Here is a 122,213-nt window from a genome sequence, read left to right on the forward strand (position 1 = left end):
GGGAAAATCTGAAACCGTGAATTTAGGGTTAGATCACACAAAAAAAAATTGTGGTCATGAACTAATAATTAGTATTTTCAACTTTTGAAGTGAGATAACTATATCAAGTGGAGTATTATATGAAAGGTCTTCACCTGTACATTCTAAAACAGATTTTTATTTATTTTTATGCATCATAGTTTTTGAATTATCGTGCAAAATGTCGAAAAAATACGACTGTAGTACGAAACCCTCATTGCGCGAGCCTGACTCGCACTTGGCCCGTTTTTTTTTTATTCAGATACAAGTTAGCCCTTTACTGTAATCTCACCTGGTGGTAAGTGATGATGCAGTTTAAGATGGATGGCTAACCTGCGGGCCGATTCGCTAACTCAGTACATAACTGCTTCACTAAATATTACAACAATTTTCTTAAAAATCTTCAATGGATTAAAACTAATATGTCAAATGAGCTTGGTGGCTATCATTCAGTGTTAGACATTGAGTTAGCGAATCACCCCGCTGGAAGGGGGGGTATGGCAGTTTTTATTAAACGTTTTTACGAAATATGGAACAGATAATTTGTGTTGCATCCCGGGAACGGACGGGAAGTCTATATAGGCTACTTTTTGTTCTGGAAAATCTGTTCCCACTGGATTTTTTAAAACCTAAATTCATGCGGGCGAAGCCGCGGGCATCGTCACTAGCCATATTATAAATGCGAAAGTGTGTTGGTTTGTCCTTCAATCACGTCGCTACAGAGCAACGGATCGACGTGATTTTTTGCATAGGTATAGTTTTAGACCTGAACTGACATAGGCTACTTTTATCCCGGAAAATCAGAGTTCCCACGGGATTCTCAAAAAACCTAAATCCACGCGAACGAAGTTGCGGGAATCAGCTATTCTAGTATAAAATAAAACAATATTTACTAAACAGTACTTTAATGCTATCCACCACTTGATCCTTACATGAAATTCAAAATACACGGCCACAGAATCGAACGAGTGTACAGACCATTTGCAAAGATGGTGAAGCCAGTTGTGTGTTTGCGTGCGTGTTTACAAATACTCAGAAACACTCGTTCAGGAATGTCAGTTGTATTTACATCACTATTGAAAAAAATCTGCAGTATGTAATATACTTAATTGTGATCGAAAACTATTGGGTCCATTGCCAACAATACATTAGGTATTTTAAACCATTACTTATACAATATTTTATACTTAGAAATAAGCTTTCGATTTCAATTTTTTTTTTGTTATAACAAAAACGATACGTTAATTCTCCCCGGTCAGCTTTGTTATGGTAAATTTGACAGATGACATAAAATATTCCCGCCAAATGAATACCATAGACATTTTTTTTTTTTTTTTTTTATTCCAAAGCCGCGGCACCGGAGATGATTTCGATGAGCTCGCGAGTGATGACGGCTTGGCGAGTGCGGTTGAAGGTGAGTGTGAGCTTGTCGATCATCTCTCCCGCGTTCTTGGAGGCGTTGTCCATGGCCGTCATACGCGATGATTGCTCGGAGCAGGCGCCCTCCTTGAGCGCGTAGAACAGCATCGAGGCGAGGGAGAATTCCATGTAGGACTGCAGGACGTCCGAGTCCAGAGAGTCGTAGATTGCCAGTTTTGGAGCGCTCTGTAAATAGATTAACAGCTATTAATGTTGCGTGTTGCCAGTGATGACATGCATCCGAGACATGGTCGCTAGCTATGGGCCTCATAAGAAAGCTCAGAGTCACTCAGCGGGCGATGGAGAGAGCTATGTGCGGAGTTTCTCTACGTGATCAAATTAGAAATAAGGAGATCCGTAGGAGAACTAGAGTATCCGACATAGCTCAATGGGTTACGAAGCTGAAGTGGCAATGGGCAGGGCACATGGTTCTTAAAACCGATAGACGTTGGCGTCTCAAGATGCTGGAATGGCGACCTCGCACCAGAAAACGCAGCGTTGGAGACCCCCCACTAGGTGGACGGGCGACATCAGACGAGTCGCAGGGAGCCGCTGGATTCAGGCGACGCAAGACCGTGGCGTGTGGAATTCCCTACAAGAGACCAATGTCCAGCACTGGACGTCTATCAGTTGCTGATGATGAATGTTACAAAGGTGCAAAGTAGAAAATTATAGTTGAGGCACAAATATCTTATATTATATATTAAGGTCGATTCTGGTTCTCCTGTGTCTACGGCCGAGTGGTGCTGGTCGGGTGCCGGGTGGCTCTAATGAGCTATGACCTTAATTGGATATTTTACTACTTTTGAATTTGATTAATATTATTAATTTATTATAAACTAGGATAAAAATAATGACATACGCTGAAAAAAATATTAAAATCCCACAAAGATTTACAAAGTTACAGGCATTTCAATTTTGGAGTGGGAGGGTCTTCTATCCCTTTCTCGCAAAACAAAAATTTGTATGAAACCGCACGAAGCTACTATGGCATTTGTCAAAATGACGTCTTAATTCTTTATTTATCTATCTCTGTCTAATCAGAAATATTTAAATGCTTATAACTTTTTTATTATTTGATCGATTTAATTAGTTTTTTCAGTTTACGTCATTATTTTTATACTAGTTTATAATAAAGTAATAAAAAAATTGGAGTCAAACAGCCAATTGTGTGACTTTATGGTAGGAAAAATAAAAAAAAAGGTTCAGCACACCTCAACAGCGTTCCTGCTGAAGAGCGGCAGATTGGCCTGCGAGTACGACACGACGGACTTGAACTTGTTGTAGATGATCTTGCCGGAGCCGAAGTCGTAGCCCGACGTCAGCACCGCGCTCGCGATGCGCGCCGCGTCCAGGAACGTGGGCGGCAGCCGGCCGATCTGCAACATGTGACACTCAAGTGAAACTTCTTGCTGTTGAAGTGAAACTTCTTACTATTGCAATGAAACTTTGTGATGTTGAAGTGAAACTTATTGCTATTTAAGTGAAACTGCTTGGTACTGGAGTGAAACTGCTTGGTATTGAAGTGAAACTGCTTGGTACTGAAGTGAAACTTCTTGCTACTGAAGTGAAACTTCTTGCCATTGAAATGAAACTTCTTGTTATTATCGAAATATAATCGAAAATATGTACTTTGAAACCTGCTTGCCTGAGAGTTCTCCATAATTATCTCAAAGGTGTATGAAGTCAATCCGCATTTGAACTATTGGCGAAACCCTACTCATTCAGACACGCGTGCTCAGTTGAAGCTGGCGATCGGTTGATGATGATGATAAGTGTGATAAGCTCACCTCGTTACAAACGCTGATGATGTGCTTGCTGTAGAGTCTCTGCAGGATGGCGCGCGACTTGTCGCCCACACAGATCACTTTGATGTTCTCCGCGCCAGGCTCGGCCAGCCGGTTGCGGATCACCTTCGACACCCCCGTGTGCACCGCGCCGCACAGACCTGGACCAAAACAATAGGGATGATGCCTTATAGTCAAATCAGCAACTTTTTATCAAAACAATATGCTCGCTCAGTAAGGGAGCTTGTATTACAGACATATGGTACACGACAGGCCCCCGCGCTAACCCGGCACGGGTGACGTGCGGTGCGACGTGCGGACCTGCCCTTAAGACATGTCTCTTCTGCCTCCGCGTCCGATTCCGATAATAACCACTGCCATAGCATCCCTGCTGTGAACCTCTAAGAGATTTGTTTTCTATTTGAAGTGAAACTTCTTTAAGAAATTAATACTGACTGAAGGAGGACTCTTACCTCTGTCAGAAGTCATAGCAATCATTAGTTGCTTGGGTTCATCTTCGGGGGGAGCTACCTGCAAAAACAAAACTATACGTTTAAAAAAATCGGTCAAGCGCGAGTCGAACTCGCACACGAAGGGTTCCGTACCATTAAATTTACTTGGCGGCCATTTTCAAAATTTTACTATTTGTTGTTATAGTGGCAGCAGAAATACACATTCCATGTAAATTTCGACTCTCTACCTATTACGGTTTACGAGATACAGCCCACTGATAGACAGAGGATATTAATAGTAATATGGTCCCGTTGGCACCCTTCGGGCAAAGAGCCCCAAATCAAATCAACGGTTTTGATGACGCGAATTGTTTGTATGAAAATAAAATTAATAAGAGTTTTGTTTCATTATGAAGTATGGAGCCCTAAAAATAATAAATCACCTCAGCCTTTTCGTAAAACTGCACGGAACCTTCGCCGTACGGACGAGCAGCCCTCAAGTCGCGCTCAGCCCGTGTATATCTGTAAACATTTTTACGTAAGTAACAACTTCTATAGACTGATACAGTACTAACACTGTAAGTCGCATCGGCAATATTCATTTGCACAGAAAAATGCAACTTAACACTGACTAAATTCAAATGTACAACAATGAAATACAGACCTTATCCCTTGACGTTAAGACTGTATCTTATGCGTGTTACTGTTAATGCATATGATGCAAGACATTATGCTGAGCTGTACACCGATTTGGGGTGCTGTCCAGTGGCGTGCACAGTGTTTGAAGCCAGGGTAAGCATTAGTTAGGTAGGAATGTGTTTACTGACAGGTCATAATGAAAAATATGCATTGAGCTATTACAACTAGGGTAAGCAGTGCATTTATGCCTCTATGACCTGTACGCCACTGGTGCTGTCACAATGAAAATGTTACATTTGTACTTTGTTTTTATCTGTGACACCAACAACAAATAAATGCATTTTATTTCTTTTCTGTCTTTCTCTAAATTCACAGGTGTAAATCTAGTGCTATCCTTTTCCGCAAGCAACATTATGACAGGGATATCAATATAATTAGATGTGTCATTTTAGTTTAGTTTAGAGATTGTGTACAAGAGAATCTGCCCCATTGTAAACCAAACAAACCTTAGTAATTTCTATGTTTTAAGAAGTGTTTCGTTAAATAGAAGTTCGAAATAAGGGTTTAGGTTTAGGTACACTGTATTTAAAAATATCTGCATTGAGGTAAGTAATAAGTTTTAACCAACTTCCAAGCTCTTAGGCTCCATTAGGCTCTCAATTGGACACTATTTTTTTGCACGGTGCCTCTGACCTTCATAAATTTGAAAACATGTATGTACTTGGGTAATTCTAACTTTCTTAATACACTGAAAACCTTCTCTTACTTGGCAGCTGACACCATCTTCATGGACTGGGTAATCTTTTGGATGTTCTTAACCGACTTCAAGCGCATGGAAATGGCTTTCAAGGTGGCCATATTACGGGTTTGCTGCTGGTTGACCCCCATGGTCACCTGGGTGCATACCCCCGGAGCGAAACGACCCAACATTTTCACGGCTCTGAAATTATTAACACAACTAATAAATAAAAATGCAGGTTATGTCTCCCAAGTTATGTAAGACTTCAACTGTCTTTGACCGTAAATAAATGCTTGATTTAAGATCGAATGCGTTTTCCGCATATAAATTACGTAATAATCACTGGGTAATAGGTACTTATTAGTGGAAATAGCACAAATACTAACTTTTATTGGATTTTTTTATCGAATTACTACACTAGCCGACAAAAAAGTCGCTAGTCGGAAGGACGACGACGTTCGTTCTTGCAGTGTTGCCAGTAGAAAACTCAAAACATAATTGAAACACGTCTAATTGCTCTTATCATTACGTTCTTAATCTTTTCATATCATAATACTAGACTCAGAAACATACGAAGCAAAATAAAGCATTGATATAGTACTATTTACAAAGTTACTCTTTGATTAAGATATTAATATTATGCTTTGGTGACTGAGGAGTGAGGTGACAAATTATTAATATAGCAACATTATCAGCTGATTGATTCCATAGAGTAAATATTGATTCCTCACATCACGTTCCTCACATTTCCCCAAAGTTTATAGTGGTCTGTGATTAAAATGTACAAGTTTCTTGCTTATTCTGTGCTTCTTGCATTTCCCATTTCCCAGCTTGTTTTAAGTAGGTAGGTACCTACTCAGGAGGAAAGATACCATGTTGAAGTGTTGCCCGCATACATTTTCTGTCATGTTCCTCCAACTGTCATGCCAGTGTCATTATGATGGAAATTAATCCAACCAAAAAAATAGCATACTGAATTTGTATATTATATACACAATATATTGATCTTTAATTCAGTCGCTTGATATTTACATATTTCCTAATATTTCAATTCAGTGTTTTCGTTTTATTATTTTTACTTCATTTGTTTCAATTAAATTCACTGCTGTGAATTACTAATTTAACCAACAATGCCAGCACCACAAGAGACCGTGAATAATCCAGAACAAATTCAGGAACAACCAGCCAGAGAAATAACTCTCACTGATCATCTAAATAAGAAGTTATTGACTTCCCTATTTAACAGGATGACCGAAGGCGGCGACTCTACATTGAACAAAATGTTGGAAGATGATAACAGAACAGAGGAAAATGACGAGTGGAAGGATTGAACGTTCTAGTGATAAGTGACACGTTAGATTCATAATAATTTAAAATAAAGTGTTTCTTTCTAATGTGCTGTGTTCTGGTTTTGTTTTTTACAATTACTTAGGTACCTACCTACTTACTATTCTTACATGAATGTTGCTTGGCGCCCAAGTAATAGAACATGGGTCTGTTTACGAACTCCGTTAATAATTATGAACCGATTTTGATAATTCTTTTTTTGTTCTGTAGGACATACTTCAGAGGTGGTCCCATTTTAATTTGGTAAAGATCTGATGAATATCTTCGGAGATGGAGAACGGAACTCCTCAATTAATAAGAGTAAATCGCTCGCGATCAGTGTAATAGCTTTGTAAACAGTAGTTTTAACCAGGCATAGCATATTTTTAACAGACTTGAAAAAAGGAGGTTCCTTCTCAATTCGAATATATGTCTTTTTGTATGTTTGTAACGCGATTTCTTCGCCAAATATGAACCGATTTTAATGATTCTTTTTTTTGTTTGGTAGGTCGTTCTTGAGAGGTGGTCCTATTTTACTTTGGTGAGGATCTGATGAATATCTTCGGAGATGGAGAACAGAACTCCTCAATAGATAACAGTAAATTGCTTGTGATCAGTGTAACAGCTTAGTAAACAGTAGGTTTTTAACCAGGCATATATAATAATTAGGTAATATTGTGTGTGCGGTGGTGAGTCAGTGTTTTTTATGCTTAATAGTTTTTGATTTATCATGCAAAATGTCGAAATAACGTTGTTCCAGTCTGACTCGCACTTGACCGTTTTTTTTAAATTTTATGACTGAAAATGTGAAAGTAATATCAACACAAGAATAAAACAACAAGAAACAGTAACTTGAATAATATTTTATTATGTACTACACAAGTTATAATGAGGAATGTTCTTATTTACATAGCTCTTGCATAAACTCCAATATAATTTATTTATTGAACAATTTATTTCATTTAATTATTTCATTTATACAGTGTCGCGAAATATCTATTCTAATAACCGACGCAACTTTAATACTGAAAAATAAAATTGTTGCGTTTAAAAAAATATTTCATCTACCGGAATTTTAAATTCGCGGAATTTCTGCCAAAGCTCGAATTATTCTAGATGGCATCTTAATAAATATACTTTCATTCATTATTTCATTATAATTATTATAAATATAGTACAGTGTCAACAACCTGGCTTGATAAAACACGCAAAACTTCAAAAAATATATGTACATACAAAAAAAATTGTAGAAATAAAAGGTATTAGCATAATTCGCACCCCTAGATCAAAACTGTTGCAACTCAAAAATGTTACCTTTTGATATAACCTCAGTTTCTGATCCTTAACTACTTACCATGCTATATGTAATATTCAAAAGCACAATAATTAATTCCTTTTAAATCATTTTATAAAATTTCAATATTTTCTGTAGATTATAAAAAGATTAGTTTTTTCTTAGCTTCTGAAAAACTTTTTGAGTTGAAATAGTTTTCATCTAGGAGTGCTATATAGTCTTGGATTTGGAAAGGGCTAAAAGGTTGTCAAATGTTAAAACTTTTATCTATTGTTCGCTAGCACTTATTTGGACACACATACAGCAGCTTCGCCTGGTAACATTACCTGAAAAAGAAATAACAATCCATTATAATGGCGACCTCGCACTGGAAAGCGCAGCATTGGAAGACTCCTACTAGGTGGACAGACAACATCAAACGAGTCACAGGGAGCCGCTGGATGGCAGCGGTGAAATACCGTGGCGTGTGGAAGTCCGGGTTGATGACGAGTTCGAAACTATACTCTATCCCCGGAAAGAAGTTAGTATAGCGCTACCCATACAAATGATAAAGGCAAGTCTCAGTGACAGTTAACCATATTGAGGCACCACTCGCCAAACAATCATAAACATATTTTCAAGAGCATTCGAAATTCAATTCGAAAATGTTTAAAAAAATATGTAGGTCCTTATTCGAAATTCTACATTTGAAATTCAATTCGAAAATGTTTTCAAATAAAAACCGGCCAAGTGCGAGTCAGGCTCGCGCGCCGAGGGTTCCGTACTACAGTTGTATTTTTTAGACATTTTGCACGATAATTCAATAACTATGATGCATAATAAAAATAAATAAAAATCTGTCTTCTTTTATATGATACCCCACTTGATATAGTTATCTTACTTCGAAAATTGAAAATACTAATTATTAGTTCATGACCACAATTTTCCGGGATAAAAATTAGCCTATATCCTTCCCCGGGATGTAAGCTAACGCTGTTCCAAATTTCATCAAAATCGGTTAAACTGCTGGACCGTGAAGACAGACACACTTTCGCATCTATAATATTATAGTATGGAATTAGTGTGGATAGAAATCACTCAGAATAGTCAAAATGCTAAAAGAAATTAGTTTTACCTATAAATAATATTGTAATGTGATGTGGTGTGGGTCTATATCTTGTCCACCATCTCGATGTTGATCTTGTAGAACACGTAGGGGAAGTACTCCGACTGCCCGAACCCGAGACCCGCCAGCTCCGCCGTCTGCAAACAATTGCAACACATTACACCTCTACATACTCCGTATAAAATAATGTCAAAAAGGGCTGGTCTATAATAAAAAGGGGCTATACAAAAATAGCTGGTCTACAACTAAAAGGCCTGGTCTACTACTAAAAGAGATGGTGTCCCAAAAAAGGTCTGATCAGCAACAAGAATTGCTGCTCTCCAGCAAAAAGAGCTGGTCTTCATCGAGAAAGGCTGGTCTATAATAAAAAGGGGCTATACAAAAATAGCTGGTCTACAACTAAAAGGGGTGGTCTACAACAAGGTCTGGTTTACTACTAAAAAGATATCTAAATAATTTTAAATACATATCAAAAATTTCGGAACCGGCAGGATTCGAACCTACATCTCCACTGGGTACTATCCTGGGTCTCTGGATAAATCATTTGACTTTGAACCCTGCCGGTGTAGGGGGACTGCTTACGCTAGCATCTAGCCACTCGGGCATATATTGTAAGAAATAGCGTCAGCAGTTCAGTTGCTCCCGGCCCGCCGTAGTATTAAGTCCTTCCTTATCAGTTGTCACAGTATTTACTCTATTTTATGTAATTGTAATAAATCTCTAACGAATTGGTGAACCTGGTGTTATTTGAACCTGATAGACTGAACAAGAACACGGCGCTATTCATTGGTAAGGTGAAGCCACATAATAGGCAAACCCCGAATAGGTAAACTGGTGACTCCAAAGCCGGTTCCGAAATTTTTGATATGTATTTAAAATTATTTAGCCTTGAAGTGTAGTCAAAAAAATATATATAAAAAAAAAAAACCGACTTCGATACACAAACACTAAAAATTGAAAAATAATTTAATTTATTTCCGAATATCTTATGTATACAAGAGTTAATATAGTTCCATAATAATATTTTTTGGTGCCGGTGCCAATTAGCTTCAGCTGCGCGAATTGTCTAGACTTCATATTTTTATGAGACTCCACAATGGCACCTCATTGGCACCGACCCCAAAAAATATTATTATGGAACTATATTAACTCTTGTATACATAAGATATTCGGAAATAAATTAAATTATTTTTCAATTTTTAGTGTTTGTGTAACGAAGTCGGTTTTTATTTTTTTTGTAAAAAATTTTTATTTCACAATTTTTAGTGGCCCCATGGAATTATGCTATGACTGGTTAAAAATCTACTGTTTACTAAGCTATTACACTGATCGCGAGCAATTTACTTTTATCCGTTGAGGAGTTCCAGTATCTATCTTCAAAGATGTTCATCAGATCTTCACCAAATTGAAATGGGACCAACTTTGAAGTATACCCTTTCAAACAAAAAAAGAATTTTCAAAATCGGTCCAGGCGTTTTCGAGTAATCGGGGAACATACATAAAAAATAAAAAAAAGATTTCGACGAATTGAGAACCTCCTCCTTTTTTTGAAGTCGGTTAAAAATAAGCTCAGCACTCACGTCGGCCGCGTTCTGGCCGTGCTGCTGCGCGGAGTGGTCGAGATGCGCGTACAGCTGCTGCAGCACGTCGCGAAGCTTCTTCATGCTCTTGCGCGCCGGCACCATCACCACCGCTTGGAAGTTCACGGGCAACCCGTACCTTAAACAGTTACATACATTGAGCTGGAACTCAGCGGCCACGGGGTGTTCAACACCTACCTCTTCGCAATAGGGAAAGCGCCTACTGAAAATTGCTACTTTTGCGGAGAGGAAGACACCCCGAGACACGCGATTTTTGAGTGTCCCGCGTGCGCGGATCTTAGAGAAGCAGCACAGGGAGCAAGCGACAGTGTCAACGCCCAAAATCTGGTAGCCCGTATGGTGTCAATCGAAAATGAGTGGCACAGATACGGTCAGATGCTGAGAGCCATAATGTTGAGAAGGGAGGATAGAGAAAAACAAGAAAAAAAAGGAGAGAGAGCAACCAGAGGGTCAGCACGAAGTAATGTTACACGGTTCCGTGCTGATCTCGCAGAGGGGGAGGTCTTTTTAGTCCGTGCGAGTCGGACACACCCTGTCGATAGACAGAAGTCCATTAGGGATTTTTCCTCCTCCTAGAGGAAAAAAAAAAAAAAAAAAAAAAAAATTGAGCTGGAAATCCGCATCCGCTTTTTAAAATGTTTTGCATTACTGTACCTGATGTGTACCTACCTAAGCACGGACTCGACGAATACTCTTAAGGCTTTGACGTGTATCCAGGCGCAGAAGCACTCGGAGAAGTTCACCTTCAACCATCGCACCAGCGGACCCTGGAACCCACCATTTGATCAGTTCATTTCTTTTTAGGGTTCCGTACCTCAAAAGGAAAAAAGGGAACCCTCATAGGAGCACTTTGTTGTCTGTCTGTCTGTCGTGTCTGTCAAGAAAACGTATAGGGTACTTCCCGTTGACATAGAATCATGAAATTTGGCAGGTAGGCAGGTCTTATAGCAGAAGTAAAGGAATAAATCCGAAAACCATAAAGTGATCACACAAAAAAATGATGAAAATGTGTTCATGAACAAATAATTATTATTTTCAATTCTCAATAACTATGATAACTATACCAAGTGGGGTAAGTATCATATGAAAGGGACCTGTACATTCTAAAACAGATTTTTATTTATTTTTAGGCATAATAGTTTTTGATTTATCGTGCAAAATGACGCGAAAAATTTCCGAGTAGGAACCCTCGGTGCGCGAGTCTGACTTGCACGTTGGACTTGCGCTCGCGAGCGTGTAGCTTGTGTGCATGTGTGTGTGTGTGTGTGTGTGTGTGTGTGTGTGTGTGTGTGTGTGTGTGTGTGTCAACTCACGAACTGTTTCTTCTTGTCAGTGACAAGTTTGGTGATCTCGTTCTTGCCGGCGGCGAGGTCGGCTTCGTTGTAAGAGAACTCGCGCACGATGAACTTGTGCTCGCGAGTGTGTAGGTTGTGTGCATGTGTGTGTGTGTGTGTGTCAACTCACGAACTGTTTCTTCTTGTCAGTGACAAGTTTGGTGATCTCGTTCTTGCCGGCGGCGAGGTCGGCTTCGTTGTAAGAGAACTCGCGCACGATGAACTTGTGCTCGCGAGTGTGTAGGTTGTGTGCATGTGTGTGTGTGTGTGTGTGTCAACTCACGAACTGTTTCTTCTTGTCAGTGACAAGTTTGGTGATCTCGTTCTTGCCGGCGGCGAGCGAGTGTGTAGGTTGTGTGCATGTGTGTGTGTGTGTGTGTGTGTCAACTCACGAACTGTTTCTTCTTGTCAGTGACAAGTTTGGTGATCTCGTTCTTGCCGGCGGGCGAGGTCGGGTTCGTTGTAAGAGAACTCGCGCACGATGAACTTGTGCTCGCGAGTGTGTAGGTTGTGTGCATGTGTGTGTGTGTGTGTCAACTCACGAACTGTTTCTTCTTGTCAGTGACAAGTTTGGTGATCTCGTTCTTGCCGGCGGCGAGGTCGGCTTCGTTGTAAGAGAACTCGCGCACGATGAACTTGCGCTCTCGAGCGTGTAGCTTGAACTCGTCCACCACCTGCGAATAATTGACAGTGTGTCATAAAAGCGGACGAAATTTGACAGTACAGCAGTACGACATTTAATAAATATTTTTTTCTCACTTGCTCGGAATTGGCTACTTTACTGAACAAAGGTTTTCGTTACAGAGGACCGTTATTCTGTCTTACTGGCCGCACGCCAGCAATTTCCAAGAGGACTGTAATGGAAATTGCTGGACAGTTTAATACTGGATGACACACGATTTTATTAATATTCTGTCTTATAACTATTTTTTATTTTTTATTTTTAATAGTTTTTATTTATTTAAGTATTTCATTAGGTATCATATCTTTTTTTATTTATTTTTTTGTAGTCATTATTGTTTATTTTTCAATTTTTTATTGTTATTTGTTATGTTTTTAATACATACTTTTTTATCATAAACTTATTATTTTTCAATTGTTTTAATGTCTTTATAATAATATTTTTTTATAGTTTTTAAAATGTTTTTTTTCTCTTATTTTTTGTGTTGTTTTTATTTATTTTTTATTCATATTTTTTTTATAATTTTACTAGTACAATTTTTTTACTAGTTTTACTTAATTTTTTGTAGTCATTGTTTCTTTTAAAATTTTCATTGTTATTTGTTATCTTTTTAATACATACTTTTTTATCATAAATTTTTTAATGTCTTTTTCATAATATATTTTTTATATTTTTTTTAATGTTTTTTTTTCTTTTATTTTTTGTGTTGTTTTTTTTCATATTTTTTTTATAATTTTACTAGTAGATACAATATACATTTTCATATGAATTGAAACTTTGTTTCTTCAATTTTTTTTATTATTACCTTCTTGAAGAGCGTGACGGTGAACAGTCCATAGTCATTGTCCTGGTGGATGAGCTGCGTGGAGCGCGGCACGATCATGTTGGTAATCTTTTCGTAGTTTGCATTCCAGTCGTTGAACATGGACCTGCGTGCACAGTTCACGACAGTTAGGGAACTTCTAACACAACGTCGAGGCTCCGACGTCACTGGCAGGCGTCAAATGTTAGTACATTTGACGCAGGTAGCTTTATTTTCTAAGAGCTAAACTAAATTAACAGGTCTAAATCAAGTGTTATCCTTTTCCGCAAGCAACATCATAATGTTGCTTGCGGAATGAAAGGGATAGCAATAGATTTAGCAGTTTCCACAGATGATTACTACCTCTATCGTCGGATCGCTTAAGCGCCACCTGTCGGGATAAATTGGTAGTAAGGATCCCCATTTTAATTGACCCGAATATCTTTGCACCTGCTGGATGAACCATTTCACAGATCGCATGTGAATAAATCACGTGAAAAGCGCTTTCATATGTAACACTTGCTAGTGCCATACATATAGTAAATAAGTAGCCTGTGAAATATCACAAAGTTGGAAAATTAATTACTTACTTCAAAAAGGAAAATTAAAAAAAATCCTATTGGAAAATAATTATTCCATCTTTATTTTTTAATGTCGCGTGTCCATTTGTCATCGTCCCGAGCTAAGGCGCTAAAGAGTGTGCGAGCGAGAACAGAACTGTTCTCTCTGATTATTAAAAAGATAAAAAGTCTAGATAATCAGCAAGCCGATCGGAGGTGGATTCCTCGCGTCATACTGTAGCAACCGGCCTGTGAAGGGCCTGCGGGGTGCCTGGGGACGGACTCACTTGGGCACGATGACGAGCAGCGTGGTGAGGTACTCGCTGTCGAGGATGAAGTGCTCCTTCTTCACCAGGTCCGCCAGGTTGCGCGTCAGCAGGCTGCCACTGCAACCGATTTATTTATTTTTATTTTTCATGTACCAAAATAGTAGTTACAAAGTAATAATAAATTAAGTTAAATTGGAAATGCTCCGATCATTGGATTTTACACAAATAATCATTTATTTGCAAGTTAATACAAAAAATATGGAAGTAAACAATAAATCAGAGTACATAACCATAACATTCGACTAAATTAATAGTGTGCAAATATGTTAAGAGAGGGATCTAAAATTTAAATGAAGTTATTAAATAAAATTATAGGCACTGGAGTCATACAACTTGCAATGAATAAAATGTCACAACATATAAAAAGAATATAACACAATTAAAATTAAGTTAAAATTAGATGTCAATAATTAAATTTATCTAGTTATAGAAAATAGAAAGTAATTATATTAAATATTCTTCAATTGTCCAGTCGTTTGAGCTGTGCGTTGATAGATCAGTCAGTCGGTACGTCAGCCAGCTTTTCCTTTTATTATACATAGACAATATTCAAGGTGAACTGTACTTTTTTCATGACAGTTGGCACATAGTTAAAATGGCGCGCGAGAACTCATTTTGTCCGGACAACACTTACGTTTGTTTCTTCTCTAAGTTCTGTAGGTTGCCCTTCAGGGAGTTGTAGGCGGCCGACTTGACTTTCAGATCGGCGTCGATCTGCCCCACCTGCGGAACCACATTACTGCTGTCAATTAACACCCGTTACATGTGCCGCACTACATTATACTTAGGCCATAATAATATATTCCTATTTGACAAATTATCTACGAAAATGCAAACTGTGGAACCAACTCCCTTCGACGGTGTTCCCGGGTCACAGCTGAAAATCAGCGTCTTGCATCTTATGTGTGTTAACGCATATGATGCAAGACATTATGCTGAGCTGTACACCCATTTGGGGTGGTGTCACAGATGAAAATGTTACATTTGTACTTAGTTTTTATCTGTGACACCAACAACAAATAAATTCATTTCTTTCTTCTTCTTTCTTTCTTTCACTAGATTACAACATGGAGTTATTCAAGGGGCAGAACAACAAATTCCTGAAAGACCGGCAACGCATTAGCGGTTCCTCTGGTGCTGCAAATGATCATAGGCGGCGGTAATGACTTAATATCAGGTGATCCGCCTGTTCGTTTGCTCGCTATTTTTATTTCAAAAACACCTAATTGACTGAAATTCTTTCTACATACAATACAGGTAATTTTACAAAGGTATAGAGTTTACATCCCGTAGACGAGCAAAGGCCACTTTTTTTCGCTGAAAATCAATGCGTTTCTATGGGATTTTTAAACACGTAAATCCACGCGGACGAAATGGTGGGCATCATCTAATTTACGACAGTTGGAACAAAATTTTATTAGATTAGCTCTTCCGTCTTCTTTCCTGTGGATTAGGTTCTTTCAAGACCCCGTTGGAAATATTTAAAATCCTTTATTAGTGGGAGTTCTAGAGTAACACCAAATACCTAAGTGTTATTTTTTACATTTGACAGGCGTGCAAATGTCAAAAAGAAAATAACATGATGGACGGACTTTTAATGAGAAAATAAAATACAGTTACGTACCTGTTTACTGATGATATCGGCGATGTTGCGAAGACTCTGCTTGATGGGATACTTTGCCATGTCCCATTGGAAACGGGTCAAGTATGTGGGCAGGTCGCCTGTGAAATCCCATCAAATTAATCGCATATATTCTAAATAAGTAAATCGTTAAATATTGCAACAAATATTCAGGTCAAAATACCATCTGGTCACACAAAATGTAGTGCAATTTTGACAGAATTTTTTTAGTTAGGAAAGTAATGTAAGGTCAAATATTCCTTTAGTTATTTTAGTTTATTTAATTTTATAAATGAAGTAAGTTTTTGACAGGTAGGTATATTTTTCCTCAAAATTATCATTTCAAAGCTCAATCTGAAATCGAGATATGTATTTCGAAACTGCGAGTCAAAACTCAAAACAAAAACGCGTTAACTAACGGATAAGCACAAATTATTATGGTTGGGAAGTGCAGAAATAGAAACTGCATGAGTGAAACATAATAAATTTAGCCAGATTGCTGAATTTTGTAGGTCGTTATTTATCGACCGCAATGACCGATTTGCAATAGGGGGAATTCGGATTATCGTGACCGATTTTCAATTGATTTGCTACGACTTTCTGTAAATTTCAGTATCATGAGTTATTTTTAATTAGATAAATAAAGTGACTGCAAAGTAAGACTAAGAACCAATGTAACAGGGAAGGTACTAGCTCCCATGACACAGTTTTTACTTCTTTGGGAGCTAGTGGTCAAAATTATGTAAACTTTCTTTTTGAAAATAAAGATTATTTAATTTGACACAATATGTCAATGTTAACCCCGTGGTTAACCCATTTCCTGCCCTTTTTGAAATCAATTCCAAAAGTGGTAACAAAAATGACATAATTTAATTTTCTTACTTAATTCTATTTTTAATATTATTTTAATTTAGATTTTGGACAGTAGTAGTAAACATAACCTTCTTTTTTTGAAGTCGGTTAAAACATTTATAAATATTTCTATGGACACCTTACAGATGAAGAGATTCTATAATATCATAAAAAATATTGTAGAACAGAATTAATGGCGTAATATATTTGATCATGCATACTACACATTACTATATTTCTAGTTGAAATCTGCAAAACATACTAAGTATCTCTATGAGATATAAAGTCTTCTTAAATATAACAATTAAATCAACAAAAATATTTTATTAATACAACAATAAAATATTTTCTTCAAAATTATCTTTTTAGCGAAATTTAGATTAATTTTTAAGTGCTTTTTCTAAAATTGAAAAAAGAAAATAAAACAAGCGAACTGAGATCTATATAAAATATTATAATAGGCGAAATAAAAGTTGACAACATTCAATCTTTAAAATGCACACATCATGCAATTTATACATCATACAAAAAACAACATAATATTTATAAGAAGAATCCAAAAAAATATTAATATTCATCACCTGCCAATTAACTTTTCCGTAAATTGGATCGACCTATCAGCACATTATATTGGAATAACTTTTAAGTATTTGTTTTAATAAATTTTGTTCTTTTCTGGGGTTTCCCATTTTATGACACTATTGAAGACAGTATGTTTTTCTTATAAAATTTTATTTTGTATTAAGAAGATAAGTTTAAAATATTGTCTATGATATGATTTCGAGAAAAATTTCATCACAAAAATTTTAATTTGTTGAAATAATTTATCGTCACAAAACAAAATAGTACATTTTTCTAGTAGCTTATATAAGACCATACCGATTAACCAAATAGGTAAATGTTTAGCTTTAGATTGAAACTTGATCCGAAAACTAGTTTTTATAGGATATAGAGTAAATTGACAGATGATATTAAGAAAATACAAGCATCCATTATGCACTAATAAATCATGCACAAATACATACATACATGTCAAATCTCATAAGTACCAAAATATGCTAACATCCAAGGTAATGCTAAGCTAGTATAAAAATACATCTATAACATTCATTAATTTTACCTTCGATTTAACGATCTAAAATTTTTCACCACGATATATTTTTAAATATTCATTCCTGTCTTTTATAAAAAAATATAATGATACTAACAAACATTTTCACTCATGTTTTTCATTTTCAGAATTGTATGAATTTAAATTATAAGATTCATGAATATAGTACTTACCTATTTATGTAATATCTTCATAATTATATTTACAGAGAAAAGTTATTTAAAACGTAATAATATTTAAATATGAAACTAGTTTCATTAAGCAATTACTTTAAAATAATTTATATTTCAAATTGTGTAAAATACTATGAAAAATTCTCTTAATTAGGGTGTTTCATAGTTGCATACTCATATTTCATCCATTGAAAATAGAAACGGAATCAACAAACACCGTCGAGGTCACACGTCAGGTTAATATTAGTTGTTAACTTTAAATATTGTATGGCACTGTTGAGACAACGAGACGAGATTTGCGTTGTGCTGTAATTATGTCGTAAGATATGCATTAGTCTTAAAAAATGTGAAACGGAGGACGCGCTTTTACTGGATTTTATTATAAAAAATATAATTAAGAATATTGGTGCTATTTGCAAGAACGCAATGCCTCTAACTGAACCATACTAATTTTCAGTTTGCTTTTGTAGTAAAAACTTCATTAGGCGCGTTGGGTGAATTTGGGATGGATAAAAACTTCAAGAGCGCGTTATCCCGCCGGTTCCGCAATTTTTAATATGTATTTAAAGTTATTTAGAAATTCCCTTGAAGTGTAGGTAAAAACACGCAACTAATTTTTTTAAACACGCATGGTAGAGTATTAAAAATAGTTACTATTACGACACCTATCAGAAAGTTAATCATTGGAAGGAGTAATTCAATGATATACGATTAAAGCACACGTTTCAGTGTACCTTCTTGTGTTGAAAAATAACGTTTGTTGTGGGATATGTTTTATACTATATATGTGGCTTTAAGTAAGACGTGTTGCACATAATATGTTATTTGCGTGTTCGATAATATAATATATACTTACCTATATCTATTTAAAAAAATACTGTTGACTTTAATTTTTTTCATTTATAAATTTTCAAGCAAATTGGTCTACATAATTGGTCAATACTTAAATACATAATATTATAATACGTATATAAATTGACATCATAGCAACATAAACGAAAAAAATTAAAACATTTGCCAAAAAAACAAAATGACCGAAATTGTAAATATATTTTTTAGACTGGGGATTTTTATGACAAACCTAATACAAAATAGTAACTTAACACGTCATAGAGGGAGAGGTAGTGCCTTTATACCTACTACAGTAATACACGTACAGGTTAATTTATAAATACACCATTTTGATTCACCAGCTCCTCGAAATATTTAATTAGCTATAGGGTGATTTGTGTATTTATAAACTCATTGTTCATATTTTGTAGCCGTCAAAAGCAACATTCACAAAGTGTAAAGAATTTACTTAATAGCGTCACCATAAACTTTCAAAAATCCTAAAAAAACGTAAGTATATTATAATAAATAGTTCTGAATTTATATAATGTGTCCAAAGTAACAATGGGAACGCCATATTTGCTCTGTCAACTGTCATTCGAAAAGTACGGTTAGCAAAGAAAATATTTTGCATATAAAACTTTTCTTATATTATTTAATATAATATTATTTCATATATTATTATTTAATAATTAAACATTATTTAATTTTGTATAAAACTCAAAGCACGTATAAATATACGTGCTTTGAGTTTTATGCGTGTCCCTGGTTATTTAACCTGGCTGAGACATAAATCTCGTAAAACGAATAGAAGAAATACTGGCATTTGGAGGTTATGGTGAGAACTTTAGTTTTATTATAAACACTGGCAATAAAATACCTACTTTTCTTTTAAACAACAGTCAGTGGTTGGTATATTTTAGATCCCCATCATGTTCTATTTTTATAGGGAGAATCAGCTGTAATGTGTATGAAGATGATGACTACTCTGAGAATGATGCAGACATCTGTGTAGTTGAAAAGCTACATTCGAATGAAGTATTTTCATTCGCGGTTAATTCTTTTATAAATAATATTATATTTTTTGCTAACCCTACCTAATCGGATCATATTGGCAGCCAAAACGTCATAATATGGCGGACACGATTTCCCTTAGTTTGTATGCGTTATACATGATTATACGACCAAAATAAAATTCAGGATGGCGCTTAGTATATCAATACTTAGACGACCAGCGCCACCTGTTGAGATGCAAAGCTGTTAAAATCGTAAAAAATAAATATATCGTCAATTTTAAAATTCGCAATCACTGCCCTCACATGTTGTGTGTAATAAATAAGCGCCCTTAAATACATCGAGGAATATATAACTATATACATATCGACAGGTAGCGCCAGCGCTATGTATCTGTGTTTTCACAATAGCCAGCTTACGACCTACCGGATTTCTAAAAGCAATTTGAACAGTATTTGAGACATGGCTTCAGTTGTGAGTCTATCAACTGTATCAACAACAAAATTTCGCTTGGCGCGTCGAAGCGAATTATTCTAAAATTCAATGTAATAATCAAAAGCTGAGGATTTCCTTATTAACTGAATGGAACAGCAAATTTACTCGGAGAGAAAATTAGGTTTGCAATTATTCAATGAAAATGAGAGTAAGTCAGATCTTTTTCGGATGGAATAGTTACTGTTTTAATTCGCGTTGCTTCTAACCGTATTTAAAATGGTCGCCAAACAGAACAGCTGTTTGTGACTGTCATCTTTTGACGAGGTGATTTAAAGCACGAAGTAGTATCATCGATTAAAAGCTCTATAGTACTTGATATGATAAAAAACTTTTGCAGACTTATTTTAAAAAATGAAATCTCGTGCGCGTTTAGTTTAAGGCACGACATCGACGACGGGTGGGGCAGGAAGGAGTGGGGATAACATAGTACGCATTCATTTATGTAATATGCTGCGTCCTGCCAGACAGCAGAGCGGACGACTCGACCGGGCCGCACTATATAAATGAATGTGTATTGCCCGCTCCAGCGCCGCCCATCGCTCTCGTCGATGCTGTAAGGTTATACGCACATTTTTTTGTTAAAAGTTGTCTAGTTGTTAAAGCGAAGCCTCAAATGTCGTTCAAGGGAAAGGGAGCGGAGCGAGGCGACAGCGGGCGGCCTGAACCTTGCGTCAGGATGTGGTGCCGCTCCTCTTCGTCATCCTCGTCCCAGCGCGGCGAGCTGCGGCCGCTGGACGGCTGCGATGCGTGCGAGGCCTCGCAGTCCGAGTGCTCGCGGTGCTCGCAAGGCCAGCAGCCGTGGTGGTCAGAGTAAGCCGAGTCCGCGACCGGCGAGGTCGGGGTGGGAGGCGGCTCGCCCCCGCCGGGGTCCGCGTAAGAGTCGATGCCTGGAGTCGGCAGAGGTGGTGATGGCAAACAGGCTGTCCGGGCAGCCTCCTTTATTTTTGACTTAGTCATACTAAAAATCTGGCCGACTTTGTACCGGTCGTGCCGTTTCAAACCTCGATTTTGCGAGTGCTCTACCGACTCTGCAAAACATTAGGGTAGCTTATGATATTACACGTCACTCGGTCCCGTTCTTATGGCGGCCGTAAAGATTATTTCAGTGCTTATCCTCGAGTGAGTATTAGGTATCGAGTCTAAAATCGTATTTCACGCGAAATGCTACGTCTTTATAAATTCCCCTAAAGTTAACGCCTCACGCTTTTGAGAACAAAGGATAAATCAAAATGAAGGACGTTAGTAAAGGGTAGGAGCGGAGAAACAAATAATAAAAACATAAATAAACTGAATAATAATAATAAAAAAAGATAACAAGCAAGAAGCATGGTCGAATTTTAAGCTCATGGCTAAGCTATGAATGTTTGTGAGGCAGTGATTGCAATGATCTATAATTGTAGGACACAAATTAACGTATATATTTGTAACTTGTGCATTTTACAATAATTACCCATTGAACGATTACAATATTATTATAAATTGTATGATACATAACAAAATTATATAAAATCGAGTCACATTTGCTCTGGTCAACAATGTACCGCTGCAGCTAGTTCAACATTATTTATGTTACATAGTTCGCATTTCTCGTGTGGTCATACCGGAGTAGTAAAAGGCAGTTTATTACGCTGGAGATCAAAGGATTTATTAATATCGACGTGTATTCATCCTGGTAACTAACGACGCAAGTCAATGTCAGATAAAAGATTAGTGGTGGGATGTTATCACTGGCTGAAAATAATCTTCCAACTTACTAATGTTCACAAGTTGATTTTAATATTGTGATATAAAAGAATATAACCAAAAGTTTATCTTTAAAAATTATATTGAGATATTTTATTGAATTCTTACCTTTTAAATTGCAAATAGAACTCTTACTTGTTGATAATTTGCTATGATAATTGTTTATTACACACGCGTAAAACATATTATATCATAGTATGACTCAATAAATAAACTAAAAAGCATTAGCCAGTGATGTTTATAATATATTTTTTTAAATATTTCAACGTGATGTCAACTAAAAGTAACAAAAATAGCATTTTTCATATAAAATTATGTATTATATACGTTTCATAGAACTTATAAAGCTCTAATACTGTAGAAGCTGTCACATAATTACACTCTAATACATACATTACAAATAATCACTTACTTCCGCACTTTTTTTTCCATTTTTCAGACACTGAAATGCAATTCCAAAACTAACATTCACAATCTAAGTGAAAGTCATATCATCTAAATACGTAATTTCATAAAAACAGCCCGTGTATGCACAAAAGAAGCTTCAAAACATACATAAGAATATATCATTGAATAACAGTGTATATATGTAATTTATGAATATGGTGACAAAATTAATATGTACAAAAGTTTTACTAAGGGTATAATATGACGCCGTGATTGAGTGACCGCATATAATAATTATAATTATTATGCTATTATTTTGATATAATGTAGTACTATGTGTTTGGTTGTACTGATAAATGTTTGGTTTATTTAATTTCGGAGTTGGCATACTGCCTATCGTTCTGATCACAGTCATTCTTCATTATTTTCATTTAATAATAACTAGTAAATAATAATTTTAATTGAAATAACTGATAATTAATCTTTTTTCAAAATGTGTGTTGTCTCTGAATGAAGTTTAGTTCAAATACTTAATTTGTTAAAATCATTTTAAAAAACTTAATAAAATTCGTGAGATTTAATTGAAGTATTTTAACCAAGTACTATTAAGTAAATATATTTTATATCCTTTCAATATTCAATTAAAACGTTATTCGTGGAAGAAACACCTGTTGAACTATCTAAATTAAAATGGTGACGCAAAATAATTCTTATGAGATAACATATAACATAAAATTAGCATTCCACCATCATTCCACACCACAAATCCAAAGAGGTTCCAATTACTCTCATGTAAGCTACCTCAGAATAAAAATAATAACACTGTCCACCCAACATTCTTAGCTTTAAAGTAAATTGTTATGATAAATCAACGAATCTTTTCACAGATAGAATATTGCTATGGGTAAAATAAATATTCTAATTATTTATGAAAATTGAGTAAATTTGATATATTCTAATAAAATTTATTATTTATTTTAAGAAAATGGAAAATGATTAGCTTGATTTTTTTTTGTTAAAATTACCATTGACACTGCAAATAAACTGATTCACTAGGTATAATAACGAGATGAGAAAAATCGATCTCGGTAACCCAAGAGCGTATTTAGTCCAAAGGGTATAGAGGCAGAAGTGCAGCGTCATGGAATCCATGTCCATTGGTGAGAATTTGGATGTTAAATATTTTATATGTATATCTCTATATATAAAAATGAATCTCAGAATGTGTTGCTGATCGCAAATCTCGAGAACAGCAGAACCGATTTCGCTAATTCTTTTTTCATAATATTCCTTGAAGTACGGAGATGGTTCTTAAGGAGAGAAAAATTTAAAAAAAATCCTGAAAAAGAATCGACTGTTAGGAGGTACGAAGTTCGCTGGGGCGGCTAGTTTTCTATAAATATGATTTTCATTTTTTTAGTAAATAATTTATCATATTACAATATTACTAAACTGTGATAATTAAACCATATTTAGTTACTGAAACAGAAACACAATATTTGACTTTATTTAATGTATTTTTTAGATTTAATCATAGAATAGATTCGTTGATCATAACATTTTAATATACATATTTTACAGTTTATATTAGTTAGTGCTGGATATTAATAAAATATTAGCAGATGCCACGGCTTTAGGCCGCAAGCTTACTGTTCTGCACAGTTTAAATTATATGATATTCTATTCATCTATGAAACTGAATTAAATTAGTATTGTTTAGTGATATTATTCATTCAATGTACAGAATAGACCCTCTCGTTATATTAAATTAAAAATATATACAATAATAATGATGTGTTAATGTGTGGTGATTTGATGTTAAACTAAAAAAAAAGTATATTATGTGATAGTAATATGTAAATTTAAGGCCAAAGCGATAAATTGAGTTTTTTAAATGTACAAGTATAATATTAATAATTTTTAACATTTAAATTAACTCATAAATTTCATTATTGTATAAAATTTTGATTGTTTCATAATGAAATTAATAAATAAATTATTATTGTCCTTCATTTTCGCATAAATTATATTACATATAAGTAACAAGTGAAAGTGTGGATAAAATCAAGGTGTGTAAGATCTAATTTTAAGATTTATCACATTGACCATATTATATGTATTAAGAATTAAAAACAAATATTTATGAAGGTATATAGTGCAATTGTGTCATTGCAACTCAACATATAAATATACAAAACACGGAACACTGACGTTAAGTATCAATTCATATTTTAGTCAGTGTCCGATTAAATAATAACAATAACATGCAAAATATATATAAAAATCCCACAAGTATAAAATAAAAAATAAACAAATAACGGAATTTAGAAATAAACAATGAAAGACCACCTAAATCCAGCGACATGCTAAATCTTTCGCACTACTTTGTGCTTTTAATTCTTTTCGTACTCTCTTTATTATTATCTATTTTTAATTAGTTCTCATGCTGGCAACACCCTTTTCGTAATTTAACATAACTTTTAATATTTCTAATAAAAATCCCCAAACATGCTTTAGAACTTTATCATCTCTATATATCGAGTTTATCTCATGCAATTTAAATATTTGTGGAAAATACACTTTCTAGTATGTATTTTATTTGCTAAGTTTAAAAAATTTGAGGTAGCAATAATGGCACTAAACAAAAATTATTTATATATTTTGAGATTATTTATTGTAAAAAACGAATCTAAACAATTGAACATAAAAATTACAGATCGAAAAAATCATCTAAACCACCACAACGAGGCAGGGTGACCAGAACGCTGGCAGCGTTACCTCGTGAATGGCCAGACTAATATGCTGACCGAGGTAACTGCCAGCCCTCCGGTCCCCCGTGGATTTCGCGAGACAGGATGAAAGGTCCTTAAAAACCCGAACCCATGGTCTCCACCCCAAAAGGCAAAAATAAAAAAAGAGTATTTTGAGATTTAGGTAAATGAAAAAATGTTTAGTGCCATAGAAAATAAATTAGTTTTAGAAATATTAAAAACTTAAACTTACTGTTATTTGCCATCAAATTTTCATGGAGTTTGTCACGTTGATCTTCTAGTACCTGGTCAAAATAATTTATATTATTGACTAGCTGATTCCTGCGACTTCGTCCGCGTGGATTTACGTTTTTTAAAATCCCGCGGGAACTCTTTGATTTTTCGGGATTGTTGTCGTTGCTTGGTACCTACAATATGAATTCACTATGAACACTTCCTGAATCTTGATAACCCAGGCGGGCAGTAACCCTGCAGTATCAGGATTAAGAAGCTGAATCCAGAATTTTTTATGTGACCACGACGTAAACTTTTTTTGTTGATTTAAAAAAAATTTGCAAATCGGTCCAGAAACCTCGAAAAAATCTATGTAGAAAAAAGAACCACCTCCTTTTTGACAGTCGGTTAAAAACCGATGACCTTGAAATATTTAAGGAACAATCTTTAAAATATCCCCTTTCTAACAAAAAAAGAATGAATAAAATCGGACTACGCGTTAATGAATTACAACTCAGTATACATTTTAACTTTCGTCCCCTTTCCTACGGGAACCATGGTGAATTTCGGGATAAAAAGTATCCTATATTCTTCCTCATAGTATGACCTCAAATCGTACCAAGTTTCATTGGAATCCATTCAGTAGTTTCAGCGTGATGCGCGGCCGTGATACAGACAGACAGACAGACAGACAGACAGACAGACAGACAAAAATGAAAAAAATTACAGTTTTGGGTTCAGTATCGATTATAGAGTGCCCTCGAAAAAAAATTTTCATAATATCTTCAATGTACAGAATTTGACCTGTTACAGTTTTATTATAAGTATTGATTGATATTGATATTGATGTAAACTTTTTTTTTTTAATAATTTATATTATTGATGTAAACTTTTTTTTTTAATTGAGAGTAAATAACTCTTTTTTTGCATGTAGCACGACGTTACTTCCTTCCGTATTTAAAAAAGCAGCCAAACAGAACAGCTGTTTTAAAGCATTATTATTAATCAGGATGTTTTAAAGTAATTTAGTGCCATAGATTAAAAAAAATCTCATTCAGTTACTTTTACTTCAATCGCGCGTAAAAGTTATACGCTAGAATATTGTATTTATTAAAAAAACATTTTAGTGTTTAAGATATATTGTGTATCGTGTTGGATCGACTGATATGCTGGTATTGAACTATAGATAAATACAATAAATCTTCGATTTGAAATCATGAATTAAGAAAATGAATTTTGATTAAGCACCTTAAATATCTATTTTTTTAATAAATATTCAATAGTATACAGGGTTACAGGAAAAGACGACACGATCCCGTTTAGGGGTTATAGTACAGGACATTAGCTATCAAACGACCCTTAAAGTGCTTATGCGAAAGTGTATTGTTTTCGAGTTATTCATTTTTTTATTTTTTTCTTAGTAAAAGGGTGTTTGCCACTTTAAAAATTAATAAAAAAAAGGAACAATGTATTTGAGCAATGTTGCAGTGTTGTTGTTGAGAGCAATGTTTCAATAAAACTTATAGCTAGCCCCTAATTACTCTTAAAACATGCCCGCGCGGAATGGTGCCAATAATACTGGCTTAGGTGTTTATTGAAACTTATGCCAATAAAAAAAAAGTTTTTGTAAAATGAATAACTTACCTCACCGAGGTACTGAGCAACTTTTCTGGTGACTGCCTCCACAAAGGTGTCAAGTTTCCCGAGGTCATCTGACAACCCTACCAACTGATCCAATGTACCAACCTGAAGATTGAAAAAAAGCAAGTTATAAGCCATCAGTCATTATTATTATCACTAATATCTCAATATATAAAAATGAATTGCTGAATGTGTTCTTCTTCTTCTTCTTCTTCACTCTGGGCTGGTTTCCGCACTTAAAAATACTGAATGTGTTGCTGATCGCAAATCTCGAGAACGGCAGAACCGATTCCGCTAATTCTTTTTCATAATAGTCCTTGAAGTAGGAGGATGGTTCTTATGGAGAGAAATTAAAAAAAATTAAAGAATCAACTGTTAGGCGGTACGAAGTTCGCCGGGTCAGCTAGTCTTATAATAATAATTGTTAGACCTAAGAGTGAAAATAGTAGTACACTTTGTTGAGTTAGTTATTGTATATTGTAAAAAATAAACACAAATTTTAAATACTTACTTACTTTTAATTGAAAAGCTTAAACAATGTTTTATTATAAAATTCTACATTCTACATTTATATTAAAATGAAATAGCTATATAAAGAAATAAGTATCTATGTAAAGAGCAAGTTTTCACTAATTCTTTAAATAAAATTTTTATTTGGTGAGCATTTTGTTATTTTAAAAGATTCACTAATTACATAATTCCTTTGGTTGACTTAAACAAAAATAATATAAGCGTAGCCCAATAAATAATGTTTTTAGCCCAAATTTATTTAAAATATTGGTAATAATTTAATTAAGGAAGGTCCCATTTGTTTTTAAAAAGTACCTATGCATCATTTTGGCATATGAATGATATTATAAAGAAATTAATCAAGAAGTATTTACCTTCAAGTCGGGTATTGGGAATTTGTAATTGACACTGAGGTTCCCCGATTTAGTCGCATTATTGAGGGTGTCCCAAGTCTGCTGGCAGGTCTTGTCGCCAGGGGCGCTGATTAGCCAGTATTCGCTCATCTTGAACACTAAAACAAATATATCAAAACTTAAATAAAATTAAACCACACAGTCCTATTTCTACATGACTACAACTAATCAAACGTTCAGTCTTGGCCGAAAAATCGATTTTGTAAGTCCTTCGCCCATGGATACAAGACACTGTGTGGTGTTTCAGCGCTGTTATCCCACCTTATGTACGATGCGGTGAATCAATATCGCATCCAGGCCGCGGCGCCCACTCGGCCGGCAGACATTCTGGCGCCTGGCTCGTCTCACCCCAGCAATAATTCACCCCTACACATCCAAATTTGTACACCCTACACCCTAAGCTTTGACATCTAATAATCGCGCGCAAAAGCGTATTATGCCCCCACGGAGCTCACAGCTAGCCTTAAAGGTGATTATTACTTACCCGGTAGTTAAAAATTAATGCTGTTTAACACTATTCAATCGAAACAGCAATTTTTGGTGAAATCACAAGACGATACGGGGCCAGCCCTACAACACCGCCATGAAAATTCACGTGATGCTGTGCTGCCATCTACAACAACAGAGACAGCTGATTTACGTCAATTATTGTCTATGGAAATTTCATTTTCGTTATTTTCTGAAATATTTTAGCATTATTTTTAATTATATCTGGTAGAATAATACGACTTTTAAAACAGACAAAATTCCTTTTCAATTGTAATACAGCAGATAATCTTACATTCAACTAAAACTAACTAATGTAGTTAACTAACTAACTAGTTAGTTAGTTAACTACATTTTAAAATAATTAATTAATGTTGAAAAAGACAACTTGATGCCAACGAACGATGACAACATCGAAATTGATCGAAATTAAACATAAAAAAGGAACTTTTTTAAATGTTCACATTCAAAAAGATGCTATTTTTCTATTTTTGAAATCAAAAGTTATTTTTTTTTTAATATTGTCTATAGCTCAATATCCTACAGATAATGAAACCAAAAACAAGCCACTGTCAATGTCATAAATTGTCAAATGTCAACTTTTTAGAAAACAAAGAGTATAAGATATAATCAACTACAAGTTTTATGTGGTTTTATTCCATGGTTTTATTAGAAAAGAAAAAACAATTTCATTGTTGTTAAAAATAAAATATGCGGCTATATAACTTTCTATGCAAGAAAGTGGGTGAACTAACAGTAAAATATTCCAACCTTCCAGAATCATACATCAAAAGAAGTTATGAACAGGTTTGTGTTGTGCTAACTTTAAATTTCCACATAATCTTAGCACTGGATTATAACCTAAAAACTAATAATTGTTTTCTTTTAGGTCTATTGGAGGAATCCTAAGGGCTATCCGCAATACCCGGCAGCACAGATAGCTCGCAAGAAGTATCGTTTCACAACGAATAGACCATGGACTATGCAGTTCGCGCGGCAAAATGAACGTACTACGCACAGGAAAAAGGTGTTCCTTGAACCAATCGGAGAATGGATGATTTTCAAGTACAGTATTATAAACATCTTACTGTACGTATGACGTATCAAAGGATAAACTGACTGACTGAAATAACAATATACAGAGCAATACTGCTGGGGTCTAGAGTCCAAACCCTTGATTTGTACAGTACGCGGCAGAAAGTAATGCACATCGACATTTAGAAGGAGATAGCAGGAGTGCTGCCCCTGTCATTGAGACTGACAAAACGTCATATAGGTATGAGTGACAGACACAACGCTCTACAAAGCCGAAATGTCATTCTAAAGGCTGATGTACATTACTTTCTGCCGCTTACTGTATGCAGGTTTTCTCTATAACATATCAACTCTCATTAAGAAAAGCTTTTCGGAAATCCCACAGAGCGAAGCAGTTGAGCTAATATGCATGCAGGTTTTCTGTATAACACAGACGGACGGCAGAGCCTTAGTAATAAGGTCCCATTTGCACCTTTCGAAACCCTAGAAAATAAGTAATTAGGTTTGTTGATGAAGGTGATCTTCTTCATGGTGTTTGGTGGCTATGCAGGGCTATCTAGACCCTGTATCACGTTGACCGTTGCCAATCTATTGGGATCACCCCCCTTTTAGAGTTCCTGACTTATACTGATTGCCGCCAGGACCTGCAGTAGCTTCTTGGCCGAGATGATTTTCGCTTCCTCCAGGTGCAATATGTGTTTCCTTAGATGAACACTACAGATTGACATGTGATCTCCAGAATGGAAATGTACGAAGGTGTTATGTGATCTCTAAAATCTCCAGTCTTGTGTGTTGCAGAGGTGACAGAGTGGAGATACTGGTGGGCAGGGATAAAGGCAAGCAAGGCATCGTGTCGCAAGTCATACAGGAGAGAAACTGGGTCATTGTGGAGGGGATGAACACACATTTACGCATTGTAAGTAATATACAGCAGAAACCAACAGAAAATTGTTTGGCCAAGTGCGAGTCAGACTCGCGCACCGAGGGTTCCATACTCGGGTATTTTTTCCGCCATTTTGTACGATAAATCAAAAACTACTAAGTATGCATAAAAATAAATAAAACTGTTTTAGAATGTACAGGCAAAGCCCTTTCATATGATATTCCACTTGGTATAGTTTACTTTGAAAATACTATTATAGTGAACTACATAATATGCACAAAACCCAATATTCTTCATACATTCGATTATCCGGATTTTCGATTATCCAGATCCCTAACGACAACAATTAGTCCGGTTAATCGAGTTTCCACTGTACATAGATATCAGAAGTAAGGAAGATTTGTGAAGGAGGCGTGGCGCGTGCGAACTTAAGGGGCGCTAAATACACTCCTTAACCGTTTCTGTCTTCAGTCGAATGTTGTCCAACAATCGCTTCACTGCTCTCGATTTTTAACAAAATGCTGTGTTGTTTGCAAAAAATCAAGCAAAAAGTAAATAACACTAAAGATGGCATCTTATTTCACACCTAAGAACAAGTGTATCGTTTTTATTTTCCATAAAAATCAATAAAACATTATTTAGTAGATTCAAAATGTGATATTATTATCTATAATAATAATAATAATTAATAAGGGTATAGTTAGTATTCTGTGATTCTAGTCTGTAAATGTTTTTATTTCATTCATTTCAAGGTGGGTAAGGACAAAGAGTTTCCTGGTGTCACAATTCAGTCAGAAGCACCGCTAGTGGTTACTACGGGAGTGAAGCTAGTGGACCCGGAGACGTTGAAGGCCACCGAGGCAGAGTGGAGGTACACGGAGGACGGGGAAAAGGTACTTTACTTTTATACCTATTAAGTTATTAATATGTATATTTGTTAAGGTCATAAATCACGACCATATGAGATTGTTTTGTTATACTTTATTAGTTTTATGTATAATAACCATTTTTATTGAACAACTAGCTGACCCGGCGAACTTCGTTAGGCGGTAGCCTAACAGTCGAACTTTTCAGGCAATTTTTTAATTTTTTCTCTATGTAAGAACCATCCTCATACCTTAAGGAATATTATAAAAAAGAATTAGCGAAATCGGTTCAGCTGTTCTCGAGAATTGCGATCAGCAACACATTCATCGATTCATTTTTGAATATAGAGATTATCTATTAAAGTAAAAAAAGGACGTCAAATGATTGTGACGTCACATACCGGTATTTCATAGAATCTCGCATACTAATCGCGCTTTTTGACGTTTGATAAAAAGTTACTGATTTGACTAGTTGTTGGATTCAGTTCCTCTCATGTATTTTGATTGTATTAAGAAGGATGCAGTATTGTTTACTCTTATGAAATAAGTAATTGATCTTCAGTGGCTGGCGGTGCTGGCTCCAAAACCACCCACCATCCTTAGTATTGATATTGATAAAATGTGATTGAGGCCTAATCTTATATATATAAAAGGAAAAGGTGACTGACTGACTGACTGACTGAATGACTGACTGACTGACTGACTGACTGATCTATCAACGCACAGCTCAAACTACTGGACGGATCGGGCTGAAATTTGGCATGCAGATAGCTATTATGACGTAGGCATCCGCTAAGAAAGGATTTTTGAAAATTCAACTCCTAAGGGGGTGCAATAGGGTTTTGAAATTTTGTAGTCCACGCGGACGAAGTCGCGAGCATAAGCTAGTTCTTTGTATAATTATATTGCAGGTGCGGGTGTCAACCAGCAGCAGTCGCATCATACCAATCCCCAAAGCAGCAGAGGAGACCATGGACTACAAGAGCAAAGAGCTGTACATAGAGAATGTTGATAAGGACACCACCGCTGCCATTGCTAACAAGGTATGTGCCAATAGTTACACATTAACGCCCGGTTTCTGAGTACTTTTAACGACGGTTTATCTATTAAATAGCGCTATTGGTCGGATAACTTGAGACAATGCGTTTCTGAACAACGCAATGCAAGATAAACTCCGTTTAAACTTAACTGGCCAATGTGCGCCGTTTATCGGTTTCATAAAGTTATTTGACGTTTCATCCGTCAGTAGGTAGTTCATGGTTTGCGTATTTTTAGATTAAAAAGTATTTTAATAGTAAATTGTTCGTTACTTTGCAAAAACAGTGTTTAGGCACTTATTTAGCATAGAAAAAAATACTATTATTAATAAAACTAGTGTTGATAGCGAAATAAAAGAATTATATACAATTCAAACTCGTTTCTTGTAACAGACCCATCTAGCGACAGAATAATGAACTGGTTATCAGTTTCATAGTTATTGTTGTATTCAGAAACGCATGGACTGTTAAACGACGTTTATCCTATACATAACTTTATTGAATCAATAGCTAATGAGAACATAACTGGCGAGTTCAGAAACCGGGAATAACTTGTATAGTGCGCGACATGTCGAGATGGCAATCTGGGTATGAGGCAAAGGTCCCTCTGCCTCATATGAAAAATCCTTTACTTCTGTTAATGTTTACGATAATATCTACACTAATATTATAAAGAGGAAAACTTTGTTTGTTTGTTTGTTTGTTTGTTAGTTTGTTTGTTTGTTTGATTGTACTGAATAGGCTCAAAAACTACTGGACCGATTTTAAAAATTCTTTCACCATTCGAAAGCTACATTTACCACGAGTAACATAGGCTATATTTTATTTTGGAAAAAAATAGGGTTCCGTAAGATATTTGGGTTTTTCGGACACAAGGTGTAAAAAATCAACCAGAAAAGATACTTATTTTGCGTACGCTGCCTAAACTATAAAAGATAGAACCATAAAATGTTCTAATTAATTGTAGATCTTATAAATATCTACAAAAAAGTCCGCGACACACTATACCCATCTATGTCGAGTGAGGCACAGCAACCATTTTTTTATTTAAAAATCTTGAATTTTTTTTGGACTACATTTAAACGCGTTTATTTTACTCATGCTATTAATCCTTATCAAAATAAATGATTTCATCACTAAGAACAGTTTATGGAGATAATATTTGGTCTTTGAATGATTAAAATTGGACGTTTGGTTTTGAAGTTATGGCGAAATTAAAATATTACGATTTCTGCTGCACGGCCCGTTGTATTATATAAAGAGGTAATGTCGTTAAGTTTGTTTGTAGGGGGTAATCTTTAGAACTACTGAACCGATTTTAAAAATTCTTTCACCAGTAGAAAGCTACATTATTCCTGAGTGACATAGGCTATACGGGATCTTTAAAAACCTAAATCTACGCGGGCGAAGCCGCGGGGATCAGCTAGTATTAAATAAATAATAAATAAAAATATTTTTTATTCAATTAAACTTTTACAAGTACTTTTGAATCGTCAAATGCATCTACCAATATTGCAAATAAAACATCTGTCTGACGGTAGAGGTCAACGAACGTTGCGTCTGTAGGCCACTCAGAGTCAATGCCGCGTCATAGGTGGGGCATAAACCCGAGTTTTGCACGATATATAAAACTACAGAATGAGGCAAATGGTTATTGGTATTGGATTGTGTTTAGGTACTATAACAATTAGGCCCGGTATCCATCTAAGCGGAGAGGAGACTAGATGTGTTCAATCGACCAATCAGATTTAAAATAGATGACGTGAAAAAAATTATCACGTCATTTTTTTAAATTGGATTGGTTTACTGTACACATCTCTCCGCTCCGCTTAGGTGGATACCGGGCCTTACGGTAAGTTTTTGCTAGCGTTCTGGTTACATCCTGTATAAGAATAAGAATAAGAATAAGAATAAGAATAAGAATAAGAATTTAGAATTTAGGCACAAGAAACAAGTTTCCTATACAAGATCAGTATACAAGATCTAATTAGTGTTTGTTATCTTGCAGATCACATTCGACCCTAAGATCCGTACATTTGAAATGGACATCATGGAGTCGATGGGAATCGAAGAAGACAGAGTTCCCGCCAAGTCCTACTGGTACTAACATAATATACTATTTGTTACATATAAGAATAGGTTTAAAATGTTATTAAATTATATTAGTGTACATTACATTGCTTTTCATTTTGGTTTTCGTAATGCCACGTCCACACCAATAGAAATACCTTTTCACGGCCCATTTGTTTTTTTTTGCATAATTACTGGTATTAATTAAGATGATTGCAGTTATCCATACTAATATTATAAATGCGAAAGTGTGCCTGTCTTTCTGTATGTCTGTATGCTAGCTTTTCACGGCCCAACCGTTCAACCTATTTTGATGAAGTTTGATTCAGAAATAGCTTGCATCCCGGGGAAGTACATAGGCTACTTTTTATGCCGAAAAATTAAAGAGTTCACAAGGGATTTAAAAAAAATCTAAATCCACGCGGACGAAGTCGCGGGCATCATCTAGTTCTGTATGAATATCTATCATAATATTGTAGATATTCAAGATAAATTTACACGACTGATTTTCGCGGTAATATAGTAATTAGGCAATGTACCTATTAATGAAGTATGATTCAAAATTATTGCGTTGTTTATAAGTTATTTTTTGTATAGTAGGGCTGTGCTGTGTGCAAAAGAAGATAAAAAATTTGTAAAGGTGGGTTCACACTTCACACCTGATCTTTTTGTCGATCGCAATCCGATTTCGTCCAATATCGTCGATTTGATAATAATAATGTTCTCGAGGCCGAATTTCGGCCACGGAGGCCAACCTCCATAGAGATTATTTCACCCCCTTATGGGTTGAATTTTCAAAAATCCTTAGTGGATGCCTACGTCATAATAGCTATCTGCATGCCAAATTTCAGCCCGATCCGTCCAGTAGTTTGAGCTGTGCGGTGATATCAGTTCACCTTTTCCTTTTATATATTGGAGGGTCGATATTGAAAGAGTTCTTACTGTCTGTAGACACCGTGAAAAGAAACGTATGAGCTTTACTCTACGGAAGGTAGCCATCTTTATTTTAGTTGTCAGAGTTGGACTTTGACACGCACGAATTTTGTTGTGGTTCACAATTTTCTCTCGCATTAAATTAATTAACTATCAGATTATAGCTTAGCTAATTATTATTCTTTGAGATAGGTAGGTAGTTTCTTAATCGTGATATTTAATTCGGTGATTGTGATATAGTTAGAACAGTAATTGTTCGATGCTAATATACATTGTGTTAAATCGTAACATCTAGTGCCATCCGGTGACTTTGTCTGCAAAGCACTATTAATAATGTTCGCGTAGTTGTTTGACGAATATGGAATACTAATTATTGGTGAATATTAGAGTAGTTCGTGAGTTAACGTTTGGCTCAGTGGATAGATTATTATAAGGACATCCGTTAAGGTTATTTCTGCAGACGCTAGTGATTTAGAGTGTAATTGGAGATATACCGGCAGTTGAGATAATGATTAGTTTGAAGTGATAGTTTAGTGCGATAGTAACTTGAAGTTAACTTTGATAGTAGGTACCCGCTTTAGAATCGTATAACCCGGTTGGTAAAGAATCATTGATGACTCTCGTGTAATGTTGAAATGGATTAGACAATGAGTTACCCATGAGATCGAATAGCTTACATTCTACCTGGTTTCTGTTGTGATCGCTTATTTGGGTGGATAGTAGTCGTGGCGCGTGTGGCGCACGATGCTATGGTGTTCTGTATGCAGATGTGCACAGAGTGGAGAAGGTAGAGCTATTGCGATATTCTGAATTAGTAATGAGAAATCAATTATAAGATCTGGTTTAGATCGTAAGAGAGTCGATGCAATGATCCTTTTAAGAGCGTTCATGAAGTTGTGATTGATTACCTTGAGATGATTAGATAACGGAGTAGGTCGTGACTTGATTGAGAGGTTGCAATAGCAATTGCGCCCTAATCACACGATGTAGTGTTTAGCTTAGGTTAGCTAGTTTAGAGTGAGGTGAGGGGTCGCTGTGAGGGGTGGTTGGAGGCGACCATAGGTAGGGTTAGGTTAGGGTGATCTGGTTGTGTTACGTTGATGGTTTCCATGTGCGATACGTTACTGAGAACTATTTGTAAAGAACATGGATTAAAGTACCTACTTATTAATTACTACCTTCTGATGTCGGCTAAAGATAAATAATAATTATCAGCCATCCTCCTGTTCTCCGACATATATATTACTAGCTTATGCCCGTGACTTCGTCCGCGTGGACTACACAAATTTCAAACCCCTCTTTCACCCCTTTAGGGGTTGAATTTTCAAAAATCCTTTCTTAGCGGATGCCTATACGTCATAATAGCTACCTGCATGCCAAATTTCAGTCCGATCCGTCCAGTAGTTTGAGCTGTGCGTTGATAGATCAGTCAGTCAGTCACTTTTCCCTTTATATATTTAGACTAGCTTATGCTCGCGACTTCGTTCGCGTGGACTACACAAATTTCAAACCCCTATTTCACCTCCTCAGGGGTTAAATTTTCAAAAATCCTTTCTTAGCGGATGCCTACGTCATAATAGCTATCTGCATGTCCAGCCCGATCCGTCCAGTAGTTTGAGCTGTGCGTTGATAGATCAGTCAGTCACTTTTTCCTTTTATAGATTTAGATTAGATTCATTTTCGGACGAATCGGCAGTTAACCTGAAAACTTGTGAGATGTGAAGATGTGGCCACAGCATTACTACAAATTCCTAGATCCTAGAGCCCATTCCAAGGCCCGGCTAGTTTATCGACCGATAATACGTAATTATCATATTATATTGCGAACATAATGTTATTTAATAACATGTTTTGAAGTAGTGCTTAACCGTAATAGATAAGATTGTTATTTCGCGATAACGCTGGGTCGCGGGGGGCGCTACGTAAATAAACTTAACTATAAATAGCTTATTATTCTGATAGCGTAGTGGTTAAAACGTCTGCCTCCAATTCGGAAGGTCCGGGGTGCAATATCGAGTACCTACTTACTTACCTACGAATCTCTAAACGGGGGTTCCGTACCTCAAAAGGAAAAAGGAACCCTTATAGGATCACTTTGTTGTCTGTCTGTCCGTCGTGTATGTCAAGAAAACCTATACTTATGACCTAGAATCATGAAATTTGGCAGGTAGGTAGGTCTTATAGCACAAGTAAAGAAATAAATCCCAAAATCCAGAATTTATGGTTACATCGCAAAAAAAATTAAAATGTGTTCATGAACAAATTTTTTTTAAATCATTATTTTCGAAGTAAGATAACTAGGTATTCGTAGTGGGATATCATATAAGAGGGCTTTACCTGTACATTCTAAAACAGATTTTTATTTATTTTTATGCATAATAATTTTTGAGTAATAGTGGAAAATGTGGAAAAAATATGGCTGTAGTACGGAACCCTCGTTGCGGGAGCCTGACTTGCACTTGACCGGTTTTTTATTTTTCGGAGTTAGAAGGAAACCATTACGATGTTTTCCTTCACCTGCATGCCTCTTAGAGTTATCCATAATGATCTCAAAGGTGTTTGAAGTCTGCCAATGCGCACTTGGCCAGCGTGGTGGAATATGGCCAAAACAGTTCTAATTCTGAGAGGAGACCCGTGCTCTGTAGTGAGCCGGTCATATTTTGATCATGACGATGATGAGTATTTACTATTTGGATATATTGCAAGCTTACACCGTATATAGTGCGCGACAGGTCGACATGGCAATCGGGGTATGAGGCGGGGGGACGCCTCGCACACTCGCTCGTCACCCGCGCTTTCCCGCACTGGGTTAGTGCGGGGGCTGTGCTGTGCGGGGCGTTCCCTCCCCGATTACTATTTCAACCAGTCGTATTTTACTATAGGTATAAGTCGTATCAAGTAACCTATCCTTTGTCTCCATGTAAGATAAGAATCATTCGAACAGTGCGTGGATTTGTTATCTATGCGCTTCCTATGCACTTGCATTACAGTGATAACATGCACTGCACACTGCAGAATTATGTTCTATATCATTACCAACCTTAAAGTTACTGTGTTAAAGTTTAAAATTGATTGACTTGTTATTATCTAGTACATAGGCAATACAAGTGACGAAACTGCGTAAGATTTACAAACAAACACCTGCGTTTTACAAACAGCTGTTGTTGTCTGTTGAGCCATTAGATTAGTGCGTGTACTATAGTTTCGCAGTTAGAAGATTCGACTATCTTTTTTTTTTTTCATTCAGTATGCCTGTATGCGCCCACTGCTGGACATAGGACTTTCCAAGCGCGCCTCACCAAACAGTTCTCCGCTTTCCTCATCTACCCGCTCCCATTTATTTCCATTGGGTCAATAAAAACGACTTATTTTATTACTTACCTGCTAATCATGTCGAATATCTAACCTGATAACGAAAGTCTAATTTGACCTTCGTCTTTACCCGAGGACGGTCAGGCTTAGTAACATAATTTTATTAATTCTCGCTGATAAACGGGTTATCTAACCTTCATGATTTCGAAGGACGCAAGCAAAACGTGACTAAAGACACTTCAGGTCAACATGGCAATCGGGGTGGGGACGGCCCGCAGCCCCGCACAGTCAGACATCCCAATTCCCAACGAGTGACACTGTAGCTGTGGTGTGACTCGATGGGGTTTTTTTTTTCGATGGATCCCCAACGAGTCACACTGTTTCACGATTGGGTCATGGGTGTGACTCGTTGGGAAGCCATCGCGTTAACCCGGTGTAGGATAGCGCGGGTGCTGTGCGGGTGTCCGGCGTCCCCACGCCTAATACCCCGATTGCCATCTCGACCTGCTGCGTACCATACTGTACAAACTACAATCCACGGAATAGTATAGAAATGGTAAATGAGCATGAACTCGCCGCGCATTATTGTAAAAGCGCAAAAAATCACGTCGATCCTTTGCTCCGTTGCGACGCGATTGAAGGACAAACCAGCAAACAAACACACTTTTGCATAATATGGTTAAGTATAGTGTTAATACCTAGAAGGTATGTCACCTTAATCCGACAATTTACTTTCACTAGTGATAAGGGTCGGGCTACTATCGATCACGTTGTATCACGCCGTCATCACGCTCGGAACGCGTGATAGGCCCCTATCACAGTTTGATAGAAAACTTGTAAAATGTATGCTAAATTAATACGTATATGGTTATAAAGCCATGATAGCCTAGTGGTTAAGACGTCCGCCTCCTAATCGGGAAGTCGGGGATTTGATACCGGGCAATCCGAATCCGCTGTCCGTCCGTCCGTCTGTCTGTCAGCGGGCTGTATCTCGTGAACCATAATAGGTTATACCTGAAATTTGCACAGAATGTGTATTTTTTATTTTTTTTTATTCAGATACAAGTTAGCCCTTGACTGCAATCTCACCTGGTGGTAAGTGATGATGCAGTCTAAGATGATAGCGGGCTAACCTGGAAGGGGTATGGCAGTTTTTTTTTTATTAAACCCATACCCCTTTGGTTTCTACACGGCATCGTACCGGAACGCTAAATCGCTTGGCGGCACGGCTTTGCCGGTAGGGTGGTAACTAGCCACGGCCGAAGCCTCCCACCAGACCAGACCAGAAATTTAGAAATTATAAAATTCCAAACCCCTGCCAGGAATCGAACCCGGGACCTCCCACTATTAAGACCACAGCGCTCACCACTGCGCCAGGGAGGTCGTCAGGGAGGTGTATTTCTATTGTCGCTATAACAACAAGAAATACCTACTTACTAAGGATTCATCGCTTACCATTGCGCGAGGGAAGTCGTCAACTAGTTAGAGATGTCATCATGACGTCATTCGCGCCCATCTGCATGTTCTACCTTACACCTGACTAAGTACGTGACATATCACATAACTCTATAGTACACGACAGATCGAGATGGCAATCGGGGTATGAGATGGGGGGGACGCACCGCACACCCGCACTATCCCGCACCGGTTATCGGTTCGCACCCCGATTGCCATTTCGACCTGTTTCGCACTATATAGGTAATTTTTTTTTTTTCAATCATCATTCGCATTCAATTTTTATCACTCGCAGACATCTAGGTATACAAATCACAAATCATGATACCCGTTCCCAAAAACGCGTGTTCTTAATCCTGAAATATTTATTAGTATCATTGAAGAAGCGGTGATAGAGGTGTATACTAAATCAGCCTTGTATTCTGAGGGACGAGGGTTCGATTCCGGGCACGCACCTCTAACTTTACGGAGGTGGGCCAGCGTGGCGGACTATGGCCTATACCCTTTTCATCCAGAGAGGAAACCTGTGCTCCGTAGTGGGCTGCCAAGTGACAACGGGTTGATCATGATGATAATGTGGTTTCCGATTCAGAATTTATTAAATTATCCCTGTCAGGAATCGAATCCGAGTCTTGCCACTTATAAGACCACGGCGCTCGACCAATGCGCAAGGAAAGTCGTCAACTAGGTTTCAGGTTTGTAGAGCGTTGTCTCTGTCACTCATACCCATATGACGTTTTGTCGGTCTCAACGACCGAGTTTTGCAAATCTGCTATCTCGTTCTAAAGATCGATGTTCATCACTTTTGCCCGTTTCCTGTAAGGATGTGATCATGACGTCACCAGCGCCCATCTGCGTGACCTACAAGCACCTGAGTACGTGACATAATGCCATACGCTATCATTATCAATCGCAGACATCGATACAATAATTAATACATATCACTAATATATCACTTATGCATCACGAAACACGTGCTCTAAAACGCGTGTACCTAATCCCAAAATATTGATTCGTATCACTGAAGAAACGGTGATACTGATAGCCTAATAGAACGCACTTTGACTATGCTCAGACTTAAGAGCGTTAGATAAACGGCATAAATCTGTCTCGTTTTAACATCGTCTTAAGTCTGAGCAAAGTCAAAGTGCGCTCTATAGATTTCAGCCTCAGATGAATTAATTATATTTCAGCCTAAGACTTCGGCAGTCTATAGCTCTAACTAGTGTTGTCGCACTTGTAGTTCCACCTTTTGAAATGAAATGCACGTGATCTGTCATCTGGTGAGGGGAAGCCATCTCGAGTCGATTGTATAAATGTTCAATCACAATCAAGTTGATGGGGTTTAAGCCAGTCTCGTTCCGACTCGAGACTCGACCGACTATTGAATGCTTTTTGTGTTCAGGTCGCCATTTTGATTGAGTGGTTGAAATAGCAATGATTGTGCCCTAATCAAGTTCATATTGCAGTTAGGTTATTATAAAAGGTAAAACTCTCGATAATGCCTCTGCGCGTCGTGTTAATATATACTAGTAGATATGTTTTAAGCAATTTAATATCACTTGCTTTAACGGTGAAAGAAAACATCGTGAGGAAACCTGCATGCCTGAGAGTTATCTATAATGTTGAATTAGCGGATTTTGCATGCGCAGATGAAATTTGGTTCAGCGGTTATGGCGTGAAAATGTATATTGGAGTCATATTATTAAGGTTCCGTACTTCAAAAGGAAACAAGGAACCCTTATAGAATCACTTTGTTGTCTGTCTGTCTGTCCGTCTGTCTGTCGTGTCTGTCAAGAAAACCTATAGGGTATTTCCCGTTGACCTAGAGTCAAGAAATTTGTTCTTATAGCACAAGTAAATAAAACCGCGAATTTGTGGTTATACAAAATAATAATTAGTATTTTCAACTTTCAAAGTAAGATTACAATACCAAGTGGGGTATCATAATGAAAGGGATTACCCGTAGATTCAAAAGCAGATTTTTATTATTTTTTGATTTATCTTGCAAAATGTCGAAAAAATACGACTGTAATACGAAACCCTCGATGCGCGAGTCTGACTTGCACTTGGCCGGTTTTTTAAGTAGTTCTATTAGTTACACTTATACATACTACACTGGAAAAATACAGAAGAAAACATTAACATTTCTACCCATTTATACTTATTAGGCCCTTCTTACATTACGATACTCTATTTACAGTCGACTAGTATCCTACGCGAGTCTCAAAGATGAGTCGCTGAGGAGTATCTCACATACATTTGTATGGTGATTTGCACACTTTGCTACCGGTATCGCGTCTGCTACTAGTCTCGCGATACCCTTGTCGTTGCCCGCGCGTCACGTGTCGGCAAAGTCGGCGGCGGATCTGTACGCTTAGTAAGATTTTACGTCTCACCAAACGTTGCGAGAATTCGAGAGTTGAAACACAGTACCGTCAAAGTAAAATAGACCTAAAGAGCCTTGAATTGAAGTTAGAAATTCGATGCCACTGATTTTAATTTCGCAACGTTTCCACTTGGAGCACTGGCTGTAGATGTGTAGACAAACTTGAGCTTTAAAACAAGGCAGTTAAGATCCAGTTTACTATAGCGCGGAAGTATTTTGACACTCGAATACTATCAACGTTGGTGAGACATAAAATCTCGTATTAAGCGTACAGCAGTTTGACATTAAAGTTCAAGAAGAATTCTTTGTTTTTAATTGTACGAAACTCGAGTAGTGAACATGTATTCTACTAGCATGCGACTGCGAGTCTGTTGCGAGTATCGTAATGTAAGAAGGGCCTTACAGTTTATCGCACCCTCGGGTTATCAGTCAGTTAGTTGCACATACAATAGGTGCGTGATCATGATCACCTTTGTATAAATTATGAATTTCATTATTGTTTACATTATAAATTTAATTATTACAAGATAATAAACTCTATTAATAGATACAGGTAGGTACCTACTTAGAGATTACTATGATTACTTAGTTACAATAAAATGCCTAGAAGTACCTACCTAGTATTGATTATAAATTATTGTGATCTTTAATAGAATTTTCCAAGTTTTTTCTTATTTATTAAATTTTTTTTTTTATTCAGATACAAGTTAGCCCTTGACTGCAATCTCACCTGATGGTAAGTGATGATGCAGTCTAAGATGATAGCGGGCTAACCTGGAAGGGGTATGGCAGTTTTTATTAAACCCATACCCCTTTGGTTTCTACACGGCATCGTACCGGAACGCTAAATCGCTTGGCGGTACGGCTTTGCCGGTAGGGTGGTAACTCTAGCCACGGCCGAAGCCTCCCACCAGACCAGACCAGAAATTTAGAAATTATAAAATTCCAAACTCCTGCCAGGAATCGAACCCGGGACCTCCCACGAATAAGACCACAGCGCTCACCACTGCGCCAGGGAGGTCGTCGATTAAAATGAAATAAAAGTAAATTAGGGGTCTAATTTACTTTTATTTATAAGACTAGCTGATGCCCGCGACTTCGTCCAAGTGAATTTAGGTTTTAAAAATCCCATGGGAACTCTTTGAATTTCCGGGATATAAGTAGCATTATATCACTCTCCAGTCTCCAGGTTCCTACTTGAAATTTTTATCAGAATTAAAAGGTAAAAGAGTTGCTTGAACATAGAATATTCTTACCGCAAACTAATAAGACCTATAATATGCAGCGCACTGATTCAAGAAGAAACGCTAGTTTAGCAGCTAGGTACGCTAAGAGGTTCCTATTTGAATCCGTTCTTTCTTAGCCGACTTAAAAGATAAACAAGTCAATTGAACTCGCAGGTAAGTCTAAGTAAAACTAACGGAAAAGCTGTGATAGCCTAGTGGTTAGGACGTCCGCCTTCTAATCGGAGGTCGGAGGTTCGATCCCGGACACGCACCTCTAACTTTTCGGAGTTATATGTGCGTTTTAAGTAATTAAATATCACTTGCTTTAACGGTTAAGGAAAATATCGTGAGGAAACCTGCTTGCCTGAGAGTTCTCCATAATGTTCTCAAAGGTGTGTGAAGTCTACCAATCCCCACATGGCCAGCGTGGTAGACTATGGCCAAAACTCTTCTCACTCTGAGAGGAGATCCGTGCTCTGTAGTGAGCCGGTGATGGGTAAATCATGATGATGACTAACGGACAACGGTAACTCACTATTGGCTAAAATGCACTGTTGCATCAAGAATACCATGAATTCAGTTTATCATAACGATTGGGATTGTAGCAATCTTGTATCAACAACTTTCGTGTCAATCCATGGGGCTTCTCATGGAATAAATTACCTCGCGTGGCATGTTAAAAGTATGCTTCCGCCGTTTTTCAAAAATGATGCTGCATTAAAAAATTGTTTTTATGTACGCATGCTAGAGTTTTCAGTTCAGTCACTCAATGCCTCCCAGACCCAGTGGTAGTCGGTGTCTTCGTGCGTAACCGCCCGGTTCAGGTCGCTAGTCGACGAACTTTTTTTTTTTAATTTATTTTTTACTTTTGTTAATTTTTGCGTTCGGAAAAATGGAATTATTAAAAATAGTGTTGTGCTCTTTATGTTTCGGTTTTGTTTGGTGTGCATCGGTAAGTGAAAAATAAAATAAATATAGGTTTTTATTTAATTTGTGATTTTTTATACCCTATATTAAATAATTACTTATTGATACTAAGATTAAGAAAGTAAATAACTACTTACTTATTTAGGGTTCAACATAGGTATGAGATTGTTAATTTCAATACTAATTACTTAAATTGTAGCTACCTACCTAGGTAAAGGTATCCTAGTATGCGGGTAGGTTTTTTTTTTTTAATTACCAACATAAAGAATGTTTATTAACTAATCCAATTTAGACACAGCAAAAAAACCATGAAGGTTTAAAAAGTGTGTCATTCCGTCTACTTCTTAATACATAATAATAATAATAATAGTGTTTCTATAAACAATTTACATTGTTTATAGAAACACTTATTACATTACATTTTATACAAAAATGGGGATCATTACAATTTGTTAATATAATAGGATTTTAGCTTATGTTTTAAATTAAATCTGGGTAGATCGAAAGTAGTTAAAGTAGTTTTCTTTTCAATCATGACAATAGTTTTAGCAGCTAAATAATGGGTATACTTAGTATACATAGAAGTCATTGAGAATTATTAATGGCGGTAAATCTATTTTATGTTTATTGACATGATTTCTAATAATTCTAGTTATCTACACGTAAAATACCTATATTACTACCTACTTAATCCCAACTTAATCTAATTTAATTGTCTCTGTCTATCTGTCTGTCCGTCTGTCTATCGTGTCTGTCACGAAAACCTATAGGGTACCTACCTACTTCCCGTTGACGTAGAATTATGAAAGGCAGGTACTTAGGTAGTTAGATTTTAAAGCACAAGTAAAGGAATAAATCTGAAAACCGTGGATTTGTGGTGACATCACACAAAAAAATGTGTTAATGAATTTGTATTTTCAATTTTCAAAGTCAGATAGATAACTATCTTGATTATCCGGGATAAACAGTAGCCTATGTCGTTCCCCGGGATGCAAGCTATCGCTGTACCAAATTTCGTCAAAATCGATGGAACGGATGGGCCGTGAAAGGCCAGCAAACAAACAGACAGACAGACGGACAGACAGACACACTCGCATTTATAATATTAGTACGTATGTGTACGTGCGTACGTGAGCTAAGCACGTTGGTCGGTAGTTTTTTTTTTTTTTTTTGTCTCCACACACTTTATTACTTAGGCTACATGCTGTCTACTGGTCGTCTATCGCGTAGGTCCAATTGTTCCTTGTTAGTCAGTAACTTAAGTACTAAGTAGTAAGTATTGGTATAATGTATCTTAATATAAACACACTTCCTATAAGGCAACGAACACAATGTGAAGATTGGTGTTTCACCTTTTAAGAATAAAAAACTCAATGGATATATCTCTTTTTGTTTGAAAAGCAGTTTCAATGATTCATAAAATACATGAAAAAGTAGGTAGTTTTTTTAAAAATTCATTATACCTAGGTATACGCTTGACCACAATCACACCTGATGGAAAGTGGTTATGTGGCCTAAGATGGGACGCGTTTACCTAGAAGATGCCTATTCACTCTTGTTTTAAAGATACCCGGGTTGTAATTGGTAGGAAACACATATCGCGTGTAGTTTTCTATTTCTAAGTGGGTAGGTCTACGTACGTGACTTGCCGAAGGGATATTGAATTAGGATGTAAGGGCTCCTCAACTTGTAAAGCGAGACAACATAAAAATATGCAGTCCGCATTGATAGACCTGAAAGAGACAAAGAATAAAAGGTTAGAAATAGATGGTGAGATTTTATTCCTTGTGGAAAAGAGAAAATAATATCACACACTGCATGCGTGATTGGGTTAACGCACTATGATCTTTTGAGATTTAATCATAGGTAATATAGAAATAAGTTCTGAATTAGGGCATCTTTTTGAGCGCAAGACGCATTTCATGGATGCCAATGAATCATTAAGATTTGGGACAGGGAGGTGTAGCTGCCAAAGGATTTTTTTTAAAAATAAAAATGGCGAGTAAACGAGCAAGCGGGTCACCTGAAGTGATTACCACCGCCCATGAACATTTGCAGTACCAGAGGAACTACCAATGTGTTGCCGGCCTTTCAGAAACTTGTTGGTCCGCCCCTTGAATAACGCCATGTTGTAATCTAATGGGAACACCGCATGGTGGAAAAAAGGATCTGGCACAATGGGTGGTCGAAGTGCTCCAGAAACCCAGGTGGTGAAGGTGGTGTTTGCGGTGACGTGCGGTGCGGTTATAGAAAATGGACGGTGGAATGAGATCAAACAACTCTTCGGAACACCGATAGAACCAATAGAACACGCAAAGAGAGCTTACGTCTCTGCGGTGTTCCAAGTTTTCCAACGAGCCGGAGTAGTTACCTAGGTAACTACTTGGTAACTACTGATATTACTAAAGGTTGCTTCACGCGCGTGGTAATGTCCGTCACTCGCACAGACCACCATCTACAGACTCCTAATAGCCGAACACCCCTGATCGCCAAGCTCAGGCAGTTACTTACCATACAAGTCGGCCCACGCCCATACGGTACCCTATTTTTTTTAAAGAATATTATAGCGATATTAAATGACTAATATTCCCCTTTCCTCTCCAACTAAGCGTCAGGCTTGTGCTACCCTATCTGGAACCACGGCAGGTACCCCGAACCCGAACATCAGCGTGAATGAGAGACTAGTTGAAGGATACAACCTCAGCCAGCCTATCTGGAAGTCGCTCAACCGCCTCAGAGCAGGGGTGGGGAGGTCTTTTTTTTCTTCCAACTAAGCGTCGGGCTTGTGCTCTAGGAGTAGGTACGACAATAGTGCAACGGGCGGGGTTTGAACCGTCGACCTTTCGGTTTTCAGTCCACTCCTTTACCGGTTGAGCTATTGAGGCTCTAAATTGTCTTGATTACGTGACTTTTGAGTCCAGAAATCACCACAAAGCTTTCTCCTCTGTCCCCCGCCAACTCGCGCACCACTGGCACAACAGGCGGAACAGCTCGGACCGTGATCGTGGACCAGTGGGTGTTGGAGGAAGGATCCGGATCTGCGTTCTCGTGTACATCTGCTCCAGAAAGGGGAGAAAGACTCCAAGGGACAAGGAAAGGAAGAAAGAATTTGTAGGGAGTCAAGAAGGCGTCCCGGGAAAGAGCCACCGAGCAAGTACCGAACGGGCGCCCTCCCGCGTTTCGGCCCATATAACCGCCAACATTTTACGATTTTGTTTTCATGCAAAACCTTTTATATACGTATTCTTGTGGTTGAACTCTGTGGTCACTCGCTACATAAATCTTCTCTTCTCTATGTTTATTAATACAATCTCCTCGGTTATTTCATCTTCCTTTCATTTTTACGCTGATGATTTACAAATTTACACTTCGGAAACCGTTGAGCGCATTCCAGCTGCAATTAACACACTAAATTCAGATTTGGCCAAGGTTTGCGAGTGGTGTAAGTGCTATGGACTTGCAGTAAATCCGATCAAATCGCAAGTAATCATTATTGGTAATCCCAGAATACTCTCTAAGCTACATAATCTACCTGCAGTCCGCTTCGATGGTATAGCATTGCCATACAGCAATAAAGTCAAGAACCTTGGTCTAATCTTGGACAATTCTCTCTCTTGGGGTCCACAAGTAGGGGAGGTGGGGCGGAGAATCTTCGCCACTATTGGATACTTAAGACGGTTGAAAAATCTTCTGCCAATAAAAACTAAGATTACGTTAGCTAACACACTTTTGTTGCCAATATTAGACTACGGTGACTCTTGTTATCCGGACCTGACACAAGAACTTTTAAACAAGCTGGAGAGACTACAAAACATGTGTATTCGCTTTATCTTCGGCCTACGAAAATACGATCATGTATCAGAGTTCCGTGCTAAACTAAAGTGGCTGCCAGTATCTCGGCGGAGGGAGATGCACGCTTTGTCGCTCCTATATCGTATTCTGTACTACCCTCAAACACCATCATACTTAAAAGAACGGTTTTCCTATCTTGGTGAGAACAATCAGTTCTCCCTCCGCTCCAGCACCGACAATAAGCTTATGACTCCACACAGCTGCACGGTATACTATGGTAACTCTTTCACCAGTAACAGTGTCAAACTCTGGAATTCACTCCCAGCTGAAATACGTCAGGCGAAATCCTTAAACTCCTTCAAAAATCGTTTGAAGAACTATTATTTATCTATGTAAACAGAATTATGTAGTATATTATAGAGATATGTATATAGGTATATATATATTTATATATATTTGTGTATTATTAGAATGTACTGTGTATGTAGTCTAATTTATAATAATATAATATACCTAGGGCCATTTTCGGCTGCCGCACCAACCCGTGCTTTCGTGATTCCTTTCGTCAAAGGTTGCCTGGAAGAGATCGCTTTAGCGATAAGGCCGCCTTTGCATGCTACAGCTATTAGATTAAGATCCTGTATTGTGTTTTTTCAATGTTTACTTTGTGTTGTGTGCAATAAAGTGTAAAATAAATAAATAAAAAAATAATTAAATCATCTTGAGTACTTATATTATGTATTTTTTCCCCAGGAGAGCTACACAGCGGCCGTGGTGGACATCGCGAAGGGCGATCTAATCAGCAGCAATAAATATGCCGCGCTGATACGCGAAGCAGCTCAGTCAGTAAGTTGTTATCATTTAATCAAAAAGTGTGATAACTGATAGCCTAGTGGTTAGGACGTCCGCCTTCTAATCGGAGGTCGGAGGTTCGATCCCGGGCACCTCTAACTTTTCGGAGTTATGTGTGTCACTTGCTTTAACGGTGAAGGAAAACATCGTGAGGAAACTGCATGCCTGAGAGTTCTCCATAATGTTCTCAAAGGTGTGTGAAGTCTGCCAATCCGCACATGGCCAGCGTGGTAGACTATGGCAAAAAACCCTTCTCTCTGAGAGGAGACCCGTGCTCTGTAGTGAGCCAGCGATCAGTTGATCATGATGATGAATCAAAAAGTTCTCACGTAATTTTTAAACACCTAAATATATGTGAATATTATAATAACGTCGTAGGCATCACCTAGTACCTACTCTACATGCGAAAGTATGGGTCTGTCTGTCTGTCCGTCCGTCCGTCCGTCGGTCTGTCCGTCCGTCTGTCTGTCTGCTACCTTTTCACGGTCCAAGTGTTTAACCGATTTTAAGGTACAGAGCTTACATATCGGGGAAGGACATATTATAGGCTAATTTTTATCCCGGAAATTCAAAGAATTCCCACGGGATTTTTAACCTTTTACTTTTATTATTAAAGTTTACATTACTTACCTACTTACTTTTTCCGCGGCTAAAGACAGGAGGTAGAGGGAACGGCTGAGGTCTTACCACAGTCACAGAATATATTATGTAATAATTGGGCCATTACGAATGTGTGAACTGAGTCCTGAATCATTTTGGGACTAAATCATGATGCTCTGGTGTTGTGTGTAACAGTAAAAAAAGGATTAGTCGATAGTCAATAACAGGGTATAAAGAGCGAGGAGAAACAATACAAAAGCTACCTGCGGCCGAACGGCATTTCTTTATCGATAACGACTTATGTGGCATTCTCACAAGTCATAGCCCTATAATCTTAATGATTTATGACTCAGTTCGCACATTCATAATGGCCCAAGTAGACTAATAGTACTACAACAATAGACTACATTTTGAATAAAATTCATTGTAGGTACTTAGTTATTTTCTCTTTTTTCAGAAAGTCGACCTGTTGGTGCTCCCTACCCCAAAGGATGTGTCTTCCAACGGTACGCTCGAATCCTGTGTGAATGGATTAGAAAATTATGATGAGGTACCTACCTATAAGGTGTTGAATTTTCAAAAATCCTTTTTAGCGGATCCCTACGTCACAATAGCTATCTGCATGCCCATTTTCAGCCCGATACGTCCAGTATTTTGAGCTGTGCGTTGATAGATCAGTCAGTCAATCAGTTAGTCAGTTAGTCAGTCACCTGTTCCTTTTATATATTTAGATTATGAGTGATTGATATGCTGGATTATAGTAATTTCTATATTCTCCTTATCTCGTTCGGTATTTCGTAGACAATGAAGATTGACGTAGAATTAAATCTCATTGAAGAATTAAAGCCAGAACATTCAAATAATTGAATGTAATGCAAGAATTATTACAATATCCGTTACCTCTAAGAGGAAGCCGCATGACGCGTTATGGACTAAGGCTGAAATCTACAGAGCGCACTTTGACTTTGCTCAGACATAAGTTTGAGTTAAAACGAGACAGATTTTTGTGAGAGATGTAGCTTTGTCTCGTTTTAACTCTGTCTTAAGTCTAAGCTAAGTCAAAGTGCGCTCTATAGATCTCACCCTAAGAGCCAGCGCGTGCCAGACATTCGTTATTTTATAAAAGCTGAAAGTTTCTCTGCGTATTGTCCCCAACGCAGGGAGGAACGATCAGTGACTATGATGTTTGTATCATAGTGGACAATAATGGACCGGCAAAGGGTCGATCATGATGATGATGATATTTGCTTATATTTTTTAGACCTAATGTTTGGTGGTTTCATTTATAAAATTAAACAACACTATTTAAATCTTTTTTGTTAGAAAGAGAAATGAGGTAGAATTTTGGTAGAAATGAGGAGATCTTTAGGAGAACTAGAGTAACCGACATAGCTCAACGGGTTACGAAGCTGAAGTGGCAATGGGCAGGGCACATAGTTCGTACAACCGATAGACGTTGGGTCTCAAGGTGCTGGAATGGCGACCTCGCACCGGAAGACGCAGCGTTGGAAGACCCCCATTAGGTGGACGGACGACATCAGACGATTCGCAGGGAGGCGCTCCAGATTCAGGCGGCGCAAGACTGTGGCGAGTGGAACTCCCTACAAGAGATCTATGTCCAGCTGTGGACGTCTATCGGTTGATGATGATGAAATTAATGCTAACATCACCAGAAAGTAGTCTCAAGTTTGATTTCTGACTATAAAGTTATTAGGAACCTATTTTGTCGTCCAGGTCGTGAAGTCGATCTCAGCAGCGGCGAAGCATGCTCAAATGTACGTGGTGGCGCCACTGTATGAGAAAATAAGCTGCCAGAACAAGGAGGAACTAGTTACCAGCACTCTGGTCTTTGATAGAAACGGAGCTGTTATTTCAGTGTAAGTCGACCTACCTGGCCTTTGACGACGGTACGGGTTAAATGAAATATACCACTTCCAAGTTTGCCGGCTTCCATATTAGCCTTCATCATCTCATACCAGTTACCACCACGTGAGATCGCAGTCCAGGATTAACTTGTAAGTTGTATCCAGGGCCGTCTTTAACTGCGACTCGTCTGATGTCGTCCGTCCACCTAGTGGGAGGTCTTCCAACGCTGCGTCTTCCGGTGCGAGGTCGCTATTACAGTACCTTGGGACCCCAACCTGATTGATTTGATTACCTACCTATACCTACCTTGATTACCTATACCATTCATTTGTTCGAAATACAATAGAGTAATTTATTAATTTTTGGTTTTCAGGCACAGGAAACCCGTAAACGGCCTCACGAAATGCAACACGACAACATCAAGGCTGGGTCGCTTCGTCACCGACTTCGGGCTTACGTTCGGAGTCATCGTGGAGGAGGACCTCGTTCTGACCAAAGCTCAGGAGATCGACGGCATCAAGAACTTCGTTGTCACTGACAACGTTTTGTCCAGGAGACCTTTCTTATTTGGTGAGCTGAATTTTTGGCAGGGTTTTCTGTACTGTCCGAGCGCCGGCGAGAAAACGACTAACTATCGGCGATTTTCTCTCTCAAGAAACGCACAATAAATGTTTTTTTTTAATAGAGATAGCGAGCAAACGAGCAGGCGGGTCACCTGATGTTAAGTGATTACCGCCGCCCATGAACATTTGCAGCACCAGAGGAACCGCCGAAATGTATGTATTCCGTGTAAACGAAAGAGATGCATATATCCAAAGTTGCTCTCTGGACTCTGACTGTTCACACTGCCGGCGACGACTCGCTTTACTAGTTTTGTCGCTGAGCGACGAGCTTTCAAAAATAAACCCGCTCTGCGATATTCCTTCAACGATGCTCGCTCGATTGAACGCGTGTAACTCGCGCGCAGGTTTGCACAGCAGGACTGGGCGACCGCGGGCGAATGGCGCGAGTAATCGCTCGTCGCACTTGACACTCGCTTATAACCCGGCGACAAAACTATCGAAACTACACACTCGCTTCCCGCTGTTCGCCAACTTGTTTATAGTTTCTAGTTCTACTCATTTCTCGTTCATCGTCAGCGGTCGGACCACTGCCTAAAACGCCGAGTAGTTTATAGTTGAGCCATTACGAACGTTCGAACGAGGTGATAAATTATTTACGATCGATTACATTACGATCAAGGGTTGTGAGAATGCCTCAGAAGCCGTTATCGATAAAAGGATGCCGTTCGGACGCGGCGTAGGCAGACGCAGGTAAAAAGTATGGGCTTTTGTTGCTTAACACACAACACCAGAGAATCGGGTTCCAGTTCCATAAGGCCTGTAAGCGCGAGTGAGAGGTCCGATAAAAATAATTTTATGACCTAGTTCGCACGTTCGTAATGGCCCTAGTATAGTATAGCCATTATCTGTCCCAAAGAAAACCTGCAAGACCGACAGCAGCCAGAGAGGAGTGCAGACCTGATAATTGTTCCTTTTCTTCTCCATTAGTTATTTACATGGTTTTTTTTCAGCTAAGCAGTTCCCGTCTTCCTGGGCGTTCGCTAACAACGTCAACGTGGTGTCTGCGAGCGGCGTCATCAGCAGTCGAGATGTCCCTGACAGAACTTCCACTCTCATTGTTGCTACACTCGGGAGAAATGGAATTGGTAAGTTATTATAATTCGTCTAAGATTATTCGAGTCACGCTGTTCAAGGCATACTGTACATCCTTATACTCGGCAAGCTTGTGGTTTCAGTACACGCAAAGGGCTTACAATGCGCTGCGAGTCCAATATAATAATGCGTTCAGGATTTTGTTGCGGCAACCTCGGTTCTGTAGTGCATCAGGTATGTTTGCTGAGGCGCGGACAGATGGCTTCGATGCCATCTGGCGCAAGAAAACAGCATCACTGTTGTCCAGAGTCCGAGGAAGCAGCAACGGGATCCTGCGCATGATAGCGGACAAAATGGATAGTCCTCTGATGGGGAAACTCGTGCAGAGGACTAAATCCCTTTTAGTTATTAAGTACTAACATAGTGATTAAGTATTTTGTTACTAACTCCTTAGTGTTTAAGTATTAACATAGTTATTAAGTATTTATTGTTACTAACACATAATGGATCAATTGTTGTCCGATTTAATAAATAAATTGAATTAAATTATTAGCGGATACCCGCATGTCCATTGTTTTAGAGGTTCAATATCATCTTCGCATTATTGCCTTCCTAATTAAACTAGTTTGGGGCACATCGTTGACTTCCTATTCCTAATGAAACTGGTTTGGGGCACATCGGTTGGATGGTTTCAAAATCTACAATGGACATAGGTAGAAATATATTTTGTGTTTTGCATTTGACGATTCAAAAGTAGGTAGGTAGGTACTTGTAAAGTTTAATTGAATCACTTCCCCTATTATAAATGCGAAAGTGTGTTTGTTCGTGTCAGCTCGAAACTTCAGTCTAGTGCTGACGTCACTAAAATGGCGGCCACGCGCATTAGCAATTTGCGTGACCTATACAGTTTTGTGCTACTTTGCAATAAAAGAAGGATTTTAGTAATGGAACCGGTCAAGTGCGAGTCGAACTAGCACACGAAGGGTTTCGTACATTCGCATCTTACAAAATGTAAAACTTATAAAAATGTAGAAACCAAAGGGGCATGGGTTTATTAAAAACTGCCATACCCCTTCTAGATTAGCCCGCTTCCATCTTAGACTGTATCGTACGACACTTACCACCAGGTGAGATTGCAGTCAAGGGCTAACTTGTATCTAAATATAAAAAAAAAACTAAATAAGATTTTTTTTATTCTAGGCAAGCGCACTCGCAGGTCTGATTGCAGCCAAGCGCTAGTCTGTAAAACAAAAAAATTGCATGGCGGCCATTTTGAAATTCGCCATCTTGGTTTTTACTTTTTATAATTTGTTGTTAAAGCGGCAATAGACATACACACTCTGTTGAAATTTCAACAAGAAACTTCAACTGTTTCAGGTGAACCCACCCTTATCGCCACTCCCCCCGCCTCGTTCCCAAGTGACGAGCTCAGTCAGTACGCGAGCCGGCCTCTGAACGTGGAAGCCAGCGCGCGGGGAATCAGCGACTCTGTGTGCCACGGCACGTTCTGCTGTCAGTTCTACGTGAAGACCAGTGTTATTGGTAAGTGGCGCAGTGTTAGCACTGTGCTCTTATTAGTGGGAGGTCCTGGGTTCGATTTCCTGGCAGGGGTTTGGAATTGTATAATTTCTAAATTTCTGGTCTGGTATGGTGGGAGGCTTCAGCCGTGGCTAATAGTTACCACCCTACCAGCAAAGCCGCCAAGTGATTTAGCGTTCCGGTACCATGCCGCGTAGAAACCAAAGCCTACCAGCAAAGCCGTGCCGCCAAGTGATTTAGCGTTTCGGTACCATGCCGCGTAGAAACCAAAGCCTACCAGCAAAGCCGTGCCGCCAAGTGATTTAGCGTTTCGGTACCATGCCGCGTAGAAACCAAAGCCTACCAGCAAAGCCGTGCCGCCAAGTGATTTAGCGTTTCGGTACCATGCCGCGTAGAAACCAAAGCCTACCAGCAAAGCCGTGCCGCCAAGTGATTTAGCGTTTCGGTACCATGCCGCGTAGAAACCAAAGCCTACCAGCAAAGCCGTGCCGCCAAGTGATTTAGCGTTTCGGTACCATGCCGCGTAGAAACCAAAGCCTACCAGCAAAGCCGTGCCGCCAAGTGATTTAGCGTTTCGGTACCATGCCGCGTAGAAACCAAAGCCTACCAGCAAAGCCGTGCCGCCAAGTGATTTAGCGTTTCGGTACCATGCCGCGTAGAAACCAAAGCCTACCAGCAAAGCCGTGCCGCCAAGTGATTTAGCGTTTCGGTACCATGCCGCGTAGAAACCAAAGCCTACCAGCAAAGCCGTGCCGCCAAGTGATTTAGCGTTTCGGTACCATGCCGCGTAGAAACCAAAGCCTACCAGCAAAGCCGTGCCGCCAAGTGATTTAGCGTTTCGGTACCATGCCGCGTAGAAACCAAAAGAGCATGGGTTTAATAAATACTGCCATACGCCTTCCAAGTTAGCCCGCTTCCATCTTAGACTGCTTCATTACTTGTATCAGAATTAACAAAACCGGCCAAGTGCGAGTCAGGCTCGCGCAATGAGGGTTCCGTCCTACAGTCGTATTTTTTCGACATTTTGCAGGATAATTCAAAAACTATGATACATAAAAATAAATAAAAATCTGTTTTAGAATGCACAGGTGAAGCCCTTTCATATGATACCCCACTTGATATAGTTATCTTACTTCGAAAATTGAAAATACTCATTATTAGTTTATGACCACAATTTAATTTTTTTTGTGTGATGTAACCACAAATTAACGGTTTTCAGATTTTTCCCCTTAAGCCAGCTACAAGACCCACCTACCTACCAAATTTCATGATTCTAGGTCAACGGGAAGTACCCTGTAGGTTTCTTGACAGACCGACAGACAGACAGACAGACAACAAAGTGATCCTATAAGGGTTCCGTTTTTCCTTTTGAGATACGGAACCCTAAAAACATAAATGTCTAACCAAAAGTTTTATAATGCCTCCTTTTCTCCCACAGGTTCAAACCCACAAGATGTCACCTACAGTCTCGTCGCCTTTGAGGGCATCCACCAAACTGGTTCCAGCAATATTGGAGTGCAGACTTGCTCAATAGTGGCGTGCGCAGGGTTGGACAAGCGCGCGTGCTTTATTGCGTAAGTTTCTGTTTTGGTTAGTTAACTAGCTACAATGCGTGATAAGAAAGCTCAGAGTCACTCAGCGGGCGATGGAGAGAGCTACGCTTGGAGTTTCTCTACGTGATCAAATCAGATCCGTAGAATAGAATAGAATAGAATAGAATAGAATGTTTTTTTATTCATGTAAACTTTTTAAAAGTGCTTATGAATAGTCAGGTAGTTTTAATTTACCACTGGTTCGGAATGCCGTTCCTACCGAGAAGAACCAGAGTAACCGACATAGCTCAACGGGTTGCGAAGCTGAAGTGGCAATGGGCAGGGCACATAGTTCGTACAACCGATAGACGTTGGGGTCCCAAGGTGCTGGAATGGCGACCTCGCACCGGAAGACTCAGTGGACGGACGACATCAGACGAGTCGCAGAGAGGGATGCAGGCGGCGCAAGACCGTGGCGATTGGAAGTCCCTACAAGAGACCTATGTCCAGCAGTGGACTATTGGTCTATCGGTAGATGATGATGATGATGAATGCATGAATACCTAGTTATTCCCATCTGACAGTACTATTAATGAAGTCCAAGTTGAAAACGCACCAAAGAGGTCACTATCGCCATCTCTGCCCATCACCGGCCCACAACGGGTCTCCTCTCAAATAGAGAAGAGTGTAAGCCATAGTCCACTACACTGGTCAAGTGCGGTTGTTTATGCTTTCTATAAGTACATGTGACAGGTAAAGTAAACCTTTGTCCACAGATCCGAAAACAACACCACAAACATCAAATTCAACGAAATATCCATCGACGCAAACTTCTCCAAAGAAAACACAGCCCAGTTCCCCACTATTTCAACCACTAGTCAAACTGTATTTAACAAGGAAAACCTCACATTTACTATTGAGAATAAAGATTACAAACATGTCACTACTAAAATATACAACACTGAGAATATTCTCACGTTTGGTATTATTGGCAGAGATTACTCCAAAGATTTTGAAAATAACGATAGTAATAAGGAAAGTCTAATTCTAGATGTTTCTGAATACATTTCATATGAAAATGTTCAGGAATTCTTTGATTATGTTTGGATTAGGTTGAGGGTAGTTATTTTTATTGTTTCCGTTTATATATTAGAAATGATGTGAATTAGGAGAATGTTTTTCGTAAGGAGTAATTATTGTGAAAAAATGTTTACTTAAGTATTTAAAAGAGTTAAAAAAATTAGCCCTAAGTGGATTTTTCCCGGAGGGAAGAATCCCGAATTTTTCCGCAGAAAAGAATTCCTTATTTTTGTGTAAGATTATTGATATGTTAATCCCACCTTCCAAATTGCAATTCTTGCCATGCTTTGAAAGTTTTTGAAATCGTCTCTTATTGAAATTGCATGTATTTACGTAGTTAGGTGTTGTTGCATGCAGTGATACGTATACTTATAGGAAAAGGTTAAAAGTGATTCTAAGGTTAAAAAGTTTTGTGGTTGTTTTTGGTTACCTAACATTTTTCATACCTACCTACTCAACAAACCTTTTTCGAGTCAAAATACTTTGTATAAAGGTACTTATTAAAGCTGAGAATGTATTTTTCTTTTCTTTTCTTTCTAAGCGAGCACACAACACTATTATCATCGCAGTTGTGTGGAAAATTATATTTTTATATTTATTGATACTAGATAGGTAATATTTTGATAAAAATCATACCAATGTTCCAGTAATAAGGTTAAGGCTGAAAATTGTACTATGTAAGTTAGCTTTATTACTTATTAATTACAAATTAGAATTACTAAGTATGTATATACTGGATACCAGTGGCGTGCACAGGAGTTCAAGCCAGGGTATGCATTTAGGTATGAACTTATTTTACGGCCGGTTATAATGAAAAATAAGCATTGATTTATTACAATGAGGGTAAGCAGTGCGTTTATGCCTCTATGAGCTGCACGCCACTGCTGGATACATGAGTGAATACACGACTGAACTCTGTGATATTAGTAATATGGGAGTGTGAGTGACAATAAATATTTTTCTATGAAACTGTGTGTATATTTTTTTATTTTTTTAAAAATAACTTATACACTTAGGATCTCAAGATCTCTAGCGCGAACTTTGCTAATACAAGACAGGTCTATATTGTTTGACATAGGTACCTCCCTGAATCTGTATCGTTTTAACTCTAATATAGGCGCTGATTCTGTTTTCTTTCTCTTAACTATATTTTGAGTTTAGAGTAGGTCCGACCTACTTATTTTTAATCGTCATAATTTACATTTTACATATATTTAATATACTGACTTATAGCATAATATACAAATTATTAAAATATATATTTTAACCCCCTACCAATATCACTAAAATTATCTTGCTATACAACGTTAGTTTTAGTATACGCAAAACCTGAAAGTAGTTTGTTCAGAATCAGTAACAGAATCGATTGCAATCATTTTTCATTCGATTATATTTTGACCAAATAATACTTTAAAATCCTGAAAGTTTGGACACCTAGTTGAATGACCGCATGCACCAGCTGATCCGAGCCGCGCAAGCAGGAGCGCGCTATATCGCCGTTAGCCGTCCCGTTCGCTCACAGTCGCTTGATTGGGGTGACCATGTTTTTGCGAGACAACGATTCAACACAAAAAGCTTATAACTTCGTAGGTTTTCATTATATATTTTTGAAATTTTGTATATTTATTCTTTATGTAAAAATATTCGACACGTGTTTCAGTTTTTGCATATACCTACCTACTAAAAACTAATTAACTAAAGTTTTGTTTTTTCGTTTGTGATGTATAAAATGAACGTGGTCCTGATCGTCGTCGCGAAGGGTTGTTTCTATCCAATCCATGTAAGACTCCACCTGAAAAAATAAATGATAGAAAACCAATAGCTTTTCGTACGAACCTAAGTTTTTAGAATAGGTAGAATAAAAACTCTAATAAGCTTTTTGGAAGTCCAAATTAATCGAAACTTTTCGTTCGTTCGAAACGTTCATCCTACCCAGAGGAACCAGCTAGGAATTTTGTAGACTTTGTAACGTGCGTTGACACATTGGCCCCGTGTCATATCAGGGAGACAGCATCAAGACCGGGAGCCGCAGCAGAAATGGCTGAAAACGGCAAGCGGCGCAAGTATGCCTCTCTTATCGAGAGTTAGCTACATTTTTGTTCCGTTTATCGTGGAGACCCTGGGGCCATGGAGTAGTGCAAAAAAACCACGAGATATTTCGTCGCGATTAATAGCCTCATCTGATGACAGAAGAGCTGGCTCATTTTGCAACCTGGCGTGCAACCTTGTCATTTAGAAATTCGTCAACTGTATAGTATCCGCGAGTAAGCAAATGTTGTGTTTAAATCTATGCAATGGCAAATCTACGAATTCTTTCGGAAACATGTTATAAAAACGTATGCTCGTACTTACCTTTGTATAAACATCTGGCTTGCCCTTAGCACAGGGCAGTCCCCAGGACACGATGCCCGCTTGTCGTCCCTCCCTCACCAGGGGACCTCCGGAGTCGCCCTGAGGACGATACAGAGAATAAAGAACCTAGCGGGTGATTCGCTGAACGCTCACTCAAGTGTCTTAGCCACTGAGCCCATTTGACGTTGGTTGGTTCTACATTGCCGCTTCATTAAGTGATATTAAAATATTCTTCTTTCATAGGAAGCTTTCAATTAGTCTATCTATATCTATACTATCTATATCTATACTAATAAATAAGTGTCTGTCTGTAATTTCGAAATAACTACCTCAAATTAAGCTCATAGTTATTTGAACTGTACCTACCTACCATAATTGAATCACACGTTTTTAAAAATTTTGTCTGTCTGTTTGTTTGAACGGGCAAATCTTCGGAACGGCTGAACCTATTTTGACGGGACTTTCACAGACAAGTAGATTAATCAAGGATTAATCATAGGCAACTTTTTTGGCCGACTTTCAAAATATAAGTTGTGTTTTTCTACCTATATACACCGATATCTCCGAGATTTCTGAACCGATTTGAGTAATTTTTTTTAATCGGTGGAGAAACTTCGACTACAGTTCCAGCTGCATCAGATCGCTGCGAGCTAGATCAAATAGTGGTATACTCACATGACAAGCGCCTTTGCCAGTTTTGCTGAGAGCGCAGATCTGTGTCTCGTATACGGGGTTGGTGTCCTTGTGCATGACCTTGCACTCCTCATAGGATACCGCTTTCAGTTCCAGCTGCATCAGGTCGTTGGGAGCTAGGCCTGGGTACTGCGAACAAAGTTAACCCAGATTATTTCCTCCATGTAACTAGGTATATCTGGTATGTAGGACGATTCTTTCTATTCGCACCAATCTGTGATGTGGGACAATTATTATAATTTTTTGCGACATCATTCATCAAAGTGTAAAGATAAATTAGTCAATTATAATTATTTATTTGTGGAATACAAGCATATAACAATTAGTTATTAAAATTACAAATTATCATCTAAAGTCTAAACCACCGCAACGAGGCGGGGTGCCCAGAATGCTGGCAGCGTTACCTCGTTGAATGGCCAGACTAATAATATGCTGACCGAGGTAACTGCCAGCCCTCCGTTCCCCCGTGGATTCCGCGAGACGGAATGACAGGTCCTTAAAAAAGGATCTAGCATCCTCAGCATCATCCGAACCAGTGGTAAATTAAAACTACCTGACTATTCATAAGTACTTGTAAAAAGTTTACATGAATAAAAAAACATTCTATTATATTCTATTCTATTCCTCGCCCCACGAACTCATGGTCTCCACCCCAAAAGGCACAAATATGAAACTATTTTCTATATTCTCATACTTTCTATATTATAACTCATTTACCGACAAGTTTACACAGTTTAGTTATACTTAGTGAGTGCCATATCGTACTGAAGTGGTCCCCCATCTAGTAATGAACAGATTCTCCCCCGGCGCTATGGGCTCATCATTCAGCTCTATCGCGTCAACGACGGAGTTGAATTGGATTTCATTCTCAGTGAAGATGATCGCTATGTTGTTCATTATAAGCGTGTTATTAGTAAATAGTATTATCTTACCGAAGTGGTCCCCCATCCAGTAAGGAGCAGATTCTCCCCCGGCGCTATGGGCTCATCATTCAGCTATATCGCATCAACCACGGAATTGAATTTAATCTCCTTCTCAATGAAGATGATCGCTATGTCGTTTATTATGAGCGTGTTATTAGTAAATAGTATTATCTTACCGAAGTGGTCCCCCATCCAGTAAGGAGCAGATTCTCCCCCGGCGCTATGGGCTCATCATTCAGCTCTATCGCATCAACCACGGAATTGAATTTAATCTCCTTCTCAATGAAGATGATCGCTATGTCGTTTATTATGAGCGTTTTATTAGTAAACAGTATATCTTACCGAAGTGGTCCCCCATCCAGTAAGGAGCAGATTCTCCCCCGGCGCTATGGGCTCATCATTCAGCTCTATCGCGTCAACGACGGAATTGAATTGGATCTCCTTCTCAGTAAAGATGACCGCTATGTCGTTAATGATGAGTTCGGGGTCGTACTTCTCGTGGCGAACCACTTTGCGAATGCTGTACCCTTTGCCGCCTAATGCCAGCTGGTTGGTGCCGACTATAGCTTTGTAGTATTTGAAATTTATTCTGGAAATTAAAGTTAACAGATTAGAATATATTTAATATCATATATACAAAACATCGATTTTTTGCAAGAATTGCAGAACAGTTTAAAAGTTCCCGAGCGCAGCAAGCGCCAATTTTTTCTATACCGTCCTATTTCTTCGAAAACCATAAGTAAGTATAAGAATATTTGCGTGATAATTTAAGTAATTCCCATCTGCCCCTCCACCCCTCTATCCCCCAAACAAACCCCCTTAGATACTAATCTGTGCACACCCCCTATCCCCCCACTATCCTCCCTCAGTCGAGAAGACGGTACTAAGCCATTGGCAGCCTTAGTCCCCTCCCACTATTTTCCCCCAGTCACAGTGCGCGGCCGTGAGGATCACTCTTAGCGGGATGCCGTGAGCCGTTGGCGGTCTTCGTGCCCCCCACTATTCCCCCCCCCCCCCCCCCCCACTATTTTCTCCCAGTCCAGTAGCAGTAATGTTACCCGTCAACACAGTGCGCGGCGGTGAGGATCACTCTCGGCGTGATGATGGAGGCGCCGCAGAAGTGCCGGTACCCATACACTCGCAGCGACACCTGGTACGGCGCTGAGCCATTGGCGGCCTTCGTGCCCCCCACTATCTTCTCCCAGTCCACTCGCCCATCATCTGGGATTGGGCGGTAGTATCGGGATGTCACTGAAAATAAAAATTCAATCATTATACCTAATTGGGTCTGATAAGAGTGAACTAGGGTGTGGGAATTCTCGGTTTGATCCTGAATCGACGATTGTTTTTTCATTTAATTTTTATTCAGATTTAGGCCCTTGACTGCAATCTCACCTGGTGGTAAGTGACGCTGCAGTCTAAGATAAGTCAGGTGCGGGCTAACCTGGAAGGGGTATGGTAGTTTTTAATAAACCTATGGCCCATTGGTTTCTACGCGGCATCGTACCGGAACGCCTAATTGCTTGGCGGGACGGCTTTGCCGGTTAGGTGGTAACTAGCCACGGCCAAAACCTCCCACCAGAAAATAATAAAATGTCAAATAATAGAATGTCAAATATTAGGCTATGGTAAAGTAAAAGGAAAAATTGGGCTGCTTTAGAGCTACCTGCGGAAATGTATGTACGTGACAGGTCGAGATTGCAATCGGGGAGGGAACACCCCGCACACCCATACAGCCCCCGCGCTAACCCGGTGCGGGCGAGCGTGGGTGACGTGTGGGTATAGTCAAAGTCAAAGTCAAAGTCAAAGTCAAAGTCAAAATCAAATGATTTATTCAAAATAGGTAATAAATAACTCTTATTGATTGTCTGGTATAGTGTTAGATTTGTAAGATATAGTGGTGATAATTATAACGCAAACTTAAAACTAAAGCTACGAGGGGCCGTATAGGGGGATGTCGCCCCGCCTCATACCCTGATTGCCATCTCGACCTGTCGCGGACTATACCTAGCTAAACTCTCGTAAACTGGAAGTTCGATGCGTCTCTATAAAAATAATCTTGGTTTAATTAGTCCATGCCAATAGAAATTAGGGCGAAAAACTAAAAAAAATTATTATAAACACACACATAAAAAACATAAACAAAATTGTAGGTAAATAGTAATTTAGTAAGTTACGTAAGGGCGGCTACCTGGAGCGGGGGTTGAAGGCAGAAGTCCTTTTTGGTTACGAAAATGATTTTATTAGGACATTCGTGTCGACGTTGGGACACGAAGGCCTTTACTTAACTATATCTTATCTAAATTACAAATACTACTTATGCTAGATTAATGCTACCTTAAAACTAACTCTATCGATTTTATATCGATTTCCCCTCTACCGTTCTGTGGTCGGTTAGCACCAGAGATCACGTACAGAGCTGGCTGCAGACCTTGATGACTCTATGTGCCGGAACGTGATGAGATGGCATATTTCCACACGTAGCTGGGCTGCTAGACGACATGTTAGCTCCCCCGGCTATGCCTGGGTTCTATATAGATAGGTAAGGATAGCTGTATCCGTAACAAGTATCTATATACCTAAGTATTTATTATTTTTAAAAATAATTCTATCAGGAATTTGAAAAATGTAAAGAGTAATAAGATCGGTTTTATATAGAAGTTCTGTACAGTAACAATCTCTTTCTGCAGTTTATTCCTAATTTCTGAGGGTCATGATTTGTTTCTTTAATGTTAGAGGTTTTCTTGGGATTATAATGCGGCATTTTGCCGGATCAATTTCAACTTTTTCAAATGCTTTCAAAACAAAAGCAGTATTATAGGAAAAAGGTACATTTTATTTTAAATAAAATTATTTTTAATAAAATGTACCTTTTAAAAATAATAAAACCAAAAATCAAGACAAAAGTTGTTTGTCAGAAGTGGGATTCGAACCCACGCCCACAGAAGTGGACTGCGACCTGAACGCAGCGCCTTAGACCGCTCGGCCATCCTGACTTATTACAATTAGTCGAAATTATTGTACTAATCTTTTACTCAACTACTTCACATGCCTAGTATGACGTCAATAAACTATAAAATATAATACACTAGATGACAGTAGGTAATTGCAGTTGTTATTTGTGATGAGTGATCTGTAACTCCCAAATTCCTATTTCGGATAGACACAGTGTTAGGTAGGTATACTTTGCGGAAGTCCAAGGAACCACAAGCTTAATTCTCATCATCATCATCGTCATCGTCAACCGATATACGTCCACTGCTGGACATAGGGCTTTTGTAGGGACTACCACACGCCACGGTCTTGCGCCGTCTGAATCCAGCAGCGGATGTCGTCCGTCCTCCTAGTGGGGGGTCTTCGAGTTCCAACACTGCGTTTTCCGGTGCGAGGTCGCCATTCTAGCACCTTGGGACCCCAATGTCTATCGGTTTTACGAACTATGTGCCCTGCCCATTGCCACTTCAGCTTCGCAACCCGTTGAGCTATGTCGGTTACTCTAGTTCTCCTACGGATCTTCTCATTTCCGATTTGATCACGTAGAGAAACTCCGCACATAGCTCTCTCCATCGCCCGCTGAGTGACTCTGAGCTTTCTTATGAGGCCCATAGTTAGCGAAAAAATATTATTGACTCATTATTTACCGTAAATAGGAAATGTTCCTAAACATAAAACTAAAAACACAGCACTAAACATCTTCCGAACTAAAACTAGTTTTTTATTAAAATACGCTTCTTTATATGCCTGAAAAATGCACTATGCATGTACATATGTACGATGTATGTAAATTATATGTTGATGATATGTGATTGATCTGAATACCAGCGAATAGCGATAGATCCCCTATAGCAATAAAAAAATCACGTAATACTAACGTGTATACTAAGTGGATTCACCTAGGATCAGAAATCCTTGGGAAACCTTTGGGGTATGGGTTTAATAAAAACTGCCATACCCCTTCCAGGTTAGCCCGCTATCATCTTAGACTGCATCATGACTTACCACCAGGTGAGATTGCAGACAAGGGCTAACTTGTATCTGAATAAATAAAAAAAAAACCTCGATGAACAGTTTTGGAATGATAATGGTACGGAACACTTTTTTAGGGTTCCGTACCTCAAAAGGAAAAACGGAACTCTTATAGGATCACTTTGTTGTCCGTCTGTCTGTCGGTCTGTCAAGAAACCTATAGGATACTTCCCGTTGACTTAGAATCAAGAAGTTTGGCAGGTAAGTAGGTCTTATAGCAGAATTAAGGGAAAAAATCTGAAAACCATGAATTTAGGGTAAAAAGGGTCCCGTTTATCCCTGAAAATTAAAGAGTTCCCGCGGGATTTTTGAAAAACCTAAATCCACGCGCATACGAAATCGCGGGCATCATCTAGTCTTCTTCTTAAATATATAAAAGGAAAAGGTGACTGACTGACTGACTGACTGACTGACTGACTGACTGACTGACTGATCTATCAACGCACAGCTCAAACTACTGGACGGGTTGAGCTGAAATTTGGAATGCAGATAGCTATTATGACGTAGGCGTCCGCTAAGAAAGGATTTTTGAAAATTCAACTCCTAAGGGGGTGAAATAGGGGTTTGAAACTTATGTAGTCCACGCGGACGAAGTCGCGAGCATAAGCTAGTTAACTATAAATATGACAAAATAGCATTCAAATCCTTCCACTTGTTTCAGAAAGCCACCTACAATATTATTATCCTGGCCCCATAAATATTTTTTGGAAGATTAAAATAAGAATTACTCAGGTATATTATTGTCATATTGAAATCTATAGGTCCCACAAATTGCTATTGCGCTGGAACCATGTCTCATTAACTTCAAAATGACCTAATTTTGACGTCAGCCGAAACACAAAAATATACTATCAGCTAGAAACTTTAGTCTAGTGCTGACGTCACTGAAATGGCGGCCACGCGCATTAGCGATTTGAGGGACTTATAACGTTACTAACCCATATCGCAGTATAATAGGCATTCTTGCACACCGCAGGAAATTACTAACTGCCTTCGAACTATCAAGACGTCTTGTTTTATGTATGATCTGTGATCCATAATAATATGCATTCGAGTCTGAATGTTTGTATGTTTACATTTAATTTTATTAATACCTTCAAGTCGAGAGTGAATATTATTAGTGAATACCAAAAAGGTAACGATAAGACCTCTTTCAGGCGCCATAAATACTTATGACAACTACTCAGCGCCGGCAGAGTGGCATATTTAGCTTCAGAGAGTTGCCCTCTATCCTCTGAACAGTGGCGGATTTGCAGTCTTGGCCGCCCTAGGCCCCAGGATTTCGTAAGTACCAGCCGCCCCTTCTCAACACTTAGCCATGAGTTGACGGGGGGGGGGGGGGGGGGGGGTTGGATTAAAAATTTACCATTTGATTTGTCTGTAAAATACAATCCAAATAAATAGGAGCGCGAGCGCAGCAGGCGCTATTTTTTTTGTTACTAAAAAAAGTGCTTTATGTCATGATTGGCCGCCTCTAATATCTACTTAGCCGCCCTAGGCCCGGGCCTACTGGGCCTTAGGGCAAATCCGCCACTGTCTGAACCCAACAAAATCCATATCGGTGATGGTTACCAAATTTGTTGTGACCCGCCGGACCAATACGAACACTCCTAAACAGTATATCAAATAGATCATGGACATGAACATCAGTTTCAAACCATTTTCAAACTGAAGACAAATCCACATAAAGGGCCTATGCGGAATGATAGACAATATTTCACGTGCAACACCAGTCCTATCAAAATACTTAGCTCGGCGCCAGAGCAAACTTTATAGAAGTACAAATTAAATAGAGCAGGCATTTATTTTAGAGTGGCCTCTGAAAGATGTTTATATCCTTTTAAATACGCATTAGATCATAAAATAAATTCAAGCTGAAATATGTAGATACTAGCTGACCCGGCCCGGCTTCGTTGGGAATTTAGAAAATCGAGGTGGGGGTTGAATTTCCAAAAATCCATGTGCCGACTGGCACTTCAGCTGGCTAATGCGTTGAGCTATGTCGGTTTGGTTCTCCGACGGATTTTGTCTCTCAAAGAGACACCCAACATAGCCCGTTCTACAGCACGCTGAGCGGCTTTGAACTTGTAGACAAGGCCAATACTGTCAGTTTTACTTTTAATTTATTCAACTGCTGATGTATATAAGTCCCGCAAATTTCTAATGCGCGTGGCCGCCATTTTAGTGACGTCAGCACTAGACTGAAGTTTCGAGCTGATGGTATATTTTTATTTCGGCTGAGGTCAAAATGACGTCATTTCGATGTTAAGGAGACATGGTTCCAGCGCAATAGCAATTTGCGGGACTTATAAGGTATCGCATCAGAATGTTCGTAGATCTACAACAAGGACATATTAGTGATCGCGGCATAGCAATCTGCATGCGCGCGCGTCGCATTGACAAGTATGGTGAATTGCCCACATCCGCTCGTTTGTCTTGCGCCTATTGTGTCAGCCTGCGATTGTAACGGGACTAGCATTCTAGCCTAGCCCTTTATGGCCCAACCTTTTAGTGCTAATGTGTTGCAAATCCTGAACGCTGCCCAACCGAGTTGGAGAAAGCTATGCTTGGAGTTTCTCTACGTAATGAGGAGATCCGTAGGAGAGTAACCGACATAGCTCTACGGGTTGCGAAGCTGAAGTGGCAATGGGCAGGGCACATAGTTCGTAAAACCGATAGACGTTGAGGTCCCAAGGTGTTGGAAGACCCCCCACTAGGTGGACGGACGACATCAGACGAGTCGCAGGGAGCCGCTGGATTCAGGCGGCGCAAGACCGTGGCGTGTGGAAGTCCCTACAAGAGACCTATGTCCAGCATTGGACGTCTATCGGTTGATGATCATGATGATGATGTGTTGCAAATTGCAAGATCTGTCCTAGCGTTATCGACCAAATTCTGCGTCTATCCCTATCGCGGAAACAAGTTAGTGATTAGTATAGCGCTCTCTCTGTTACGCCATCATCATCAACCACCACCACCTTGCGCCACCTGAACTCTGTTACGTAATCCCAAACAAATGAGAGAGACACATTATCTCAGTAGGCGCTAACCATTTTGAGGTACCATCACCGTCGCCATAATCTACTCATCACTCCATTAATTACGGCCATAAGCCATAGCGCATTACTGAGCCGGCGAATGGGTAGATCACGATGATAATGAAAAAAAAACTAAAAACAGCAATCCTTTTTTATTTACACGAAAAATACCTAATTGCTTCTTTGGAATTCGAATTCCAAACAAACGATTACTCTGTTTATAAGTGGTTTATAAGTCTGTCTACAGACTATAATGGTTAAATTAAAAAGAATTTATTCGAATTTGCCAATTTGACGTATCTACCTAAATTGCAGTCTTAGTACAATCAGAGCGGCAACGCTGTCTGACGTCTCACGCTTTTCTTGAGGCTTTTTCCATCGACAAAGCGTTGGAAAAGCTTCGAGAAAGCTTTGTTACATTCAATTTTTTTTTGTTATATTATTAAATAGCTTATGGTCGTGACTTCGTCCGCGTGGACTACACAAATTTCAAACCCCTATTTCACCCCCGTAGGGGTTGAGTTTTCAAAAATCCTTTCTTAGCAGATCCCTACGTCACAATAGCTATCTGCATGCCAAACTTCAGCCCGATCCAGTAGTTTGAGCTGTGCGTTGATAGATCAGTCACTCAGTCAGTCAGTCATATTTTCCTTTTATATATTTAAAGATTACGGCCGTGAGCCAACTAGATTCTATTGCAGAATTACTAAAATAATTGTTATGTTATTATGGCTAGAAAGTAAGACATTATACAAGTAAATAATAAATATACATTTACTTACACATAATATATTAGCTAACTAACCTAACTACAAGACAATTCACTTAGAATGTTGAGAGTAAATAGAGATTTATGCATACTTAACAGTAAATTATCGAATATTATATGCACTGGTACAATGTTTAATCTATGATCCCGAGAACATAGTAGCATTTCACTGTCATATATCTCTGCGATAATAGTGGGACAACAATATACGGGCCATACTTATCGATCGACATCTATGTTAGCTATATAATACGGCTAACATAGTGGTAGATCGATAAGTTGTAAGTACTTTAGGATCTAGCAATAGGAGCTTGGGTGAAAGTTGCTTGTAATATTTTTATGTAGATAACGGCTACATACCTATCGCTATTTAGCGATAAGACCGTCTTTTTGTATCTACTTTTTAAGATTTCTTTTTGTAACCTGTCATTTATGTTAGAAGTAGTTAGTTAAGAATATACATACATACATTCCTACCACGATTAATTTGATGGTTTGATAGACAGCTCGTGAAGTTCCAGCGAAAAAAACAAGAAAGAGGGTGAAAAAATGAATAAATATTTATTTACCACAGATCAATCAATTATAACATTGTGTTATGGTACCCACACTAGGTAGTCCTGTGTCGTGGGTACCTAATAGAATTAACAATAAACAATTAACCGGTAAACTGACGCTCGGTTTACTAGTCTACGTTCACTTAACTAAGGTAGGTATTTATCTAAGATTAAAAATAAGGTTACAGTACAAGCTATGTTAAGATTAATTATATACATTATTGTTTTAAGTACAGATTATTATCTAATTAATAGTAATGACAAAGTGCCCTTATGTTAAATGCAAGAAAACTTTTTCAGTTTCATCGTAGCTTAAGGAAGCGAGCCATGATGCAATTTTATATTTGGCTTGCTTAATGGAACAATGCTTGATGTCACATATGCTTACTACTTTGTTATAAATAAATGATTCCACATATGGACTGAAACGTCTAGCAAAACAAGTTTTAATTTTAGGCATAGGGATCTTGAAGACACGACGCTAGTAGGTAGTTCGCTATTGCCCATAACAACTCGAACTTCATCTCTCGCAGCACTGCAGTCCCGTCGTGACCACGACCCGTGCAATTTTGTCGAAATATCGACAAAACAAAACCGTCAAGGATTCCTCGAAGTGTTAGCATATTGTCCTTGCCTTCGAGACAAATCAGCTCAGTGTGTGCTGGGCCTTAGGCGGGAAATGCCTTTGACAAACAAATCTGTGAGGGTTCCTCGAAGTGCAGTAATTGCTGGAGACACAAATGTGGCGACCTGTGTGCATGCTGCTGCTCGGTGAGAGCTAATTAGTGGTTAATTAGTCTGTTAGTGTATACGGGTACTTACCTTCAAAACAAATCGACTGTGAACTGACGATATACTATCTCAATTTCAACAATTTTACAGGATGAGGAAAAAAACTTATTTTCTTCAGCTAGGCACTTAATTAGTGATTTTACGTATACGCCTGCCTGTGTAGGTGAAGCCGAGCTATCACTACCAATACTGTAATTTTTTTGGTTTGTTTGTTTGTCCTTCAATCACGGCGCAACGGAGCAACAGATTGACGTGATTTTTTGTATAAATATAGTTAAAGACCTGGAGAGTGATATAGGCTACTTTTTATCCCGGAAGATTAAAGAGTTCTCACGGGATTTTTAAAAATGTAAATCCACGCGGACGAAGTCGTGGGCATCAGCTGAAATAAATAAATAAAACTATACTGACTAAACTTATAGTGTTCCTAAATGATTGTTTGCACAGTGCCATCAATATTGTGTCAGTTGTTCGACTGCCACGATGACCCGGAGTTTGACCCTGAGGAAGGACCTCTCAGTGAACTGCAGTTCACATGGCTCGGCGCTCTGCAGTATATACACGGTAAATATTAACTCCTTTAACAAGAACAGCTACATTTCTTTGGGTACTACTAGCTGATGCTCACGACTTCATTCGCGTGGATTTAGGTTTTTAAAAATCCCGTGGGAAGTCATCGATTTTCTGGAATAAAAAGTAGCCTATGTTACTCTCCAAGTCTTTAACTATACCCAGGGAAAAAACGCGTCAATCCGTTGCTCAGTTGCGACGTAATTGAAGGACACACCAACAAACAAACACACTATCGCATTTATAATAAGGGTACTGAACTATGAAGAATCTATAAGTATGAGTATGAAGACTTTTATGAAGATTTTATTATAGATAGTTCTTTACTATACGAAAATCTATATAGATATGAATGAGGCTATAAAATCTATTATAACCTCATTAAATAGCTCAGAGTCTCTTAGCGGGTGATGGAGACAGCTATGCTTGGAGATTCTCCAGGTGATCGAATCAGAAATGAGGAGATTCGTAGGAGGACCAGAGTAACCGAAATAGCTTAACGGGTGGCGAACTGAAGTGGCAATGGGCAGGGCACATAGTTCGGAAACACGGTAGACGTGGGGGTTCTAAAATGACGACTTCCCAACGGAAAGCGCAGCGTTGGACGAGCCCCTACTAGGTGGACAGACCACATCAAACGCATTGCAAAGAGCCGCTGGATGACAGCGGCGCAAGACCTTGGCGTGTGGAAGTACAAGAGGCTACTATGTCCAGCAGTTGACGTCTATTTGTTGACAATAATGTAAAATTGACTCGAGTAAACTCTCGAAAGCATATTAATTGTAGAATACCAACAGGAGATGTCAACTTTGATAACTGACCACAAGTTTGGTTCCAGTAAAGAACGGAACCCCTCACTACTTCCGAGTACCGAGGGTGGTGCTGATCAGCCGCCAGTTCGCGCTCTCCACCGCAATGGATGCCGCACGGATACCTGATGGATACGCCTTGTTAGTATTTGGCAGATTGTTTTATTTATGGCCTTTCAATTCAATTCAAATTTCTTTATTGCGAATATGCCTTTTGTGTCTCAAAGTTGGTTCATTATGTGACTTTTCTGGAAAAATAATCATCATCAGCCTGTGGACATCCACTGTCAGATATCATAAGCCTTCTTCGCCTCTACACCAGATTTTCAGCCTTCCACATCCAGTCATTTTTAGAATAGAATAGATTTATTTGCTGTTCCAACAATAAATATTTACAAAAAATAACGCCTCTAGTGTGTATAATGTGTAATGCAAATGCTTTGCCAACAAAATCCACCTCCTTTACAATGTTGGAATCTCAGTCCATCATGCTGTACGCTGTAAAGTACGCTGGTGACTTTAAAATGGATGATGCCGTTTGTCAGTCTTCAGGTTTCAGCGTCACACGTGATCTATGAAACGATGGAATATGTGGAACTCCACACTATCTCCCTTCAGTAGTGGTTCTACAAGGCTATAAGATGAGTTTCTAACGACATTTTTGTTTGTTGGTTATAGGGGTAACGTTGTATTCGGCGACTATGAGCGGGATGAGATAGAGTGCAAGGTAACCGTGGAGGAGCTGGCAGCGGGTATGGAGTGTGAGCCCGCAGTGCTGCTGATGCCGATAGCGGACGTGCTGCTGCACCCTGAGTATAAGCACTTCGGCGTCAAGAGCAGCATTGCGCTGCTGAAGCTCATGACTGCAGTGAAGTCTAGTAAGTAAAAGATAGGGCTCAGCAGTAAAACAAGGAACCCAACATCATGTGCCAATCATAACAATATCAATATCAGCCAATAGTGATCAGCTGCTCGATTGCGGTAGAATGACAGGTACAATATCACAATCGCAATCATCTCTGATTGGTTAACACTCGCTCCTATTTTTTCGGCTACAATGCATTGTTGCAACAAGAATCGCACAAATTCACCCAATCACAACAATTGAGATTGTAATATTGATTGATGCAGGTTTTACGATACGACCTACTGAGGTGATTGCGATCGCGACATTGTAGCAGTCATTCTACCACAATCGAGCAGCTGATTTACTCACTATTAGCTACAATGCATTGTTGCAACAAGAATACCATAAATTCACAACAATTGAGCTCAATTATTTCAGCTTTTTCAGTAGGTACAGGTAAGTACGACTTGAAAAAGAATTTGATTTATTGTTTTGATGTTCGCAGGATACATGATGCCCGTTTGTTTACCGTTTAAGAATTTCTTAGTGGACAAGATCGGTAAACAAACCAGTGATAAGATATACCACATTGATTTTGGAAGCGGTAAGTAGGTATATTTTGTTTTTATGAATTACAGTACGATTCAAACGTAGTTACATGGTTTACCCCTGAAGTTTGCGCACGACGTTGCGCAGAACACACATTTCAGGTGTCCGAGGTCGCCCGAGGTAGCGGGGAGGATAACAGCGCACGTCTCGCTCCCACATTCCCGCCAGTTCCTTGATGCGTCTCTCTCTCGCTATACGTGTTTTGTTTGTTTGTACAGTCGAGTTGAGAAGTTACTTTGTTTAAGCTGAGGTGGAATCAGGAATTAGTTCTCGAGTGTACCATGCGCAAGATTGCAAAGCTAACTTCACGCAGACGCATTTAAGGTTGAATCCTACTATACTGAAAAACATTCTTTATCGTTTAAACCATCGTGAGTGATTTCCATTATACATGTCTCACACCCGGCTTTACTCACGTGTTTAGTTGACGTTAGCCCAACTAGTTTCGAACCCATTCGGGGTCCTTTTTCCTGACCCTGATGATCCTGAGTCCCTGTGAAAAAAGGTCGAAATGCGTGGTGGCGTGAGTAAATCCATAAAATCTGCCTTGATTAATTTGGTAGAAAAATTGATGTCTCTATCATCATCATTATTATCAACCGATAGAGGTCCACTGCTGTTTGCTTGTTCATCAGACTCGTTTTATGTCGTCTGTCCACCTAGTCGGGGGTCTTCCAAAGTTCCAACACTATGCTTCCCGGTGCGAGGTCGCCATTCTAGCACCTTGGGATCCGTCCGCTCAGTGACTCGGAGCTTTCTATAAAGCCCCTATATCTTTATAATAATAATCATTAATTACTTCTTCAGATGTCCCAAGAGACTTCATGGAAGAAGAAAAAGAAGTATCAACGATAAGACTGCTGCCCAGAGAGCTATGCTACTTATACGACAACCCAGAAGTGAGTATAGGTTTCGTCCCAGATTACCAACACTCAGCAACGAACAATCGACAAGAAAAAAGTACGATCTGACTTTATAGACTTCAAAAATATATGTACCTTATTGGTACTGAATTAAAATGTAGAGTCTCCGCACCGACTTCACGGCTGAACAGATTTTTTGCCTGCACCAAATAACAGAGCAATATAAATTCACACTCCTATGCTGCATAAAGTTTGCACTCAAAACAGGTCGGAACTATAAAGAGTCTAAATATAAAAACAATATTTTCTGATGAGCTTGACTGGTAAACATAAACTTTGATATTGTCTGGGTATAAATTTGATAATGCAACATCAACCCATTTTCTTGCCTGTCTGTTTGTTAGTTTTATTTTAATCCTTTGTAAAGGCATCCGAAGTCGCTGATATGTGGGTGCTTGCTATCTTGTGCCTAGTAGGAATATTATGTAAGGGCTTGTTGACAGCGATGCTTGTTGTATTTCAGAACGGCACCGATGTAGCCAAGGAGCGCAAGGCTTGTTCCACTGGGTGCGGCTTCCACTCCGGCTCCCCCAGCATCGTGCACGAGCACACTGGCCAGTGGTCCCTCGTCGCGCTGTCTGAGGGTATTCTTCTACCTACAATAGAAAAGAATATACTTTTTTTCAAATAAACTTTAACAAGTGCTTTTGAATCGTCAGATTTAGGCCTGGTCTGCATAAACAACTTAGTGGTGTATGGTTCTGACGGAGGACATTAAGATAGGGATGACGATCAACAAGGTCAAGAATAAACTTCAAAACCGCTCGAAATGGCACATTTCTGTAAAAGCTTTCTGTTCCACAGGGGACATAAATGTATACTAAGTATCGGGTTTTAGTTTTCAAACTTTACCTTGTGATCTATAAGGTGGAATGGTTCTGACGGAGGACATTAAGATAGGGATGACGATCAACAAGGTCAAGAATAAACTTCAAAACCGCTCGAAATGGCACATTTCTGTAAACGCTTTCTGTTCCACAGGGGACATAAATGTATACTAAGTATCGGGTTTTAGTTTTCAAACTTTACCTTGTGATCTATAAGGTGGAATGGTTCTGACGGAGGACATTAAGATAGGGATGACGATCAACAAGGTCAAGAATAAACTTCAAAACCGCTCGAAATGGCACATTTCTGTGAACGCTTTCTGTTCCACAGGGGACATAAATGTATACTAAGTACGGGTTTTAGTTTTCAAACTTTACCTTGTGATCTATAAGGTGGAATGGTTCTGACGGAGGACATTAAGATAGGGATGACGATCAACAAGGTCAAGAATAAACTTCAAAACCGCTCGAAATGGCACATTTCTGTAAACGCTTTCTGTTCCACAGGGGACATAAATGTATACTGAGTATCGGGTTTTAGTTTTCAAACTTTACCTTGTGATCTATAAGGTAGATCTCCTTGCCCGGATCCATTGCGCACGCGTCGGCCGCCATCACCGCCCCACCACATCCTACTACACCCCTACGTGCCCTGGATCACTGCTGCGATCACCGGCAAAGCTGTGGGCGCCTTCTCTAAAGATGACCCATTCGGTAAGTGCTTATAGTCTATACATGACTTCTAAGGATCTCTTTGCTAGGATCTTTTGCTCGGATCAGCCTCTGACTATGTATCTGCTTATACCCAGGAGTCAAGACCTCCCATTTATGAAACCACTGTTGACACCACTGCTATAGGATGGTCACGATGGTGGACGATGTTTTAGTAGTAGTAGATGAGTAGTAAGATTTAGTTTTTGAATTTTTTGATATGTTGTGTAGGATATGTGATGCCCCGCGCGTCAGCGTATGACCTCGTGGGGCACGCCTGGGTCGGCCACTGGTGGATGGGGGGTCTGCGCTGCTACGACCGGGGCGAGGCTGCTGAGGACATGTTCCGGTTCTACCATGAGGTCTTCTCGGTGAAACCTGTCGGCACCACCTACTTGACCTATTATTTGGAGGTATGTTCAATATGGGATATATATGCGATGCCCCGCGCGTCAGCGTATGACCTCGTGGGGCACGCCTGGGTCAGCCACTGGTGGATGGGGGGTCTTGCTACGACCGGGGCGAGGCTGCTGAGGACATGACGTATTATTTGGAGGTATACTCTATCTCGATTTCGTATTACTGATTGCTGAGGGTTGTGACTTCTTCCCATTTTCTTGGGATAATAATGCGGTTTAAACAATAAGTCGGTTTTCGCCAAAATGCAGTATCCCTGCGCCATGTGGTAATATGAAGAAGTTTGTTCTTAGATCAACGCTGGGCATGACGCGATGATAATATGCGTAAAGGTCGGCATGCCGTACCAACTCGGCCAGCCTGCGGTGTGGCAGCTGGATACCCCAGAAGCTAAGGTACCCACAATCCACAGGTGACAGGTGAGTCGAGATGGCAATTGAGGTGGGGACACCCCACACACCCGCACAGTCCCCACGCTAGCTCGGTGCGGCTGAAGTGCACGTGTGGGGGCGCCCCCCTGCCCCCCCCCCCCCGCCTCATACCCCAATTGCCATGTCGACCTGTTACGAACTATAAGTACTACCTTTTTTTTAGGGTTGCGTATCTGAAAGACGGAGACTTAGAAATAGGGTCTCGCTCTATTATATACTAATAGCCTTCGCTGTCCGTCCGTCCGTCTGCCAGTGGGCTGTATTACCTATATACACAGAGTGTGTGTCTATTGCCGCTTTAACAATAAATTATAAAAAGTAAAAACCAAGATGGCGAATTTCAAAATGGCCGCCATGCAATTTTTTTTATATTTACAGGCTAGTGCTTGGCTGCTATCAGACCTGCTGGCAATTGATTTTGCAGCCTAAGATGGAGCGCGCTAGTCTAGAATTTAAAAAAAAATCTTAGTGCTACATCTTGTGCGATGCGATGGTACGAAACCCTTCGTGTGCGAGTCCGACTCGCACTTGACCGGTTCCATTACTAAAATCCTTCTTTTATTGCACACTAATTTGTACTCTTTTCTTATTTATCCATCTGGCAACTCTAACTTGAAGGATGTTTATGTTGTTTTCAGGTCAAGATCCCATTGATTACCTTCCAGAACATGTACAGGTTCCAGGTGGAAGCCTGGGCTTACAACAGCACTGTATCCGAAGAGTCAGACGAATCCTCATCTTCTACTTCTGAATCATACATGGAAGGCTGACGGACTGAATCATCTTCACTAACTCTCTTTCCTTCATCATCATCAACCGATAGACGTCCACTGCTGGACATAGGTCTCTTGTAGGGATTTCCACATGCCACGGTCTTGCGCCTCCTGAATAGAATAGAATAGAATAGAATGTTTTTTTATTCATGTAAACTTTTTAAAAGTGCTTATGAATAGTCAGGTAGTTTTAATTTACCACTGGTTCGGAATGCCTGAATCCAGCGGCTCCCTGCGACTCGTCTTATGTCGTCCGTCCACCTAGGGGGGGGGGGGCTTCCAACACTGCGTTTTCCGGTGCGAGCTTCGCAACCCGTTGAGCTATGTCGGTTACTCTAGTTCTCCTACGGATCTCCTCATTCCTGATTTGATCACGTAGAGAAACTCCGCACATAGCTCTCTCCATCGCCCGCTGAGTGACTCTGAGCTTTCTTATGAGGCCCATAGTTAGCGACCATGTCTCGGATCCATATGTCATCACTGGCAACACGCACTGTTCGAAGACTTTGGTCTTCAAGCACTGAGGAATTTTGGACAAGAATACATCTCGAAGCTTCCTGAACGCTGCCCAACCGATCTTTCCTTCTTAAATGAAACTTATTTCTCTTTTCTGTACCCTACTCGACTGTACACAGCATGTTAAGTTTAGGGATTCAGTTGCCTCGACGCTGCTCGCTTGGTGTGGACTCGGCTACCCGCTAATGGCAAAGGCCACACGTAAAGCAGGTATCAGTAATAATAAAGAGATTCCTGTAGATCACGAATCCAACAAGACGTATGATTGTATCGATTAAAACATTGGGCGTGCCCACTAAATCATTTCGTTAACTAGCTCGCATGTACAGATAGCAAAATAATAAATGATGTCTCGTCATTTTGTTGTTTTTTTATACAAACTTTAAACCCCTATTTCACCCTCTTAGGGAATTTTCAAAAATCCTTTCTTAGCGGATGCCTACGTCATAATAGCTATCTGCAAGCTAAACAGCCCGATCTGTCCAGTAGTTTGAGCTGTGCGATGATAGATCAGTCAGTCAGTCAGTCAGTCAGTCACCTTTTCTTTTTAATAATTTGCCGGCCTTATGAACTACGTCATAATAGCTATCTGCAAGCTAAACAGCCCGATCCGTCCAGTAGTTTGAGCTGTGCGATGATAGATCAGTCAGTAAGTCAGTCACCTTTTCTTTTTAATAATTTGCCGGCTTTAGAATTAAAAATAGTATACCTAGTACGACAGTCTCCCGACGATAGTTACAACATTTCATTTTATTGTATCTGACCTTACACTGATACACATACTGATTGTGATACACATTGTATCAGAACCCAAACGATTGTGGCATGTAAACCTACACTAAAAGACACGTAAGTGACATTAAAGTTGCCTTAGGTATTAAATTTCGTTTTTCACTGATAGGTTTTGTTGATAGTTCGTGTTTAGAATATCCTTTGCACCGTATATTGCGTCGCTTACGCGTTTTTGCGAATTGGGTTCTGTGATTTGTCAGCTAAGGAAAAATAAATTTTGTTAATATTTTTTGCGAACGTTACATTTATTTTATCTTCGATTATAACGAGTGGGGTTAGATCTAAAGTGCATTATTCGCAACATCATAATAATATCGAGATGTAAAGTTGTTTTGATAGGCGGAATGATTCCAGATTATTTGTAGGATACGGCTCGCCGAACTTTGTACAAGTGTAAAGAAAAGGGACTTCAGTACCCTTATTATAAATGTGAAAGTGTGTTTATTTGTTGGTTTGTCCTACAATTACGTCGCAACGGTGCAACGGATTGACGTGATTTTTTGCATGGGTATAGATAAAGATCTGGAGAGTGACATAGGCTATTTTTAAAAATCTAATTCCACGCGGACGATGTCGCGGGCATCAGCTAGTTAATTATAAATTGGCGTCGATTTTATGTTTTCCTCTAAACTTTTAGAGATCGCCCCGCATACTGCCACAGCCACCGCACTATCACAGTGCGGGCGAGCGTGGGTTGCGGGTGACGTGTGGGTGTGCAGGGCGTCCCCCCGCACCATACCCAGATTGACATCTTATCCTGTTGCGGACTAATATCTTTTTGTTTTTAATATCCATACTAATATTCTAATACGAAAGTGTCTGCCTGTCTGTCTGCAGCTTTTCACAGTTTAACCGATTTTGATAAAATTTGGTACAGAGTTAGCTTAATCCCGGGGACGGACATAGGCTACTTTCATCCCGGAAAATCAAAGAGTTCCCACGGGATCGGTCAAACCTATTTGTATAAAATTTTCCTCCTCATTACAATCCTCATCGAGGCCACCGCAGCGAGGAGAAAGATACGGTATTTGACAACTAGTCAAATCAGTAAGTTTTTATCAAACGTCAAAACGCGCATTTAGTATGCGATATTCTATTAAATAGTGGAATGTGACGTCACATCATAATCACGTACTTTTTAGTTTAATCGATTATTTAATACTTATCACACTTAAAACTAACAAAGGACTTGGATTTTACGTATTTTTAGTAATCACTGAGAAATAATTTATTTACTTATACCCAATTGTACCCAAGATGCTGGCAGCATTGTCCCTTTGGATGGCCAGAAAATAATTTCTGGAATAAAAATAAACGTAAATAATTTTGCATTATGTGCTCGATTGTACCTACGAAGGAAATGCAAGTATCCAAAGATAGTAATTCAGTTATCACGGATTGCATCGTACACCTTCAAACAAATTAAACTCATATATCTGTGTACAGTAATATGGTTCTTATGGTATCTTATATTATGTATCAAAATCGCTTGAAATCTTTTAAAAATAAAACATTGCCATTACAGACTACAGTGTACAGGGCGTCCTGTAGAAATTTATGTGAAAGATTGTTTCATGCAATTTTCTTTTATATTGCGCTGCAATTAAGGATCAAAATCCATTGTATTATTTGTCACGGTGATATGATTATAGTTAAAAGTTTGAGTAATGGAGAATTTCTCGCTTTGAAAGCCGTAAATATGATATTTTATTTAAAGTGACGGCTTTGCACTTGAGGACGCGAAGCAGAAATGGCGATGAAATTTTTATGTATTTTTTATGAATAGTCATCATCATCATGATCCACCCATCGCCGGTCCACTACAGACCACATCTGCGCGAGCGTGGGAGAATGACAGCTACAATGTCACGATCGCAATCATCTCTGATTGGTTGACGCTCGCTCACTATTGGATACAATTCATTGTTGCAACAAGAATCGCAAAAATTCAGCCAATCAGAACAATTAAGATTGTAATAATGATTGATGCAGGTTTTAGACAATCGCCCTACAGGTCTCCTCTCAGAAAGAGAAGGGGGTAGACTGTAGCCATAGTTCACCACGCTGGCCAAGTGCGGATTGGCAGACTTTACAGTTCACACACCTTTGAGAACATTATGTAGAACTCTCAGACATGCAGGTTTCTTGACGTTGTTTTCCTTCAACGTTAAAGCAAGTGATATTTAAGTAATTGCTTGAAGCACACTTAACTCCGAAAAGTTAGAGTTATCTATCAGTTGGTACCTAATAGTTATATATAAGTTGGCCCTTGACTGCGATATCACCTGATGGTAAGTGATGATGCAGTCTAATGTTGAAGCGAGCTATTATGGAAATTATTCTACGTGATAAATTCCTAGTCCTTATAGGTCTCTACACGGCATCGTACCGGAACGCTAAATCGCTTGGCAGCACGACTTTGTTGGTAGGGTTACCACCCTACCGACCAGTTACCACTGGTAAATAGCCGCGGCTATAGCCAGAGCGGACCAGAGACAATTAAAACTACATATTTAGAAATTATAAATTCCCTAATTGGGTCTTGCACTGTAGTAATAAAATGATGTGATTTTTTGTTTATATAGTGGTAGTTTATGGAGCTAGAATTCATTATTAAATTGAACAATTTAAAAAAAATCATGATTTTTATTTATTGTTAACATAATTAATTATTAACGTCACAATGCCTAGGTAAACGATATTTTTTAACATTAAAAATATTTTCCAGCAGAAATTACTCATTTGTATGTTAAAAAACTGAAAAATATGTGTTACGGATTGTGACGTCATTATTCGGTTTCCGTACAACGACGTAACTTTAAGAATTAATCATGTTAAAAATAAATAAAAATCAAAGTTTTTTTGAATGATTCTCTTTAATAATAAATTCTAGCCACATAAACTACCGCTATACAACAAATCACATAATTTTATTACTACAGTCCAAGACCGTATTGCTCCTGCCGGGAATCGTACCGACGACTTCCCGCGTATCAGCGCTCACCACTGCGCCGCCAGGGAGGTCAAGACAGAAAACAAACCGACTGTCTGTTATTTCAAGTTGCACCGCTAATTCCCTTCTCAAATATCACAAGGAGAAAGAACTCAATCCAGTTTTTTCTCCTAAGTGCCGGGCTCACAGATTGTCTTGTCTTTTATGATAACAAAGGCGCCCGGCAGTGTTTTTAGGGTTCTTTACCTCAAAGGAAAAAAGGAACCCTTAAAGGATCCATTCGTTGTCTGTCTGTCGTGTCTGTCAAGAAACCTACAGTCTACCTACTTCCCGTTGACCTAGAATCATGAAATTTGGCAGTTAGGTTATAGCAGACATAAGGGCAAAAAATCTGAAAACCGTGAATTTGTGATTAGGTACATCACAAAAAAATTAATTAAAAAAAATTATGTGTTCATAAAAAAATAATTAGTATTTTGAACTTTTCAAGTAAAATTACAATTTTACAACTTTACCTGTACATTCTAAAACTGATCTTTATTTATTTTTATGCATAATAGTTTTTGATTTATCGTGCAGAATGTCGAAAACATACGACTGTAGTACGGAACCCTCGGTGCGCGAGCTGACTCGCACTTGGCCGTTTTTTTTTTAAACTTTAAGATTATATCTCTTAGTTTAAAAATAACTGAGTTGGGGGTTTGTTATTAAAATAATGCTAGGAAAAGTGGTGGCCGCAATTGTTGGGTTTCGTATCTTTTGAAGAATTCATCAACAGATAGACGTCCGCTGCTGGACTTAGGTCTCTTGTGACAAAGAAGCCTATGTTACTTAGTGACATAGGCTTCTTTTTAAGCCGGAAAAGCAAAGAGTTTTACACGAGAATTTTAAAACCGAAATCGACGCGGACGAAGTCGCGGGCATCAGCTGTAAATAATATTTTTTATTTAATGTACACGCACCTATAGGTACCTGTTTATCAACGATTTTCAAAATTAAACAAATATATTCTAAGACCCGATTTCAACAGTAGGTTTTCAGAGAAAACAAAATCCATGAATATGTTTACTTATCTATCTAAATATGTAAAAGGAAAAGCTGACTGACTGACTGATCTATCAACGCACAGCTCAAACCACTGCACGGATCAGGCTGAAATTTGGCATAGGTACAGATAGCTATTATGACGTAGGCAACCGCTAAGAAAGTATCCTTAAGGGGGTAAAATAGGGGTTTGAAATCAGTGGTCCACGCGGACGGAAGTCGCGCAAATAAGTTATAATATTTAGAAGGCGTCGCGCGAAGTTTTAATTTTTTACGTTGCAACGACATACAAATGTTTTTCATGAGCACAACGGAACCCTAAAACGAACTAGGTGATAAGATTACACGGAATAATATTATTTCGGAGACAAATTCCCCAAAATGTTTATTTTGAAAAAGTGAAACGACGGGGTATTTTAGAGTTTGATTTATAGAGAGCTAGCTGATGCCCGCGACTTCATCCGCGTGGAATGGGGTTTTTTTTAAATCCCGTGGGAACTCTTTGATTTTCCGGGATAAAAAGTAGCCTATGTCCTTTCCCGGGATACAAGCTATATCTGTACCAAATTTCGTCAAAATCGGTTGAACGGATGGGCCGTGAAAGGCTAGCAGACAGACAGACACACTTTCGCATTTATAATATGAGTATGGATTTTAGATGCAGAGGATATTTTAGACATAAGGGATGCATTTTGAAAATTATGTGCCATCTTGTAGGTTGTAAAAACTTATCTGACGCGCCCTGGCCCTCACTGAACATTATGGAGAACCATGGAGATTTCTCAGGCATACAGGTTTCCTCACGAATCACGTTTTTCTTCACCGTTAAAATTAATTATACCTATAGTACGCGTCTCCACTGGAGACGCACAGCGCCTTACCCGATGCGGGATAGCGTGGGTGACGTGCGGGTGTGCGGGGCCTCCCCCGCCTCATACCCCGATTGCCATCTATACCTGTCGCGTACTATACCTACTTCCTACTTAATTGCTTGAAACCACGGCCGAGTTTATTTTTCCCCTCCGTGCTTAAAACGCATCTAACTCCAAAAAGTTAGACATGCTTGCCGGGGATCGAACCCGGGACCCTTTGACTAGGAGGCCGCGATGTCGTAACCACTAGTCTATCACCGCCTTTTAGGCAGGAGGTACCTACCTACTTGTAATTTTTCAACTTTTACACACCTAAGTTTTTCATGACAAGGGGAAACAAACTTTTGAAATTCAAAAGTAATTTTCCAAAAAAATATAAATAAAATAATTAACAATCGTTTACTCAAGTTTATGGGGCGGCAGATGTTTTGAAAAATGTATCCGTCGAAATGCGAACGAAGCTTTCTTCAAAGACGAATTGGCGAAGCGTAAGCAAATAAGCTTATCTTTGAATTTATTTATGTACATTTTCAGTGAAACGGTTTTAGTATTTCAGAAAATTAAAATTTGCAACGGTTTCCAACTTCCCGAAATTAACGAATGGTTTCGTGGAAGACTGGCATGTAAATCAATCAAAGATAAGCTTTTTGTGAGTTATTACTTAGAGTTCTGTAGTCATGGTCTAAAATAAAATTTAGAGCCTTTAAATTTAAAATTCATCTGTCGTCCTCTTTTAGCAATATTAAAAATGTTTGCAAGAGTAATTTTACTTTACTGCCAAATTGCTCTTATCGTCCATCAATAAAATCCATTGTAACCCAAATAGGGTCCTGGCCTGTGGTAATAATAATAGTCCCACAAATTGCTAATGCGCGTGGCTGTCATTTTAGTGCCGTCAGCACTAGACTGAAGTTTCGAGCTGATGGTATATTTTTATTTCAGCTGACAACAAAATGACGTCATTTCGATGTTAATGAGACATAGACCATAGGTGCGGGACTTATATAGCGTTAGTTTATGGGGCTGGAATTCATTATTAAAGAGAATAACTTTAAAAAAATATGATTCTAATTTATTTTTAACATGAACGCTGTACGGACGGTGAATAGTGACGTCAAAATCCGTAAACGACAATTTTTTACAATTTTTTAACATAAAAATGAAGTCGGTACGTAGGTACTTACTGCTGGAAAATATTCTTATTGTTACAAAATTCATTGACGTCATTAATCGTAGTAAAAATGAATATAAATCACGTTTTTTTTAAATTATTCTCTTTAATAATGAATTCTAATCCCATAAACTACCGCTATACAAAAAATCATATCATACAGTCCAATATCATATTGCCCAAATGACAAAAAGAGCTCAACTCAACTTTTGAGCGCTGTGGTCTTATTAGTGGGAGGTCCCGGGTTCGATTCCTGGCAGGGGTTTGGAATTTTATAATTTCTAAATTTCTGGTCTGCTCTGGTGGGAGGCTTCGGCCGTGGCTAGTTACCACCCTACGGGCAAAGCCGTGCCGTCAAGCGATTTAGCGTTCCGGTACGATGCCGTGTAGAAACCAAAGGGGTACGGGTTTAATAAAAACTGCCATATCCCTTCCAGGTTAGCCCGCTATCATCTTAGACTGCATCATCACTTACCATCAGGTGAGATTGCAGTCAAGGGCTAACTTGTATCTGAATAAAATTAAAAAAAAGACAAAACTACCGTCAAAGCAAATATTTTAAAATCCGTATCAAAATTATAAACGTCTGACAAATATGGGCGGAGGCTCCGACGGGCCCAAATAAAGGGCACACGAGCGCGGCGCCAGGTGCACGCCATTGTCAAGGGATTTATTGTTATCCGTCGAAAGGGTGGCCATCAAATGAGCTTGTGCGAAGACATTGTGTAGTTGACGACAAGTCGAGATGACAATTAGGGTATGAGGCGGAGGGGACACCCCGCACACCCACACGTCACCCGCGCTCGCCCACACCGGGTTAAAATTTTCGTACGACGCTTTTCCATGTTTTTTTAAACCCCAGTTTCCCCCCACTTGACGCCTTAAACGACTGATCCCATCGCAGGTGTCAAACCTTGAGATTAGGTGGGCGTTCCCGCCCGCTTCGGTTCTTTTTAAAGAGGTTTTCTTCCTCTCGATAAGCGTCACCGCTTCTCCACCCGCTGGGGTGTTTAGTGTTTACCCCTAGTTTCATCCACTGTGCCCTCTGCTAATCGGAGGGACACGCGGAGAGACCTCCCCCCCCCCTGCCAGGTCATTAGCCATAACCAACAATATCCACAAAGAGGAATTATTGGCCTGTTACCGGAGCGCACCGGCCCGAATACTGCTCTTCCCCCCGGACGTATCCGCAGAAACCGCAGCACCCAAGCACACTGGGAGGTTACCTGGCTGGTGCCTCAATGCTGGTCACCCTACCGCAACATTAGGGTAGGTCAACAATGGTGGTATTTTAGCGAAAGCGGTTAGGTGGAGGGTGCACTAATTGTTATTTTGTTATGCGCCTAGTTTCACCAGTCGAGTGCGTTCGTCTTTTCTTTACATTCGCCTAATTTATATTCACTTCAGTTTGCAAGTTCAAATATTTATAAAAAACCGGCCAAGTGCGAGTTAGGCTCGCTCACCAAGGATTCCGTAGTGGGGTATTTTTTTCAACATTTTGCACGATAAATCAAAAAATATACATAAAAAAACTGTTGTAGAATATACAGGTTAAGCCATTTCATAATGCTGCCCCACTTGGTATAGGCATCTCACTTTGAAAATTGAAAATAGGTACCTACTAATTATTTGTTCATTAACACATTTTTTTTTTTGTATGATGTAACCACAAATCCACGGTGTTCGGATTTATTCCTAGACCTACCTACCTGCCAAATATCATGATTCTAGGTCAACGGGAAGTACTCTATAGGTTTCCAGACGAACAGACGGACAGACAGACAGACGGATGACTCTTCTTACTCTCAGAGGAGACCCGTGCTCTCAGTAGTGGGCTGGCAATGAGTTGATGGTGACGAGGAGATTACTAAACTCTGGCGCAAGAAGAGGTGTTGTTATTTTTAACCGACTTCCAAAAAAGAGGTGGTTCTCAATTCGGGCCTTTTTTTTTGATAGCTTAGATTGAGGATTGGTCCGGCGGAAACCAATCCTTAATCTAAGTTTGATGGATTATTTTGGATGGAGGGCGAGTTGACTGCATAATGATGGTAAGTGACCATGCAGTCTTCATTGTGAAGCGCTTTCATCCGTTCGTTTGAACGCTACCATGCCACAGACGGACACAAACAGACAGACAAAACGTTGAAAATTTGTTTGCGTCGGAGGTTATGGAGAACTCTCACGCATGCAGGTTTCCTTTATTTTTCCTTTTCCTTTTCCTTTTCCTTTTCCTTTTCCTTTTCCTTTTCCTTTTCCTTTTCCTTTTCCTTTTCCTTTTCCTTTTCCTTTCCCTTTCCCTTTCCTTTTCCTTTTCCTTTTCCTTTTCCCTTTCCTTTTCCTTTTCCTTTTCCTTTTCCTTTTCCTTTTCCTTTTCCTTTTCCTTTTCCTTTTCCTTTTCCTTTTCCTTTTCCTTTTCCTTTTCCTTTCATTTTCTTTTCCTTTCTTTCCCTTTCCTTTTCCTTTTTCTTTTCCTTTTCCTTTTCCTTTCCTTTTCCTTTCCTTTCCTTTCCCTTTCCCTTGCCTTTTCTTTTCCTTTCCTTTTCCAACCAGCGCTGCAGCTTGCTGCAGCGTAACAGCTTCACCATTAAAACGAGTGATATTTAATTTCTTAAAACGCATATAACTCCGAAAAGTAAGAGGTGCGTGCCCGGGATCGAACCCCCGACCTCCAACTAGAAGGCCTAACCACTAGGCTATCACAGCTTACAATCCGTAATCTCTTTATTCGTTATAAATAAATAAAAAACTTCAACAAAGCATTAAAAACAACGACCCTAAGTAGGGACGAATGTAAACATCACATCGAATCAAGCAGAGTTAATACTTCCCGCCAAAAAAATCGGTCAGACGCGCGGGAAATGCAAAACGTTATATAATTGCAAGCCATTCGACAATTTCAGGTTAGCGAGCGATACGGAAATAGTGCCAAATTTTGAAACCCGCCAATCTAATTTAAACCTTAATGTTTAGAAAACTAAGTTTAGATTCGTGTGTTGATTTGAATACAGGGGTGCGATATCGCGGTGTCACCGAATGTAATGCTCGGCCCACTTTCGCCGGGCATCCGTTAGAAACGGGAGCGAACGTTCGTTATTATTCGTCTAATGCGACTTTTGGCACTAGATGACTGTTTGACATGAGGTCATGGTCCAGGCATACGTTGGGAGATACAGATCGATCTAAATAATTGCATGTCAAGGTACAAAGAGACAATAATACACCTATGCCTAGAGTCTAAAAAGTTGCCTTTTCTGCGGTCATCGTCATCATCAACAACCGATAGACGTCCACTGCTGGACATAGGTCTCTTGTAGGGACTTCCACACGCCACGGTCTTGCGCCGCCTGAATCCAGCGGCTCCTTGCGACTCGCCTGAGTCGTTCGTCCACCTAGTAAGATTTCTTCCAACGCTGCGCTTTTCGGTGCTTTTCTGCTGTAATAAAGCAATTTTAATTAGTACGTCATTTATCTAGACGTACGCCGCCAAAAACGAATAAATATCAAATCACCAAAACGCGTTACGCCAAAGCGCATGGTATTCGAAAGATTGTTGGTTTGTTTAGTTGTCTTTCAATCACGCCTGAACGGGGCAACGCAGCAGCGTGACTGTTACCTACTTAAAGACCTGGAGAGTGACGTAGGCTACCTTTTGTCCTTGAAAATCAAAAAGTTCGCACGGGATTAAAAAAATCTAAATCCACGTGAACAGAGTGGCGGGCGTGAGCTAGTTTATAATATTACTAGCGACCCGCCCCGGTTTCGCACAGGTAGCTTATTACAAATTTCGTAGGGATCTCTAATTTTTGAAAAAAAAGAAACTAGTCTATGTCACTCAGGTATAATGTAGCTTTCACTGGTGAAAGAATTTTTCAAAATCGGTTCTGCCTACAAACAAACTTACAAACTTTACATAATATTAGTACCTATATAGAAGGATAGATTAGTATGGAAGTATCAATGGATTATGACGTTTTCAAACTTCCAGAAAGTTTATTTCTATACTTATTGTATGACGACAGACTTAGGGCGTTTGTGCACTCATGCCTATTTAGTTTGTGTCCGTGATTCTTTGAAGTCGCCCTCATACAAATACGTACATTCAATTCGTATTTTTTTTACGGATCCGTAAAATCACGGATGAGTGCACTAACGCCCTACGGGGGGTTTGTTCACTAATCATACAATAATACGTACTCATTCGATTCGTATTTTTACGGAATCCGTGATTTCACGGACGAGTGTACAAACACCCTTAGGCAATGTTTTTAAAGACTTGAAAATTTTACCTGTTAACAGGAAAGTAGAATACTTAATAGTAAAAAATATTTTTTTCTCAACAAATTTTAAAAAAAAGGTTAAAATGAGGGATAATGTTAGGAAAAATAGGAAGGTGAGATTTGTAGAGCCAAAAATGTATAACTACTACGGTAAAAGAATAAGCGCATATTTAGTTCCTAAAATATTTAATGCAATCGGTTGGGCTGGGGAGGATATCGATAGGCTCAGTGAGGGAGTCCTTAAGAAGAGGTTAAAGAAACACTTACTTAGGGACTCTCTAACTGACTATCATGCTTCTTAATTATTTAATTGTATTTTTGTGTTTTCTTTGGTTATTTATTAGTAAGTTGTTAGAATACTCAATTGTGTTAGTTTATCTTTTAGTGAAGTAGGTAGGTTTAAATTAGTATGTAGTACAGTTTTTATTATAAGAATAGATATAGGTGTATGAATAGCGTTAAGGAAATATAGTAGTAAGTTATGTACTTAGTATTAAGAGCGCCACCTCGCCAACAAACTGGCCCACCAGTTTGGCGAGATAGATATGTAGGAAACTTTGTAAAATTATTATGAATAAATAAATTAAAAAAAAAAAACAAAAACTCCCAAAGTTGAACTCAGCACTCTGAGGCCAGGAAATGGCCAAAACAAGCGAACAGTTTAACAGTTTTCTCACAACGTCACTCATAAAAAGCCCTTAAATGATGGATAACCAATAACATTTTATTGTTCCGGCTGACCTCCTGCAGTAATTCGCGAGTGATATATCAATTTGACATTGGCGGTGTCTCGGCGCGAGCGGCGCCCGGGGGCGAGCCGCTGCTGTTGGAGGCCGGCGATATAGGTCAAGTCGAGACCTCTCATTGTAAACAGGGAGATGTTTTGATTCATAGTTTTACGTGAGCTATGAACCGTGCGATCAGTACCCGTAGTACAAGATTTTACGTCTCACCAAACCAAACCAAATTCGAGAGTCGAAATACTTCCGCGTTACAGTAAAATGGACCTAAACAGCCTTGAATTGAAGTCAAATATTCAATGCCACTGATTTTAATTTCGCAATGTTTCCGCTTGGAGCGCTGGCTGTAGAAGTGTAGACAAACTTGAGCTTTAAAACAAGGCGTTTAAGATCCAGTTTACTGTAACGCGGAAGTATTTCGACTCTCGAATTTGGTTTGGTTTGGTGAGACGTAAAATCTTGTACTACGGGTACTGGTGATAACTGATAGCGGCTTTTTATTGGGAGGTCCAGCTTTCGATCCCGGGCACGTACCTCTAGCATTCAAAGCATACATTCGGGAATTTAGGTTCATGGTTCATTGATTTAATGTATTATTTATTGTGTGTGTGTTGATAGAATAGGGTCTTGGACTTTAGTAATAAAATGATGTGATTTTTTTTTATATAGCGGTACTTAGGTACCACCTTAGATTGAAGTCAAGTGTTAAGTTATATCGAATAAAAAAACCGGCCAAGTGCGAGTCAGACTCGTGTACTTACAGTCGTACCAAATTTTTTCGACATTTTGCACGATAAATCAAAAATGGTAACGCATAAAAATAAAAATAAACTGTTTTAGAATGTACAGGTTTCATTCCTTTCATATTTGCCACCACTTGGTATAATATTAATCTTACTTTATATTTACATTTTAATTTTTTCATGTGATGTAACCACAAATTCACGGTTTTCGGATTTTTCTCTTACGTGTGCTATAATACTAGCTATCTACCTACCTGCTATTTTATGATTCTTGGTCAAAGAGAAGTACTCTATAGGTTTCTTGACAGACAGACAACAAAGTGATCAAAGTGAAAGGTACGGAATCCTAATACATAAAAAAATCACAAAGAGTGGTGCTAAGATCGAGCTTTTCAAACTAAAGAAGAATTTATAAAATAAATAAACCAAAAGTAAAATTATGTTCCGTAGTTGTAAACTATCGGTTTGTTTGTTTAGGTGGTGGAGTGACAAATTGGTCTCCCGCTGAGGGGTGTGCACTTTGTGTGGCGCGAAGTGGAACGTTTTTGTTTACTTGTTTTTACTCTAATGTTATACAATAGGTAGGTATAGGTACTTGACGTACAACTATTGTTTCTATGAATTTTCGTCGTCATATTTTTTTTTCTATATACTTATATATAATATAATTTTTTTTTTTTGAAATTTCAAAGCTATCTGCAATCAGTCATTGGATGAGCTTTTATCAGATTTTTATGAGTGCATTCAAGGTTGAGAGAAGGTCACTCCATCAAGAAACTCTTCTCATAATGCTTTCACTGGCTTTAGTGTGTACTTGACAGTTCTTCTACTGTGACTCTTTTCAGCCTACTAACTCTCATGTGATATATAAATATAAAAAAATATATAAAAATGAATAGCTAAAGCTAAAATATATAAAATATATAAAAATGAATCGGTAAAATGTGTTGCTGATCACAAATCTCGAGAACAGCTGAAACGATTTCGCTAAATCTTTTTTATAATATTCCTTGAAGTACGAGGATGGTTCTTACGGATAATTTTTAAAAATGAATCGCTAAAATGTGTTGCTGATCACAAATCTCGAGAACAGCTGAACCGATTTCGCTAAATCTTTTTTTATAATATTCCTTGAAGTACGAGGATGGTTCTTACGGAAGAATCTACTGTACGAAGTTCGCCGGGGCAGCTAGTTTTGTATATTTTTTGGGGATAAGTACTATGTCATAAAGATTTTACGGTACCTAAGTAATTACAAATATAATTTATTATAATTAAAATTGAAGTGTATGTCTGTAATCTAAATATATAAAGGGAAGGAATAGGTGATTTACTGACTGACTGATCTATCAACGGTTCAACGCACAGCTCAAACTAATGGACGGATCGGGCTGAAATTTGGCATGGCAGCTATTATGACGAAGACATCCGCTAAGAAAGGTTTTTTGCAAATTCAACCCCTAAGGGGGTGAAATAGGGGTTTGAAATTTGTGTAAATTAGCTAGTTTCGAAATAACTACCTCATATTAAGTTTACGATATTAAGGGATATATGAGGCGGGGAGACGCCCCGCACACCCGCACGTCACCCGAACTCGCCCGCGCCGGGTTAGCGCGGGGCGGGTGTGCGGGGCGTTCGCACACCGATTGCCATCTCCACCTGTCGCGGACTGTAGACACTACACTTATGTAAAATTCATAGAATAACAATGGTTTTAAATGTAAGTTTCCTGGTGTACTTCTATGAAATTTGATAGCGTGTGATATCATAACTCACTTTATTGAAGGCTTCGCGCTTGATTAGAATACTAATATTACTTTAACACTTATGTTTAAGAATGACTATGCAATTAAATGATTTATGTCGCTATTGTATGTTTTATGGTATAAAATCCATACATTACGTAGTCGGTACTAAAGTATGCGACAGGTCGAGATGGCAATCGAAGAAGGAACGCACCGGGCGCACAGCTCTCGCGCTAACCCGGTGCGGGTGAGTGCGGATGACGTGCTGGTGTGCGGTGCGATGCGGTGCGCTGTGGTGCGGTGTCCGTCCGTCCGTCTGTATAATGTAAGTACGGGACTCTCGATGCACTAGCCTGACTCGCACTTGGCCGGTTTTTTTGTTGTGTACAAATTAATGGTCTTCGGTTTTCAGACTTGTGCTTTATGACATTGCTACCTGCCAAATTTCATGATTCTAGGTCAACGGGTTTCGATTTTCTTGTCTTGACAGACTCGACAGACAGACAACGAAGTGATCCCTTTTTTCCTTTTATAAGGTACGGAACCCTAAAAACAAGTTAATTCTATATCCAAGCAGACGAAGTCTTAGGCTACAGCTAGTATGTACATATATTGAAACTAGAGGATGCCCGCGACTTCGTCCGCGTGGATTTAGTTTTTAAAAATTCCGTGGGAACTCTGTTTTTCCGGGATAAAAAGTAGCCTATGTCCTTCCCCGGGATGCAAGCTATCTCTGTACCAAATTTAGTCAAGATCGGTTGAAGGGTTGACCGTGAAAAGCTAGCAGACAGACAGACACACTTTCGCATTTATAATATTAGTATGGAAGTATGGATTAAGTAAATTAATCATTAAAGGTATCTCTTATCTAATTAACTTTCTCAAATGCCGGAACAACGCACGCCAATTAGCGTATATTCCACAAGCCGACAGTTTGTCACGTCATTAGTCAGTTAGTCACACATCAGTGAGTCTTGTCACGTCTTCACGTACGATTCCGAGTGATAATGTGACACGACGATACTGAAAAGTAACATTTGGAGCTTTAAAAAGTCCTGTCAGTCACATTTCTGGTGAAGTGTGGTGCATCATTGGCTTATAAGAAACGTTGAGATACTTTGCTAAAGGCTTCACCATAAAGTAGTACATTTAAACACTTAAGATCTTAAGATAGTTGTACGCTGTTTGAATAATTTTTTTTTTTTTTTTTTTTAAAGAATAGTAGCCATTTTTTAAATGACTAATATTCCCCTTTCCTCTCCAATTAAGCGTCAAGCTTGTGCTAGGAGTAGGTACGACAATAGTGCAACGGGCGAGGTTTGAACCGTCGACCTTTCGGTTTTCAGTCCTATACCGGTTGAGCTATTGAGGCTTTAATTGTATCAAAATTGTATTAAATCTTTACTCATATTGTATGAGTAACATTCTGTACAAATCATCACCATCATCATCAACCAATAGACGTCCACTGCTGGACATAGGTCTCTTGTAGGGACTTCCACACGCCACGGTCTTGCGCCGCCGCCATCCAGCGGCTCCCTGCGACTCGTCTGATGTCGTCTGTCCACCAAGTAGGGGGGTCTTCCAACGCTGCGTCTTCCGGTGCGAGGTCGCCATTCCAGCACCTTGGGTCCCCAACGTCTTATCGGTTTTACGAACTATGTGCCCTGCCCATTGCCACTTCTGCTTCTGTACATATTATATGGATCCGAGACATGGTCGCTAACTATGGGCCTCATAAGAAAGCTCAGAGTCACTCAGCGGGCGATGGAGAGAGCTATGTGCAGAGTTACCCTACGTGATCAAATCAGAAATGAGGAGATCCGTAGGAGAACTAGAGTAACCGACACCGAAGTGGCAATGGGCAGGGCATATAGTTGGAAACACAAATAGACGTTTGGGTTCCAACTCCCAAAGTGCTGTAATGACAACTTTTCACCGCTAAGTGCAGCGTTAAAGGACCCCTCACTAATTTATCTAGTGAGGGCTCCTTTAACGCTGTGTTTCATTCATATTTATCATCATCATGATCAACCCATCGCCGGCTCACTACAGAGCACGCGTCTCCTCTCAGATTGAGAAGGGTTTTGGCTATGTATACCACGCTGGCCATGTGCGGATCGGTAGACTTCACAGACCTTTGAGAACATTATGGAGAACTCTCAGGCATGCAGGTTTCCTCACGATGTTTTCCTTCATCGTTAAAGCAAGTGATATTTAATTACTTAAAACGTACATAACTCCGAAAAGTTAGAGGCGCGTGCCCGGGATCGAACCCCTGACCTCCGATTAGAAGGCGGACGTCGTAAACACTAGGCTATCACAGAATCCTCAAGCAGTATTCATATTAAAGTGATTAAACGCATTCCCTTTATCACATACCTATTGCCTACCCCTTGAAACTGTAGTCAAGCGTACAAACTTGTCATCGAATTAAAAGAAAAGAGGTCATAACAATCGACTATCGACTAATCTGAATTATGCATGCGCGTACGCATATCGTCAAATAGTTCAAACAGACCGACGCACAATGGTACAGCATGCCAGATGTGAATAACAATCAACAATACGAAATCGTTTGTGTAACTATTCGGAGTTGAACCCACGATCTGATCGCTCCAATGAAAACTAATAGATGTTTTATTGTGCGTGACAGAATTATGTGGGTTAAATGTGTTAGCGGACAGAGTTGGGCTACAATGGTGTCCATTTGGTCTAACATGCGCACCGCGAGAAAATTTTGTCTACACATTATCTCGTGTTTTTTCATACAAATATTAAGACGAGTAAATGCGTAGACAAAATTTTCTCGCGGTGCGTATGTTAGGCGTTCATGTCTTTCTCTATGTGCAACTCTCTCTGTATTCCTAAAAAAAAATTTATTTAAATTTAAATAAACTTACTATTTAGCCCTCTAACAAATAAACCTGGAATAGCGGTGGAATAGTTATACTCTGTTTGTCTTTTTTCTTCAAATGTCAAATTACTGATGACAGAGAAAGACAAAACAGAGTATAACTATTCCACCGCTATTCCAGATTTATTTGTTAGAGGGTAAAAGTTTAATGCTATGTAGGTAATAGTTAAGTCATCGGGCAAAAGTCTATGTTTAATGTCTTCGTTCTGTTACTGTAACATAGAGAATATGCTGAGTGCTGACTGATAACTTATCGTTGCAAGTTTTCTTGTTCTAAAGCACATTACTTTGGCAAAATATTAATATTTCTTAATGCATAAAGTAGTTTTAATGAAAGTCGAAAATGAGCCTACTAATTTGTAATTTTAGTAACTGTCAATATAGTTTACTAGCTGATTCCCACGAGTTCGTTCGCGTGGATTTAGGTTTTTTAAATATCCCGTGGGAATTCTTTGATTTCACGGGATAAAAAGTAGCCTTTGTCACTCTCCAGGTCTTTAACTATGCATATGCAAAAAATCACGTGAATCCGTTGCTCCGTTGCGACGTGGTTGAAAGACAAACCAACAAACAAACACACTTTCGCATTTATAATAAGGGTACCTACTGATACATCGATGATTTCAACGAGTTACACAATCTATATTATATTATAATATTATACCATGTGGTCCACATGTGATCCTAACGAACCAGCGGGGCGATTGTCTAAAACCTGCATCAATCATTATTACAATCTCAATTGTTCTGATTGGCTGAATTTGTGCGATTCTTGTTGCAACAATGAGCAACAATGCATTGTGGCCAATAGTGAGCGAGCATTAACCAATCAGAGATGATTGCGATCGTGACATTGTAGCTGTCAAACAACCGCGGTAGGGCCACAGGAAATGAATGTTAAAATAACGTATGACGTCCTTCTTGTAACTTCACAGAAAAAATATAGTTTACAAATCTTTTGAAAACAAAAGTGTTTTTATTGACGACAGATTTGCGCTTGACCCTTACTTAGAAAAGAGATAACAAGAAGTTATCGTAAACTCTAAATTATTTTTTCATCTCACTCGCTCGGAAAGAATCCTTTTGCCCTTTGAAATCTGAGTGGAAAGTGGTAATTTTGCTCGCTAGCGTGCAAAGTACGAGTTGAAATTTGAACGTGACGAACTATGGTACGTGGACAAACTCCACGGTACCTACTGGTACCTCTTGTATCAAGCATCTAGCGTTTTCCTCGCTGTAGTGAGATGAAAAGTTGTGTGTTTCGCACGGCTGCAAATTTATTTGCGCTGGAATTCCTCGCGACAAAATAACAACTTTGCAGCCTTGCATTACAAATAACTATTGTCTATTTGTATTCCAAATGTGTCGTGATCTAAAAGTTCGTCAATAAAACGTTTCTCTACAACTAGATCATGCCCGCGACTTCGTCTGCGTGGATTTAGGTTTTTTAAAAATCCCGTGGGAACTCTTCGATTTTCCGGGATAAAAGTAGCCTATGCCCTTCCCTGGGATGTAAGCTAACTCTGTACTAAATACCATCAAAATCGGTTAAACTGTTGGGCCGTGAAAAGCTAACATACAGACAGACACACTTTCGCATTTATAATATTGGTATGGATGTATATTTAAACAATGTTACCAAAATTGGCTAGACTAGTAGTCACGGCGTCCGCCTCCTATTTAAGAAATTAAATATCAAATCAGGTCAAACTAACGACCTCCTAGGGCCTAGGCCACAGATGAGAGATGTGGCCTAGGCCTATGGCGCACCTTTTTTGACGACCTCCCTGGCGCAGTGGTGAGCGCTGTGGTCTTATTAGTGGGAGGTCCCAGGTTCGATTCCTGGCAGGGGTTTGGAATTTTATAATTTCTAAATTTCTGGTCTGGTCTGGTGGGAGGCTTCGGCCGTGGCTAGTACGGTACGTACGTACCACCCTACCAGCAAAGCCGTGCCGCCAAGCGATTTAGCGTTCCGGTACGATGCCGTGTAGAAACCAAAGGGGTATGGGTTTAATAAAAACTGCCATACCCCTTCCAGGTTAGCCCGCTATCATCTTAGACTGCATCATCACTTACCACCAGGTGAGATTGCAGTTAAGGGCTAACTTGTAACTGAATAAAATAAAAAAAACCTTTATGGATCAACAAATCGTATGTAAGCTAGGTATATATAAACCCCGTTTCTTCTTTTAAAAACATGGGCACATCACGTCATGTTCGCAAAATTAAAATTTCTTAACAACGCAGTGTCTTTGTCTATACAAAACAAAAGAATCGCTGATGTCAACATGTTCTATTTTGATGATATGCGACAGTAGATATAGACATGGCAATCCATTTAAACTTGCTATGAAAGATATTATATCGCCTATAAAGGCGATCTAGATTTTTTATCTATGAGATCTCTACTTTATAAATCAGATGATAACAATAATAATTATAACTAGCTTATGCTCGCGACTTCATCCGCGTGGACTACAAAATTTCAAAACCCTATTTCACCCCCTTAGGAGTTGAATTTTCAAAAATCCTTTCTTAGCGGATGCCTACGTCATAATAGCTATCTGCATGCTAAATTTCAGCCCGATCCGTCCAGTAGTTTGAGCTGTGCGTTGATAGATCAGTCAGTCAGTCAGTCAGTCAGTCACCTTTTCCTTTTATATATTTAGATTATTACGTAACTAGAGGATGCCCGCGACTTCGTCCGCGTGGATTTAGGTTATTAAAGAACCTCCTCCTTTTTTTGAAGTCGGTTAAAAAAACCAGTGGGGACTTTGATTTTCCTGGATAAAAAGTAGCCTATGTTACTCTCCAGGTCTTTAACTATACCCATGCACAAAATGACGTCAATCCGTTGCTCCGTTGCGACGTGATTGAAGGACAAACCAACAAACCAACAGACAAACACACTTTCGCATTTATAATAAGGGTACTGATAAGGGTACTGATGTAATTAAAATATGTATTACGTCAAAACGTGCGTTTAGTTTCGGTTCAGTGTGTTTATATTGGATATTGGATATTATTACATATTAAATTACATATAAAATACAGATAAAAAACAAGTAATAATTAAGTAGACCTAGGTTTAGTAGACGTATGAATGGGCAACCCCTGCACTAGTAAACACTGTATTACAGTGGGTTGCCTTCTCCATTTCTAAAAACTAGTAACAAGTAGGTATAGGAAACTGATGCAGCCCAGGTGTCAACACCTACGTATAGGGTTGCCAGGTCGCCAAACCTAATAGCCGGACAGACCAGCCAGATTGACCGGACATTTGGGTAGAAAGGCCGGACACCCTACATTATTGAGGATTTTGTGTCTTAGTATTAATAGGTACGACAAAAAAATTATATTAAAAATCAAGCTTTTTTCATTATTGTCATAAATCTTGTTGTCAGGCGGCACTGCCGCCTGCGGGAGCGACCGGCAGTCGACTCGCCTGCCCTCGGCCACGCTCGTTTGCAAAATGCAAAAAGCCTAACAAAAGCCGGACAAGCCGGACACCGTTTATTTTGGCCGTACACGCAATCAAAAAGCCTACCTATGTCCGGCTTTATCCGGACGCCTGGCAACCCTACCTACGTATCACTGTCAACTGCTAGCTGATAGAAGATATCATATTACCGTACTGTTGCTGATTTCATACTTTTAGCTTGAAATGTAATAACAGTGAGAATAGTTTTATACTTTTAATACTTTATGTATAAACTAGCTGATGCCCGCGAGTTCGTCCGCGTGGATTTAGGTTTTTAAAATCCCGTGGAAACTCTTTGGTTTTTAGGCATAAAAGTAGCCTAGGTATGTCACTCTCCGGTCTCCGGTTTATAACTATATCTATGCAAAATAATTACGTCGATCCGTTGCATTCCTCGCGCATATCTAAGTCTCTACCCGCCTTCTCCACTTCTGTCCCTAATCCCTAAAAAAGAAACTAAGCAAATCGGTTCAGAAATCTCGGAGATTTCTATGTACATAAGTATAAAACAGAACTCCTCCTTTTTTGAAAGTCGGTTAAAAAGTAGCCTATGTTACTCCTAGGTTTATGCTCTACTTAGTTATCTATGAAAGCTCCGTCAAAATAGGCTCAGCCGTTCGAACCCGTTCGAACAGTTAAAACTTCAATTTTTATTTATTAGTATAGATTATAAAATATCTGACTGACGGTAGAGGTCAACGAACGTTGCGTAAGTAGGCCACTCGGATTCAACGCCGCGTAGTAGGTGGGGCATTGACCACCAGTTTTGCAGAGGATGCTTAGTAATAGGGTCCCGTTGGAACCCTAAGAATGAAACAGCAATTTTTCAGTTATAAAACTAGGCAAGTAAGTAGGTACTAAAGATCTGAAAAATTATATAAAATATCTCTCAACGGCTATACTCACGTATTTAGTCGACGTTAGCCCGACTAGTTTCGAACCCATCCGGAGTCCTTTGTCAAGACCCGCGCGTGCCGCTGCCCGCAGAAACCGTTGTATAATCTGAAAAATTGCTTGTCATCTAGTAAAATGTGTACAAGTGTTCCTTTGTTTCGCACATGATTCAAAGACGCGTCTTGATTAAGGTCAAATGCCTCACTCCACAAACACCAGATTGCGTTGATAACTGCTCATTGAGATAATAACAGATGACTAACTGTTAATTGAAACTCCCCGAGGATTCCCACAGCGTCACAGGATGACAAGTGATATCGCCTACTTAGAAATGGGACTATTTTTAATAAGCCACAATCATCTTGGGGAATTTTTCGGGCAGAAATCACTACTTGCTCAATTTCTTGAAGGAGAAAACTGTGTAAGTTCTTAGTTTAGGTCCATTTCCTGGTGTAATTATGAAAGCTATCATAGTGAATACAGGTACAGCTAGGTGATTCTCTAACTCAGTGTCTAACACTAAATGATAGCCACCGAGGTTGGTTAGTTCTACATTGCTGCTTCACTGGGTGATATTAAAATTTTTTTTCGTAGAAAACCTTCAAGGGATTAAAATATAACTTTTTGGTGCCGGTGCCAATTAGCTTTAGCTGCGCGAATCGTCTAGACTTCATATTTTTATGGGACTCCACAATGGCACCTCATTGGCACCGACCCCAAAAATATTATTATGGAACTATATTAACTCTTGTATACATAATATATTCGGTAATAAATTAAATTATTTTTCAATTTTTAGTGTTTATGTAACGAAGTCGGTTTTTATTTTTTTGTAAAAATTTTTTATTTCACAATTTTTAGTGGCCCCATGGAATTATGCTATGACTGGTTAAAAATCTACTGTTTACTAAGCTATTACACTGATCGCGAGCAATTTACTCTTATCCGTTGAGGAGTTCCAGTATCTATCTTCGAAGATGTTCATCAGATCTTCACCAAATTGAAATGGGACCAACTTTGAAGTATACCCTTTCAAACAAAAAAAGAATTTTCAAAATCGGTCCAGGCGTTTTTGAGTAATCGGGGAACATACATAAAAAATAAAAAAAAATAAAAAAAAAAAATAAAAAAAGATTCCGACGAATTGAGAACCTCCTCCTTTTTTTGAAGTCGGTTAAAAATGAGCGTCGTGCCTATCATTCAGTGTTAGAAACTGAGTTAGCGAATCACCCTACAGGTACCTGTAACCACAGACGGTTGACATCATAATATTTCCGATATTGATAGGAATTGATGATAAGACTTGACTCAATTTTCCAAAAGCTGCCCAAGCTAGCCCGAATGTTGGTCTCATTGTCGAAATTTCTTCTATCTATTTAGATTTTTGCCCAAGTAATGTGATTAGTAAGGACTATGTATTTGCGGCGCTTGCGTTTGAGACTCTGGGCCCATGGTCATCGGACACGAAAGCTTTTATAAACTGTCCCAAAAGCTGATCCACGCGTCTGGTGACCCAAGAGCTGGTGCTTATTTCGCTCAACGGTTGAGCCTTGCCGTTCAGCGAGGTAATAGCGCCAGTGTTTTGGGCACAATGCCCATAAATGACCATTTGAACGGCGTATATTTTTTGGAAATATAAAATTTTTAGTGATAAGTTTTTCTGTATGTATATTGTATATACTATATATAGTTTTTTTTTTGTTGTCTACTTAACAATGACATTTGCTACTTAATAATAATTTCAAATAGATATCCTTAATGTGAATTAAACAATTTCGAATTTGTTAATCGGCGGGCGGATTACGTAAAACGTTGCAGCAGCGACAGCAGTAGCAATGTGACGGTTCATTTGCTGTCCCTCTTCTTCTTCTTCTTATTTTGCTTTGTGGATATTGCTGTCTCTCTCTAGCCGCTGTCACGTGTGACGTTTGACAGCAATGATCGCGAGATTTACGCCTGTCGCGAGATTCGTAATCACCCCGCCGATGTAGAAAGAAATCTTCGTCTTGCAATTTTATTCATGAACAAAAAAGTAAGGAGTGGAATGAAATTCGCATGTTTTACAAGAGGTCCGAAAAAGTGTTTAAATTATGCAAATTACAAATTATTGTAAGACAAAATTCGCACCACCCAAGGTGGGGGACGGACGCGGTGGTCCTATTACAGAATCAACATCTCAACCGGCGCAACACGTATGCAGTTTTCACGCTAAATCTGTGGGGCATTATTAGCGCAAATTAGTTTGGGTGTGAGGCATAGAGCAACGCGGCCCAATGTGGTCCAAAATATGAGTATAGCACGGTACATTTAATTCTATAAAGTATAGCTAGTTGTTTCCAGCTATGGTATAGCGTTCCGAGCTTTCTTCTAACACAGAAAAAAAGTATCCATAGCCACAATGCAACAAACTTGAAAGGCATGGAACACACGGAAACACTCACTGAGAAAGGGTTTTTGGAAAGTCTAGCCCTTATAGGGTTAAACAGGGGATGAAATTTTGTATTAAAGTCCGTCATTTAGCAAGATGTGGTTTTTTTTTTTTTTTGAGTTTTGAGTTTTTAATTGAAAATATTACAATAAAACTTTAAGCTAGCCTTATCTAATTACTATACAAATCATGCCCACGTGGAATGTTGCCAAGAAATTTTATCAGATATATTTTATTTATTTACAAAAAACAAATACTTTTGAATTACAAGGGGGTTATAAATTAAAGGGGATGAAAAGTTTGTAAGAAAGTCTGTATTTTTCAGGTTATATCTATATGAAAATTGATATTTGGGCTTTCGGGCAAAATAAAGAACCGACGACTTATGTGTTTTAGAATTCCATTCGAGCGAAGCCGGGGTGGGTCAGTTCACAGTTGGTGCTATGAGAAATTTTTGTGACCGGTTGGGCTGGTAGCTTGGCAGATCGAGTGGTCTATAAGGCGTCTTCCTTCAATGGAGAGGTTTCACCCTCATTGCTTAATGGAGTGTGGTGTGAAGCCTGAACCCACTGCGGGGCACTTTTAAATTGCTACCCGTCAAGCCATGACATGCGAGCCGAGTTGTGTGGTCTTAATTTCAAAGTTAATTTAATTTTTTTAATGAGCCATGTTTTTTAAACCATGACTAGTCATTTCTGCTTTCTCGTCCAACTGAGCGTAAAGCTTGTAATAGAAGAATCGTGGTATATAGGTTCGTATTAGGTACCTACTGAGTAGAAATTTCTGTTATCTATGTAGGTAGGTAGGTACCCGTTATCTGCATTATAATATGTCGTTAAACCACGAAACTGACTGACTGACTGATCTATCAACGCACAGCTCAAACTACTGGACGCATCGGGCTGAAATTTGGCATGCAGATACTGGATAGCTATTATGACGTAGGCATCCGCTAGGAAAGGATTTTTGAAAATTCAACCCCTGAGGGGGGAAATAGGGGTTTAAAATTTGTGTAGTCCACGCGGACGAAGTCGCGAGCATAAGCTAGTATCATATATGGAATATACACACTAGCTGATGCCCGCGACTTCGTACGCGTGGATTTAGGCTTTAAAAAATCCCGTGGGAACTCTGATTTTCCGGGATAAAAAGTAGCCTATGTCACTCTCAAGGTCTTAAACTATACCCTTGCAAAAAATCACGTCGATCCGTTGCTCCGTTGCGACGTGATTGAAGGACAAACCAACAAACCAACAAACAAACACACTTTCGCATTTATAATAAGGGTACTGAGGTACTGACTTATCTGCACAACCAAAAATTTTACAACTTTATCCAAAAAAATAATACAAAAAAAGTATAAAAGTGTGCGTTGGCCGGGAATCGAACCCGGATCAACTGCTTGGAAGGCAACTATGCTGACCATTACACCACCAACGCCGCTGTTCGAAGTGAAGCAATATTGTACCAAGTTTAATAAAATGTATTTTTATCGCATATTTTAATCGTAGATAATATGCATTAAGAACATATTATTTATGACGCAACCTGCATTCTCATGAATAAATTATTATTTATTTAATGTAGGTATTTATGAAGAAAAAAATGTAGAATATGCAAAATACTTTAGCGCTAGCGCGCAGAAACATTGGGGCCGATTCTCTAGGCGGTTTTCTAATTTTAAAATGTCTAATATTAGACTTAGAAAGGTGTGTTATTCTGAAAACCCACTTAAATGACAGGTCTAACCTAAAATTGAATTTGACAGCACTAAACTATTCAATTTAGATTTTAAAGAGCAAAAGTTATTCTGTTGCACGAACTAAATGCCTAAATTAAGAAACGTCAACCTAAAATTTTCTAAAATTAGAGTGGACCTCGCGAGGTGCCCACTAAATTTAAAGAGTCTGCTTAAATGGCAAAATGGACGTGTTTTGAAAGAAATATTTTTATTTGAGTTTAGAATTGTTATATTTAAGATAAAAAAAGTGTCTTTTAAGTGTTTTAATTTAATTTAAACTTTATAAAATGGAAATATACGTGGTTTCTCTGGCTCGTCGTTAATTCGCAAAAAATAATTAGGTTGGTTATCTACTTTGTTGTCTAAGAGTATCAGACACCTCCACAGACATCCTGGCGGCTTCAGCAAGGCAAACCTAAGATCCTTAAGTCTCCTTATTTCTTAACTAGCAAGTGGCAGCTGTTCGAAAATCCTGTGGGACTAGGATACTTTTCTGTAGGTACTTAGCTTACCTACCTACCTAATAAAAGTAGCCTATAAGTATATCCTTCACTAGTATGTGTCCTTGTGAAAAATCTCTGTGCCCAACTAGGTTAGATGCATAAAGGAACATACCCAGAGACAAAAACTTGCATAGGTAGCTACCTAAATATTAGTGTGAACAAAATCTTTGCCAATTAGGTATGCCAAGGTAAAACTTGATGCCTTGTTATCATTATCAATGAGATTAATTCCTACTACCTACTACTTATTGCTAAACATATCAAAAATAAAGCAGAATAAGTGTGGTGGTAGAGTAGGTACTTATAATAAAGTTTAAGTTCTAAAATCTTAATGAGTTCACCTAAAGGTTTATTTATAGGCTTAATTAACAGATTTTACATTTAGTTATGTCTTATACTTACATACCCCTAGTATTGAACTAAGTACTTGAGTAGTACCCAGTTACTTCTTTATTTTCAACTCAGTAGATACCTGCTTGAAAGACTACCTATTACCTGCATAAGTAGGTACTTGCTAACTACAGTACAGTGCAGTATAGACAACTACAGCTAACTGACTTAGCCTGGGTTCACTTTAATCATCTGATAAGTTTTAGTTGAGAAGTACCTAGTAGATACATCTTGTAATTCCTAAACATATCATGATAGGATCTTGTTGAGTTTACCTATATAGGTATACCCATACCCATATGGGTATCACATTTCAGGTTAACTAGCTGACCTGCCTGAGTTGTACCTGCCCCAGCTTTGTTCGGGTGGAATAAGTACCTATGTAAGTATCTGAAAATTATGTCGTAGTGGTCTATATACCTACTTAAAGTAAACGTTCCTTACATGCAAATTCTCAAGTTTTTAAACTCAGCCGCTTAATAAATTACTAGACTCAGGAGTCAGCAGCTTATATGCTGATGTCAGTCAGTCAGTTTATATTTTTACATTTACATAATATGTACAGAAGAGAGAGAGAGAAAAGCTAGGACTTCTCCATAACGTCCTCAAAAATGTGTGAAGTCTGCCAATCCGCACTTGGTCAGTGTGCTAGATTTTGGCCAAAACACCTTATTCTGAGAGGTGACCCGTGCTCAGTAGTAGTGACCCGGCGATGGATTGATAATGATGATGATGATGTACTGACCTAGCTACCTGCCTTTAGGTCAACGGGAAGTATAGGGTACTTCCCGTTGACCTTGGGTTTCTTGACAGACAACAAAGTGATCCTATAATGGTTCCTTTTGAGGTATGGAACCCATAGTTAGAAGAGAAATAACGTCAAAAAATAATTTGATTTCTTTTATCTTTTCTAGATCTATTTTATTGAAAACTAGCTGACTAAAGTTTTCTACACACATACCTATAATTCTAAAAATTAATACAGAAATCTATAGACTCAACCTTTATTTAGTTTGAAATCTATAGATCTCTGACTTTGCATAGACTTAAGATACTGATAAAAGAGACAGAGTTATATCATTGGCATAAATCTGTCTCGTTTTAACCGAAACTTAAGTCAGAGCAAAGTCAAAGTATGCTCTCTACACATATATGCTTAAAGTATTATGTTTTAACTATGTCTAGTCTGAGCTAATTCAAAGTATAGGTACTCTATAGATTTTAGCCAAAGAATATGCAAACCTCAAAAAATGTTTTTATAATTGTTATGGCGAAGTCTGCATTGAAATTGATATAAATAGGGACTGAAAACTAATTTTGAACTATTTATACCTATAGATTATAAATTTCATTTTCAGGTAGTAGTAGTACAACTTAGTCATACTACAGCTGCTCAGTATGATGGAGGCAAGAATTTCCTAACAAAAGCAAGAAAACTTCAATCAGATGATTAACAATTACTTTTATTAAATAAAATAATAAAATATAAACATATGTTTCATTCTGTACTGTACATAATTAATATTTATTTCAATAACATTTAAATAAAAATTAAGTTTAGGAAACAACTGTTCATTTTTGGTAGATGAGTGGACGGAACATCTTTTTAACTCGCAGACTCCATATACTTGGTTTCATGAAATGGGCTGAAATAAAAATTATCAACGTTGAAAGTTTGTTATGATGATGTGTTGAAAGGTTAATGTATGCTACACTTCTATTTTTTGCTATGCATACTAGCTGTTTACTTTGCAATTAAGCATCACTTTCTTTAACGGTGAACCAAACCATTGTGAGGAAACCTAAATGCCTGAGAGTTCTCAAAGGTGTGTGAAATCTGTCAATCTGCACTCGGCCAGAGTGGTGGACTATGGCCAAACTTCCTGTTTTGAGAGAAGACCCCTGCTCAGTAGTCAGCCGGCAATGAGTTGATCGTGTGATGATACTAACTGTTGCCTGTAATTATTATTTTTATATAGGTATGCTACACTTCCATTTTTTGCTATATTATAATATGTACTAGCTGTTTAATAAGCAATTAAGTATCACTTTCTTTAACCATGAAGGAAAACATTGTGAGGAAACCTACATGCCTGAGAGTTCTCCATAGTGTTCTCCAAGGTGTGTGAAGTCTGTCAATCTGCACTTGGACAGAGTGGTGTACTATGGCCATACTCTTCTCATTTTGAGAGGTGAGCTGGCAATGAGTTGATCATTATGATGATACCAGCTGTTACCTGTTATTATTATTATTATACACGTAGGTATATACATTCAATCTTGATCTTGTAGGTACTTTCATGCCTTAAATCACATTACCGCCTTAGTTTGTTGAATTCATAGCAGAATTCATGGATACCTCGTTCCACGTCCTTGCACGCCAGATTTGTAAGTATACCGCCAAGTTTCAGAACTTCCTCGCTGTATATTCCTTTACCTGTATATTCAATGTACTCTGTGGCAGTCAGTTATTTAGAATGATTGCTTTTCATCTGTTTGCATTGATTTCCTTATTAGCAAGAGTTTGACAATTAGGTACCTCGGTGATTTCGAGGTAAGGTAGGTAGGTAAGATTCCAAGCAAAATTCTTTGCTTTTATCTATTTTATGCACATAACCACTATTTTCACAAAGTTTTGTAACAAAAACTAAGATTCTTTAACCACAAAACATAAAGAAATTAGGTTAGAAATTATATTTGCAACAAAAATAATAGATCAGTTTTTTAACTGGTTTTACGGCTCTGGGTTCTAGCACTTTTGATCAACGACTTAAGCCTACTTCACACGATAAAATGAACAAAACTTCAATTTTCGACACTTTTATTGTGATTCGACCTAATTAAATCAAGTAAAGTTATTATTTTTGTATTTCAAGTAACATCGTTCGATATTTTTCGCAAAAAATAGTTTTAAGATTAAAGGGGAAAATCAAACACAACATTAGTGCAGTTCTTGTTATCTTAAATAGCAACACTTACTATTCAATTCAAACGTCATTTTAGACGGCCATTTAGGATGTTTAAATTTAGTTGAAGCAAAATTGCGAATGCAGCTTAGAAATAGAAATCCTAAAATTAAAGAATCTAAAATTTAGTTTAGGTTTAGGTTAGGGTACAACAGAATTAGCGCCAATGTTCTCAAAATAAAGATAAAAAAATATATATTTGACTTTTGTGTCCACCAATCAGAACAAAGTGTTTTCCCCTGTCCCCCGCCAACATTTTACGATTTTGTTGCATTAGCAAACCCCCCAATGATTTGCAAGATTTTTACCACCTTTTTTTTAAAGAATATTAGCCATGCCGACTAATATTCCCCTTTCCCCTCCAACGTAAGCGTGAAGCTTGTGCTAGAAGTAGGTGCTACAATAGTGCAACGGGTGGGGTTTGAACCGGTGACCTTTCGGATTTCAGTCCGCTCCTTTAACCGTTGAGCTATCGAGGCTCTATATTATTTACGCGAAGACAAAAATAAACATAACAGTTGTTATATTAAGCTGACACGCTTAGTGCATTTTTATTATAACCATCTTAACAGGTGTTATTCAGACCTATCTTAACTATGCAAAAACCACTCTATTCCACTACAATACAGTTGAAAATTGGTTACAATATCTTTCAGGTGATTGCAATCAATTTGTTTCCCAGTATGCGAAAGGGAGAAATATTTTGAATTCAATAATGTAGACCTTAAAGTATAATTTTCTTTCAAACATTAAAATATTACTAAGAATAAGTGTGTGAATGTCTTAGGGGTAGTTGGTTCCGTGCGAGTGGTTCCTGTGGGAGTTTACGAGAAAGTAGGGAATACTTAATTTGACATGGGAAATAAGTGCACCTGTCATTAAAACTTACAATACTCTTTCCCATAAAACTTAGATCAAAAGTTATTTGACGGAAAAATGATGGAAATACTTGGTTAACAAAAATGTAGCCTATTGGAAAAACAATAACTATAGGGCGATAAAAGAGAAGTAAAAAAATATTAAGTATAATTATTATTTATAATTAATAATAATCATCGATGTATAATAATAATCAATATATATATAAGGGAAAGGTGACTGACAGATCTATCAACGCACAGTTCAAACTACTGGACGGATCACGCTGAAATTCGGCATGCAAATAGCTATTATAACGTAGACGTCCGCTAAGAAAGGATTTTTCAAAATAAATTCAACCCGTGAAGGGGTAAAATAGGGGTTTGAACTTTGAAGTTTGTATGAAACTCTGTCAGTTTTGAAGTTAGAATCGCGAAACTTTGTACGCTAATCTTAATTTATAAAAGGAAAAGGTGACTGACTGAGTGACTTACTTACTGACTGACTGACTGACTGATCTATCAACGCACAGCTCAAACTACTGCATGGATCGGGCTGAAATTTGGCATGCAGATAGCTATTATGACGTAGGCATCCGCTAAGAAAGGATTTTTGAAAATTCAAGCCCTAAAGGGGTGAAATAGGGGTTTGAAATTTGTGTAGTCCACGCGGACGAAGTCGCGAGCATACGCTAGTAGAATCATATAATTTTATGATACCGATCGTGATTATTGTCATAATAATTATTCGATTGGCAGTTGGCTATCTCCGAACAAATCGATGTCTTTCATATGGCGGGTGATTCTTCAACACTGCATTGGTTTGAATTGGATATGGTTTGATATAAGTTGGTTTTACATTGCTGCTTCATTGAGTAATATTGAAATATTTTTTCGTAGAAAACCTTCAATCGATTAAAAATAAATGTCAAATGAGCTCGGTGGTTGGTTGATGGGTTGAGATAATGAAGAAAAGTTTGCATCTTTAAACTTCGTCGTAGTGGTGGAATCTATAATAGGAAAATACAGCTTTCGCTAATTAAATAGTGGATTTTACTGCCTAGAAAAGGACTCACACAGGTACCTAAAGGTACAGACTTAGTTGAACCGGTACCGTATATAGACAGCCGGCCAATAATATTCTATTGCACAGCTAAGTGTTAACGTTCTACGCCCTTCCTTTTGTTTGTCAATAAAATAATAAAACTGAAACACCGCTAGTTGCGAGTTGCGACTCTCGAATAGTCGAATAGGTAGGTACCTACTAGGTAGTTTAGGTATAATAGTGTGGGAGTGCGGCAGTTATTTAGCTCTGTGCGGTACTACATATGCGAAGCTTTAGAAAGGCCACACGATGCGTTTCCAATGTGTTGCGGCGCATCGCACCGCTGTGAATTTCAGTATTGCATGCCACACTGCGTTGCCGCTTCGGCAGAAAGTGCCTATTTAGTCTCGGTGGCTTGGGGGGCGTCCATAAATTACGTGAGATGTTTAAGGGGGGGAGGGGGTCGAGGCAAATCTCATCAAATCTTACGTTGGAGAGAGGGGGGGCTCGGCAAATATCACGCAATTTTGTTTCGGATTGAAACAAAAAAAATTATACTTACCTACTATTTTGGTCCATTCAAATCCAGATTGTACATGCTTAAGATATTCTATTGTTCAATTTTTATTACACTTATAACTCTCAGCAATATTGATTACTAGTCTTAACTAGTCGTAAATAAAAACACGAAGCAATTTTTTTTTCTTTTTACAATAACAATCCAACGCGTTTTCGCGTAAAAAAACCCCACATTTTGAAAAATCTCACGTGAGATTGGGGGATGGGGGAGGGGGTTGAATGAAATCTCACGAACTCTCACCAGGGGGGGAGGGAGGCACAGAAAATTCAAGAAAACACCTCACGTAATTTATGGACGCCCTCTGGTGAGGGTGAAATTGCTTGCGATAGTTTCGCTATAGCATCGCAAATGATGGGTGTAAAGATTATGAACGGTTAAGGTTTATGGTGCGTTAACTCCAACAGTTAAACCCGAGTTCAAATGCTCTGCCAGTTTAAACACTGCGAATGCACTTGTAAACGATCCTAACCTATGAAATTTGATGGTGTTTCGAAACATGGAGGTAGTAAATGTCTGTATTTTCTTTATACTTAGGTACCTACCGACATAAATACCTATTACTATTGAAAGTAGCTTTTCACCTTTTATATCAACAAAACTAAGTATAGCAATATACGAACAGACCGACAGACAGATAGACACTTTGAAATTTATAATATTACTATCTTATACTCGCGACTTCGTCGCAAAAATCCTTTCTTAATTCTTAGCGGATATCTACGTCATATATAGCTATCTGCATGCAATTTTAGCCTGATCTGTCTGTGCGATAGATCAGTCAGTCAGTCAGCTTTTCCTTTTATACTCGTACTAGTTTATGCTCGCAACTTCATCCGCGGGGACCACATAAATTTCAAACCCCTATTTCACCCCCTTAGGGGTTTAATATTCAAAAATCCTTTCTTAGCGGATGCCTACGTCATAATAGCTATCTGCATGACAAATTTCAGCCCGATCCGTCCAGTAGTTTGAGCTGTGCGTTGATAGATCAGTCAATCAGTCAGCTTTCCCTCTTATATAATTATATAGATTGTAGCTGGTTCTTCATTACATCAAGCCTTCAGCTACATAATGGAACGCAGTGGGGAATCCTCCTGGTCACGCACGTTACAAGATTCCACGTTCCCTATCATCCGCTCGTCACGTCAACATCTTCGAGCATTGTATTATATAAAGCTCGCGAGCCCATCTGTATTGTATATAACATATCAATTGTAAAGTGTAAAATAAACATCACTATATGTAGCTGGTTCTTCATTACATCAACCCTTCAGCTACAAGATTATCAAGTTACTTAACTTAACTTTGGTTAACTTTATCTCTACCAAACTATGATCAAAGTGACCCCTATAATTCGGGGACTAACCGCCAAATGGCAGGATAAGCTCACTGAAGTTATCAGTGAAGGGCCATCATATACCTACCCTAATCCACGGCTTAGCGCACGATAACAGGCACCAGTGAAAGGGTTACGACCTTTGAAAATAAATAGTGAGTATTTATATCGTCGTATCCTACGCATAAGGGCGTAACTGCCGTTGTGACTTTTTACTGATTTGAAATCTTCTTCTTTCTTTGAAATCTTTCTTGACGAGTTGACGAGCTATAGCCCGCTGACAGACAGACGGACGGACAGCGGAGTCTTAGTAATATGGTCCCGTTGGCACCCTTTAGGTACGGCAACGTAAAAACTACCGTTTAAGAAATAAATTCCCGTTTAAGAAATAAGTTACCGTTTAAGATATAAATTCCTGTTTAAGAAATAAGTTACCGGTTAAGAAATAAGTCACCGTTTAAGAAATTAGTTACCGTTTAAGAAATAAATTCCCAATAATTTTAAATACATATCAAAAATTACGTAACCGGAAGGAATCGAACCTGCATCTTCTGGGTTCGCGCCCGATGCCTTGACCACTCGGCCACGGTCTCGCTTACTGCCAGTGACGAAATTGGTGATATGTATGTTAACTCAGTACTGAAGCGACTGTTTAATGCCATTTAGTAGCGACACTTTGCAGTTATCTACTTTCAAAGGCCCATATTACAATGTAGCTCTTTTGAACGAGAAATGACATTATTTGCCTTTTACTATATTTTTTATAATTTTTTACTGCTTTACCTACACTTCAAGGAAATTACTAAATAATTTTAAATACGTATCAAAAGTGTAGGTAAAACACTTAAAAATTATAAAAAATAAAATAAATTCCCGTTTAAGAAATAAGTTACCGTTTAAGAAATAAATTCCCGTTTAAGAAATAAGTTACCGTTTGAGAAATAAGTTACCGCTTAAGAAATAAATTCTGGTTTAATAAATAAGTTACCGTTTGAGAAATAAGTTACCGTTTAAGAAATAAATTAGTTTTTAGCAACTAACATGTCTACGGAACCCTACTTGATGCGTGTCCTGATTCACAATTGACCAGTTATAAAGGTTACTTGCGAACTGAACTTAGGTAGGGTATACCTAGTGCAATTTCATTTTACTTTTACAGCTTTAAGCCTGACCAGATGCTGACAATTTTAATATTTTATCGGCGTCATAAGAGAGAATATTGTGCAGTAAAACAGTATTATTGCCGGGAAGATCTTATTTTTATTGCGAAAGTAGTAAAATATACAAGTTTTACTTGTGTAACAAAGAAGTGCATGTCGGCTATTAAAGTATCTTTCTTGGTAGGATACGTCCATTATGTTTATTTTTATTTAATAGCTTTTTGCGGGCGGTGTTTTTTTAGTCTATTTCCATGTGAAAGATGTTAGCAAACAATATTTTTGCTCGAATCTTTTGAGAAGCAAAAATAACTATCTATTTACCTACCAGATTTGTTTTGATAAACACATTACAGCATAGAAACCTAACTCACGAATGTTTTTCATTCAGTTCAATTGATAATCAGGGAAAGGTACCTACTAGGCATAACGTTACATTTTTGGCTATTAGGTAGGTATATAGTGAATATTTGTATATATAGTGAAGAATTCTATAGTGACAAAGTTGCGGGCAATGTTGGCTCCATGTTGGCTCAAAGTCCAAATCGTTAATTTATCAGAAAAATTTGAGTTTGTTGTGGCTCTTCTCAGACTTGGACGCGTTTGGAACCCTCGTAGCTTTAGTTTAAAGTACGTATTAATTATCACCACTACCTATATCACATCGTCTTACAAATAAAAATTTATGACAATCAGGAAGCGTAAAATTTTACCAATTCCGAATAAATAATTTGAGTTTGAGTTGGGTTTGAATTACATAGCTAATCTAAATATATAAAAGGAAAAGGTGACTGACTGACTGACTGACTGACTGATCTATCAACGCACAGCTCAAACTACTGGATGGATCGGGCTTTAATTTGGCATGCAGTTAGCTATTATGACGTAGACATCCACTTAGAAAGGATTTTTGAAAATTCAACCCCTAAAGGGGTGAAATAGGGGTTTGAAATTTGTGTAGTCCACGCGGACGAAGTCGCGAGCATAAGCTAGTTTGGTTATAAATTGCTTTTTGGACAATGCATCATTGAATGGCAAAGTTGGCTAGTTTGACGGTAACTATACTATTTAGGACGTTAGGATTTAGGAAGGTGGAAAGGAAGGTAGAATAAGCCCCTAAGTTTGGCTCGTCTTCACGGGGGCACTCCGGTGCCCCCTTATACCTAAATGATTTGAGTTTGAATAATATGACCCTTTCAATTTGAATAATAATCATAGATAGAAAGATAGAAATACTTTTTTGCACACAAAAAATATTACATAACTATTACAGAAACTAAAACTAAAAAATAATTGTATGCAAAGGCGGCCTTATTGCTCACAGCAATCTCTTCCAGGCAACCTTTGGTGAAAGGAGAAACTAGGTGTGTTGGATAGTACTTTTTTTATTTTTATTTTTTTATTCAGATACAAGTTAGCCCTTGACTGCATTCTCACCTGGTGGTAAGTGATGATGCAGTCTAAGATGATAGCGGGCTAACCTGGAAGGGGTATGGCAGTTTTTATTAAACCCTTTGGTTTCTACACGGCATCGTACCGGAACGCTAAATCGCTTGGCGGCACGGCTTTGCTGGTAGGGTGGTAACTAGCCACGGCCGAAGCCTCCCACCAGACCAGACCAGAAATTTAGAAATTATAAAATACTTACACGCAATACAGAAAAATACTCTTATCATCAGAATCATATTCTTACCTAAAACATTAATCGTATGTATTGTTAATGGAATTGTTAGTAGGTAGGTACAACTTACAAGACGCAAGTAAGTAAGTACTGATATATTAAGTTACCCACATCAGCGCTAAGCCAGCATAGCTAATGAATGAGATACGTCAGGCTGTCGCATGCACTTTGCATCACGATAATATGATTATGTTGAATATGATATTAGTTTCACGCCGCGAGGTGGGACGATGCGTCCTATTTGTTTTTAATCCTCAATCAAGTTTTGTTACAACAAAATAGTAATTTATTTCGCGAGTTTTTATACTTAGAATGATGTAGTTAGGTCATTGACTTATATACTACTTCGTATGGACAGGGGCCATTAAACAAGCAAAATGGCACCGACTCATTGGTGCTAAATATTTATTTAGCACCAGTCTGACCTCAGTGACGTCTGGATTTCAAACGGGTCGTTCATTAGTATCTAAGAGGTGGCGCTGATTTATTTGGTTCCAAAACCGTGAAAAATTGTGTTCGCTTGACCAACTTGACGCTTGTCTGTTTGTTTTGATCTTGTAATTTATATCGATGAGTAAGGTACTTTTCTGTGCATGATCGTCATCACGATCAACCCATACCATAGTCTAGTCATAGTGCGAAGTCTACCAATCCACACATGGCCAGCGTGGTAGACCATGGCTAAAACCCTTCTCACTCTGAGAGGAGACCCGTGCTCTGTAGTGAGCCGGCGATGGGTTGATCAAGATGATGATGAACTGTAAGAAAAGTTCCTAATAAGTTCTTAATTACATACATAGGTAAAAACATAAACCTCTGTCATTTCATCTTAATCGGATAAACTAAGAAAAACTGATTTATATAACCACTCCCACGCCTCACTTATTAGTTACCCATGGATTTAATAGATTCTACGATCTATGGGAATACCATACCAATAACGGAACGAGGAATAGACAAGAACTTTTCCGTTACATTTAGGCAGTGGTCCGACCGCCGGCGATGAACGAGATACGAGTATAACTAGAAACTATAAACGAGTCGGCGATCAGCGAGAAGCGAGTGTGTAGTTTCGATAGTTTTGTCGCCGGGCTATAAGCGAGTGTGCAAGTGCGACGAGCGATTACTCGGGCCATTCGCCCGCGGTCGCTCAGTCCTGTGCAAAACTGCGTGCGCATATACGTGTTCAAGCGAGCGTGCATCGCTGAGCGAGTTTATTTTTGAAAGCTCGTCGCTCAGCGACAAAACTAGTAAAGCGAGTCGTCGCCGGCAGTGTGAACAGTCAGAGAGCAACTTTTGACATATGCATCTCTTTCGTTTACACGGAATGCACATTTATTGTGCGTTTCTTGAGAGAGAAAATCGCCGATAGTTAGTCGTTCTCTCGCCGGCGGCGGTCGGACCACTGCCTTAGAAATGTAAACAGTTGAGATAATAGCGTGAAAGACAATCGTACTTGTTCTTATTACTATTGTGTCGAGTGGGTATGGGGCTCTAGTCTAGAAAAATCAATGTCAACAGTCAATCATAGACCAAGGCAAGGCAAGGGTGGGAGCACACAGACGGTAAATATATCAATTTAGTTTAGTTTCCAATCTAATCCAATCTTTCTGCCTGTATGTAGGTAGCTACAATCTTTTTTTTTTTTTAAATAGATATAGCGAGCAAACGAGCAGGCGGGTCACCTGATGTTAAGTGATTACCGCCGCCCATGAACATTTGCAGCACCAGAGGATGCGTTGCCGGCCTTTTAGGAATTTGTTGGTCCGCCCCTTGAATAACCCCATGTTATAATCTAGTGGGAACACCGCCGATGGGAGTTGGTTCCACAGTTTGCACGTGCGTGGAAAGAAGGATCTGGCGCAGCGGACGGTCGAAGTGCACCAGACACCCAGATGGTGAGGGTGAAATTCCTTACGGTGGCGCGCGGTGCGGTTGTAGAAAAAAGAGGGTGGAATGAGGTCAAAAAGCTCCTCAGAGCACAATCTGTGGTAGCTACGTATGTATAGCCTCATCACGGTCTCATAGGCGGCATCACGTCATAATGCGAAAGTGTGTCTGTCTGTCCGTCTGTCTGTCTGTCTGCTAGCTTTTCACGGCCCATCCGTTTAACCGATTTCGATGAAATTTGGTACAAAAATAGTTTGCATCCCGAGAAAGGACATAGGCTACTTTTGATCCCGTCAAATCAAAGATATCCCACAGGATTTTCAAAAACCTAAATCCACGCGAACGAAGCAGGCATCATCTAGTAATAAATACTTTAATAATAAATGAATTTTATTTGCGGATTAACCCATAACAAACTATTAAAATTTAAAACAGAAACAATGATATGAAGCAGATACCTACTTAAATTAAATTAGAAATAAAAATAATAGTTTAATCATAAAAATCTTAATAATACCAACAAATAAGTTTAGGAGGTGCGAGTGCAACTCACACTTGACGGATTTTTTTGTGGACGTATCAATAAAAACCATTTTAGCAGTTTATTAATATTAATAAAAACAATAATTAATAATCAAGCGACTGGTGGCGGAACCCACCCGCATTCGTACACAATGTAATTTCTAAAGTGCGAACTGATTAATCTAATTGCAAAATTCGCACAATGACCACAATTTTGACAAGTGCTTGTTTGATATCTGATTTTTTTTTCAATAAAAAACCGGACAAGTGCGGGTCGAGTTCGCGCAATAAAGGTTCCGTGAAAACTCCGTGGAAACTTGTCGGTATGTAAATAGTTCGTTCATCACGAGAATCGCAAAAACCCTAATTTTTTGTGACGTTGTGATAGCCTAGTTAGTGGTTAGGACGTCCGCCTTCTAATCGGAGGTCGGGGGTTCGATCCCGGGCACGCACCTCTTACTTTTTGGAGTTATGTGCGTATTAGGTAATAAAATATCACTTGCTTTATCGGGGAAGGAAAACATCGTGAGGAGACCTGCATGCTTGAGAGTTTTCCATAATGTTGTCAAAAGTGTGTGAAGTCTACCAATCTGCACATGGCCAGCGTGGTAGACTATGGCCAACCAAAAACCCTTTTCGCCACGGATCAGAAAAAACAGTTCGCTCTGAGAGGAGACCCGTGCTCTGTAGTGGACCGGCGATGGGTTGATCATGATTGTGATGTAATTTGTTTAATGAACTCGAAGGTGTTTATAGCATTGGTTTTGAGTTTACATAACTACCTAATTAATTAGTTACGTTAAATTAGGTAGATGTATTTCTTAATTCCAGAGACTAAAATGACAGCTAGAAATGTCAAACTTAAAAATAATGATACCAACTTAGCAAAAATGGTTTTCGGATTTTTCGCATATGCCTTGCAAATAATACTACAAAGAAGTGATTCGCTGTGTGTCCGCGCCCTTACCGGAACACTCAATAACTGACTGCTTCAAGGATCGTTGAGACGATGCCTAACTTTCTCAGCACTCCGTCACGTCGTCTTTCACCAACTGTGTTAAGTGTTGCAATTTGTACTTACTTCCTTCTATTTAGCTACTTTTCGACCGCGTTCAATATAGGGTCGGAGTCTTAACCACTAGGCCCGGGTTCGATTCCCCGTAGGAAATTAGAAATTTTTAATTTCTAAATTGCCGTTCGTCCGGTCTAATCGAAGGCTACGGCCGTGGCTATAGTTACTTCAAAGGCCTAAAAAATGCCTAGCCTCAAAGAATAGTTTGAGTAAAATGGTAACAAACAAACAGAAACCTACTGTCACAGCTTTTTTTTTTAAATAAAAATGACGAGCAAACGAGCAGGCGGGTCACCTGCCGCCCATGAAAATTTGCAGTACCAGAGGAACCACCAATGTGTTGCCGGCCTTTCAGGAATTTGTTGGTCCCCTTGAATAACCCCATGTTGTAATCTAATGGGAACACCGCCGACGGGAGTTGATTCCACAGTTTACATGTGCGTGGAAAAAAGTATCTGGCACAACGGGCGGTCGAAGTGCACCAGGCACCCAGGTGGTGAGGACGAAATTGTTTGCGGTGGCGTGTGGTGCGGTTGTCGAAAAAGGGGGGTGGAATGAGATCAAACAACTCTTCAGAGCAGTCCCCATTATAGAGGCGATATAACACCAACAGCCATATACCTCACCGCGTTTAAGCAAGCGTAGTGTGGGACGCCCTCCAGTACGATGGACTGATGATATAAGGTGGCTGGCGGGAAGTGGTTGTATGAGGAAGGCTGAGGACCGGGTGTGGTGGCGCTCTTTAGGGAAGGCCTAAGTCCAACAGTGGACGTCCACAGGCTGATGATGATATACCTCACATGCATATAAGTACCGTCTCTACTCTCTATCCCATCGTGAGTTAAATATTCTAGAATAGAATAGAATAGAATAGAATGTTTTTTTTATTCATGTAAACTTTTTAAAAGTGCTTACGAATAGTCAGGTTTAATTTACCACTGGTTCGGAATGCCGTTCCTACCGAGAAGAACCAGCAAGAAACTCGGCGGTTGCTCTTTTTAATTTTTCAATTTACAATGTTATTATACCGTACTATACAAGCCATTGCAGCCCCGTGCATTGCTGGAGCGAGTCAAATCCAAGCTTTTTTATCGTTTACATAGTCTGCGACTGTATAATATGCTTTTTTTAGGAGCATACTTTTAACACATTTTTTAAACTTGTGTAAAGGCAAGTCTAAAATTGCTTGTGGAATTTTATTATAAAATATTACACTCATTCCCACAAATGACTTTCGCACCTTCCAGAGGCGGAGCGCAGGAGTAGAGCTAGGAACATTCCTCCAAGCAGCAGAGCAAGAGCTGTTGATTGAATACCAAACCAGTACGGAATGCAATCACGATCTTCTAAAATTTGGGAACAACGGAAGCTCTACCCTTTGATAATGTTATCTATTTCGGGCCACACTTCCGTCGTCCGTCCGCCGATCGCCTAGCGTTACTCAATGCTTGAACGGAACTTCTTCGTAACGTAAAATTGGATATTGACGACCTCCTTGGCGCAGTGGTATAAGCACTGTGGTCTTATAAACGGGAGGTTCCGGGCTCGATTCCTGGCAGGAGCAATTTGAGAATTTATATTTTCTTACTTGTCTCTGGTCTGGTCTGGTCGGAGGATTCGGGAGTGGCTAGTTACCACAAAGTCAGCTCGCTTCCATCTTAAATCGCGGATATTGGCTATTTTTGATCCCACAAAATCCATCCCGCGGGATTGTTAAAACCCTACGTACGCGGATGATATCCGGGCATTATATCCAGTGAGTCAACAACAATAAATACTAAATTTTTTACAAAAAAATAAAAACCGACTTCGATACACAAACACTAAAAATTTAAAAATAATTTTATTTATTACCGAATATATTATGTATACAAGAGTTAATATAGTTCCATAATAATACTTTTTGGTGCCGGTGCCAATTAGCTTTAGCTGCGCGAATCGTCTAGACTTCATATTTTTATGAGACTCTACAATGGCACCTCATTGGCACCGACCCCAAAAAGTATTATTATGGAACTATATTAACTCTTGTATACATAATATATTCGGTAATAAATTAAATTATTTTTCAATTTTTAGTGTTTGTGTATCGAAGTCGGTTTTTATTTTTTTTGTAAAAAATTTTTATTTTTCAATTTTTAGTGGCCCCATGGAATTATGCTATGACTGGTTAAAAATCTACTGTTTACTAAGCTATTACACTGATCGCGAGCAATTTACTCTTATCCGTTGAGGAGTTCCAGTATCTATCTTCGAAGATGTTCATCAGATCTTCAACAAATTTAAATGGGACCAACTTTGAAGTATACCCTTTCAAACAATAAAAGAATTTTCAAAATCGGTTCAGGCGTCTTCGAGTAATCGGGGAACATACATAAAAAATAAAAATAAAATAAAAAAGATTCCGACGAATTGAGAACCTCCTCCTTTTTTTGAAGTCGATTAAAAATCGTAAAAACTGTACAAATCAGATTTTGGTCTCTGCACAGACTTGTATAAATCTTAGTCATTGTACTAAGAATGCTGTACCTACGTGTTATAGGCACACGCATGTGGTACGTGAGACGTGATGCGTAGGCTGCAGAGAAGTTAACTTGCTATTATCGATCTGTAGGAAATAAGAACTGATCTCATTTTATTTTAAACTACCATTAGGTATATTAAAAACATAATTATTTCGAGTCATCTGACGTCAATATGGATAACCGCCGCCTATGAACATATCGACGTCAGTTCTGCACTTTGGAACTAAGGTATCGATAATATATTGTTCATAATTATTTTTTTACGACATGCAGAACTGTTTCAAATTCCTTAATTTTTACGTGAAACAAGTACCTAATTAGGTATGTTTTTATTTTAGACCAAAGGCACAAAGTAGATATTAGACGGTTTTGGTAAGATGGATGGATACCTACAGGTTTTTAGGGTTCCGTACCTCAAACGGAAAAACGGAACCCTTATAGGATCACTTTGTTGTCTGTCTGTCTGTCTGTCTGTCTATCTGTCCGTCTGTCTGTCAAGAAACCTACAGGTTACTTCCCGTTGACCTAGAATCATGAAATTTGGCAGGTAGGTAGATCTTATAGCTGACATTTGGGGAAAAATCTGAAACCGTGAATTTAGGGTTAGATCACACAAAAAAAATTAAATTGTGGTCATAAACTAATAGTTAGTATTTTGAACTTTCGAAGTGAGTGACTATATATCAAGTGGGGTATCATATGAAAGGTCTTCACCTGTACATTCTAAAACAGATTTTTATTTATTTTTATGCATCATAGTTTTTGAGTTATCGTGCAAAATGTCGAAAAAATACGACTGTAGTACGGAACCCTCATTGCGCGAGCCTGACTCGCACTTGACCGGTTTTTATTAAACCCATGCCCCTTTGGTGTCTACGCGGTATCGTTACCGGAACTCTAAATCGCTTGGCGGCACGGCTTTGACGGTAGGATGGTAACTAGCCACGGCTGAAGCCTCCCACCAGACCAGACCAGAAATTTTGAAATTATGAAATTCCAAATCCCTGCCAGGAATCGAACCCGGGACCTCCCACTAATAAGACCACAGTGCTTACCACTGCGTCAGGGAGGTCGTCAAAAGTTTTTTGCATCCTCGAGACCATACCTACTGAGAACATTCCACGACAGAACTTGCCATGAAAGCAGAAACAAGTTTCCTTCAAGAGCATCCTTTTATGCACCGTTCTGACGTCATCCTTTGTTCCTTGTCCCTGACAGATTGCAGTGTCCTTGCGGAACCCTCGGGCGACACGAACAAGTCGTAGGTATTGTCTTAAACTCGGAGTCTAGAATTGTATCCTACAGTGTTGTAATTTCTCTCCTATTTATCAAAAATCTAAGTAATTTTTAGGGTTCCGTACCTCAAAAGGAAAAACGGAACCCTTATAGGATCACTTTATTATCTGTCTGTCGGTCTGTCAAGAAACCTACAGGGTACTTCCCGTTGACCTAGAATCATGAAATTTGGCAGGTAGGTAGGTCTTACAGCAGACATTCGGGGAAAAATCTGAAAACCGTGAATTTGTGGTTACATCACACAAAAAAAAAATTGTGGTCATGAACTAATAATTAGTATTTTCAATTTTCGAAGTAAGATAACTATATCAAGTGGGGTATCATATGAAAGGTCTTCACCTGTGCATTCTAAAACAGATTGTTATATTTTATTTTTATGCATCATAGTTTTTGAATTATCGTGCAAAATGTTGAAAAAATACGACTGTAGTACGGAACCCTCGCACTTGGTCGGTTTAAAAACCAAAACTGCATTGGCTTGTTGCGCTCTTAGCGACCGACTATTTTACTTTTACTACCGGAATTTTACTTACTATTTAGATATTCATTATAAATCGAAAAGAAAAAATATGTTCGTAATGCGAGACACTTATGTCTCTAATGTGTAATGTAGGT

The 122,213-nt window shown here is 38.7% G+C and overlaps 6 protein-coding genes, 1 long non-coding RNA gene and 2 other non-coding genes across 9 annotated transcripts; 3 read left to right on the forward strand and 6 right to left on the reverse strand.

Moving 5' to 3' along the window:
* Positions 1–906: 906 nt before the first annotated feature.
* ATPsyngamma (ATP synthase, gamma subunit) lies at positions 907–5,568 on the reverse strand. The gene is made up of 7 exons (XM_034970759.2): positions 5,441–5,568; positions 5,082–5,255; positions 4,120–4,198; positions 3,698–3,755; positions 3,228–3,385; positions 2,652–2,816; positions 907–1,623 (listed from the first exon to the last, which is right to left on the reverse strand). The coding sequence occupies exons 2-7, from the start codon at positions 5,243–5,245 to the stop codon at positions 1,357–1,359; spliced, it is 891 nt and encodes a 296-aa protein (XP_034826650.1). The 5' UTR covers positions 5,246–5,255; positions 5,441–5,568; the 3' UTR covers positions 907–1,356.
* A 1,655-nt stretch (positions 5,569–7,223) lies between these two features.
* Vha44 (V-type proton ATPase subunit Vha44) lies at positions 7,224–28,501 on the reverse strand. The gene is made up of 14 exons (XM_069500031.1): positions 28,347–28,501; positions 27,824–27,960; positions 26,943–27,044; positions 25,318–25,369; positions 20,850–21,212; positions 15,712–15,809; positions 14,722–14,810; positions 14,046–14,144; positions 13,202–13,325; positions 12,257–12,388; positions 11,050–11,147; positions 10,360–10,498; positions 8,789–8,916; positions 7,224–8,000 (listed from the first exon to the last, which is right to left on the reverse strand). Exons 2-13 carry the CDS (start codon positions 27,950–27,952, stop codon positions 8,824–8,826), a joined length of 1,518 nt encoding a protein of 505 aa, XP_069356132.1. The 5' UTR covers positions 27,953–27,960; positions 28,347–28,501; the 3' UTR covers positions 7,224–8,000; positions 8,789–8,823.
* Positions 28,502–28,983: 482 nt separating this feature from the next.
* mRpL24 (mitochondrial ribosomal protein L24) lies at positions 28,984–34,344 on the forward strand. Its single transcript, XM_034970784.2, has 6 exons — positions 28,984–29,155; positions 29,238–29,413; positions 30,182–30,299; positions 31,019–31,159; positions 32,044–32,175; positions 34,178–34,344. The coding sequence occupies exons 1-6, from the start codon at positions 29,060–29,062 to the stop codon at positions 34,274–34,276; spliced, it is 762 nt and encodes a 253-aa protein (XP_034826675.1). The 5' UTR covers positions 28,984–29,059; the 3' UTR covers positions 34,277–34,344.
* Positions 34,345–44,196: 9,852 nt separating this feature from the next.
* On the forward strand, positions 44,197–58,366 carry LOC117983671 (vanin-like protein 1). Its single transcript, XM_034970289.2, has 9 exons — positions 44,197–44,506; positions 49,027–49,119; positions 50,183–50,275; positions 51,460–51,602; positions 51,965–52,161; positions 53,165–53,299; positions 54,624–54,788; positions 56,224–56,359; positions 57,094–58,366. The coding sequence occupies exons 1-9, from the start codon at positions 44,447–44,449 to the stop codon at positions 57,479–57,481; spliced, it is 1,410 nt and encodes a 469-aa protein (XP_034826180.1). The 5' UTR covers positions 44,197–44,446; the 3' UTR covers positions 57,482–58,366.
* Positions 58,367–58,768: 402 nt separating this feature from the next.
* LOC117984092 (chymotrypsin-1-like) lies at positions 58,769–66,333 on the reverse strand. The gene is made up of 6 exons (XM_069499934.1): positions 66,330–66,333; positions 62,424–62,616; positions 61,708–61,954; positions 60,425–60,571; positions 59,750–59,848; positions 58,769–59,189 (listed from the first exon to the last, which is right to left on the reverse strand). Exons 1-6 carry the CDS (start codon positions 66,331–66,333, stop codon positions 59,085–59,087), a joined length of 795 nt encoding a protein of 264 aa, XP_069356035.1. The 3' UTR covers positions 58,769–59,084.
* TRNAL-CAG (transfer RNA leucine (anticodon CAG)) lies at positions 64,278–64,361 on the reverse strand. Its single transcript has one exon. It is a non-coding gene; the product is annotated as a tRNA-Leu (tRNA).
* Positions 66,334–70,495: 4,162 nt separating the features above from the next.
* Positions 70,496–77,490, forward strand: LOC138402612 (uncharacterized). The gene is made up of 11 exons (XM_069499935.1): positions 70,496–70,526; positions 70,995–71,111; positions 71,956–72,067; positions 72,605–72,804; positions 73,279–73,377; positions 74,190–74,281; positions 74,769–74,889; positions 75,703–75,846; positions 76,075–76,256; positions 76,554–76,655; positions 77,330–77,490. Exons 1-11 carry the CDS (start codon positions 70,496–70,498, stop codon positions 77,459–77,461), a joined length of 1,332 nt encoding a protein of 443 aa, XP_069356036.1. The 3' UTR covers positions 77,462–77,490.
* A 25,915-nt stretch (positions 77,491–103,405) lies between these two features.
* Positions 103,406–103,477, reverse strand: TRNAG-UCC (transfer RNA glycine (anticodon UCC)). Its single transcript has one exon. It is a non-coding gene; the product is annotated as a tRNA-Gly (tRNA).
* Positions 103,478–106,116: 2,639 nt separating this feature from the next.
* On the reverse strand, positions 106,117–107,426 carry LOC138402551 (uncharacterized). Its single transcript, XR_011236919.1, has 2 exons — positions 106,909–107,426; positions 106,117–106,317 (listed from the first exon to the last, which is right to left on the reverse strand). It is a non-coding gene; the product is annotated as an uncharacterized lncRNA (long non-coding RNA).
* Between the last annotated feature and the right edge of the window lie 14,787 nt (positions 107,427–122,213).

This window comes from Maniola hyperantus, chromosome 7 (genome assembly GCF_902806685.2).
Source record: "Maniola hyperantus chromosome 7, iAphHyp1.2, whole genome shotgun sequence".
NCBI classification, from domain to species: Eukaryota; Metazoa; Arthropoda; class Insecta; order Lepidoptera; family Nymphalidae; genus Maniola; species Maniola hyperantus.

Excerpts from the sequence above, each read along its gene's own strand:
- mRpL24 (XM_034970784.2), top strand. The coding sequence starts at position 29,060 with ATGCGGCTATATAACTTTCTATGCAAGAAAGTGGGTGAACTAACAGTA. Across the intron at positions 30,300-31,018 it reads TGAACACACATTTACGCATT|GTGGGTAAGGACAAAGAGTT; the intron begins GTAAGTAATATA and ends ATTCATTTCAAG. Across the intron at positions 32,176-34,177 it reads CCGCTGCCATTGCTAACAAG|ATCACATTCGACCCTAAGAT; the intron begins GTATGTGCCAAT and ends GTTATCTTGCAG.
- Vha44 (XM_069500031.1), bottom strand. The coding sequence starts at position 27,952 with ATGAGCGAATACTGGCTAATCAGCGCCCCTGGCGACAAGACCTGCCAG. Across the intron at positions 14,811-15,711 it reads CCGATATCATCAGTAAACAG|GTGGGGCAGATCGACGCCGA; the intron begins GTACGTAACTGT and ends GTGGTTCCGCAG. Across the intron at positions 11,148-12,256 it reads CTGACAAGAAGAAACAGTTC|GGTCCGCTGGTGCGATGGTT; the intron begins GTGAGTTGACAC and ends GGTGGGTTCCAG.
- LOC117983671 (XM_034970289.2), top strand. The coding sequence starts at position 44,447 with ATGGAATTATTAAAAATAGTGTTGTGCTCTTTATGTTTCGGTTTTGTT. Across the intron at positions 50,276-51,459 it reads GATTAGAAAATTATGATGAG|GTCGTGAAGTCGATCTCAGC; the intron begins GTACCTACCTAT and ends TTTGTCGTCCAG. Across the intron at positions 52,162-53,164 it reads CAGGAGACCTTTCTTATTTG|CTAAGCAGTTCCCGTCTTCC; the intron begins GTGAGCTGAATT and ends GTTTTTTTTCAG.
- ATPsyngamma (XM_034970759.2), bottom strand. The coding sequence starts at position 5,245 with ATGTTGGGTCGTTTCGCTCCGGGGGTATGCACCCAGGTGACCATGGGG. Across the intron at positions 3,756-4,119 it reads AGTTTTACGAAAAGGCTGAG|GTAGCTCCCCCCGAAGATGA; the intron begins GTGATTTATTAT and ends TTGTTTTTGCAG. Across the intron at positions 1,624-2,651 it reads TCAGCAGGAACGCTGTTGAG|AGCGCTCCAAAACTGGCAAT; the intron begins GTGTGCTGAACC and ends ATCTATTTACAG.
- LOC138402612 (XM_069499935.1), top strand. The coding sequence starts at position 70,496 with ATGTGGCGACCTGTGTGCATGCTGCTGCTCG. Across the intron at positions 72,068-72,604 it reads ATACCTGATGGATACGCCTT|GGGTAACGTTGTATTCGGCG; the intron begins GTTAGTATTTGG and ends TGTTGGTTATAG. Across the intron at positions 73,378-74,189 it reads CCACATTGATTTTGGAAGCG|ATGTCCCAAGAGACTTCATG; the intron begins GTAAGTAGGTAT and ends TTACTTCTTCAG.
- LOC117984092 (XM_069499934.1), bottom strand. Across the intron at positions 60,572-61,707 it reads CTGGATGGGGGACCACTTCG|TACCCAGGCCTAGCTCCCAA; the intron begins GTAAGATATACT and ends CTTTGTTCGCAG. Across the intron at positions 59,190-59,749 it reads AGCCAGATGTTTATACAAAG|GTGGAGTCTTACATGGATTG; the intron begins GTAAGTACGAGC and ends TTATTTTTTCAG.